Here is a 144,179-nt window from a genome sequence, read left to right on the forward strand (position 1 = left end):
CAATGGGCTCTGGTGTCTTTTCTAGCCATCCCATCCCCGTATCTTTACATTTAATGCATTCTGTACTATACCGAGTCCCCTCGCCTATATAACGGGGACTCATCCCACTTTGTAAGGGATTGATGTTGCTCCATTTCTCCACAAGTGCAATAATATCTCTCTCTCTCTCCCTCTTTCTTCAAAATTGTTCATTCTCACTAGCCCGAGGTCGCCTTAGCATTTTATCGTTTTCTTATTTGTTCTTCACTACTTTACTCAATATTAATAACATAGAGCTTTGCTTAGCCATACTTCCGCCTGTTATCTCATTCCCGACTGTCCTCAATACCTCGAGCTCGGCTCGAACCTCGTCCCCGAGGTCCCCGTCGACCATCTCTGCCCCGGGGCAACAGGCCCCTTTGGTCGGTTACTGCCCCGTTTTAACTCGTTTTTTCATCATTATACTTTACGTTCTTAGCACTAACTGCCTTAACAACTAGCTCGAGAATATATCACGTATTTTAGAATCTCATTTACAAATTTAATTGTTGTTACCATTTTAACGGCAAACACTATCTTTACTCGGAGGCTTGAGGTAGAGATGCTCGATGTTCGCAGACCCTGAAGTCCCCTTCTTATCCTTTGTACTGTTTATTTCATTGACATAATTGTACTTTATTTTGGCCCTTGACTATAACACTTTAAGTAGCTTTTGTACTTGTAACACCTAATTCCAGGATCAAACTAGACAACGTATTTGGAGATTATCTTATATATATTTTGAAGTTTTACAGTTTTACATTCTTTTAATATGCTTTAAAATTTAATAAGAATGAATATTATAATATTTCTTTGCCTTAAGATTTTAGGTCGTGATAAGTTGATATCAGAGCATTAGGTTGTCTAGGTCTCACGAGTCATGAGCAAGCTTAGTAATGTCTGGAAGATCGGTACGATACGTCTATACTTATCTTCTTGAGGCTATAAGGCTTTAGGAAAACGTCACTTCTTTCTTTCTCTATTGTGCAGTTTTATTCTACCACTGAGTTTGAATCATTCTATTGTTTCTCTCTCACAGACAGTGAGGACCCGTACAACATCCACAACTGATCAAGAGCTGGAACCCAGGTTGCATCCATTACCAGGGGTAGGGGCCAAGGCCAAGGTAGAGCTAGAGGAAGGGGTAGAACTCAGCCCAAAGTAAGTACAACATCACCTATTGGAGAGTATCAAATCAAGAAGGATTAGGAGATCCACGTTCAGACTGCGCCAGTTAGACCAGCTCAGGTTCCAGAAGGATTCATTTCAACCCTAGTACTTCATGACGCCCTAGTCCAATTGGTGAGACTTATGGAGACCGTGGCTGAGGACAGTGTGTTCCCTATGGAACCATTTGTCTCTCAAGATGGGGGGGGGGAGGATTATATTCTTTCTTTGTTTAAGGAGGTATATGTGCGCCTTTGTTTGTTAAATGTTTTCCCCTAAATATTCAATATGTGTTTTTTTATGTCACCTTAGAATTTTTACCTTTGTAACTCCAAATAAGCCTAATGTCCTTCCCTTTTAGGATTAGTAGTCCTAAGTGCCTCCGGGACTGATAGGAGTGGTGTTACAACCCATATTCACGTACGTTAGTTCATTCCATAAGGTAGTCGACGTAAATCCAAGAAGGAATTATCTTTGAGATGATAAGAAATTAATCCTATTGGTCATAAGTAATACAAGGGTGTATAAGGGTGATTAACAAGTATTAGAAGTTAAACGAATCAAGGAAGTTGTAACTCGTATTTTTAGGTAAACGTAGAGGTGCTTAATACACTCAAGAGGTCATGTATTAAGGTATTTGAATCATATAATATCCGTATCATAAGTCTTGAAGTCAAACGAGTTATGAAACAAAAGTCGACAAGAGTTGTCGCAACTTAGGTTCATAATTTTACTTAAACTTTAGGTCAAATGTTATTAAGATTTTCTCCCAATGTACTTGGAATTATAGGGTGATCTACCCACCAAATTGAAGATCTATGAGTCTAGTTTCCAACACATTAAACTGTTTATCAATACGACATCAGAGTAGAGAGATATAGGAATTTTTGCGAGACTGCACAAGCTGCTAGGTGACAAGTAGGTGTGTCACCTACTTGGTTAAATAATAGCCCAAAAATAGGCAATTTTGGGTCGGCCAAAGAGCCCATTTAATGGGTTATATCCTTCAATATAACCCTCATTATATATCACAAATAACCGGACCAAAACCCCTGCAAACTTCCTCCTAAAAATTATTCACAAACCCTAATCGATTTTCCCTCTTTTTCAAGTTCTAATTGGGGGATAAAACCTAGAGTTTGAAGAACCAAGGGAAGGGCTGAGTTATCCAACGATTAAGGTAAGTTTACTGCTCTCTTTCATACATTTTTTCTTCTGTGAATTCATGGCAATTCGTTCTATACATGTAATAACTCACAGGACGGTGATCGGAAGCCGTGAGTTCGAGTTATTCACTTGTAGCGGATTGTTTTGTGGACTGTTTTGTGTTGATGTTGGGCTGCGTGTTTTAATACTGTTTGTTGGAGTTTTGGAGGAGGAAGAGTGTGGAGAAAAACCATATAGATGTAGGGTTTTTGGCTGGTAGTTCTTCGTAATATTTTCGGGTCGTTTGACACGACTATGGTGGCCGTCGTATGTATGAAGTGATTAGATTGTGCGTGGACTGTTTTGGGAGGCTCAATATGATTATTATTGATGTGTTTTGAGCTATTTGGTGATTTTTTGTAATTGTGTGAAGTCATATATATAGGGGAGGTACTGTCCGTTTCATCGTAAAATAAGTTGTGGTCGATACATAATAGTTTTGACGCTTGAATGATAACTATAGTATCGTTTCTCTTATTGTAGACTAAGGAGTCGTGAAAATTGCATAGCTTGAGATTGGGGAAGTATATAAAAGGTATGTGAGGCTATCCCTTTCCTTCTTTTGCACGACTTCGATTGTACATAATGTGATGAACGAGCTTCCAAAGATACTCTACTCTTAGAAGCTAGCAATACTTACATTGTTTCCCCTCTTATGGAATGATGATGTTGATGTTGCTTCTCTTATTCTTATGTTATCAATGTTATTGGTACTTCCTGATTCTTATAAGGTTCATGGTGAAGAGTTAGTCCTAATAACGTGTACACAGGATACCGACCTTACGTCACTCCGAAAGGTTTAGAACGTGAGTCCATGAGTCGAGCATGCATTATATATATGTATCTATTTTACTCTACCGAGCCGCGCTATAGTCGGCCGGGTATGGCACCTATTGTGCAACCACTGATCAGTTGGGTTTTACCGAGCTCCACGTGGCCGAGTACGATTCTATCGAGCCTTATGATGGCCGAGTACGTTTTTTACCGAGCCTATTACGGTCGAGTACGATATGATGATGATGATGCCCACAAAGGCGTATGTATTAGAAGTTTATATATTTATACATATGTATCATGCATTTCATGTCAGTAGCCCTCAGAGGTACTCAGATGTTACAGGTTATATATTCTCTATCTCTCCTTACACTACTGTTCGTATTTATGGTTCCCTTCCTTACATACTCAGTACTTTATTCGTACTGACGTCCTTTTGTTTGTGGACGCTGCATGTCGTGCTGCAGGTCCTGATAGACAGGCAGGTGCAGCTCCCCACCACAGTAGGCTGTCCAGTTCAGCGGTGATTGGCGAGATCCCTTCTCCGGACTTGCCGTGGTCTTGGTATGCATTTTTGTTATAGACGTTATGGGTATGTCGGGGCCCTGTTCCAGCTATGTTGCAGCACTCATGTTCCTTTAGAGGCTCATAGACAGGTGTCGACTCATGTATACTTTGGTATGCCTTGTTGGTTGGTTTTTGTTGTATAGTCTTTCATAGTAGCGTGGTAGCTCGTACCTTATATATAGTTTCTTGATTGTCTCGTCATCCCATGTTATGTATGTTCATGCCATCATATTTTATTGTTGGTTGTCCATGATCCATGTCTACCATTTATATTGATCTCGTCAGCCCTAAATGATAATAAGGAAGGTTAGATAAAATGTATGTTGGTGCTTGGTAAGAATGGTCGGGTGCTAATCATGGCCCTCCAGTTTGGGTCGTGACAAGTGGGACGGGTAATAGCATGCAATAAGTAATCGATACCAATCTGCGCTTTAAATACCTTTTATGTTGAGTAGTCCTATGTGCCTCCAGGACTGTGCATTTATTTGGAGAACTAAATGCTTTTATGCCAATTGTTGATATTAAATACTCGAGTCTGGTGGGGGTAAAAGCCTAACCCTTTGTTTTGCAGAAATATGAGGCACGAAGTCCCCAGATTCGGCATGGTCAGCAACATTCACCCAAAATTGCTAAGCTGGTGGGAGGATCTCCACTCTAGTGATCAGACTCTTGTTCGGAAATATCTGGGAAACCGACCTTCTCTCCTGGAAATTAAACCCAACAACAAGATCATAGAAGCTGCTACTTTGTTCTGGGATTGTGAGCGGTCAGTGTTCCGCTTCGAGGATATTGAAATGACACCCTTACTAGAAGAAATAAGAGGAATGGCCGGTATACCATGAGAAACTCCGGGTTTGTTAATGCCTGAGAACCGCAAGAGTAGGGGTTTCCTCAAAATGATGGGCTTGAAGAAAAATCCTGAACTGACATGTCTGAAAGACTCCTATATCCCTTTTGATTATTTGTAGGTACGGTCACAGCAAATCCTACCGTACCTATCCTGACGAGTTTTCCATCACATCATTAGGGCATATTCACCGAAGGGTCTTTGTATTCATGTTTTGCTTCCTGGAATTGATCGTGTTTCCAATGAAGAAAGCAAGAATCCACACCATACTGGATATGGTAACTAAGACCTTAATGGAAGGAATTGGTGGGCAATTATTCAGCATCATGCCCATGATCATTACAGAAATATACCGAGCCCTAGAGAGGTGTCAACAGGGAGCCAAACACTTCGAAGGCTGCAATTTGCTACTTCAACTTTGGCTCGTGGAGCATCTCCAAAAAGGTGAATACCGACAAGAAATCCAGCGAAGGGACTGGGATGATCATATCGCTTTTCATCATCCAAAGCGAATAAACTACATGCCCAATATGTTCGCCCAACCGGAGAATGCTAGAGAATGGGTCGATCTCTTCGAAAATCTAACTGAGAACCAGGTACAATGGATGTTCGAGTGGTTTTCGACCGAGGAGTTCATCGTCCGATCCAGAGATGCACCTTTTCTGATATTAATCGGTCTAAGAGGAACGTACCGTTACGTTCCTCTCCAAGTTATGAGGCAAGCTGGAAGGAGGCAAGTTGTACCCAGGGTCGACAAGATGAGTCATTTCCAGGCCGACTTCAAGGATGATGATAGTCCTTACAAGTGTCGAGCTCAGCATATGTGGCACTGCAAGATCGTCATGGGAAGGGATACCATCGAGCCAGATAGATACCATGCTGGTTGTGCTCCATACTATTCGGCTTGGTTGGAGGATAATCATAACGGTATGGGCCAGCCTGGGTTTGTTTGAGGTAGCAGGATCATAGATGAAAAGGCCGAAGCACATGTCAAAACAATCAAGTACGCAAGAGAATCCGAGAATGCGAAAGCGAGGACCGTGAGATACAAGAAGCCAATCAAAAGCTAGTTGAGGAATGGAAGGATATGGCTGTCAATGCCAACAAGCGACTGGGATTTTTAGAGTGAGGTATAGCGGAGTTGGAGAAGAAATTTATCAAGAGGGTCGAAGACTGCCGGAATGCTGAAGGAAACGAAGGCGGACACCTAGCTAGAGCCTACCTATTTCTGGGACTTCGTGAGCTGGGGAAGCTGTCGATGGAGCCAGGGATGCCGAATCTAGGGAAGGTCCTTCCGGGACCAAATAAATAGGAGCTTTCTTCTTTTTATAAAATGTAATAAGGCCAATGGCCACTAGCAACTTTTATTTCTTGTTATTTAGTGTCGATTTGGAATTCGTCTACTTTTTATAAATAAAATGAGGCATTTAGCATTCCAAGTTCTCCAAATCAACTTATCGCTAGGCCTACCTCGGGCATAAAGAGGTCCCCAAATTAGGACATGCTTTACATTTCTGCACTATGTGTTTAAATATTGCAACATTTTTCTTATTATCCTCACTGAATTGCTACCTTTTTGTTTTTACTTTTTGTTTATTTTCCCCTCCCCAAAGGTTAGTTCGTGCACTCTGGCAACATCATCCTATTTCACGAGACCCAGGGGCCCTCAACCTAGTCTTCCTCTTAGTCCTGTCAAAAACAAGAACAAAGGGAAGATGGAAGATTTGAACAACGCCAGAAAGGAAAACTTAACTGAACGGGTAGAGGTCACTCATGGTCACGGTACTCTGGTTCCCAAGGAAAATGCATCCTTATTGGAACAAAAGCTGCTAAAGTTTCAGGAAGAACTTGACCAGGTTCGGAATCTGGAAAATCTGTCATTTTCCCTCACCACTCCAGATATTAATTTCCCAAATGCTCAGAACCCCACACCGCCACAAAATATCCCAAATCAACCAAGCCATCCCACTCCTCACCACCACTGCAACACCTGCCATACCTCAAATAACACCCTGCTGCTTATCCCAGAACTCTAGAACTCCATGAATGACCACTGCCACACCCAACATACATTTACGTGGAAACTATACCACACTCCACCCAGCCCATCTCAAGCACACCTGAGTCCGATGATAAAGATTTGCTCATTAGAAACCTGGCCGAAGAACTTAAGAAATTGACTAGCAGAATTCAAGGCATTGAAGGAAGTAAGGGAATTGAAGGGCTGAACTACGAAGATCATTGCATACAGCCCGATGTCGAACTTCCCGTGGGGTACAAACCTCCTAAGTTCAAGATGTTTGATGGTAAATGGGATCCAAGGGTCCATTTGAGAACGTACTGTGACAAATTGGCTGGAGTAGGAAAAGACGAGAAAATCAGCATGAAGCTTTTCATGATGAGCTTGAAGGGAGATGCCTTGTCTTAGTACATTAGCCAAGATCTGAAGAAGTGGTCGAACTGGGTAAGCACGGCGTCCGATTTTATGGACAGATTCAGGTTCAACACGGAGAATGCACCGGATGTTTTCTATATTCAAAATCTAAAGTAGAAGCCCACAAAAACATTTTGCGAGTATGCTACTCGCTGGAGGTCCGAAGTTGCTAAGGTCAGACCCGCCTTAGAAGAAGAGAAAATGAACAAATTCTTCGTCCGGGCCCAAGACCCACAGTATTATGAGAGGCTGATGATGATCAAGGGCCACAAGTTTTCTGACATTATCAAGCTGGGAGAAAGGATCGAAGAGGGCATCAAAAGCGGTATGGTTACGAACTTCGAGGCCTTACAAGCTACACATAAGGCCTTATAGTCAGGTGGTGTGTCTAAGAAAAGGGACGTAAGAGCCGTAATGGTAGCACAGATAACCAAATCTCCCATCAAGTACCAAGCCTGCCCAATGCCTTTACTCCCATATCAGCTTACTCCGAACTACTCGGCACCCTCACCATCTTACCAAACTCCACTACCCACTTATCAATACCACCCACTTATCAGCCTACTTCGCCCAAATATTCCCAACCCGCACATGTTTACCAAGCCTACAATACACAACCATCCTACTATCAATCCCCTCCTCCATGCCAGAACATCCCTAGACCTCGACCAAACTTTGACCGAAGGCCTCCAAAATAATATACGGACATTGCTGAACCTATCGACTAGTTGTATGAAAGACTCAAAGCTGCTGGTTATGTCACCCCTATCCCTGATGCAACCCCTGAGAAACCTTCTCAGTGGGTTAACCCAAATAAATCTCGTGCATACCATTCCGGCATGAAAGGACACACCATTGACGAATTCCGTTCTCTGAAAGATATGATCCAGACTTTAATTGATAACAAGATTATTGTGGCGAAGGAGCCTACTCCAAATGTCCGCAATAACCCTCTACCAGACCACAAGGGTGGAGGCGTTCACATGATTGAAATAGAGGATTGGGTTCCCAAGGGATCAATCGGTTTGATCACAGAAGGTGACAACCCAAAGAAATCAATAGTCACCCTTAATCCGATCGTAGTCCAGATTTAGCCCTCTGGAGATGCCGAGGTAAATATGTCCATGCCACTTGAGTTTGAAGCACCATCCTCTGCAAAGATGCCAGCACGAATTGAGGTCGAATTCATGTCTCCTGCAAATGCACCTACACCATTCGAAGTTGCAGTTCTACCGCCTAAGGTGCATGCTTCGTTCGGAGTAAAGATAGCAACGCCAATTCCAGTGGCAATGTCGGCCATAACACCGTTCCATACAAAGGCTATACCATGGGACTACACAGCCGAGGCAAGAAGGAAAGGCAAGGTTATGTTCGCAGAAGCTGTTGCGGCACAGGGTATGACGAGAAAGATACATGCCAAGGAATACTCGGTCATTGATCAACTAAACAAAACACCAGCGCAAATTTCAATCCTTGCTTTGCTACAAAATTCTGATGCACACAAAGAATGCCCTGTTAAGGGTGCTGAGCGAAGCATATGTGCCAAGCAACATCACCGGTGGAGAGATGGCTAACATGGTAGGACAGTTATTGGAAAGTCACAAGATCACTTTTCATGAAGATGAGCTGCCACCAGAAGGGTTGAGTCACAACCAGGCATTGCACATCACCGTACAATGCGAAGATTATTTTATCACCAGAATCCTGATTGATGGAGGGTCCAGCCTTAATATTTATCTGTTTGTAACACTCAGGACGTTGGGTAAGGGACTACATGAGATCAAGGACGGGGCCATCAACGTGAAAGCTTTCGACGGTTCCCAAAGGTCCACCATTAGGGAAATTAGTCTATGTTTGCAAATGGGGCCTACTTGGTTCGATGTTGATTTTCAAGTGATAAACGTGCCGGCATCTTACAATCTATTTTTGGTACGACCGTGGATCCATGCCGCTGGGGTTGTAGCGTCAACACTACATCAGGCACTGAAGTTTGAGTGGAATCACCAAGAGCTGATCATTCACGGCGATAGTAGCAATCCCATATACAGTCGCCAGACCATCCCAGCAATAGGAGGCAGAAGAAGGATAGGTGGGGAGACCTATCACCACATCGAACGGGTCAACGCCGTCGACAAGGAAAAATGGTGGGACAACAAAATTGGGAGCATATTGAACTGGAGTGGATACGAACCTGGCAAGGGGCTTGGCAAGAGCCTCCAAGGGAACGCTAAGCCTATAAAACTCAAAAAACATGGCACCACCTTCAGACTGGGATATGAGTATACCTGGGAGGAATTCAACAACTGGTCGCCACCATGGCGCGGTCCTTACTATCCGTTGGAGCAGCCAATACCACGTTTGGAACAGACTTTCCAACCGGCCGATGTTATCTATGGGTCAGAAGAAGAGAAAGCACTGGCAGCAGTGAGTGTTGCTACCCAATTATTCCCTGTATATTTTTATATACAAAATACCTTTCAAATAGCATAGCTATGCATATATAAGTATGTCCAGGAGTTTTCCTATTTTTTTTTAATTTTTAAAGATTTTATAACCAATTTTATTGCCATATTTTACTAGTAAAAAACCAATAATTATTCTCCAAATTATTATTTTTTTGATTCATTTATTGTATTCTTATATTTATACCAAAATATAGCTAAGGTAATTTTTCCGCATTTTTACAAATTTATTTAGTATTTTTAAAGCTAAACTGCATATAATTACAATATTAGCCTATTTTAAGATTTAATTGTGTTTATAATTACAAAATTGATTCCAGTATTTTTTATTTAATATTTATATATTATTAATCAATTTAGTACCTTTAATTTGTTTCTAGAAATTATTCTACTATTTTTGTAAAATAAATAAGGGAAAAAGTGGCTATTTAAATACTAGCCCTACTTATTTCGATTTAAACCAAAATCAGCCCCTTAATTAAACCCAATTTCAATCTCAATTCCCCAACCCATTTTTAATTTAAACCCGCCTCTGACCCAATTAAATCCTACTAGACCCAGACCCCTTCTCATCGTGACCGTTGATCTTTGAGATCAACGGCCCTTATTCATTCTTTCCTTTTTAATTTCCACAACACCCCAAATCCTACTCATTCATCACCTAGACGGCGCCTTTGAATCCCTCCACTCTCTCAAACTCTCTCGAAGGTTCTCTAACCCTAGCCGCCTCCTACCACCTCCACCTTGAAAGCCACCGGAATCCATACTTTCCTCCTGTTGCCCTTACACATCTGATATCTGAAGATTCAAGGCCTGACCTTGAAGGTTTATACCCAGACCTCTGTTGATTCGATGTTCCACGGTCATCTCCAACGTTGCTCCGGTGTACCATGGTTGTTTGAGCCTGATCCTAACGTCTCCGACTCAGATCGGTGACTTTTTCAAAGCCTTTCTCATTTCTAGGGTTCTTCTGAAACCCTAACCCTTCGAGGTTTTCTCCAATTCCTTTAGATCCGTTGTGTATCTATGCTTTCCCTATGTTTTCAAACGATTTCTCCGGCTTTTCTTTTAAAAAATTACTTTCAAAACTATTTCCCTTCCGATCTAGGGTTTTTCTGAAAGTGTTTAAATGTTTTTATGATTTTCTTTGTCTTTCGTGTGTATTTGCCTCTACTGTGTTCTTGTATCATGCTCTTGTATGCTTCTCCTGCTGTGTTTTCCTATATTATGGTCTCGTACGCTTTTCTACTGTATTTTTTCTTCTACCATGTTCTTGTATGTTTTCCCTGCTGTGTTTGTGTATGCTTTTCTACTGTATTTCCTTTCCCCTATGTTCTTGTGTTTCTCTTACTGTGTTTTTCATTCTTAAGTTTCCTTATTAAGATCCTTCTACTGAGCTGTGTTTGAAGTTTCTTCAAAAAACCTCTTAGCGTGCTTTTCTACTATTCTTATCAGTTTTTTCTCATTATGCTTCGAATTAGTTTCTTTCACTCTATTTGCTTTGAACCCTTCTACTGTGATTGCATGTTACTTTTCTATTATGTTTCTCATGAGTTCTGTTGCTGAAAGAAGCATGTTAGAAGTTTCAACTCTTTTCTGAAACCTCTAAACATGTTTCGATTCAACTGCTTGCCCTCTCATATTTGCTTTGTGATTTTCCTGAATTAGGATTTTATTTCAAAACCCATAATTCATTCAGACCAACTTCGAATCTCTGAACTAAGTCTGGACATCCGTGTTTGCGTATGATTCTGGATTTTTACTAAACTCTTCTACACTGGATTTTCTATTGATTTTACAATGACACTACAACCTCCTTCCATGCTTAATATGTTCGTATGCTCCTTATTTATGATAAACTTCCCTCTAAAGTGACCTTCAAATTTGTGGTCAGTTCATATTCTCCTCTGAATATGGTCTGATTGATTTCTTTCCATTGTTTGCTGATTTTCTCTATGACTCGACCTAAGTTAAGACCCTTCTCAGTTTTTGTGACTTAGTTCATTCATGGGTCAATAATTACAAGATCCCCGGCCTTTGATTTACTGGCTGTTAATTGATTTCCTTACCTTATTTGTACATCCGTGTACTTCAAAACCCTGTCCTTAAATAACCATTTATGTATTTGCCCTTAATTGCATGCTTTGCACATAGTGTTTATTAAATTTCTTTCCTTAAATGGTTTTTACCCGTTTGAATCCAAATCCCTTAATTAAGGGAAGTCTTGTGTAATTGATTGACAATCAATTCCTTAACTATTTACTTACCTCATATCCTCATGGTTTTCACACTATAAAATGCACGACTCCTTAACACACAAGACACACGATTAACAATCCTTCACTACACACTTCACAATCCTTCTGAACTCTTACTTACACATAATAGTACTCTCTATTCTTGTCTGTACTGTGGCATTTACAAGACTACTGCATTTTCTCTATTTGTTTCTTTGAAACTGGTATGTCCTAATTTAAGCTTCAACATCATCATAATGTGTTTATTTACTGCTTTTGTATCCATGTCTACTTTACTGCTTCTGCAGAGTTAAATGTTTAAACTAGCATGTTGATCTCTTTCTGCTTATTTATGCTATGAATCCTTGCTCCCCACCCCCTTATGTGTTTTGAGTTACAGTTTAAAACATGGAAATGCGTAAGTTATTGTCTATGGATTGAACTTGACCCCTTAAAGGATCCTAACTTCTAAACAACGTGTTCTAACATTCTTATGGGTATGCCAGCATTTCTCATTGCTGAGTATGCCCACCAGCCTGTCTTTGTCCCTTTTCAACTTCCCCCATTCCCTATACCCCTATGTGTATTAATGAGAACTGTTTCCCTTTCCCTTTCCCCTTCAAATTCCTTAGTCTCTAAGTTCTGCCCCCCTCCTGTGAGCCTTGCCATGCGACCTTAAGTTCCCTCTAAACTTGGACACTTGAGGGCTGGCCTTTCCACACTGCACTATGTCTTAATCTGGTAATGCATTTGGGTGTAAGCACTGCCCGGAGTTCATGTGAGACTCTTAGGGAACTTTGGCACACCCCAAATGGGAGAAAGGCTTTGTAAATCTGATCTCTTGGAGTTGGTTTACTTTATACTTCACACAGAAAGTCCTAATCAGGCTCTCCTTGGTTGTACTTTTAATTTCTGATGTATTTTCTTTACTTTATTTTCTTCTGGGCTGTAATGACTTTGTAATAAAACTTTTGGGGTTGGCTAGTGAAAAGGGAGGGGTAACCATGTATGCAAAAGGGGTAGATAACCTACCTATAGGAATTTTCTGATTTCTGCACTCTCATATGTAGATAACCTGCCTGTAGGAATTTCTGATTTCTGCACTTTCATATAGATAACCTGTCTATAGGAAATCTGTATTCTCACATATAGATACCATGTCTGTAGGAATTTCTGCACTTTCATATAGATACCATGTCTATAGGAATTTTTGATTTCTACACTTATAGATACCATGTCTATAGGAATCCTGCATTCTTTCATACAGATACCATTATTTAGAATCAGAATTCTGCACATGCATATAGAAAATATGCCTATAGGTCTTTCTGAATCTTGCATATCCACCTTTCATTAGGCAAACATATTTATAGGTCATAAATAACCAATTGCGATTAAATATCATGTTCATATTGTCGAAGCCCCCTTTTTCTTTAAAGGTGAAATCGGGTTTAAGACATTTGGGAGGACAACTGTTTTCCCTTTCGGGAATTGGGTTTTGGAGTTTGAAGAGTCGCCACCTAATGATTAAGTGCATTAGGACAATAAGAAGGGTTTGAGTTGAAAAACTAGAGTTTGGGTAAGGGCTAGAAATTATCTCGAGTGGAAGGTGTTAGGCACCCCTCAAAATCCACTAGTGTGGTTCCCGGCAATGCTACGATTGTGACTTTAAAGCAAGGAAGCATGAAAGACAATTTCACACAAAGACAGCAAGTAGGTATGCATAAAGGTTGCTAAATATGTTGAAATTAAGGACTAGGTGGTCTCATAGTTATTTGAAAGAATGTCTAAATGCAGAAAATGGGATCAAGTAATGAACATAAATAATCAGACAAAGAAGTGAGTGAGCAGAAAATTTTTAGAGGAAAAGATAGTGCGGAAAATTAAAGAGGAGTTTTAAGGACTGAAACGAAATGCAGAATTTTTTAAAGAACTGAATATTGACAATCTAAAATAATTACAAAGGAAGGGGGTCCTAGGTTTGTAAAATACATGGATCATCCACGCAGCACCTGGTAACCAATTGTACGCATGGTGTTATCGCGTGATCATCATCTCCATGTCTACCCTTTCCCACCCCATTAAGGTATTAAAGCGCAAAATAGTATCGTTACTTATTGCATGCTATTACCCGTCCCGATCCTATCAGTCCTGGAGGCATTGGGACTACTAGTCCTAAAGGGAAGGGAATTGGGGCTTTTTAGAAGTTTTAAGAAAGGATAAAAATCTAGGCGACACACAAAACATATAGTCAAATAGGGGGAGACAAACAGCAGTTAAGGGCTCAGACAGGCCTCCTCACTTAAATGCAAATACATAGCATGACTTTAGATACTGGTTAGGTCATTAATTAAACTTAATGTAGGAAGGGTGGCTGATATATCACATATTTTCAAATAAGAAGTCCAAATTAGACTTTCCTGCTGGTTGTAATTATTAAAGACTGGTGTAATTAATTAATACCTAATGGTTTGCCTAGGTATGGCTTGTAATCATGATATCTAACAATGCAGAAGGAGTACTGATTTTAAAGGAAAATTATTGATTTTAGAAACAAAGAAAGGTTCTGCAGATTTTAAAACGACTAGGCTACTGATTATTGACTTACAAACGAGATGGACGATTCAAATTCAGTTGGTTATTCTTATAGGTATGCTCTCTAAGCGTGATTGATTTTAAAACATTTATAGAAGTGCAGGATTCCTATAGTCATGGTATCTAGAGTGCATTTTTGTTATTTTAACCTATAGACTGTTTGCCTAATGTGTATATGCAAATGTGAATAAGCTTATAGGCATGGTCTCTATATGCAGATGACATACTTATAGGCACGATTTCTGTATGCAAAAATGACCTATAGGCAGGATATCTATATGCGGATACATAAACGAAAATGATGTGATTGTAGGAATAAAACCTAAAGCATGATATCTACCCCACATGCATAACATGAGAGACCCTCCCCATTTTACTATACGCCCCATAGTTATTACAAAAGTATTACAACTTGAATGAATCCAGAAAAAGGTAAATTACATCAAGAAAATAACACTCCAACCAAGGAGAGCCTAATTCAGACTCCTAGTCTGATGCATGAGATAAACCAACTTCCAAAGATCAGATTTCCAAAGCCTTTCTCTCATCTGGGATGTGTCAAATTTCCAAGGAGCTTCAGGAACTCCGGGCAATGCTCACACCCCAAATATCATTACAGAATTATGGTGCAGTGTGGAAGGGCCAGCCCTCCAATGTCCAGGTTCAGAGGGAGCTCAAAGTCCCAAAGCAAGGCTCATAGGAGGGAGGCAGAACTTAGAGTCTAGGAGTAAGTGTAAGTGCAAGAGGGGAAGATTAGGGAAATCCATGGCAGGCTGGTGGTCATACCCCAGCAATTGGGATGCTGGCACACCCTTGACCAGCCTGTTAGCTTAAATTGAGGAGGACCTATTGATGGTCAGGTTCCGTCCTGGACAGCAATTTGGGTGCTGCCAGGCCATGAACTTTAACTCAGCATACATAGGGGAATGGGGTATGGGACTCATAATAGAAGCAGGATACAAAGAAAGAGCAAGCAAAGGGCATGCCCAGCAATGAGAGATACTGGCACGCTCTCCAGCCTAATTAGAGGCTAGGGGTCAAAACTCAGTTCATGGACAACATTTCTTGTTGCCATGCCCTAAGTCCCCAATCACAGACACATAAGGGGTAATAGGATAGGGAGCGAGTGTTCACAAGAAAGAGAAGCAAGCAGTAACATGTAGACATATTAAGTTAAAATGCTGAACTTTACAGAGAAAAGAAAATAGGCATGGATACAAGGACTGTAAATAAAACACAATGGGGGTGATGCTGAAAAATTAAGTTAGGGCATACAAGTTTCAAAGAGACAAATAAAGGGAGGCAGTAGTCTTGTAAAAAGCCAAAGTGCAGCAAGAAGCAAGAATACTTTTAAGCGATGTTCAGAAGAGAATTTTGAAATTGTGTAGTTTTTCATTGTGTTCAATCGTGTTCTCGTCTGTGGCTTGTGAAGGAGAGTCGTGTATTTATAGTGCAGAAAGCAGGTAGAAATAAGGTAAGCAAATAATTGAAGGCTGATTGTAAATCAATTACATATGACTCCCTTTAATAAAGGGATTCAAATTAAAACTCTGCAAACTAATTAAGGAAAGAAATTAAACAAACCTTTTGTGCAAAGTAGCAAATCAGAGGCAAGTACATGGAAGTTATTTAAGGACAGGGTCTTGACAGTACACGGTTTATGCAAATAAGGCAAGAGAAAGGTCTGAAATTTGGTATGAGTGAACCAAGTCACAAAAATACAGAAGGGTTTTACCTAAGCCAAATCATCTAGGGAATCACTAAAAGATGGAAGGAAAATCAATCAAGCTATATTCAGAAAGAGGTTTATGCTAATTGCAAATTTAAAGACCAATTAGAGGGAAATTCATCATATATAAGGAGCATGTGAGTATGAAAGAAGACTGTCGTGTAAATCATCGTAAAAATCCAGTAGCAGAGTTTAGAAGAGTTTATCAAAAGTCAGAATCATATGAAACTCCTAAAAGTGTTGGGGGTTTTGAAATAAGAATCCTAGTTCAGGCAAGTCATTAAAAGAGAACAATCAATTGGATCAAAACATGTATAGCAAAGCAACATGCAATCACAGTAGAAGGATTCAAAGCACATAATTGCAAATACTGATAAGAAAAACAGGAGAAACATGCTTAGAAGAACCCTAAACAAGGCTCAGTAGAAGGCAGACAAAGAACCATAAGAACTTAGCAAGGAAAATATAGTAGAAAAATACAAGAATCGTCGAAAAAGGTATAGAAAAAAAGCATATAGGAAAACACAGTGCGACAAACATATAATAACATGATAAAATACAGTAGAAAAATCTACAAGACAATAGTATAGAAAACACAATAAGGAAAGCATACGAAAGATGATACGAGAACACAGCAGAGGCAAACACAAAGAAGAAAAACATAAAAACTCTTAAACATTTTCCAGAAAAACCCTAACTCGGAAAAGAAAGATAATGAAAGTAATTTACAAAGGAAAATTTAGGGAAATTGTTTAAAAGCTCAAGTATAGCATAGAGACACAAAGGATCTAAAAGAATTGGAGAAAACCTCGAAGGGTTAGGGTTTCAGAGGAACCCTAGGATAAGAAAGGCTTGAAAAAGGTCCGATCTAAGTCAGATAAGGTCGGCATCAGACTCAAGAGGCTAGGATATGCCGGAGCAAGGCCGGAGATGGCTGGAAACCTTGAATCGGCGAAGGTCTGGGTGAAAACCTTCGAGGTCTGGTCTCGAACCTTCAAGTATCAGGCACATGAGGGTAATAGGAGGTGAGTATAGGTCGTCCATGGCCTGAGAGGCCATGGATTCCGGTGAGTCAGAGGTTGAAGAGGGTAGAGGCGATTAGGGTTTTCAGGAACATTTGAGAGCGTTTGGGAGGGGAGGGGTATTCAGAGGCGGCTGCCCGGTTGAAATGAGGGAATTAGATTAGGGTTAGGGGATTAAAAAGGTAAGAAGTGATCGTGGCCGTTGATCAGGTTGATCAACGGCCTAGATTAAAAGGGGTTTGGGTCGAGTAATTTTAAACGGGTTAAATGGGATTGGGCTGGTCCGAAATTGGGTTCAAAATTGGGTCAATTAAGGGGTTAATTTAGGTTAACATTGAAATACTAGAGATGGGCTGTAATTGAAATGAAATGAGGCTAGTTTTTAAATAACCAATTTTCCCTTTTATTTTTTATAAATAACAATACGGATTTAAAAATCAAATGAAAAGAACTGAATTACTTAATAATATATAAATATTAATCCAAAAATACTGGGAATAATTTTATAATTGTAAAATGATTTTAATCGTAAAATAGGCTGTAATTGCAATTATATGCAATTTAGCTTTAAAATACCAAATAAATTCGTAAAAATATACAAAAATTACCTTAATTATAATTTGGTGTAAATATGAGGATAAAAAATAAGTTAATCATAAAAAGGATAATTTTGGGAATAATTACTGATTTTGTATTGCCAAAATGGGCAATAAATCGATTTTAAAATCTTTTTTAAAAAATTAGGAAAAATACCAAAATTCTTGGGCATGCTTTTATATGCATACACAGGCTATTTTGAATGTATTTTGAGTATGAAAAATACATAGGAAAAAATTGGGTATCAACAGCTGCCCCTGTTTACCTGGGAAGGATGAAAGAGTTGTCGGGTAAAGATATGATGGCCAATTTTGACTGAATGAAACGATTGAATAGTTTGACCGTGGTCTGGTTTCTGAGCTGCCAACATATCCCTGGTCTTACAGGAATCAGGCCATATGTAGTTCAGGACCCATCGGCGGAACATGCCGATGGAGATTTCGAAAGACGGACGCGATGTTCAGGTTGAGAAGGATGGTCGGAGTCTGATTGGCCGCGGGAACTAGAGCGGGATCGCTCCTGCTGAGAAGGCCATTGCTAGCCGGTGTATCTGCAAATGAATAATACCAACATATTGTGCGTAAATTTAAACATGATGCAAGTTCCCATTGGACCATGAATGTTGTCTTTGGACGGTTAGGGTGATGTCCTCGGACCATGACGTCCTAGGCCATGAAGCATATAATAAAGGATTCGCAGGCTATGAAATGATGTGCTCGGGCTATGAGAATGATGCCTCCGAACCAAGATGCCTTTGAATAATGATATTCAAGAGATAAAACGGGGTTCTCAGGCCATGGCATGGCGTTCTCGGGCTATGAAAATGGTGCCTCCGAACAATGACGCCTTTGGACAGCTTGGCGATCTTTCAGCCCATGAAATGGAGGATTTGGTGATATTTCAGCCGATGTGAATGTAAATATAAATGGCGATCTTTCAGCCGATGCGAGATGGCGATATTTCATCCAATATAGGTTTTAAATAAAAGTGGCGATATTTCAGCCGACGTAGGATGTAAATAAAAAGTGGCGATATTTCAGCCGACGTAGGATGTAAATAAGAAGTGGCGATATTTCAGCCATGCAAGAAAGAATAAAGTGGCGATATTTCAGCCATGCAGATATAAATAAAAGTGGCTTTATTTCAGCCGATGCAGGATTTAAATAGGGGTGCCGGTATTTCAGCCATGCGGATGGAGGTAGAGCTTAACCTCGGAAGGCAGAATGGTAGCCTTATGCAACAAAGAAAAATGCAGGATGGAGGTAGAGCGTAACCTCGAAAGGCAGAAAAGTAGCGTTATGCAATGCAGAGAAATGCAGATGGAGACAGAGCTTAGTCTCGAAAGGCAGAAAGGTAGCCTTATGCAATTATGGAGAAATGCAGATGAAGACAGTGCTTAGTCTCCGAAGGCAGAAAGGTAGCCTTATGCAATGCAGAGAAATGCAGATGGAGGTAGAGCTTAACCTCGAAAGGCAGAAAATGCCTTATGCAATTATGGAGAAATGCAGATGGAGACAGTGCTTAGTCTCAGAAGGTAGAAAGGTAGCCTTATGCAATGTAGAGAAATGCAAGTGGAGACAGTGCTTAGTCTCGGAAGGCAGAAAGGTAGCTTTATGCAATGCAGAGAAATGCAAGTGGAGACAGTGCTTAGTCTCGGAAGGCAGAAAGGTAGACTTATGCAATGCAACAAATAAAGGTGAATAGTAACGAAATCTCTTAGCTGATAGATGATAGCTGATAGCTGATTGCGTCATTGTGGCTGCTGGGGATGTCGTGTGCGGATATCACTTGTAAGTAAGTGATGATTCTGAGAGTTGTATTCCTGAAAAAGTATGAGTATGTAATCGTATCTGATGATTTTATGTCTTGGGTGCCTGCATCCAAAGAAAAATCATGAGTTTTGTAAAGGGGGAAGGTTAGTTCGTCTTCCCGTGGACTTCGCTTGTCCTGCTCAGCTTTTGTTTTCATTGGAGTAGCATCGCTAAACAAAGCAATTTGATAGTAGTCACGCATGATTTAGTAAAAATATGATGTAAATACATAATTTAAAATAGTTTTCTTTTAGATGAACCGATGACTACGACGCGGTTCAAGACATTGCAACCTCTTTTGCTCCGGAATTTTGAGTGTCCTCTTCAAAATTCTGCCCCAGTTTACTGGGCTGGTGCTTCTGACAGCTGCGTGCAATGAAGGGCTGCGAATCAACTTCGGAATTTTGAGGGTCCTCCTCAAAATTCTGCCCTAGTTTCCAATATCGAGGGAAATGAAAATTTTATTGAATTGTGACCGAACCCCTAAGGCTGCCTACGTATCCCCTTTTAAACGAAAATCAGGTCAGACGTAGTTCAAATTACATAAGGAAATCATAAATGGTTACACATAGTATCGCTTGACTGTATCTGAATTTATCGGCTTCGGCCAAACTTCTCCATCCATTTCAGCAAGTATGAGGGCTCCTCCTGTTAGAACCTGATGAACCATGTACGAACCTTGCCAGTTGGGAGAGAATTTCCCTTTGGCCTCATCCTAATGCGGGAAAATCTTCTTTAACACCAGCTACCTCGGTGTAAATTGTCTTGGCTTGACTCTTTTGTTGAAGGCTCTGGACATTCTGTTCTGATAAAGTTGATCATGACAAACTGCGTTCATTCTTTTTCCGTCTATAAGGGCTAACTGCTCGTAGCGACTCTTTACCCATTCTGCGTCATCGGTCTCTGCTTCCTATATGATTCTTAGAGATGGAATTTCTACCTCGGCGGGGATGACCGCTTCTGTACCAACATATAAAGAGTTGCCCCGGTTGATGTGCGAACTGTGGTGCGGTACCCCAATAAAGCAAACGATAGCTTCTTGTGCCACTGCTTATGTTTTTCTATCATCTTCCTTAGTATCTTCTTGATATTCTTGTTGGCCGCTTCTACAGCTCCATTCATCTGAGGTCTGTAGGCTGTAGAATTCTTGTGTTTGATTTTAAATGTTTCACACATTGCTTTCATCAGGTCACTGTTGAGATTGGAGCCGTTATCAGCAATGTTTGACTCTGGGATGCCGAACCGACAAACGATACGGTCGCGGACAAAGTCTGCCACGACTTTCTTAGTCACTGCCTTATATGATGCTGCTTCAAACCATTTAGTGAAATAATCAATTGCCACTAGAATGAACCTGTGTCCGTTTGATGCGGCAGGCTCGATAGGTCCGATGACATCCATTCCCCAAGCGGCGAATGGCCATAGCGAACTTGTTGCATTAAGCTAATTAGGAGGCACCTTTATCATATCTGCATGTATCTGATAGCGATGGCACTTTCAGACGTACCGGATGCAGTCAGTCTCCATAGTTATCCAAAAATAACTAGCTCGGAGTATTTTCTTCGCTAAGACAAAACTGTTCATATGTGGGCCGCAGGTCCCTGCATGAATTTCTTCCAATATCCTGGATTCTTCCTTTGGGTCGACACACCTTAATAATCCCAAATCAGGAGTCCTCCTGTATAGGATTCCTCCGCTGTGAAAGAAATTGTTGGATAACCTTCGAAGTGTGCGCTTCTGAGTAGCGTTTGCAAGTTCTGGATATTCACCCATGGCTAAATATTCCTTGATATCGTGAAACCAAGGTTTTCCGTCTGCTTCTTCTTCGACATGAGCACAGTAAGCTACCTAGTTATGGATCTTCACGGGAATAGGGTCAATGAGATTTGTGTCCGGGTGTTGTATCATGGACGATAGGGTAGCCAATGCATCGGCAAACTCATTCTGGATTCTGGGGACATGCCGGAATTCTGTCTTTGTGAACCTCTTCCTCAACTCCTGTACATGATGCAAATATGGGAGTATCTTGTTGTTCTTGGTTGCCCATTCTTCTCGGACCTGATGTATAAGCAAATCTGAATCTCCAATCACTAGCAACTCTTGGACGTTCATGTCAATAGCCAACTTGAGCCCTAAGATGCAGGCTTCGTATTCGGCCATGTTGTTGGTGCATGGGAATCTGAGCTTGGCGGATACCGGATAATGCTGGCCAGTTTCTGATACTAGGACTGCTCTTATACCTACTCTTTTGAAGTTTGCTGCTCCGTCGAAAAACATTCTCCATCCATCATAGGATTCTACAATGTCCTCTCCTATGAAAGATACCTCTTCGTCAGGAAAATACGTCTTTAGAGGCTCTTATTCTCCATCCACGGGATTTTCGGCAAGATGGTCTGCTAGTGCATGTCCTTTGATTGCTTTATGAGTCAGGTAAACAATGTCGAATTCACTCAGCAGGATTTGCCACTTGGCTAGCTTTCCAGTGGGCATGTGCTTCTGGAAGATGTACTTCAGCACATCCATCCTTGATATGAGATAAGTAGTATAAGCATAGAAATAATGCCTCAACTTTTGAGCTACCCAAGTCAGAGCACAACAGGTGCGCTCTAATAGAGAATACCGGGCCTCGTACGGGGTGAACTTCTTGCTGAGATAGTAAATGGCCTGTTCTTTCCTCCCTGTTTTGTCATGTTGCCCAAGAACACAACCGAATGCTCCATCCAACACTGCAAGGTAGAGTAATAAAGGTCTACCCGGCTCGGGCGGGACCAAAACTGGTGGTGTTGATAGGTATTCCTTGATTCTGTCGAAGGCTTTCTGACAGTCATCAGTCCATTTGGTAGCGGCGTCCTTCTTTAATATCTTAAAGATCGGTTCACAAATGACAGTGGACGGAGCTATGAACCGGCTGATGTAGTTAAGTCTCCCCAAGAAACTCATAACCTCTTTCTTGTTCTTTGGTAGTGGCAATTCTTGGATGGCTTTGACTTTTGACAGATCCAGTTCTATTCCTCGGCGACTTACGATGAACACAAGTAGCTTTCCAGCAGGAACCCCGAATGCACACTTAGTGGGATTCAACTTCAGATTGTACCTTCTCAGTCTGTTGAAGAACTTTCTCAGATCTTCCATGTGGTAAGTGGCTCTCTTGGATTTGATGATGGCGTCGTCTACATATACCTCGATCTCTTTGGGTATCATGTCATGGAAGATAGTAGTCATGGCCCTCATGTAGGTGGCCCCAGCATTCTTTAACCCAAACGGCATCATCTTGTAAAAATACATTCCCCACGGCGTAATGAAAGACATTTTCTCTGCGTCTTCCTCATCCATCCATATCTGATGATACCCAGCAAAACAATCAACGAACGACTGCAGTTCATGCTTGGCGCAGTTGTCAATTAGAATGTGTATGTTTGGCAAGGGGAAGTCGTCTTTCGGACTGGCCCGATTGAGATCCTGGTAGTCGACACAGACTCTAACCTTTCCGTCCTTCTTCGGTACTGGCACAATGTTGGCTAACCATGTTGGATATTCCACCACCCTGAGAACCTTAACTTTGACCTGCTTAGTGACTTCTTCCTTGATTTTCAAACTCATATCTGGCTTGAACTTCCTGAGCTTCTGCTTTATCGGGGGACATGTCAGATCGGTTGGCAACTTGTGAGCTAAAATAGATGTACTGAGACCAGTCATATCATCATACGACCAGTCGAATATGTCCTCATATTCCCTTAGGAATTCCGTGCACTCCTCCTTTTCTGATGGTGACAGATGAACACTGATGCGTGTTTCTTTGACATTTTCTGTATTTCCCAAGTTAACAACCTCAGTCTCGTCCAAGTTGGACTTAGGTCTATTTTTGAAACCCTCAACCTCTTTAACAACCTCTTCTGGTATGTCATCTTCTTCTGAGTCTATATCCGTTTGTTGCGTTATCTCATTGCAAGTCACAATCGTCGGTTCATCAAGATAAGTAATAGTAATGCTGTGTAAATAAAGTAAACGATGAAAAGTAATAAGAGCGAGATTTATGAAAAACTAAAATGCTTTGATAAATTTCATAATTGTTTTGAACATTGGAGATCTTATTTTGTAATTAAAATGCGGAAAGAAAATCAACTAGTAAAAATAAAGATGATGCATGATGCTTTGTTCAGCCTTGCTACCCCGAAGCTTTCCGGACACTGGTGGTTCTGACGGACCAATTGGCAAGGCGTGCTCCTCGGCTCACGGCTTGTATGGAAGGGCCTTCCTCCCCTTCCTCATCGAAAATGACGTAATAGTCCATGATATCATCTTCCAGAAAAAAATTCCTCATTGCCGCTAGTGCTTCCTCTTCTTCCGACCCATATATGACATCGGCTGACTAGAAATTCTGCTCCAGGCGAGGTATCGGATGCCCCAGTAGATAGTAGGGACTGCGCCATGGTGGCGACCAGTGGTTGAACTCCTCCCAAGTGTATTCATATCCCAAACCAAAAGTGGTACCATGTTTCTTCAGCTTGATAGGTTTGGTGATTCCCTAGAGTTCCTTGCCGAGCCCCTTGCCAGGTTCATATCCTCTCCAATTCACTATACTTTCAATCTTGTTATCCCACTATTTATTATTGTCCACGGCGTTGACTCGCTCAATGTAATGGTAAGTTTCTCCGTCTATCTTCCTTCTTTCTCTGATTACAGGGATGGTCTGGCGACTGTATATGGGATTGCTACCGTCGCCGTGAATAATTACCTCTTGGTGATTCCATTTAAACTTCACTTCTTGGTGTAGGGTTGATGCTACAGCCCCAGTGGCATGAACCCAAGGTCGTCCCAGAAGCAAGTTGTAAGATGCTGGGACGTCTATTACTTGAAAGTCAACGTCGAACCAAGTCGGTCCCATTTGTAGGCACAAACTGATTTCCCCAATAGTGGACCTTTGGGAACCATCGAAAGCTTTGACATTGATGGCTCCATCCCTGATCTCATGCAGGCTCTTCCCCAATGTTCTGAGAGTCACCAATGGACAATTGTTGAAGCTGGACCCTCCGTCAATCAGGACTCTGGTGACAAAATAATCTTCGCATTGCACGGAGATGTGCAACGCCTTGTTGTGACTCAACCCCTCTAGTGGCAGCTCATCTTCGTGGAAAGTGATTTTGTGACTCTCCAATACTTGCCCTACAATGTTCGCCATTTCTCCTCCAGTTATGTTGCTGGGTACATATGCCTCACTCAGTATCTTCAACAAAGCATTCTTATGTGTATCGGAGCTTTGCAGTAGAGCTAGGATGGAGATCTGTGCCGGTGTTTTATTCAGTTGATCAACGACTGAGTACTCTTTTGCTTGTATCTTCCTCCAGAGATCATCGGGCCCCGTTTCAATAGGCCGTCCAGAGGCCTGCTTATTTGATTCAGCTAAATGCTCCGGAGTATAAACCCTGCCGATTCTTGTCATACCCTGCACCGCAACTACTTCTCCGGTTTTGGCTTTTCCTTTTCTTCTTGCCTCAGCCGTGTAATCCCATGGGATGGCCTTCGTATGGAATGGTGCTATGGCTGACATTGCTACCGGGATGGGTACTCTTGCTTTGGGAGGTAACACAGCAACCTCAAATGGCGCAGGTGCCTTTGGGGACCTAAACTCAACCTCAATTGGTCCTGGCGTCTTTGCGGAAGATGGTGCTTCAAGATCAAGCGGTAGGGACATGTTCACTTTAGCGTCTTCAGAAGGCTGAATCTGGACTACAATTGGATTAAGTGTGACTGTTGGTTTCTTTGGTTCGTCACCTTCAGCGATTAACCCGATCGACCCTTTGGGGTCCCAATCATCCTCTATCTCGATCATGTGAATGCCTCCGCCTTTGTGGTTAGTTAGAGGGTTACTGCGGACATTCGGAGCAGGCTCCTTTGCCACAATGATCTTGTTGTCAATCAAAGTCTGAATCTTGTCTTTCAAGGAGCGACACTCATCAATGGTATGCCCTTTCATGTCGAAATGGTATGCGCAGGTTTTGTTTGGGTTGATCCATTGGTAAGGGTTTTCTGGAATTATGGCGGGGATAGGGGTGACGTAACCAGCAGCTTTAAGCCTTTTATACAGCCGGTCGATTGGTTTGGCAATGGCGGTGTACTGTTTGGGGGGTCTGCGGTCGAAGTTTGGTCGGGGTCTAGGGAAATTTTGGCGAGTGGGAGGTGATTGGTAGTGGGATGGTTGAGTGTTGTAGGCTTGGTAGACTTGTGCGGGTTGGGAATATTTGGGTGAAGTGGGCTGATATGCGGGAGGTGGAGATGATTAGTAAGTAGGTGGTGGAGCTTGGTAAGCGGGAGAGGGTGCTTGGTAATTTAGGGTAGGCTGATATGTGAGTGGAGGTAATGGATAGGTTTGGTATTTGGTTCGGGATTTATTCCTTTGTGCAACCATTACGGCACCCGCATCCCTTTTCTTGGACGTGCCACCAGACTGTAGAGCCTTGTTGGTAGCCTGCAATGCTTCAAAGTTAGTGACCATTCCACTTTTGATACTTTCCTCGATCCTTTCCCCTAGTTTGATGATGTCGGAAAATTTTTGGCCTTCGATCAACATCAGCCTCTCATAATACTGTGGATCTTGAGCACGGACGAAAAACCTGTTCATTTGTTCTTCTTCTAAAGCTGGCCTGACCTTAGCGGCTTCTGATCTCGAACGAGTAGCATACTCGCGGAAATTTCTTCTTTAAGTTCTGGATGTAGAACACATCTGGTGCATTCTCCGTGTTGAATCTGAACCTGTCCATGAAATCGGACGCCATGTTTACCCAATTCGACCACTTCTTCGGGTCTTGGCTAATGTACCAAGATAGGGCATCCCCTTTCAGACTTCTCATAAAGAGCTTCATGCGAATCTTTTCATCCTTTCCTACTCCGACCAGTTTGTCGCAGTATGTCCTTAAATGAACTCTTGGATCCCCGGTGCTATCGAACATCTCGAACTTGGGAGGTTTGTACCCCTCGGGCAGTTCGACATCTGGTTGAATGCAGAGGTCTTCATAATTCAGTCCCTCGATCCCCTTGTTTCCTTTGACACCCTGTACTCTGGTAGTCAGCTTCTTGAGTTCCACAGCCAGATTCTTGATAAAAGAGTCTTTTTCACCAGACTCAGGTGTGCTCGAGGCGGGCTGAATGGGGTGTGGTATGGTTTCCACATAGATGGGGGTGTTGTGGTCATGATCATTTGTGGAGTTTAGTGGTTCGGGGATTAGCAGTGGGGTGTTGCTTGAAGTGTGGCATGTGTTTCAGTGGTGATGAGGAGTGGATTGGTTTTGTGGTTTCGTGATGTTTTGAGGAGGTGTGGGATTTTGAGTGTTGGGGAAGTTGACATCTAGGGTAGTGAGGGAAAATGACAAGCTTGCTAAATTCTGAACTTGGTCCAGTTCTTCCTGGAATTTCAATAACTTCTGTTGGAGCTGGGTGGCACTTTCCTTGGAAACCTGAATACCCTGGGGAACCTCTACCCTTTCAACTGAGTTCTCATTCCTGATGTTGCTCAAATCTTCCATTTTTCCCTTGTTCTTGTTTCTGATAGGACTCGGAGGAGGAGGAGGTGGAGGGCCCTTGGATCTTGTGGAATATGATGACGATGCCAGAATGCACGAACTAACCATTGGGGAAGGGGAATAAAACAAAAGTAAAAACAAAAAGGTAACAAGTTAGTGTGGATCATGAGGAGAAAAACATTGCAGTATTTAAACACATAGTGCAAGAATATAAATCGTGCCCTAATTTTGGGAGCCTCGTTGTGCCCGAGGTAGGCCTAGCGGCAAATAAATTTGGAGAACTTATAATGTTAAATGCCTCATTTTATTGATGGAAAATAAGACGAATCCCAAAACGATACTAAATAACAGAAATAAAGATAACACTAGTGGCCACAAACCCTATTACATTTGCAAAGAAAAGAATAACTCCTATCTACTCTGTCCCAGAAGGATCTTCCCCAGACTCGGCAATGTTGGCTCCTTCGTACAGCTCTCCTAGCTCGCGCAATCCCAGCAGCAAATAGGCCCTTGCCAGATGTCCGCCTTCATTTCCTTCACCAACCCGGCAATCTTCAACTCTCTTTAGAAACTTCTTTTCCAGCACCACTATGCCCCGCTCCAAATAGTTTAGACGTTTGTTGGCACTGACAGCCATGTCTTTCCATTCTCCAATTAGCTTTTGGTTGGCTTCTTGTATTTCCTGGTGCTCATTCTCACATTCCTGCATCCTCTTGCGCAGTTGGTTGTACTTCACTTGCGTTTCAGCCTTTTCATCAATGTCCTGTGACCTCGAACAAACCCGGGCTGACCCAAATCGTTGTGATTGTCTTCTAACCAGCCTAGGTAGTGTGGAGTACAACCAGCATGGTAGCGATCTGGCTCAATGGTGTCTTTTCCCAAGACAACTTTGCTATGCCACATATGTTGAGCTTGGCACCTGTATGAGATGTCGTCATCCTGGAAGTCGGCTCGAAAGTGGCTCATCTTGTCGACCCTTGGTATAACCTGTCTCCTACCTGCCTGTCTCATTACCCGAATAGGGACATTTGGATAAGTCCCCCTCAAACCGATTTGTAATAGAAATGGCGCATCCCTAGACCGTATGATGAATTCTTCTGCAGGGAACCATTCAAACATCCATTGTACCCGGTCTTCAGTGAGATTGTCGAAGAGCTCGACCCATTCTCTAGCATTCTCTGGTTGGGCGAACATGTTGGTCATATAATTCATCCGCTTTGGGTGATGGAAAGCAATATGATCATCCCAGTCTCTGCAATGGATTTCCTGCCGGTATTCACCCCTTTGGAGATGTTCCATGAGCCATAATTGGAGTAGCAAATTACATCCCTCGAAGTGTTGGGCCCCTTGTTGACATTTTTCTAAGGCACGGTATATTTTCGCAATCATTATTGGCACAAGGCTGAATGGCTGCCTGTTGATTCCTTCCATTAATGTTTTAGTGACCATGGCCAGCCTGGTGTGGATCCTGGCTTTCTTTGTTGGAAAAACTATCATCCCCAAGAAATAGAACATAAATACGAATATCCTTCGGTGGATATGCCACAGTGAGGTGATGGAGAATTCGTATGCATAGGTACGGTATGACTTGCTGTGGCAGTACCTTTCATACAAATGGTCGAATAGAATGTAAGACTTCTCTAAGCATGTCAAATCGGGATTCTTCTTTAAACCCATCATCTTAAGAAAACCCCTACCCTTACGGATTTCCGGCATTAGCAAACCCCGAGTTTCCCATGGTATTCCTGCTAGTCCTCCTATTTCCTCAAGTAAAGGTGTCATTTCTATGTCCCCGAAGCGAAACACCGATCTATCACCGTCCTAAAACAAAGTTGCAGCTTCTATGATCTTGTTGTTGGGCTGAATGTCTAGGAGAGAAGGTATGTTTCCTAGATATTTTCTGACAAGAGCTTGATCACTGGAGTGCAGGTCTCTCCACAAATTCAACAGTTTGGGTGGGTGTTGGTGACCATGCCGAATCTGGGGACTTCATGCCTCATTTTCTGCAAAACAAAAGGTTAGGCCCTTTTTCCCCCATAGGATTCGACTATTTAACGTCAATAATTAGCATGACAAGGCATTTAGTTCTCCAAATAAATGCATAGAACGTGGTAGTGTCTGTTTGGGTTTCAAGGAAACCCGGTGGACTTTGGACAAGGCTATCTTAAAGAGTCATTATGCAGACAACATAACTGACTCGGCTAAGTTTGACCATGATCCATGCACAATTTTAAAGAGAAATGGTTTCTATGGGGTATTAGACAAGGTACCCTTGAGCGGACAACTCAAGAGGGAAAGGCATGAAACTGTCGACGGCACCGCTGATCGACTAGTTTTACCGCAAATATGCCATTGCCAAATTTAGGGGTGTAATATCGGAAAGGCGCAATCACTCATTATAAGTGTTGCTATGGTATTTGTTTGGCACGAGTGGAATATGATGTGGAAGATGCAATTACAAAAATGAAATAAGTTGTCATGTATTTGCACGTTCATAAAGTAACGATTACAATAATTGCTCATAATTACAACAGTATTGAAGGAAAGCGGTAAAAGCATTAAAGAAAAGAAAACAAAGAGCCAAGTCAGTTTCGTAGTAGAAAAGGGATAAAAGTCATTAAATAAAGGCAATCAAGAAGCAATAAAGTCACAAGCAACATGAAATGGTAAAAGCCTAAAGAAATCCCCAGCAGAGTCGCCATGCTGTCGAAGCCCCCTTTTTCTTTAAAGGCGAAATCGGGTTTACGACATTTGGGAGGACAACTCTTTTCCCTTTTGGGAATTGGGTTTTGGAGTTTGAAGAGTTGCCACCTAATGATTAAGTGAATTAGGACACTAAGAAGGGTTTGAGTTGAAAAACCAGAGTTTGGGTAAGGGCTAGAAATTATCTCGAGGGGAAGGTGTTAGGCACCCCTCAAAATCCACTAGTATGGTTCTCGCCATGCTAAATTGTGACTTTAAAGCAAGTAAGCATACAAGACAATTTCACACAAAGACAACAAGTAGGTATGCATAAAGGTTGCTAAACATGCTGAAATTAAGGACTAGGTGGTCTCATAGTTATTTGAAAGAATGTCTAAATGCAGAAAATGGGATCAAGTAATGAACATAAATAATCAGACAAAGAAGTGAGTGAGCAGAACATTTTTAGAGGAAAAGATAGTGCGAAAAATTAAAGTGGAGTTTTAAGGACTGAAACGAAATGCAGAATTTTTTAAAGAAATGAAAATTGACAATCTAAAATAATCACAAGGAAGGGGCTCCTAGGTTTGTAAAATACATGGATCATCCACGCAACACCTGGTAACCAATTGTACGCATGGTGTTATCGCGTGATCATCATCTCCATGTCTACCCTTTCCCACCCCGTTAAGGTATTAAAGCGCTGAATAGTATTGTTACTTATTGCATGCTATTACCCGTCCCGATCCTATCTGTCCTGGAGGCATTGGGACTACTAGTCCTAAAGGGAAGGAATTGGGGCTTTTCAGAAGTTTTAAGAAAGGATAAAAATCTAGGCGACAAACAAAACATATAGTCAAATAGGGGGAGACAAACAGCAGTTAAGGGCTCAGACAGGCCTCCTCACTTAAATGCAAATACACAGCATGACTTCAGATACTGGTTAGGTCTTTAATTAAACTTAACTGAGGAAGGGTAGCTGATATATCACATATTTTCATATAAGAAGTCCAAATTAGACTTTCCTGCTGGTTGTAATTATTAAAGACTGGTGTAATTAATTAATATCTAATGGTTTGCCTAGGTATGGCCTGTAATCATGATATCTAACAATGCAGAAGGAGTACTGATTTTAAAGGAAGATTATTGATTTTAGAAACAAACAAAGGTTCTGCAGATTTTAAAACGACTAGGCTACTTATTTTTGACTTACAAGCGAGATGGACGATTCAGATTCAGTTGGTTATTCCTATATGCATACTCTCTAAGCGTGATTGATTTTAAAACATTTATAGAAGTGCAGGATTCCTATAGACATGGTATTTAGAGTGCATTTTGTTATTTTAACCTATAGAGTGTTTGCCTAATGTGTATATGCAAATGTGAATAAGCTTATAGGCATGGTCTCTATATGCAGATGACATACTTATAGGCATGATTTCTGTATGTGAAAATGACCTATAGGCAGGATATCTATATGCGGATACATAAACGAAAATGATGTGGTTGCAGGAATAAAACCTAAAGCATGATATCTACCCCACATGCATAATATGAGAGACCCTCCCCATTTTACTATATACCCCATAGTTATTACAAAATTATTACAACTTGAATGAATCCAGATAAAGGTAAATTACATCAAGCAAATAACATTCCAACCAAGGAGAGCCTAATTCAGACTCCTAGTCTGATACATGAGATAAAACAACTTCCAAAGATCAGATTTCCAAAGCCTTTCTCTCATCTGGGATGTGTCAAAGTTACAAGGAGCTTCAGGAACTCCAGGCAATGCTCACACCACAAATATCATTACAAAATTATGGTGCAGTGTGGAAGGGCAAGCCCTCCAATGTCCAGGTTCAGAGGGAGCTCAAGGTCCCAAAGCAAGGCTCATAGAAGGGGGGAAGAACTTAGAGTCTAGGAGTAAGTGTAAGTGCAAGAGGGGAAGATTAGGGAAATCCATGGCAGGCTGGTGGTCATACCCCAGCAATTGGGATGCTGGCACACCCCTGACCAGCCTGTCAGCTTAAATTAAGGAGTTAGGACCTATTGAAGGTCAGGTTCCGTCCTGGACACCAATTTGGGTGCTGCCAAGCCATGAACTTTAACTCAGCATACATAGGGGAATGGGGTATGGCGCTCATAATAGAAGCAGGATACAAAGAAAGCAAGCAAAGGGCATGCCCAGCAATGAGAGATACTGGCACGCTCTCCAGCCTAATTGGAGGCTAGGGGTCAAAGCTCAGTTCATGGACAACATTTCTTGTTGCCATGCCCTAAGTCCCCAATCACGGACACATAAGGGGTAATGGGATAGGGAGCGAGTGTTCACAAGAAAGAGAAGCAAGCAGTAACATGTAGACATATTAAGTTAAAATGCTGAACTTTATAGAGAAAAGAAAATAGGCATGGATACAAGGACTGTAAATAAAACACACTGGGGTGATGCTGAAAAATTAAGTTAGGACATACCAGTTTCAAAGAGACAAATAAAGGGAGGCAGTAGTCTTGTAAAAAGCCAAAGTGCAGCAAAAAGCAAGAATACTTTTAAGCGATGTTCAGAAGAGAATTGTGAAATTGTGTAGTTTTCAGTGTGTTCAATCGTGTTCTCGTGTGTGGCTTGTGAAGGAGAGTCGTGTATTTATAGTGCAGAAAGCAGGTAGAAATAAGGTAAAGAAAATAATTGAAGACTGATTGTAAATCAATTACATAAGACTCCCTTTAATTAAGGGATTCAAATTCAAACGTTACAAACTAATTAAGGAATGGAATTAAACAAACTTTTTGTGCAAAGTAGCAAATCAGAGGCAAGTACATGGAAGTTATTTAAGGACAGGGTCTTGACAGTACACGGGTTATGCAAATAAGGCAAGAGAAAGGTCTAAAATATGGTATGAGTGAACCAAGTCAAAAAAATACATAAGGGTTTTACCTAAGCCAAATCATCTAGGGAATCAGTAAAAGATGGAAGGAAAATCAATCAAGCTATATTTAGAAGGAGGTTTACGCTAATTGCAAATTTAAAGACCAATTGGAGGGAAATTCATCATATATAAGGAGCATGTGAGTATGAAAGAAGACTGTCGTGTAAATCAGCATAAAAATGCAGTAGCAGAGTTTAGAAGAGTTTATCAAAAGTTAGAATCATATGAAACTCCTAAAAGAGTTGGGGGTTTCTAAATAAGAATCCTAGTTCAGGCAAGTCACAAAAAGAGAACAAGTAATTGGATCAAAACATGTATAGCAAAGCAACATGCAATAACAGTAGAAGGATTCAAAGCACAAAATGGCAAATACTGATAAGAACAACAGGAGAAACATGCTTAAAAGAACCCTAAACAAGGCTCAGTAGAAGGCGGACAAAGAACCATAAGAACTTAGCAAGGAAAATATAGTAGAAAAACACAAGAATCGCTGGAAAAGGTATAGCAGAAAAGCATATAGGAAAACACAGTGCGACAAACATATAAGAACATGATAAAATACAGTAGAAAAATCTACAAGACAATAGTATAGAAAACACAGTAAGGAAAGCATACGAAAGATGATACGAGAACACAGCAGAGGCAAACACAAAGAAGAAAAACATAAAAACTCTTAAACATTTTCCAGAAAAACTCTAAATCAGAAAAGAAGGGTTTTGAAAGTAATTTTCAAAGAAAAATTTAGGAAAATCGCTTAAAAGCTCAAGTATAGCATAGATACACAACAGATCTAAGAGAATCGGAGAAAACCTTGAAGGGTTAGGGTTTCAGAGGAACCCTAGGATGAGAAAGGATTGGAAAAGGTCCGATCTAAGTCGGATAAGGTCGGCATCAGACTCAGGTAGCTAGGATATGCCGGAGCAAGGTCGGAGATGGCAGGAAACCTTGAATCGGCGAAGGTCTGGGTGAAGACCTTCAAGGTCTGGTCTCGAACCTTCAAGTATCAGGCACATGAGGGTAATAGGAGGTGAGTATAGGTCGTCCATGGCCTGAGAGGCCATGGATTCCGGTGAGTCAGAGGTTGAAGAGGGTAGATGCGATTAGGGTTTTCAGGAACATTCGAGAGCGTTTGGGAGGGGAAGGGTATTCAGAGGCGGCTGCCCNACCAGAAAATCCAAATTGCGAACAAATTTTATTGATGAACAAAATCAACATATACAAAAAACAGAGTAAGACCAAACGGCTAAAAAAACAACTGAAGCTATGAGTTAGAGTTTCGACATCAAAGCCTCGCCAGAAACTTCGAACGGATCTCACGCGACTCAACCTCCATCGGACTCCATTGAAAGCCAAAGATCTTTATGCGTGTATGCGTGTGTGTTCAGTTGGCGAGGCAAGCGTTATTTTTGTTTTCTTAGAAAATGAATGGGGATGGTCTGTGAATTCCTTGACTGAAATTGATGGGTCTTTAGGTGTTAATTCCAATGGAGGAGACGAGCTCGTGGGGAAGGGGTCTCGTCTGTAGCGGCGCTTTTTCAGAATTTTTGGCGTATTTTTTTTGTTCCCCCTTAGCTGATAGGTGTTAGTCCTATTATATAGGTCTAGGTCTAGGTTTATATTTTATGTACTTTGCCAATTAGTCCCTAGGTCCTTTTGTGTTAAGTCCTTAGGGTCCTTTTATTTATTTTTTGTCCCAAAGAAGAGTCTAGAAGGGTTTCTAGGCTTAATGGATTAATCCGAATCGGGCCAAGAATTTGGCTTTAAAACTCTTAAAATTGTAATTCAACACCTTAATTGACTCCTTTTAAAATAGGATAAAAATACTACACAATGCCAAAGCTAATCCTAATTAATTAAACTGAACATGAAACTATATTTGTGTTTTCGAAATTATATAGGAATAAAAACAAGGTACTATTTTTGTATTTATTATTTTTTTTTTAAAAAAAAATTATGAAAAATATCTAAAACTAAAATATTTTTGTAATTTTCCATTTTTATGACGCAAATAAAGTAAAGAAGTCAAAAAATAGTTAAAATAGCTATATTAGGCCTAAATTAAATATTTACATGCTAAAATATAAATAATCTTGGGGAGGGTCAAAAATCACATGTCTACAGCTGCCCCTCTTTGACTGGAAACGCGAAGAGTTTTCAGACAAAGAACGACTAGACATGTTTTTTGACCCGACCCTTATTTGGAGAGACTAAAACTAAGGGAAAAGAGAATGTGACTGAGCCCTGGTATTTGAGCTGCCTACATATCCTTGGCTATAAAGGAATCAGGCCACGTGTAGTTCAGAGGTGAGTGAGGTGATGGAGTATGCCGAGGTGGAAAGTCAGTCGAGGTGCCGTTCCGCCGAGGTTCCGGTCCGCGGTTCTCGCTATTACATCAAAATCATCATAAGAAAAACTAACTAAGCCTGTCAACTACAGGTTATAAGATTCGTATCTATATCTTAAAACTTGATCTCGTGGTTCTTGTTGCCTTGTTGACTTGTATTCTCCCGATGATATCCCTTTGTTGCTGCCTTGAATTGTGATCTGAGATGTTTTGCCCTTTCTACGAGTGATTCTTGACCGCTAAAACTTGAAATGTATTCCTCTGTTCTCCAGGCGGGCTCCTGACTGCTGAAACTTGAAACACATGCCTCTGTTCTCCAGGCGGGCTCCTGACTGCTGAAACTTGAAATGTATGCCTCTGCTCTCCAGGTGGGCTCCTGATTGCTGAAACTTGAATTGTAATACCTTTGTTTTCCAGGCGGGCTCCTGACTGCTCAAACTTGAAATGTATGTCTCTGTTCTCCAGGCGGGCTCCTGAGTTCAACAAAATAGACAAAAACAAAGAAAATCTCTTGCCCCAGTTTGGTGACTGGGTATCATATTACCAGATATTAATAAGAATTTGAAAACTAAAACTTGAATTGTAATACCTCTGTTTTCCAGGCGGGCTCCTGACTGCTGAAATGTATGCCTCTGTTCTCCAGGCGGGCTCCTGACTGCTGAAACTTGAAATGTATGCCTCTGTTCTCCAGGCGGGCTCCTGACTGCTGAACTTGAAAAGTATTCCCTTGTTCTCCAGGTGGGCTCCTGACTGCAACAAAATAAACAACAAAGAAAATTTCTGCCCCAGTTTGGTAACTGGGTACAACATGTTGTCAAATATTAAAAATTAAAAGCTAAAATTGAATTGCACTTCCCTTATTCTCCAGGTGGGCGCCTGACTGCTGAACTTGAAAAGTATTCCCTTGTTCTCCAGGTGGGCTCCTGACTGCAAAAAAATAAACAACAAAGAAAATTTTTGCCCCAGTTTGGTAACTAGGTACAGCATGTTATCAAATATTAAAAATTAAAAGCTAAAATTGAATTACACTTCCCTTGTTCTCCAGGTGGGCTCCTGATTGCTGAACTTGAAAAGTATTCCCTTGTTCTCCAGGTGGGCTCCTGACTGCTGAACTTGAAAAGTATTCCCTTGTTCTCTAGGTGGGCTCCTGACTGCAACAAAATAAACAATAAAGAAAATTTCTGCCCTAGTTTCAATCAAAGAAAAATCTTGTTAGTTTTTAAAAATGTGGCTAGTTGCTGGCATTCTTGCTAGGTACATCCCTGCTGCTGGGCTTTACTCTGTCTCGCTTTCCTGGACTTGCCTTGAATCCCCTCGACTTCCTGACCGAATTTCAACCACTTGACTCTGATGACCCAAGTGTTCTATCCCATATTGTTGTTTTTGTGTTTCTGACTCCTCTTTTGAAATTTTGCTTCTTCCTCACAATTATCCGACTAATCCACCGATGAAACTTCCAGTGGTCCTTTTGACTTACTTTGCTTTTTGAAGTCTTTGATATATTCTGGCCCTGTCTGTACAACTAAGAGCTGGTAGTTAGCCTTGACATTCCTTCCTTTTGTTTCGAACAGAACTGGCACTGAAATATCTTAAAGGTATACCTCGAAAGAATGAAATGCAATGACCTCGAGGGTTAAGGGTAAAGAGAATCCGAGAACGGATGATTTGTAATGAAGAAAGAAGAGAATAAGACTTATCTGAATGGAAATGCTGGTACCATTGAGTATGCCATGCATTTTGGATTAATCAGCCCGGCCTGTCTAGCCAATCAATTTTCAATCGTCACCTTTGTCGTTCCGGACTTNAAGTATCAGGCACATGAGGGTAATAGGAGGTGAGTATAGGTCGTCCATGGCCTGAGAGGCCATGGATTCCGGTGAGTCAGAGGTTGAAGAGGGTAGATGCGATTAGGGTTTTCAGGAACATTCGAGAGCGTTTGGGAGGGGAAGGGTATTCAGAGGCGGCTGCCCGGTTGAAATGAGGGAATTAGGTTAGGGTTAGGGGATTAAAAAAGGTAAGGAGTGATCGTGGCCGTTGATCAGGTTGATCAACGGCCTAGATTAAAAGGGGTTTGGGTCGGGTAATTTTAAACGGGTTAAATGGGATCGGGCTGGTCCGAAATTGGCTTCAAAATTGGGTCAATTAGGGGGTTAATTTAGGCTAAAATTGAAATACTAGATGGGCTGTGATTGAAATGAAATGAGGCCAGTTTTTAAATAACCAATTTTCCCCTTTTATTTTTTGTAAATAGCAATAGGGATTTAAAAATCAAATTAATAGTACTGAATTACTTAATAATATATAAATATTAATCCAAAAATACTGGGAATAATTTCATATTTGCAAAATGCTGTTAATCGTAAAATAAGTTGTAATTGCAATTATATGCAATTTAGCTTTAAAATACCAAATAAATTCGTAAAAATATGCAAAATTACCTTAATTATATTTTGGTGTAAATATGAGGATAAAAAATAATTTAATCACAAAAAGGATAATTTTGGAAATAATTACTGATTTTGTATTTCCAAAAATGGGTAATAAATCGATTTTAAACTTTTTTTAAAAAAATTATGGAAAAATACCAAAATTCTTGGGCATGCTTTTATATGCATACACAGGCTATTTTGAAAGTATTTTGAGTATGAAAAATACATAGGAAAAAATTAGGTATCAACACATACAAAATACACCACCTAGATATCATGCTTGTAGGGTTTCTGTATTTTTACTATGTTGATAAATGTGTTCTAAAGTCGACAAACGCATAGAAAGCATGCCTATAGGAGTTAATCAAATCTGAAATGCCTCACTCGTCTATAAGTCTAAAACCAGCAATAATAATGCATTACTAGTTGCAGAACTTATGATATTTTGCTAAAACTCGCCTCTCCTTAATAACTGACAACCTTTCCTTAAATCAGTATGTAATCAGCTCATATCCTTGTTCCTGAAATCTGTAGATATCATGCCTATAGGGTTTTTCGTTAAACACTTAGGCAAGTCATAGGGTAAACTTATAAATTGAATCAGATTTTTTATTAGCTACAACCAGCAGGCAGGCCTGATTTGGGCTTCTTATCTGAACTATGTAATAAATCAATCTGCCTCAAATCTTTACGTTTTAATTAGACCTTAAACAGTACGTGCAAGACATGCTAAACTATGTGCTTTCTTTGGTTCAAAGGAGGTCTTTTTGAGCCCTTTTTATTTGTTTATATACTCCCCCAAACTTGCTATATGTGTTTTGTTTGTTGCCTTAGTATTTTACCTTTTGAAACCACCAATAAGACCAACATCTCCTCCCTTTAGGATTAGTAGTCCCAAGTACCTCCGGGACTGATAGGATTGGGGCGGGTAATAGCATGCAATAAGTAAACGAGACCATTCCATGATTTAATACCTTAAAGGGGTGAGAAAGGGTAGATACGGATATGATGACCACGCACTAACATCATACGTATCCCCTCACTGAGGAGTGATTACCGAATGTTGTGTGGGGTGATCCATATTATTAATAAACCTAGGACCCCCTTCCCTTTGCTCTTTGTTTCTTTTAAATCTTTTAATCCCTTTCTTCTAAGAAAATCAACTCTCTTTGGTCCTTTCCGATTTTGTGTATTTGTGACTATTACATGAAAATCCCCTCTTATATGAAACTCTTACTTGCCTATGTGCTTAAGTCACAACAATAGCTTGGCCGGGAACCACGCTAGTGGATCCTGAGGGGTGCCTAACACCTTCCTCTTGGGATAATTTCAAGCCCTTACCCAATCTCTGGTTATCCAACTTAAAACCTTCTTAGTGTCCTAATGCACTTAAATTATTAGGTGGTGACTCTTCAATTCCAAAACCCAATTCCCAAAAGGGAACGAGTTGTCCTCCCAAATTTCATAAACCCGATTTCGCAAGAAAAGGGGGCGCGACAGCATGGCGACTCTGCTGGGGATTTCTTCTAGGCTTTTACCATTTCAAGATATTACTGTGACTTTACATTTCTTATATGCCTTTACTTTTTTAATCATTTTAAGCATTTAATTCCCTCTTCTACTACAAAACTGAGTTGTCTTTTTGTTTCTTCCCCTTATTTCTTTTACTGCATTCCCTTATTACTATTTTTAAACTATTGTAATTATTATTTATGAACGTGCAAATACGTGACAACTTGTTTTAATTATTGCATAAGCATGTTTTCAACATCATATTCCACTCGTGCCAAACAGAATACCATAGCAACGCTTATAATGAGTGGTTGCGCTCTTCCGATATTATCACCCCCTAAATCCGGCAAAGGCATATTTGCGGTAAAACCGGTTGTCACACCTCCTTTTTTCACTACTACACCCCGCGAAGGGTATAATAAAAGAGTTATTTCCAACTTGAAGTGACAATCGAAACGAGATTTATTTATTAAAAGATTCAGAGTCGCCACTTGGGAGATTTATGGTGTCCCAAGTCACCGGTTTAAAATCCCGAATCGAGGAAAAGAATGACTCTGTTTAACAGTCCGCGAACCAGAAATCCGAGTAAGGAATTCTGTTAACCCGGGAGAAGGTGTTAGGCATTCCCGAGTTCCGTGGTTCTAGCACGGTCGCTCAACTGTTATAATTGGCTTAGTTATCTGATTTTAGAACATTTGAACCTATGTGCAAATTTTAAAATTTTAACCGCTTTTAAATGATTTTAAAGAAGATTGAATGTCGTTTAAAACATGTCTTTGGATCGCGCCACATGAAATGCACCCGCAATCCTAAACACATTTTATTCAACGTTTTAGGATTTGGATTTGGGTCACATGAAATGCACACCCGAATTTAGGAAGGTAATATTATTAAAGTACGCGCCTAAAGCAACTACGCGTTTTAGCTTTGCGAGGGCCATGGAATTTTGCTAAATGGCACGCCTCAGATTCTAAGGTTGTGTTAAAGCTAATTAAAACAAGGGCCATGCAATTGTCATTTTTGTTTGGCATAGCGCACCTCGAATTATTCCAAAAAAAGAAATTCGCCAGATAAAGGTGCTGCTCAATTTCCACTCCAAAGAACCTTTCATTTGCAAAATTAATTTGTTGTTCCAGGTGTTGCAATCACAATTTTTCCTACCTGGGACCAACTTCACATTTAAAGTACGTACAAAATGTATCAAAGGCATTGCTAAATTACTGGAGATATCTACAGCCTATCAAATGGTTAGTAATTTTGAGATCCTCCAACGTTGGGCCTATTTCAGGAAGTACATTTAACCCCTTTATCTTTTAAACACATTAACAATCAAGGCTAAACACATTAACAACCAAGGTCTAGTAATGTTTACAAGTTTCAACCAAGTTAATTCATAAACAGTTCACTATCCCCTTCGATTCTTAATTCCAACCTCTACAAACTAGTTAAGCTCAAACAAAAGCCAATCCAGTGAGATAAAAATTGCCTGCTCTAATATTCTATGCGTTCATGCTTGTCTTTCTTTTTTAATTGTTTATATACCAACAGTGTGCGAGTCTCAAATGAACAGTCAGTAATTACACTAGTAAAGCAAAAACAGCCCGAGCCAAATATACACAAAAATGAACACGCCATTTTTCATGAGGCAATAGCACAGATTCAAGAATGTGTACCTAGAATATTCATGTAATTTTTATTCCACGAAATATAATATCCGCATTATTCAGACCAAAAGCAATACCACTTTTAGCTCAAAATTTGACTGCGCTACATGGCCGGAAAACAGAATCGTGACCAGAGATCCGTGGCCACGGAGACCTCAACTTGAACCAACAGAAATTTCTCAACAAAAGACTTGGCTCCTCACTGCCGGAACAAAACGAACTAGAAATGCTCAAAAAGGTTGAAAAACTAAGGCTGGAGCTCAGCCATAAATTCAGCCGAAACAACAGCAATCGACTGCAGCTTGACGACCTCGAAACTTCAATACCCAGCTCCGAACAGATCTCACAAACGAGCTCCAAAATGGACTCAAATCAACGAAACTCCAGCAGCAAAATGAAGCTTAAAAACTGAAACAATCTTCAAACAGAAATTTCAGAAACTAAAGTTTTCTTCAAATTTTTCCGAGTCTCGACACCAGAAAATCCAATTGTCGAACAAATTTTATTGATGAACAAAATCAACATATACAAAAAACAGAGTAAGACCAACGGACTAAAAAACAACTGAAGCTATGAGTTAGAGTTTCGACATCGAAGCCTCGCCAGAAACTTCGAACGGATCTCACGCGACTCAACCTCCATAGGACTCCATTGAAAGCCAAAGATCTTTATGCGTGTGTGCGTGTGTGTTCAGTTGGCGAGGCAAGCATTATTTTTGTTTTCTTAGAAAATCGATGGGGATGGTCTGTGAATTCCTTGACTGAAATTGATGGGTCTTTAGGTGTTAATTCCAATGGAGGAGACGAGCTCGTGGGGAAGGGGTCTCGTCTGTAGCGGCGCTTTTTCATAATTTTTGGCGTATTTTTTTTTGTGCCCCTTAGTTGATAGGTGTTAGTCCTATTATATAGGTCTAGGTCTAGGTTTACATTTTATGTACTTTGCCAATTAGTCCCTAGGTCGTTTTGTGTTAAGTCCTTAGGGTCCTTTTATTTATTTTTTGTCCCAAAGAAGAGTCTAGAAGGGTTCCTAGGCTTAATGGATTAATCCGAATCGGGCCAAGAATTGGGCTTTAAAACTCTTAAAATTGTAATTCAACACCTTAATTGACTCCTTTTAAAATAGGAAAAAAGTACTACACAATGCCAAAGCTAATCCTAATTAATTAAACAGAACATGAAACTATTTTTGTGTTTTCGAAATTATATAGGAATAAAAACAAGGTACTATTTTTGTATTTATTATTTTTTTTTTTAAAAATTATGAAAAATATATAAAACTAAAATATTTTTGTAATTTTCCATTTTTATGACGCAAATAAAGTAAAGAAGTCAAAAAATAGTTAAAATAGCTATATTAGGCCTAAATTAAATATTTACATACTAAAATATAAAAAATCTTGGGGAGGGTCAAAAATCACATGTCTACACCAGTCGATCAACGGTGTAGTCGACGGTTCCGCACTTTTCCCTCTTGAGTTGTCCGCTCAAGGGTACCGGTCTAATACCCTATACAAACCTTACTCTGTTTGATTGTGCATGCATCATGGTCAAACCTAGCGGAGTCAGTTATGTTGTCCGCATAATGACTCTTTAAGATAGCCTTGTCCAAAGTCCACTGGGTTTTCCCTAAAACCCAAACGGACACTACCACGTTTTGCGCATTTATTTGAAGAACTAAATACTTCTATGCCAATTGTTGATATTTAGTAGTCGAGTCTGGTGGGGGTAAGGGCCTAACCTTTTGTCTTGCAGAAACATGAGGCGCGAAGTCCCCCGATTCAGCATGGTCAGCAACATCCACCTCAAACTACTAAGCTGGTGGAAGGATTTTCACTCTAATGATCAGACTCTTATCTGGAAAAAACCCTCTCTCTTGGAAATTCAACCCAACAACAAGATCATAGAAGCTGCTACTCTATTCTGGGATTGTGATAGGTCTGTGTTCCGCTTTGGAGACATTGAGATGACACCTCTGCTCGAGGAAATAGAAGGACTGGCTGGTATACCGTGGGAAACTCCAGGTTTGTTAATGTCATAAAACCGAAAGGGTAGAGGTTTTCTCAAAATGATGGGTCTAAAGAAGAGTCGAGACTTGACATGTTTGAAAGAGTCGTACATTCCCTTTGACTACTTGTACGAGAGGTACGGTCCCAACAAATCTTACCGTACTTATCCTGATGAGTTCGCCCTTACATCATTGGGCATATTCACTGAAGGGTATTTGTCTTCATGTTCAGTTTCTTGGAGATGATAGTATTTCCAATGAAGAAAGCAAGGATCCATACCAGGCCAGCTATGGTCACCAAAACTCCAATGGAAGGAATTGACGGACAACCATTCAGTCTCGTAAGAGTGATCATCGCGGAAATATACCGAGCCCTAGAAAGGTGTCAACAGGGAGCCAAGCACTTCGAGGGTTGTAATCTGCTACTTCAACTCTGACTCATGGAACATCTCCAAAAGGGTGAATATCGACAAAAAATCCATCGAAGGGAATGGGATGATCATATCGCTTTTCATCACCCAAAGCGAATGAATTACATGCCCAACATGTTCGCCCAACCGGAGAATGCTAAAGAGTGGGTCGAACTCTTCAAAAATCTGACTGAGGACCAAGTATAATGGATGTTCGAGTGGTTCCCAATCGAGGAGTTCATCGTCCGATCCAGGGACGTACCTTTCCTAATACTAATCGGCATAAGAGGAATGTACCCATACGTACCTCTTCGGGTTATGAGACAAGCGGGTAGGAAGAAGGTTATACCAAGGGTCGACAAGATGAGTCACTTCCGGGCTGACTTCCAGAATGACGATAGCCCTTATAGATGACAGGCTCAGCATATGTAGCATTGCATGATTGTCATGGGAAGGGACACCATTGAACCAGACAGATACCATGCAGGTTGTGCTCCCTATTATTCAGGATGGTTGGAGGACAATCACAATGGTCTGGGTCAACCCAGGTTTGTTCGAGGTCACAGGGTCATCGATGAAAAGGCTGAAGCACAGGTCAAGTACAACCATCTGCGGAAGAGAATCCGAGAATGCGAAAACGAGCACCGCGAGATACAGGAAGCCAATCAAAAACTAATTGAAGTGTGGAAGGATATGGCTATCAGCGCCAACAAACGTTTGGTCTATTTGGAGCGAGGTATAGTAGAGTTGGAAAAGAAGTTTCTGAGAAGGGTCGAAGATTGCCAGACTGCTGAAGGAAATGAAGGCGGACATCTGGCTAGAGCTTACTTGCTACTAGGACTGCGCGAGCTAGGGAAGCTGTTCGATGGAGCCAATGATGAGTCCGGGGAAGGTCCATCTAGGACCAAATAGATAGGAATTTCCATTTCCGCTTTATAAAATGTAATAAGGCCAATGGCCATTAATGATTTTTTTTTTATTTAGTGTCATTTTGGGATTCGTCTACCTTTTATCAACGAAATGAGGCATTTAGCATTCTAAGTTCTCCAAAATTAACTTGTCGCTAGGCCTACCTCGGGCACAACGAGGTCCCCCAAATTAGGACACACTTTATATTTCAGCACTATATGTTTTAAATATTGCAAAAAATTTCCTAATGATCCTCACTGACTTGTTACCTTTTGTTTTTACTTTTGTTTATTCCCCTCCCCAAAGGTTAGTTCATGAACTCTGGTAACATCATCATATTTTACGAGATCCAGGGGCCCTCCACCTCCTCCTCCTCCCAGTCCTGTCAGACACAAAAACAAAGGAAAAATGGAAGATTCGAACAACTCAACCGAACAGGTAGAGGTCACTCATGGTACTCTGGTCCCCAAGGAAAACGCATCCCAACTAGAACAAAAGCTGTTGAAGTTTCAGAAAGAACTTGATCAAGTCCAGAATTTGGCAAGTCTGTCATTTTCTCTCACCACTCCAGAGGTTACTTTCCCAAATACTTAGAATCCTGTACCTCCGCAAAACATCCTAAAGCAACAAAACCATCCCGCTCCTCACCACCACTGCAATACCTGCCATACCTCAAATAACACCCCACTGCTCATCCTAGAACTCCAGAACTCCACAAATGACCACTGCCACACCCAACACAATACCCCCATCTACGTAGAGACCGTTCCACAGTTAACCCAGCCCATCTCAGGCAGACCCTAGTCCAATGATAAGGACTTGCTCATCAGAAATCTGACCGAAGAGCTTAAAAAGTTGACTAGCAGAATTCAAGGCGTTGAAGGTAGTAATGGAATTGAGAGGCTAAACTATGAAGATCTTTGCATACAGCCCGATGTCGAACTGCCCGATGGTTAAAACATCCCAAGTTCGAGATCTTTGATGGTACAGGGGATCCAAGGGTTCATTTGAGAACATACTGTGACAAGCTGGTCGGACTGGGAAGAGACGAGAAAATCCGCATTAAGCTTTTCATGAGGAGCTTGAAGGGAGATGCCTTATCTTATTACATTAGCCAAGATCCGAAGAAGTGGTCAAACTGGGTAACCATGCCGTCAGATTTTATGGACAGATTCAGGTTCAACACGGAGAATGCACCAGATGTGTTCTATATTCATAACTTGAAGAAGAAACCCACAGAGACCTTCCGTGAGTATGCTACTCGATGGAGGTCAGAAGCTGCTAAGGTTAGGCCTGCTTTGGAAGAAGAGCAAAAGAACAAATTTTTCGTTCGGGCCCAAGACCCACAGTATTATGAGAGGCTAATGCTGATCGAAAATCACAAGTTTTCTGACATCATCAAGCTAGGAGAAAGGATCGAGGAAGGCATCAAGAGTGGTATGGTTACGAATTTTGAAGCCTTACAAGCTAAGGCTTTACAGTCTGGTGGTACGTCCAAGAAAAGAGACGTAGGTGCTGTAATGGTTGCACAGAGGACCAAATCCCCTATCAAATACCAAATATACCCAATACCTCCTGTAATGGTTGCACAGAGGACCAAATCCCCTATCAAATACCAAATATACCCAATACCTCCAATCACATATCAGCCTACCCCAAATTACCAAGCACCCTCACCCTCTTACCATACTCCACAAACCACTTATCAGTCATCTCCACCTCCCGCATATCAGCCCACTTCACCTAAATACTCCCAACTCGCACATGTTTACCAAGCCTACAACACCCAACCATCCCACTATCAATCACCCCCCACGTCAAAACTTCCCTAGACCTCGACCAAATTTTGACCGCAGACTTCCTAAATAGTATACAATTGCTAAACCAATTGACCAGCTATACGAAAGGCTCAAAGTTGCTGGTTATGTCACCCTTATCCCTGCCATAACCCCCAAAAACCCTTCTCAGTGGGTAAATCCAAATAAATCCTGTGCATACCATTCCGGCATGAAAGGACATACCATTGATGAATGCCGCTCTCTGAAGGATAAGATCCAGACTTTGATTGATAACAAGATCATTGTAGCAAAGGAGCCTGCTCCGGATGTCCGCAATAATCCTCTGCCAGACCACAAGGGCGGAGGTGTTCACATGATCGAGATAGAGGATGACTGGGACCCTAAGGGATCAATCGGTTTAATCACAAAAGGCGACGATCTAAAGAAGCCAATAGTCACCCTTAATCCGATTGTGGTCCAGATTCAGCCTTCTGGGGACGCCGAGGTAAACATGTCCATGCCACTCGAGTTTGAAGCACCATCCTCCGCAAAGACGCCAGCGCCGATTGAGGTTGAGTTTATGTCACCATCAAACACACCTACACCCTTTGAAGTTGCAGTTTTACCGCCTAAGGGGCCTGCTCCATTCGGAGTAGAGATAGACGCGCCAATTCCAGTGGCAGTGTCGGCAGTAACACCATTCCACACAAAGGCCATACCTTGGGACTACACAGCTGAGGCTAGAAGAAAGGGGAAGCTCAAGTTCGGGAAAGCCATTGCGGCACAGGGTATGACAAGAACCGGCAGGGTTTATAACCCGGAGCATTTGGCTGAATCAAGCAAGCAGGCCTCTAGTTATCCAACCATCACTGAAACCGGACCCGACGATCTTTGGAGAAAGATACAAGCCAAAGAATACTCAGTCATTGATCAGCTAAACAAAACACCGGCACAAATTTCTATCATTGCTTTGCAACAAAGTTCCGATGCACACAAAAATGCCTTGTTAAGAGTGCTGAGTGAGGCATATGTACCAAGTAACATCACCGGTGGAGAAATGGCGAACATGGTAGGGCAGGTATTGGAAAGTCACAAGATGACTTTTCACGAAGATGAGCTGCCGCTAGAGGGGTTGAGTCACAACAAGGCATTACACATCACCGTGCAGTGCGGAGATTATTTTATCACCAGAATCCTTATTGACGGAGGATCCAACCTCAACATTTGTTTGTTGTGACACTCAGGACATTAGGAAAGGGGCTGCATGAGATCAAGGACGGGGCCATCAACTTCAAAGCTTTCGACGGATCCCAAAGGTCTACTATTGGGGAAATTAGCTTTTGTTTGCAAATGGGGCCTACTTGGTTTGATGTTGATTTTCAAGTGATAGACGTGCCGGTATCTTACAATCTATTTTTGGGACGACCATGGATTTATGCCGTTGGGGCCGTAGCGTCAACATTATACCAGGCAGTGAAGTTTGAGTTGAATCACCAAGAGGTGATCATTCACGGTGATGGTAGCAATCCTATATACAGTCGCTAGACCATTCCAGCAACTGGAGGAAGAAGAAGGATAAGCAGGGAAACTTACCACCACATCGAGCGAGTCAACGCTATTGACAAGGACAAATGGTGGGATAACAAAATTAAAAGCATACTGAACTGGAGCGGGTATGAACCTGGAAAGGGACTTGGCAAGAACCTCTAAGGAATCGCTAAGTCCATCAAGCTCAAGAAACATGGCACCACCTTTGGATTGGGATATGAGTATACTTGGGAGGAATTCAACCACTGGTCGCCACCATGGCGCGGTCCTTACTATCCATTGGAGCAGCCAATACCCCGCTTGGAGCAGACTTTCCAACCGGCCGTGGTTATCTACGGGTCAGAAGAAGAGGACACACAGGTAGCAGTGAGGAATTTGTTCCTGGAAGACGATGATATGGATTGTTGTGTGATTTTCGAGGAGGAGGGGGAGGAAGGTCCTTCCTACAGGCTGTAAGCACAGGAGCATGCCTCAACTACTAGACTATTAGAACCACTAGAGCCCGGCGAGCCTCGGGGTAGCAAGGCTGAACAAGCATCATGCACTATTTTTTTTTCTCTAGTTGACTTTCCTTTCGCATTTTTATTTTTGCAAGAAAGAGCTCCAATGTTTAGAAACAGTTATGGAATTTATCAAAGCATTTCGGTTTTCTTATGAATCTTACTCTTATTATTTTCTCTCATTACTTTACTTATACATCATTACTATTACTTATCTTGATGAACCAATGACTGTGACATGCAACGAGACAACGCAACAAATGAACATAGATTCAGTGGAAGATGATATACCGGAAGAGATTGTTAAAGAAGTTGAGAATTTTGAGAACAGACCGAAGTACAACCTGGACGAGACTGAGATTGTTAACCTGGGAGAATATCCAACATGGTTAGCCAACCTGTCCGCCGGTAAAGCAAAAGCTCATAAAATTTAAGCTCGATATGAGTCTGAAAATCAAAGAAGAAGTCACTAAGCAGGTCCAAGCTAAGGTTCTCGGGGTAGTAGAATATCCAACATGGTTAGCCAACATTGTGCCAGTATTGAAGAAGGATGGGAAGGTCAGAGTCTATGTCGACTATCGGGATCTCAACCAGACCAGTTCAAAAGACGTCTTCCCCTTGCCAAACATACACATCCTGATTGACAATTGCACCAAGCACGAATTGCAATCATTTGTAGATCGTTTCGCAGGGTATCATCAGATCGAAGATGGATGAATAAGATGCTGAGAAAATGGCTTTCATTACACCGTGGAGAATGTACTGCTACAAGATGATGCCGTTTGGGTTAAGGAATGCAGGCGCCACCTACATGAGGGCCATGACTACCATTTTCCATGATATGATACACAAGGAGATCAAAGTATATGTGGATGATGTCATCATCAAGTCCAAGAAAGCCATTGATCACATAGAAGATCTGAGGAAGTTTTTCAACAGATTGTGGAGGTACAACCTGAAACTGAATCCCGCAAAATGTGCATTCGGGGTTCCAGCTAGAAAACTGCTTGGGTTCATTGTGAGTCGCCGGGGAATAGAACTGGATCCATCAAAGATCAAAGCCATTCAAGAATTGCCACCGCCAAGGAACAAGAAGGACGTAATGAGTTTCTTGGGGAGACTTAACTACATCAGCTGGTTCATAGCACAATCTTCAGTTATATATGAGATGATCTTCAAGATATTGAAGAAGGATGCCGCCACCGAATGGACTAATGACTGCCAGAAAGATTTCGATAGAATCAAGGAATACTTGTCAACGCCACCAGTCTTGGTCCCGCCTGAGGGAGACCTCTGCTACTCTACATCGCAGTGTAGGATGGTGCCTTCGGTTGCGTCCTAGGGCAGCGTGATGAGACAGGAAAGAAAGAACAGGCCATTTACTACCTCAGCAAAAAGTTAACTCCGTACGAGGCCTGGTATTCTCTGTTAGAACGCACCTGTTGTTCTTTAACTTGGGTAGCCCAAAAGCTGAGGCACTACTTCTGCGCCTATACTACATATCTCATATCAAGGATGGATCCTTTGAAATACATCTTTCAGAAGCCCATGCCCACTGGCAAGCTCGCCAAGTGGAAAATCCTGTTGAGTGAATTCGACATTATCTACGTGACACAGAAAGCAATCAAGGGACAGACACTAGCAGATCACCTGGCCGAAAACCCCGTGGATGGAGAATACGAACCCCTGAAAACGTATTTTCCTGACGAGGAGGTGTCATTCATAGGAGAAGATATTGCAAAATCCTATGATGGGTGGAGGATGATTTTCGATGGAGCAGCAAATTTAAAAGGAGTCGGCATAGGGGCAGTCTTAGTATCAGAAATCGGTCAGCATTATCCAATGTCTTCCAAACTCAGGTTCCCGTGCACCAACAATATGGCTGAGTACGAAGCCTGCATCTGGGCTCAAGATGGCCATTGACATGAACATCCAAGAGTTGCTAGTAATTGGGGACTCAGACCTACTTATACATCAGGTACGAGGAGAATGGGCGACCAAGACTTCTAAGATACTCCCTTATCTGCACCATGTGTAGGAGTTGAGAAAGAGGTTAACAAAGACAGAGTCCCAGCATGTTCCCAGAGTCCAGAATGAGTTTGTTGATGCATTGGCTACCATATCGTCCATGATACAGCATCTAGAAACGAACTTCATTGATCCTATTCTGGTGAAAATCCATGATCAGCCAGCTTACCGTGCTCATGTCGAAGAAGAAGCAGATGGAAAACCTTGGTTTCACGACATCAAGGAATATTTGGCAAAAGGAGAATACACAGAGCTTGCAAATACTACTCAAAAGCGCACACTTCGAAGATTGTCCAACAATTTCTTTCACAGCGACGGAATCCTGTATAGGGGGACTCCGGATTTGGGATTACTAAGGTGTGTTGACGCAAAGGAAGCATCTAAACTGCTAGAGGAAATTCATGTCGGGACCTGTGGTCCACATATGAACAGTTTTGTCTTAGCAAAGAAGATCCTCCGAGCTGGTTACTTCTGGATTACTATGGAGACGGACTGCATCCGGTACGTCCGGAAATGCCGCCGCTGCCAGATACATGCATACATGATAAAGGTACCTCCAAATGAGCTTAATTCAACAAGCTCACCATGGTCGTTCGCCGCCAGGGGAATGGATGTTATTGGACCAATCGAACCTGCAGCTTCCAACGGGCACAGATTCATCATAATGGCAATTGACTAGTTTACCAAATGGGCCGAAGCAACATCTTACCAAGCAGTGACTAAGAAAGTCGTGGTAGACTTTGTCCGCGACCGTATTGTTTGTCGATTCGGGATCCCAGAGTTAATCATTACTGATAATGGCTCCAACCTCAATAGTGACTTAATGAAAGCTATGTGTGAGACCTTCAAGATCAAACACAAGAATTCCACAGCCTACAGGCCCCAGATGAATGGAGCCGTAGAAGCCGCCAACAAAAACATCAAGAAGATATTGAGGAAAATGATAGAGAAGCATAAGCAATGGCACTAAAAGCTATGATTCGCTCTATTGAGGTATTGCACCACAGACCGCACATCAACTGGGGCAACTCCGTATATGTTTCTTTATGGTACAGAGTTAGTCCTTCCCACCGAAGTAGAAATTCCTTCCTTAAGGATCATACAAGAAGCTGAGCTCGACGATGCAGAATAGGTGAGAAGCCGCTACGAGCAGCTAGCTCTTATAGATGGGAAGAGAATGGATGCAGTTTGCCACGGTCAGCTTTATCAGAACAGAATGTCCAGAGCCTTCAACAAGAAAGTCAAACCAAGACAGTTCACACCGGGGCAGCTGGTGTTGAAGAAAATTTTCTCGCATCAAAATGAAGCCAAAGGGAAATTCTCTCCCAATTGGCAGGGTCCATACATGGTTCATCCGGTCCTGACAGGAGGAGCCCTTATACTTGCAGAATGGATGGAGAAGTTTGGCCAAAACCAATCAATTCAGATGCAGTCCAGCGCTACTATGTGTAATCTTATGTTTTACTATATGATATAATTTGAACTACGTCTGACCTGATTCCCGTTTAAGAGGGGATACGTAGGCAACCTTATTGGTTCGGTCACAATTCAATAAAATTTTCATTTCCCCCACAATTGGAAACTGGGGCAGAATTTTGAGGAGGACCCTCAAAATTCCGAAGTAATTTCAGCGGATCATCACAAGCAACTGTCAGAAACAGCAGCCCAGTAAGCTAGGGCAAAATTTTGTGGAGGACCCTCAAAATTCCGAAGCGAGAGAGGTTGCAATGTCCTGAACCACGTCACAGTCGTCGGTTCATCTAAAAACTATTTCTTAAATATATACTCATGTCATATTTTTACAAACTCATGCATGTCTGTTACCAAAATTGCTTCGTTTAGCAAAGCTACCCCAATGATACGCACAGTATCACCGAAACAGAGCCAAGCAGGAACCCAAGTCGCAAAATCATCAAATATATTATACACTCGTACTGTTCAGGAATATAACTCTCAGAACCGTCACACCTATTCACAGTTGCTATCCGCACACAATATCCCCATCAACTACAATATCGTGCTCAGCCATCAGCTAAGAAGACTCTATTACCATTTGCTTTTTTTTATCTCTTGCATAAGGCTGCCATTCTGCCTTCTGAGGTTAAGCTCTACCTCCATCTGCATTTCCTGCATTGCATAAGGCTACCATTCTGCCTTTCGAGACTAAGCTCTGTCTCCATCTACATTCTTGCATTGCATAAGGCTACCATTCTGCCTTTTGAGACTAAGCTCTGTCTATATCTGCATTCTTGCATTGCATAAGGCAACAATTCTGCCTTTCGAGACTAAGCTCTGTCTCCATCCGTATTCTTGCATTGCACAAGGCTAACATTCTGCCTTTCGAGACTAAGCACTGTCTCCATCTGCATTCTTGCATTGCATAAGGATACCATTCTGCCTTTCGAGGTTAAGCTCTACCCCCATCTGCATTCTCTGCATTGCATAAGGCTACCATTCTGCCTTCCGAGACTAAGCACTGTCTCCTTCTGCATTCTCTGCATTGCATAAGGCTACCATTCTGCATTCCGAGACTAAGCACTGTCTCCTTCTGCATGGCTGAAAGATTGCCACCTCATTTACACTTGCACGGCTGAAAGATCGCCACTTTATTCATGTATTGCATGGCTGAAATATAGCCACTTTGTTTACACCTACATGGCTGAAATATTGCCATTTTATTTACACCTTGCATGGCTGAAAGATCGCCACTTATTGCATTTCATGGGCTGAAATATCGCCAAATACTACATCTCATGGGCTGAAAGATCGCCAAATTATCTGAAGGCGCCATTGTTCAGAGGCACCATTTACATAGCCCGAGAACACCACGCCATGGCCTGAGGACCCCTTTTAATCTTTTGCATATCATTATTCAAAGACATCATAGTTCGGAGGCATCATTCTCATAGCCCGAGAGCATCATTTCATAGCCTGCGAATCCTTTATTATATGCTGGCCCAGGACATCATGTTCTAAGGACGTCATCCTAACCGTTCGAAAACAGCATTCATGGTCCGACGGGAACTTGCATCATGTTTAAATTTATGCACAATATACGCTCGTATTGTTTATGTGCAGGTAAACCGGCGAGCAACGACCATCTCGGCAGGAGCATTCCGCTCCAGTCCCCGCAGTCCTACTAAACCTTGACCATTCATCCCAACTTGAATATTGCGTCCGTCCTTGAAAGGTCTCCCTCGGCATACTCCGCCGACAGATCCTGAACTACGTATTGTGAGCACGTGAATTTTGCCTCGCATGATTTACTCCTACAGAATTCTTAAAATTAGGGTTTTTCTTTTAATTATTTGATTTTTAGGAATTAACTGTATGATTTTGTGTTTATTTGCATTTTCGTGTGCATATTTAATTTATATAATTCATGAAAAAATACAAAAATATGTTGCATTTGCATTTAGGTCTTTATTTTATATTTTTAGATTTATTGGTTATTAATGTTACAAAAATTGAAAGAAAATCAAAAAAATTGCTCTTGTTGCATTTTTCTTTTTAATTGTTTTTCGAATTTATCATTATTTTTCTTTTAAATTAGGAATTAGTTAACTTTTAAGAAGCAATTAGTTATTAGGTTAATCTTTAGGATTAAATCAGATTTTTACCCTTTTTACTTGTAATTAACAAAACTTGAAAAAAATAAAAAAAATAAAAAAAAGAGAAGAAAGCAAGAGATTCACATTTTTGGGCTTCTTTATTCATTTTTCCAAGCCCAAGTCATCTAGCACCCATGACCCAACAAGGCCCAGACCCCTAAACACGTCCAAAACCATCAAATACCCGGTCTAAACCCATACCCGGTCCGGCTCACCAAAACGACGTAGTTTCAATACCAAACTACGTCGTTTCGTTCATCCCCCATCATTAAACGACCAACTTGGCCTTAGTCTCTCATTTAATTAATCCAAAACCTAATCCCCTTTTCCTCTCGAGTCGTCGCCTGTCTCCACCACAGCTCCACCGCCCGAAAACCGCCTTACGGCAGCGGAGCACCTCTAAATTCCGCCAAATCTTGACCCTACGACCTACATCACCTCCTCGTCCTTGTTAAATGTTAATTTCACCAAAAGACCACCCGATTTGGCTAAATTTCAAATCAAGAAAATAACAATCCAAACTTTTTCTATTTTTGCCCAAATTTCTGGTTTAAACCCTCAATTCATATCAAAACCTGTATGAATTCCTCAGTTTGCCAACAAGGGAGTTGTTCTTGAATATCAGAAGCCTTCTCTCTTGGATTTGGTCGAATTTTGGGAGAACAGCCTTCGAGTGTTCCAATTTCTTCGAGCCTCTGTTTCACTTCTTTTGGCACATGGTGGGGATTGTTGCATTAATTATTAGCTACGAACGAAGGTTCGGCTAATATTCGTGTCACAATTCTCACCGTTTGGTCAAGCTTTGGATTCACCGGAGTTCAAGTTCGAGTAAGAGTCGTCTTTGTTCTTAAGGATCGAAGTTTATCTGGGGCTCTATCGGTACTCTCTTATTCCTCTTCTTTCTCACCTTAAAGCTCAATTGTTAGCCATGAACTCTTCCTCTTTCTTGTTTAGCCTAAGTCAGAATTGCTGGTCGTTAATTTAGTGTTAATTTACATTTTTTTTACTCTTTTAAAAAGTGTCTTATTAAAAAAAAGAAAAAAAGAAGAAAGAAGAATTGAATAATTGTGCTGGCTCAGTTTTTGACTTGGGCTGCCTTCTCTTTAATTTTGTTTTGGATTGGGCTTGGGGTTTTGTCAGTACCAGCCATTGAATGAAGGTCTAATTTTAGAAGCCTGTCTGTTGGCCCAAGCTTGGGGCTCGATCATTGGGTTAAATTGACTCATACCCATTTGACCTGTTGAAGGTAAAATTCAGGGGAAACTAAAGGTAATTGGGGTAATTCACCTAAGGAATCTCTCAGTAACTATCTAGGAAGCTTCTCATAAGCTGGAAAAATAGCCTTACTTGTTTAGCAAGTCAAAAAATGAAGGGCTAAGTAGCAAGAGGGAAAATTCGAGAGGAACTAAAAAGAAATAACTGAACCCTTAAGGCTGCCCTAGTAACTTGCCTATAAAGGCATTGTTGCTTGAAGCTCAATTCAGGTTTCCAAGGGCTGAAAATCCTGAAAAGTTCTAGGCGGCTAAAAACTTCAAAAATACTGTTTCATTGAGTCATGTTGGTGATTTCTGAAGCTTCTCCTAGTGCTAAAAACAATTTCGGGGTAGCTGATAGCTGAAATGAATTGAAATCAAGTCTAGGCTGAGGTCCTCTGGTTTATTGCTGGGTTTGAAGTTGTTATTCTAGGCTGTTTTACTTCATTTTCTGGGTTTAAAACTGGTTGTTTACCTGCTGATCCTGTACTGCTGTTGTCTGATGTTTCCTCACCTCTTTTTTCCTTCTTAATTTCCAGGTACCTATCCTTAAAACTCCATGGCTTGTGAAGGTGATTTGCTAAATGAAATGAAAAGCAGTTTTGAGGCATAGCATTAGCTTAGTTCATTAAATCAGTCATGTTATTTAGATTTGTTCTTTAGCCTGATGTGTTGCATTGTTTAATTGCAATTTAGATTGAATGAATAAGGTTTTTTTTTATCCAACTAGGAATGTCATGAGAATTTGGAGAGCAATTTGTTTGGTCGGATTGTTATGAAAAATTTGTAGAAACAGACTGTATTGGACATTTACGCTATGAAGTTCCATTCAATTTGCTATGATTATGATTCTAGTACTCTGCATGCTAGGTTCCTTTTGAGACTCTAATAGTATTGAAAAGAGTTTGTCCAAATTTTAATTGTTAGGTGGCTTACAGGAATACCCCTCTAATTGCTTTCATTCCTTCAGTTAGTTAGTTAATGTATGCTCCTGTTTTGGTAGTCAATTAATGGCATATTATGAACATTGGAAGCTCACTTTGAGGTTTGAAGTTGATAACTAAATCATGTAGATTAGTGCAGCAATCTCCTTGTAATTTGCTTATTAAATGTTATACTAGTGTTGGGTTTCCTCGAATGATAATGTAAAGAAGCAATTGTAGATCTTGTGGTGTACTATTTTCGATCCATGAATGGAACAGGCATGTAATTTTTTTTCTGAGAGTAATTAACGGCTAGCTTATCCTAGTGTAATCCCAGTAACTTAGTATTCTTCTTTGCAAAAAATATAAAAATCCTTTTATTTCTTTGGGGGTTATATTCATGTTTCAACGTTATTTATTTCTTTAGTTAATGATTCGTTTGCTCAAGTTAAGGTAGTAGTGCTATCTTGTTGGGCCACATTTTTAATTGTGAAGGCCTTTGTTGTCATATGGGTTGGATCTACGACCCACTTGACGCTTGATTCAAATATGCCTCATCTGAATTGGGCCTGCTTCGAGTCCAAATTTTGCAATGGTTTATTCCGGTTGCATTCTCATTTGACACAGCCCATTTAACATGGGGCGGTTTTCAGTTGTTACTGAGATTTGATGCGCGGGCCTTTGAATGGTTTGCCTGTGCGTTTTCTCTTCCAATGAATTGGGCTCTCCGAGTGGGTTTAAGTAATTCCTTCAAATTAAAGCAGTACATTCCTTAGCCTTTAACAAATCCTTTAAGCCATAGTTGGGTAATGCGAGATCCTAATTTTCTTTAAATAATCACTAATTGAGGTGCGCCATTTTGAATAAAACAAATAGCTTATGGCCCTCCGAAGCCTAGTTTAAACGCCTTTTAATTTAGAATTGAGGTGCGCCATGCCTAACAAAAATGACAATTGCGTGGCCCTCGTTTTAATTAGCTTTAACTCAACCTTAGAATTCGAAGCGTGTCATTTAGCAAATTCCATGGCCCTCGCAAAGTGCAAACGCGTAGTTGCTTTAGGCGCGTATTTTAATAATCTACTTTCCTAAACTCGGGTGCACATTTATGTGACCCAAATCCAAATCTCAACGATGTTAAAATATATCAAAAACCATGGGTGCATTTATGAGACGTGGTTCGAGACGTGTTTTAATAACGTTGCAATTTTCTCTAAAAAATGATTAAAAGCGGTAAATAAGCTAAAATGCACATAGGTTTGAACATGTATTAAAATCAGATAATAGGCCAATTATAATAGTTTAAGCGACCGTGCTAGAACCACGGAATCCGGGGGTGCCTAACACTTCCCCTCGGGTTAAGAGAATTCGTTAGTCAGAATTTCTGGTTCGCAGACTTCACAAGGAAAGTCAAAATTTTTCTCGATTTGGGATTCAAAAATAAACCGGTGACTTGGGACACCAAATAAACTATCTCAAGTGGCGGCTCTGATCAATAAATAATCTCATTTCGAATAATGTCACTTAAAGTGGAAAAACTCCCTTATACACTATCCTTCGGGGTGGTGTGGAAAAAATGAGGTGTGACAGCTCTGGCGACTCTGCTGGGGACACAAACCCAGAACTTCGGTTTCGGGTTTAAGAATTCGAGCTTGGAATAGCTGTTATGATTGGCTTTATCTGATTTTCATACATGTTTCATCCTAATGTGCTAAGTGCTTTACCGCTTTGGTATTATCTGAATTGTATATAAACTGCTACGAAACTCTTCTCTTCTCATCTTCGGGGATGTGCTCGCTGGTCGAGACTCCCTATTCTGCTAGTGTCATACCTTGAAATAAGAAAGATGCTCATACAAGTTACTAAGCCGGATGGCCTTTTGGTTCCCGGTACGTAGCCCCCTCCTCGACTCGAGTTGTCCGCTCGGGTACACAGTCTAGAACACATACCTAGGTTTTGAACATAGAATAACTCAGCCTCATGTCGGATCCCTAGTAGGAACGTTTGTTTGCATCATGTGCATTTGACATAGGGGACTCAACACAGGGGTTGAATCCGTCTAGGACAGGTGTACCCAAATTAAAAGACTATCCTGAGGCATCTTACGTGCTACTTGCATATCTGTCTGTTCGGCTTGCATGTTGACCGGCTTCTAGAATAGAAAAATAAAATCAAAAAAAAATCGAAAAAAAGGAAAAAAGAAAAACCAAGAGTGAGAGGTAGGTGTTTGGAATATTCTGAAACTCTACCAAAATTCTGAAAAAAAAAGTCATTTCAAAATGAGCCAAAATTTTCAAGTACCATGTTTCCCGTGTTCCGTCAAAGCTAACCGAACTACGCGGGTCTGATTCTCACCGGATGTGAGATATTTCGGCAAACCTCATCGGTTCCGACCCCAGTTTTCAAAAAATCGAAAAATATTTTCCTTTAGTTCCTTCTTTAAATCTTTCCTAAGAAAATTAAAAAAATGGTTTCCTTCTTTCTAATGTCTTTCATGAGGAAAAATCAATAAAAATCAAAATCAAAAATACGGGTTTCCTTCATTTCGAAGTATTTTTCCAAAAAAAAAATCCAAAAAAAAAATCAGAAACAAAAATCCAAAAATACTCTTTTCTTCTTTAGAAGTCTTTCTTTTGTAAATGTCAATAAAAATTTTGAGAAAAAAAATTAAAGTCCAAAAATATTTTTGCTTTCCTTTAGAAGTACTTTTGTAATTAAATAGAAAGCTCAGAAATTCAAAATATTTTTCTTAAAAATTTCCTCTTTCGAAAATTAAGAGGCAAAATATGAAATCCAAAAATATTTTCTTTCTTCTTTAGAAAAAGTTAAAACAAATAAAAATTCAAACAAAAATATTTTCTCTTTTACTTTTGAAATTCCTAAAGTTCAAATCAAAACAAAAGGAATTTTAGCAGACTTTCTTTCATAAATTCAAAAAGAAACGAAATCAAAAATAAAAAAAAAAATCCCTTTCTTTCGAAAATTCCAAAATGATCTAGGCCAAAGAACGACCTACGTCAAGATAATCCCACCTTTGAAACACTTTGGTAATGCTCCCAAACAAAAAAAAAAAATCAAAACTCATTTTCTTTTGCCATAGAGCTTTCATGCCCTTAGTTTTATGAAAAGTAAAAAAAAGAGTTAGTTTATTTACTCTATTCTCGATCTTCCCGAACTACGCAAGATCTGATTCATGCGGGATCATGATACGTAGGCAATCGCCATCGGATTCGATCATAGCCATAAAATTAGTTGAGTGATAAAATAAACTGAAAAAAAATTTTGAGTGAAAAAGAAAGAAAAGAGTAAAAAAAAAGGAAGAAAAAAGAAAAAAATAACGAGTGACAAAAATAAAAAGAAAAAGAAAAAGAAAAGAGAGTACCAAAAAAGAAAAGAGCGGCAAAAACAAGATGAAAAAAATCAGGAGTGATTAAAGAGAGGCAGAAATGAAGAAAAGAGGTACAGTGTGAAAAAGGGCTAGTTAAGGCCGGGATGAAACATGCAACCGTTCAAACACACGGTAGAAGCGTTTAACTGTTAGGTGCATTGCATCCCAACGTGCGATTTCCTATATGTTTCAAAACTAACAAGGTTGTTGGATGTGCAAATTAGCCAGGTTTTGGTGGTTGGTTTTGTTGGTAGTCTGGCCTCCCTCCTTCACAAAATCTAAAGGTACAAATGGCCTCCGCAAGCAATCTACCAAACATCGGTTCTGAGGATAGCCTATCATCGGCTATTCTGCAGTTGGAACCAGCAGCTTTTGAAGAGAATAAGATGTTGCGTCTCCGCATATTGGAAATGTGGAACGCTTGGTCTAATGGTAGGGAACCGCCAAGTGCAATCCCTGGGTTCCCTAAGTTGATCCCCAGGTCAGGTGAGGTTACCAATGCCCCTGTGCCCAACCCGCTCATCCCATGCGGGCACCCTCCAATGCCCTCCAATGATCCTGCCATGCCTTCTGTGGTTCGCCCCTAGGCACCGGCTTCAAGGGCACCGCTGCCAATGTTCATCTTTAAGGGTCCACAGCTTCAACCAGAAATAACATATGTGACCCCGTACTCTTTTGCTTAACCTCCGCGATATGATCTCTCGATGGAGCAAGAAAAGGTTGGTAAAAATCCCGAGCATGAGGAAATTTCTAGGAAGATGAAGAGCCTGGAACAAAGCCTGAAAAACATGCAAGGTCTGAGTGTCCAAAAGAGTATCTCATACTCCGACCTCTGTATGTTTCCCTATGTCCACTTTCCACTTGGCATCAAGATGCCAAAATTTAAAAAGTATGACGGGCATGGAGACCCGATCGCTCATCTGATATGATATTGTAACCATTTGAGGGGTGCTGGCGGAAAAGAGGAGCTGCTGATGGCTATTTTGGGGAAAGCCTCACCGGAATCGCTTCTGAGTGGTATACGGATCAAGAAATTACTCATTGGCATGTGTGGACGATATGGATCGAGATTTTGTCCGCCAATTCCAGTATAATATGGACATTGCTCCTAATAGAAACACTTTGTCCAATTTGAAAAGGAAAACCGCGGAAAGCTTCCGTGAATATGCCGTTAAATGGCGTGAGCAAGCTGCCAGGGTAAAGCCTCCAATGGACGAAATTGAAATGGTCACGGTCTTGCTGCAGGCCCAAGAGGCCGACTACTTCCAGAACATTGTCTGCTGTGGGTAAGCCATTTGCTGAGGCTATCAAAATCGGGGAAATGGTTGAAAACGGTTTAAAAACAGGTCGAATCTTGAGTCATGCTACTTTTAAGACCACATCACAGTCTGCTCAGAATGGTTCGGAGAGTTTGATAAACTGAAATGGGAGTGAAAAGGGAGTCATGATGGTCTTAAGCTCGAGGGGGGCCCACAGGTCATTCAGCCAATCATATGTGCCTCCTATCGTCCCACCACACTATTATCCCCTTCAAGATGCTGCCTATGTCGTGGCACCGCCTCCCTATGCGGTGATGAAGGTGCAACCTTACCCGTGGCCACAATATTATGCACAAAACCGAGCTCCACCTCCCAAAAATGCCTATCCTTACCAAGCTCCATATAATTCTCAACCAAATAATTCCCAATACAATCCTCGCCCAAGAGAGCCTTTCAAAAAGAATCAGTTCACCCCTATTGGTGAATCATATTCAAGCTTGTTCCAAAAGCTAATCAGGCTAGATCTATTGCAGCCAGTGGCCCCGAACCGGCCAAATCCCGAGTCCCTCTCGCACCGAGCTGATGCTAGATGTGAATACTACTCTGGAGCAGCTAAACACCATACAGAGGACTGTTGGACCCTCAAAAGGGCAGTTGAGGATTTGATTGAAGCTGAAAGAATCATTTTTCGGGATGAATACGCTCTTGATGTGATGAACAATCTGTTGCCTGCCCACAACAACGGGACAATAGTCGGAATTATTTGTGAAGATGAGAAAGTTGATCCGGCACTGAAGGCCATTGCAGCCATTGCCGAGACAGAAGAAAAGCCAAAAAACGATCGCCAAGCCTGAAAGTTCCCCATCAGACGGGAGTCTCGGTAGCCAATATTGTTGTCCTTTCTGCATCCGGATTATATCAGGGTGTGATCCGGATGGTTTACTTTATTGTCTTACTTTCCGATGTAAACCCTTCTATCTTCAAAATTGAAAAAAAAAATTCAAAAAATAAAAAAAAAATCAAATGAAATTAATATTTCATTGTCCAGGAATGTCTCTTTTCTTAATCTTGTCATTTTTCTTATTCTCTTTTCAGTTCTGTTAAATGCAGATTTCAATAACATGACATGCTTGTGGACTTCATGCCCAGATCCCAAAACGCTGTCAGACTTTGAAATAATGAATCAAGAGTCGAAGTGCAAAGAAGATAAGTTTGAGGAAATAAAACAAAGAGTTTGAACAACTGAAGGAAAGTTGGTTCCAGAATTGAAAAGGTCCATACATTACAACAAGAGTACTGCCAAAAGAGTGCGTTGTACTTGGGACACATCGAAGGAAATGTCCCTGAAACAACTATCAATGCAAATGCAGTGAAAAAGTAATATGTTGGATCCTCCGTATAGTTCTAATATTCTCCGGTTGGGATGACGAAGGCTTTCATTTTCGCTACCCAAACACTATCAACCCTTTTCAAACCCTTTGAGCCGGCTCCCATTCTTTAATTATCCTCTTTGAAACCTGAAAGTTTTATTGAAAAATGAAATGAAAAAAAAACGAGAAAAACAAAGAAGAAAGAACACAAAAGAAAGGAAGAAAGAACAAGAAAATAGAAAAACCGAAAAACGAATAGAAAGGAAAGAAAAGAAAACAAAANAACAAAACAAAACAGAAAAACAAAAGAAAATCAAAAACAAAAATATTTTCCCGAACTACGTTCGACTTGATTCCGAAAGGATACGTAGGCTGCCTCTCTCTGGGGCTCAGTCACACCAAAATAAATCCAAAGCCCCCCAAAAGGTGAAACTGGGACAAGTGTTATAATGGTTCGGCGATGATCCCGCCAAAAAGGTTCCCAAAGTTGTAATTCAATCCAAATTCTTTTTACCCCAAACCTTGTTCAAGTCCTTCTGATCAATCAACAAAGAGGTTCAAAATGGGAGGATAGAGTTATATGGATCTGATACAACAAAATGAGAGAAATAAAATGAGAGAGTCTTATTGGTGAAAACCCACACAGGCACCGTAAGGCGATGGTAAGCAGAGAAAATCAAATGAGAGAGTCTTGTTAGTGAAAATCCACACGGGCACTATAAGGCGATGGTGAGAACAGAAATGAAAGAGGTCAGCTAGTGAAAACCTGCAAAGGGCCCCACTGATCGAAAAGAAGACCCTCACAGCCACTGGCATCGACAAAATCCTGGCAAGGTTTCTCGAATTTTGAAGTAGAAGTAGTGATGAATTTTTGAGAGTCAGACGGTTTAAATAGATCATGCATCCAGTCCAAAAGGCATGTCATGTTCATTGAAGTCCGTATGTACTCCAGATAAGTCCTTCTTTCCTCTCCCCGAAAGGGATACCTCTCGTTTAAATTCATTGTCCTGTCCATTATTTATTTTTCTTTGAATCCCTTTCGGTCTAACTCTATTCCGGAACTGAGACAATGAAGGGATGGCAAGACTGATTTACAGGGCTTTCGTTTGACACGAGCCAATGTGCAAAAAGGCACCCAGCCTCGTCACGGGCATCAAGTCGACCCCGACTAGCCATGGCGGTCGACGCTTCGAAATCAAAACTCTTGGAAGGAGAAAATCAAATTGAAGTGCCTATACGGGCAAATGAAGCTGAAAAGGTTGAATCCCACATGGCTAACCGTCTCGGCAAAGGTTTGAAAAGCCAAGTTGCCCCAAATGCTCTGAAATTAAAGTTGGAAGAAAGAAGTGAAAAAATGAAAGGCCTACGAAGGCGAAATAAAGATGGAAAAGGTTAAGTCTGATGCGACTAGCCGTTTGCAACAAAGTTTGAGGAGACAAAAGTTCCCCAATGTTCCGAAGAAAAAAAACAAAAGAAAAGGAAGTCAGAAAGGGAAGGACTACGAAGGCGAAATAAAGTTCAAAAGGTTGAGTTCCACCGACCAACCGTCATGGCAAAATCTGGAAGAAACCAGAGGTTCTCAGGGCCTGAAATGAAATTGGTCCTCAGGAAACAAGCAGTTGCAACTGAGATCTTCATCAAAGAAGCTGGGCCGAGATCAAGCGATTGAGATAATCAAGGCCACTAAACGAACCACCTTTCAAACTAACAATTGTTCTTTGTTTGAAAATTTAAAACAGGTGCAATCCAAAGCAACCGTGCAAGAAGCAGGTGCGACCAAAAAGGAAAAGAAGTGCGCAAGTGCTAGAAACAGCTTTGCAGCAAATAATCAATCCAAAAAGGGAAGTTTCCTCCAAGTTCTTTCCTGAATTTTATCGAAAAAAAAAATGAAATGAAAATTGAAATGAAAAAAAAAAAGAAATCAGAAGAAAATCCCAAAAAAAGGGTTAGTTTAGAATCCCCAATATCAATCTTTTACTTTTGTTTGCCGACATTAGGGCTCCAATCCCTGAGTTGAGCTTTTAGACATAGGGCCTCCATTCCCTAGTCGCCTTTTGACAACATTAGGGCTCCAATCCCTGAGTTGCTCCTTTTAGACATAGGGCTTCCATTCCCTAGTCGCCTTTTTGCCAACATTAGGGCTCCAATCCCTTAGTTGAGCCTTTTAGACATAGGGCCTCCATTCCCTAGTAGCTTTAGCCAACATTAGGGCTCCAATCCCTGAGTTGTGCCTTTTTAGACATAGGGCCTCCATTCCCTAGTCGCCTTTTGCCAACATTAGGGCTCCAATCCCTGAGTTGAGCTTTTTAGACATAAGGCCTCAATTCCCTAGTCGCCTTTTGCCAACATTAGGGCTCCAATCCCTGAGTTGTGCCTTTTTAGACATAGGACTTCCATTCCCTAGTCGCCTTTTTGCCAACATTAGGGCTCAAATCCCTGAGTTGTGCCTTTTAGACATAGGGCCTCCATTTTCTAGTCGCCTTTTGCCAATGTTAGGGCTCCAATCCCTGAGTTTCACCTTTTAGACATAGGGCTTTCATTCCCTAGTCGCCTTTTTGCCAACATTAGGGTTCCAATCCCTGAGTTGAGCCTTTTAGACATAGGGCCTCCATTCCCTAGTCGTTTTTGCCAACATTAGGGCTACAATCCCTGAGTTGTGCCTTTTTAGACATAGGTCCTCTATTCCCTAGTCGCCTTTTGCCAAAATTAGGGCTCCAATCCCTGAGTTGTGCCTTTTAGACATAGGGCCTCCATTCCCTAGTCGCCTTTTGCCAACATTAGGGCTCCAATCCCTGAGTTGTGCCTTTTAGACATAGGGCCTCCATTCCCTAGTCGCCTTTTGCCAACATTAGGGCTCCAATCCCTGAGTTGTGTCTTTTTAGACGTAGGGCCTCCATTCCCTAGTCTCCTTTTTCGCCAACATTAGGGCTCCAATCCCTGAGTTGACATTTTAGATATAGGGCTCCATTCCCTTATCTTTTCCATTCTGCATAGACACAATTCTTGTTTTATTCAAAAAAGAATAAGTTTAGATTTTTGTCACAAATAACTCACGAAATTTTCCTAGTGAAAACTGGGGTAGAAAAATATCGTTCGTTTGTTTGTTTTGGTGTCTGAGCAGGTGTGACCTCGAGACACAGGATTCGAGATGACCAAAAGATGAGTCTCAATCCAAAATAAAGAAAAGAAGAAAAAGAACAAAAAGAAGTGAATTCAAAATGCTGAAGCAGACAAAGATGCGGACTGCTCAAAATTTGATTGAGGACACAAGATTCGCATGTCCCGCTTTGATCCAAATGCTGAAGAAAGAACCAGCACCTACAGCTTGCGAGCATCAAGATTCAGATTGGGGTTCACAGGGAAATCAGCTATGACTCAAGATCAAGCTTCAAGAGATTTATAGATAGGAATCTTGTAACTCGTAGTTGGTAGGTTTAGCTAGCTTAGCTTTTGATTTCCCTTTTTGGTGTAATAAGGAGGTCAGCAAGCAGTAGCAGCAGCATCAGCAGTGAAATCACAGCTCCCGGTAGTCCCAGCTACCAAAACTTTCAGAACTACACTGACCTGATTCCTTTACAGCCAAGGATATGTAGGCAACCTCTGAAGCAAGGTTCGGTGAGACATTTTTCAAAAACGCTTCTCATGGAGTGCCAAGCGAGCAAAAATCCCTCATAATTGCTCATTTTATCTTTTCCCGAAATCCCTTCGTGTCTCCGAGCAAAGAGGGGCAGTTGTGAGCACGTGATTTTTGCCTCGCATGATTTACTCCTACAGGATTCTTAAAATTAGAGTTTTTCTTTTAATTATTTGATTTTTAGGAATTAACTGCATGATTTTGTGTTTATTTGTATTTTTGTGTGCATATTTAATTTATATAATTCATGAAAAAATACAAAAATATGTTGCTTTTGCATTTAGGGCTTTATTTTATATTTTTAGATTTATTGGTTAATTAATGTTACAAAAATTGAAAGAAAATCACAAAAATAGCTCTTGTTGTATTTTTCTTTTTAATTTTTTTTTCGAATTTATCATAATTTTTCTATTAAATTAGGACTTAATTAAATTTTAGGAAGCAATTAGTTATTAGGTTAATCTTTAGGATTAAATCAAATTTTTACCCTTTTTATTTGTAATTAACAAAACTTGAAAAAAATAAAAATAAAAAATAAAAAAGAGAAGAAAGCAAGAGATTCAGATTTTTGGGCTTCTTTGTTCATTTTTTCCAAGCCCAAGTCATCTAGCACCCATGACCCAACCAGGCCCAGTCCCCTAAACCCGTCCAAAACCATCAAATACCCGGTCTGAACCCATACCCTGTCCGGCTCACCAAAATGACGTAGTTTCAATACCAAACTACGTCGTTTCGTTCATCCCCCATCATTAAACGACCAACTTGGCCCCAGTCTCTCATTTAACTAAGCCAAAACCTAATCCCCTTTTCCTCTCAAATCGCCGCCTGTCTCCACCACAGCTCCGCCGCCCGGAAATCGCCTTAGGCGGTGAAGCACCTCCAAATTTCGCCAAACTTGACCATGCGACCTATATCACCTCCTCGTCCTTGTTCCACTGTTAATTTCACCAAAAGACCACCCGATTAGGCTGAATTTCAAATCCAGAAAATAAAAATCCGAACTTTTTCCATTTATGCCCAAATTTCCGGTTTAAACCCTCAATTCATATCAAAACCTGTATGAATTCCTCAGTTTGCCAACAAGGGAGTTTTTCTTGAATATCAGAAGCCTTCTCTCTTGGATTTGGTCGAATTTCGGGAGAACGGCCTTCGTGTGTTCTAATTTCTTCAAGCCTCTGTTTCACTTCTTTTGGCCCATGGTGGGGATTGTTGCATGAATTATTAGCTACGAACGAAGGTTCGGCTAATATTCGTGTCACAATTCTCACCGTTTGGTGAAGCTTTGGATTCACCGGAGTTCAAGTTCAAGTCAGAGTCGTCTTTGTTCTTGAGGACTTCAAAGTTTATCTGGGGCTCCATCGGTACTCTCTTATTCCTTTTCTTTCTCACCTTGAAGCTCAATTGTTAGCCATGAACTCTTCTTCTTTCTTGTTTAGCCTAAGTCAGAATTGCTGGTCGTTAATTTAGTGTTAATTTACATTTTTTTTTACTCTTTTAAAAAGTGTCTTATTAAAAAAAAAATAAAAAAAAAGAAGAAAGAAGAATTGAATAATTGTGCTGGCTCAGTTTTTGACTTGGGCTGCCTTCTATTTAATTTTGTTTTGGATTGGGCTTGGGGTTTTGTCAGTACCAGCCATTGAATGAAGGTCTAATTTTAGAAGCCTGTCCGTTGGCCCAAGTTTGGGGCTGGGTCATTGGGTTAAATTGACCCATACCCATTTGACCTGTTGAAGGTAAAATTCAGGGGAAACTAAAGGTAATTGGGGTAATTCACCTAAGGAATCTCTCAGTAACTACCTAGGAAGCTTCTCATAAGCTGGAAAAATAGCCTTACTTGTTTAGCAAGTCAAAAATTGAAGGTCTAAGTAGCAAGAGGAAAAATTCGAGAGGGACTAAAAAGAAATAACTGAACCCTTGAGGCTGCCCTAGTAACTTGCCTATAAAGGCATTATTACTTGAGGCTCAATTCAGATTCCCAAGGGCTGAAAATCCTGAAAAGTTCTAGGCGGCTAAAAACTTCAAAAATACTGTTTCATTGAGTCCTGTTGGTGATTTCTAAAGCTTCTCCTAGTGCTAAAAACAATTTCTGGGTAGCTGATAGCTGAAATGAATTGAAATCAAGTCTAGGCTGAGGTCCTCTGGTTTATTGCTGGGTTTGAAGTTGTTCTTCTAGGCTGCTTTACTTCATTTTCTGGGTTTAAAACTGGTTGTTTGCCTGCTGATCCTGTGCTGCTGTTGTCTGCTGTTTCCTCACCATGTTTTTCCCTTTCAATTTCCAGGTACATATCCTTAAAACTCCATGGCTTGTGAAGGTGATTTGCTAAATGAAATGAAAAGCAGTTTTGAGGCATAGCATTAGCTCAGTTCATTAAATCAGTCATGTTATTTAGATTGGTCTTTAGCCTGATGTGTTGCATTGTTTATTTGCAATTTAGATTGAATGAATAAGGTTTTTTTTTTATCCAACTTGGAATGTCATGAGAATTTGGAGAGCAATTTGTTTGGTCAGACTGTTATGAAAAATTTGTAGAAACAGACTGTATTGGACATTTACGCTATGAAGTTCCATTCAATTTTCTATGATTATGATTCTAGTACTCTGCATGCTAGGTTCCTTTTGAGACTCTAATTGTATTGAAAAGAGTTTGTCCAAATTTTAATTGTTAGGTGGCTTACAGGAATACCCCTCTAATTGCTTTTATTCATTCAGTTAGTTAGTTAATGTATGTTGTTGTTTTGGTATGTCAATTAATGGCATATTATGAACATTGGAAGCTTTCTTTGAGGTTTGTAGTTGATAACTAAATCATATAGATTAGTGCAGCAATCTCCTCCTAATTTGCTTATTAAATGATGTACTAGCGTTGGGTTTCCTGGAATGATAATGTAAATAAGCAATTGTAGATCTTGTGGTGTACTGTTTTCGATCCATGAATGGAACAGGCATGTAATGTTTTTTCTGAGAGTAATTAACGGCTAGCCTATCCTAGTGTAATCCCAGTAACTTAGTAATCTTCATTGCGAAAAGTATAAAAATCCTTTTATTTTTGGGGGTTATATTCATGTTTCAACATTATTTATTTCTTTAGTTAATTATTCGTTTGCTCAAGTTAAGGCAGTAGTGCTATCTTGTTGGGCCACATTTTTAATTGTGACGGCCTTTGTTGTCATATGGGTTGGATCTACGACCCCACTTGACACTTGATTCAAATATGCCTCGTCTGAATTGGGCCTGCTTCGAGTCCAAATTTTGCAATGGTTTATTCCGGTTGCATTCTCATTTGACACAGCCCATTTAACATGGGGCTGTTTTCAGTTGTTACTGAGATTTGATGCGCGGGCCTTTGAATGGTTTGCCTGTGCGTTCCCTCTTCCAATGAATTGAGCTCTTCGAGTGGGTTTAAGTAATTCCTTCAAATTAAAGTAGTACATTCCTTAGCCTTTAACAAATCCTTTAAGCCATAGTTGGGTAATGCGAGGTCCTAATTTTCTTTAAATAATCACTAATTGAGATGCGCCATATTGAATAAAACAAATAGCTTATGGCTCTCTGAAGCCTAGTTTAAACGCCTTTTAATTTAGAATTGAGGTGCGCCATGCCTAACAAAAATGACAATTGCGTGGCCCTCGTTTTAATTAGCTTTAACTTAACCTTAGAATGCGAGGTGTGCCATTTAGCAAATTTCATGGCCCTCGCAAAGTGCAAACGCGTAGTTGCTTTAGGCGCGTATTTTAATAATCTACTTTCCTAAACTCGGGTGCACATTTATGTGACCCAAATCCAAATCTCAACGATGTTAAAATATGTCAAAAACTACGGGTGCATTTATGTGACGTGGTTCGAGAAGTGTTTTAATAACGTTGCAATTTTCTCTAAAAAATGATTAAAAGCGGTAAACAAACTAAATGCACATAGGATTGAACATATATTAAAATCAGATAATAGGCCAATTATAATAGTTTAAGCGGCCGTTCTAGAACCACGGAATCCGGGGGTGCCTAACACCTTCCCCCGGGTTAACAAAATTCCTTAGTCAGAATTTCTAGTTCGCAGACTTCACAAGGAAAGTCAAAATTTTCCTCCATTTGGGATTCAAAAATAAACCGATTACTTGGGACACCAAATAAACTATCCCAAGTGGCGACTCTGATCAATAAATAATCACATTTCGAATAATATCACTTAAATTGGAAAAACTCCGTCATACACTATCCTTCGGGGTGGTCTGGAAAAAAGAAGGTGTGACACATATGGCCTGATTCCTGTAAGACCAGGGACATGTAAGTAGCTCAGGAACCAGATCACGGCAAATCTCTTCAAACCATTTCATTCGGTCAAAATTGGCCATCGTATCTTTACTCGACAACTCCTTCATCCTTCCCGGGTAAAGAGGGGCAGCTGTTGATACCCAATTTTTTCTATATATTTTTAAATACAAAATACCTTTCAAATAGCATAGGTATGCATATATAAGTGTGTCCAAGAGTTTTCCTATTTTTATTTAATTTTTAAAGATTTTTAAACCAATTTTATTGCCCTATTTTACTAGTAAAAAACTAATAATTATTCCCCAAATTATTATTTTTTTTAATTCATTTATTGTATTCTCATATTTATACCAAAATATAGCTAAGGTAATTTTTGCACATTTTTACAAATTTATTTAGTATTTTTAAAGCTAAATTGCATATAATTGCAATATTAGCCTATTTTAAGATTTAATTGCGTTTATAATTACAAAATTGATTCCAGTATTTTTTATTTAATATTTATATATTTTTAATCAATTTAGTACCTTTAATTTGTTTTCAGAAATTATTCTATTATTTTTGTAAAATAAATAAGGGAAAAAGTGGCTATTTAAATACTAGCCCTAGTTATTTCGGTTTTAACCAAAATCAGCCCCTTAATTAAACGCAATTTCAATCTCAATTCCCCAACCCATTTTTAATTTAAACCCGCCTCTGACCCAATTAAATCCTACCCGACCCAGACCCAGACCCCTTCTCATCCTGTCCGTTGATCTCTGAGATCAACGACCGTTATTCATTCTTTCCTTTTTAATTTCCCCACACCCAAACCCTACTCATTCATCACCTAGACGCCGCGTTTGAATCCCTCCACTCTCTCAAAATCTCTCGAAGGTTCTCTAACCCTAGCCACCTCCTACCACCTCCACCCTGAAAGCCACCGAAATCCATGGCTTCCAAGGCTATGGGAGTCTCATACCTACCTCCTATTGCCCTTACACACGTGATCTCTAAAGATTCAAGGCCTGACATTGAAGGTTTATACCCAGACCTCTGTCGATTCGAAGTTCCACGGTCATCTCCAGCGTTGCTCCGGCGTACCATGGTTGTTTGAGCCTGATCCTAACCTCTCTGACTCAGATCAGTGACTTTTTCAAAGCCTTTCTCATTTCTAGGGTTCTTCTGAAACCCTAACCCTTCGAGGTTTTCTCTGATTCCTTTAGATCTGTTGTGTATCTATGGTTTCCCTAAGTTTTCAAACGATTTCTCTGGCTTTTGTTTCAAAAAATTACTTTCAAAACCTTTTCCCTTCTGATCTACGGTTTTTGTGAAAGTGTTTAAGTGTTTTTATGATTTCCTTTGTCTTTCATGTGTATTTTCCTCTACTGTGTTCTTGTATCATGCTCTTGTATGCTTCTCCTGCTGTGTTTTCCTATACTATGGTCTTGTATGCTTTTCTACTGTATTTTTTCTTCTACCATGTTCTTGTATGTGTTTTCCTGCTGTGTTTTCGTATGCTTTTCTACTGTATTTCCTTTCCCGTGTGTTCTTGTGTTTCTCTACTGTGTTTCTCATTCTTAAGTTTCCTTATTAAGATCTTTCTACTGAGCTCTGTTTGAGGTTTTTTCTAAAAACCTCTTAGCGTGCTTTTCTTATGTTCTTATCAGTCTTTTCTCATTATGCTTCGAATTAGTTTCCTTCATTTTGTTTGCTTCGAACCCTTCTACTGTGTTTGCATGTTACTTTTCTATTATGTTTCTCATGAGTTCTGTTGCTGAAAGAAGCATGTTAGAAGTTTCAACTCTTTTCTGAAACCTCTAAACATGTTTCGATTCAACTGCTTGCCCACTCATCTTTGCTTTGTGATTTGCCTGAATTAGGGTTTTATTTCAAAACCCCTAATTCATTCAGACCAACTTCGAATCTCTGAACTAAGTCTGGACATTCGTGTTTGCGTATGATTCTGGATTTTTACTAAACTCTTCTACATTGGATTTTCTATTGATTTTACATTGACAGTACAGTCTCCTTTCATGCTTAATATGTTCGTATGCTCCTTATATATGATAAACTTCCCTCTAAAGTGACCTTCAAATTTGTGGTCAGTTCATATTCTCCTCTGAATATGGTCTGATTGATTTCTTTCCATTGTTTGCTGATTTTCGATGTGACTCGACCTAAGTTAAGACCTTTCTCAGTTTTTGCGACCTAGTTCATTCATGGGTCAATAACTACAAGATCCCCGGCCTTTGATTGACTGGCTGTTAATTGATTTTCTTACCTTATTTGTACAACCGTGTACTTCAAAACCCTGTCCTTAAATAACCTTTTATGTATTTTCCCTTAATTGCATGTTGTGCGCAAAGTGTTTATTCAATTTCTTTCCTTAAATGGTTTTTACCCGTTTGAATCCAAATCCCTTAATTAAGGGAAGTCTTGTGTAATTGATTGACAATCAGTTCCTTAACTATTTTCTTACCTTATTTCCTCATGGTTTTCACACTATAAAATGCACGACTCCTTAACACACAAGACACACGATAATAAAATGCACGACTCCTTAACACACAAGACACAAGATTAACAATCCTTCACTACAAACTTCACAATCCTTCTGAACTCTTAATTACACATAATAGTACTCTCTCTTCTTGTCTGCACTTTGGCTTTTACAAGACTACTGCATTTTCTCTATTTGTTTCTTTGAAACTGGTATGTCCTAATTTAAGCTTCAGCATCATCACAATGTGTTGATTTACAGCTTTTGTATCCATGTCTACTTTACTGCTTCTGCAGAGTTAAATGTTTAAACTAGCATGTTGATCTCTTTCTGCTTATTTCTGCTGTGAATCCTTGCTCCCCACCCCCTTATGTGTTTTGACTTACAGTTTAAAACATGGTATGTGTAAGTTATTGTCTATAGATTGAACTTGATCCCTTAAAGGATCCTAACTTCTAAACAATGTGTTCTAACAGGCTTATGGGTATGCCAGCATTTCTCATTGTTGAGTATGCCCACCAGCCTGTCTTTGTCCCTTTTAAACTTCCCCCATTCCCTATACCCATATGTGTATTAATGAGGACTATTTCCCTTTCTCTTTCCCCTTCAAAATCCTGCACTTGCACTCTCTCTTAGTCTCTAAGTTCTGCCCCCCTCCTGTGAGCCTTGCCTTGGGACCGTGAGTTCCCTCTGAACTTGGACACTTGAGGGCCGGCCTTTCCACACTGCACTATGTCTTAATCTGGTAATGCATTTGGGTGTAAGCACTGCCCGGAGTTCATGTGAGAATCTTAGAGAACTTTGACACACCCCAAATAGGAGAAAGGCTTTGGAAATCTGATCTCTTGGAGTTGGTTTACTTCATACTTCAGACAGGAAGTCAGAATCAGGCTCTCCTTGGTTGTACTTTTAATTTCTGATGTATTTTCTTTACTTTATTTTCTTCTAGGCTGTAATAACTTTGTAATAAAACTTTCGGGGTTGGCTAGTGAAAAGGGAGGGGTAACCATGTATGCAAAAGGGGTAGATAACATGCCTATAGGAATTTTCTGATTTCTGCACTCTCATATGTAGATAACCTGCCTGTAGGAATTTCTGATTTTTGCACTTTCATATAGATAACATGTCTATTGGAATTTCTTTATTCTCACATATAGATACCATGTCTATAGGAATTTCTGCACTTTCATATAGATACCATGTCTATAGGAATTTCTGATTTCTGCACTTATAGATACCATGTCTATAGGAATCCTGCATTCTTTCATATAGATACCATATTCGAAATCAGAATTCTGCACATGCATATAGAAAATATGCCTATAGGTCTTTCTGAATCTTCCATATCCACCTTTCATTAGGCAAACAGGTTTATAGGTCTTAAATAACCAACTGCGATTAAATATCATGTTCACATAAAATACACCACCTAGATATCATGCTTGTAGGGTTTCTACATTTTTACTATGTCTATAAATGTGTTCTAAAGTCGACAAACGCATAGAAAGCATGCCTATAGGAGTTAATCAAATCTAAATCGCCTCACTCGTCTATAAGTCTAAAACCAGCAATAATAACGCATTACTAGTTGCAGAACTTATGATATTTTGCTAAACCTCGCCTCTCCTTAATAACTGACAACCTTTCCTTAAATCAGTATGTAATCAGCTCATATCTTTGTTCCTGAAATCTGTAGATATCATGCCTATAGGGTTTTTCGTTCAACACTTAGGCAAGTCATAGGGTAAACTTATAAACTGAATCAGACTTTTTATTAGCTACAACCAGTAGGCAGGCCTGATTCGAGCTTCTTATCTGAACTATGTAATAAATCAGTCTGCCTCAAATCTTTATGTTTTAATTAGACCTTAAACAGTACGTGTAAGACATGCTAAACTATGTGCTTTCTTTGGTTTAAAGGAGGTCTATTTGAGCCCTTTTTATTTGTTTATATGCTCCCCCAAACTTTCTATATGTGTTTTGTTTGTCGCCTTAGTATTTTACCTTTTGAAACCACCAATAAGCCCAACATCTCCTCCCTTTAGGATTAGTAGTACCAAGTACCTCCGGGACTGATAGGATTGGGGCGGGTAATAGCATGCAATAAGTAAACGAGATCATTCCGCACTTTAATACCTTAAAGGGGTGGGAAAGGGTAGATATGGATATGATGACCATGCGATAACATCACGCGTAGCCCCTCACCGAGGAGTGATTACCGGATGTTGTGTGGGGTGATCCATATTATTAATAAACCTTGGACCCCCTTCCCTTTGCTCTTTGTTTCTTTTAAATCGTTTGAACCTTTTCTTCAAAGAAAATCAACTCTCTTTGGTCCTTTCCGATTTTGTGTATTTGTGACCATTACATGAAAATCCCCTCTTATATGAAACTCTTACTTGCCTATGTGCTTAAGTCACAACAATAGCTTGGCCGGGAACCACGCTAGTGGATCCTGAGGGGTGCCTAACACCTTTCCCTTGGGATAATTTCAAGCCCTTTCCCGATCTCTGGTTATCCAACTTAAAACCTTCTTAGTGTCCTAATGCACTTAAATCATTAGGAGGCGACTCTTCGATTCCAAAACCCAATTCCCAAAAGGGAACGAGTTTTCCTCCCAAATGTCATAAACCCGATTTCACGAGAAAAAGGGGGCGTGACAGTGAGGAATTTGTTCCTGGAAGACGATAATATGGATTGTTGTGTCATTTTCGAGGAGGAGGGGGAGGAAGGACCTTCCATACATGCTGTAAGCAGAGGAGCATGCCTCAATAACTGGACCATCAGAACCACCAGAGCCCGGCGAGCCTCGGGGTAGCAAGGCTGAACAAGCATCATGCACTATCTTTTATTTTAATTTTTTTTCTTTCGCATTTTAAATTTCCGCAATAAGATCTTCAATGTTCAAAACAGTTATGGAATTTATCAAAGCATTTTGATTTTCCTTATAAATCAACACTCTTATTATTTTCTCTCATTATTTTACTTATACAGCATTACTATTACTTATCTTGATGAACCAATGACTGTGACATGCAATGAGACAACCCAACAAACAGATATAGATTCAGAGGAAGGTGAAATACCAGAAGAGATTTTTAAGTAAGTGGAGATTTTGAAAACAGGCCGAAGTCCAACCTGGACCAGACCGAAATTGTTAACCTGGGGGATGAAGTGAATGTCAAAGAAACACGAATCAGCGTTCACTTATCGTCATCAGAAAAGAGGGAATACACGAAATTTCTAAGAGAATATGAGGGCATATTCTCCTGTCGTATGATGACATGACGGGCCTGAGCACATCTATTATGGCTCACAAACTGCCAACTGATCCGACATGTCCACCGATAAAACAGAAGCTCAGAAAGTTCAAGCCAGATATGAGTTTGAAAATCAAGGAAGAAGTCACTAAACAAGTCAAAGCTAAAGTTCTCAGGGTAGTAGAATACCTGACATGGTTAGCCAATATAGTGCCAGCACCAAAGAAGGATGCGAAGGTTAGAGTCAGTGTCGCCTACCGGGATCTCAACCGGGCCAGTCCGAAAGATGACTTCCTCTTGCCAAGCATACACATCCTGATTGATAATTGCGCCAAGCACGAATTTCAATCATTTGTTGATTGTTTCGCGGGTTATCATCAGATCTGGATGGATGAAGAGGATGCTGAGAAAACGGCTTTCATTACGCCGTGGGGAATGTACTGCTACAAGATGATACCATTTGGGTTAAAGAATACAGGGGCCAGCTACATGAGGGCTATGTCTACCATTTTTCATGATATGATACACAAGGAGATCGAGGTGTACGTAGATGACGTTATCATCAAGTCCAAGAGAGCCACTGATCACATGGAAGATTTGAGGAAGTTTTTCAATAGATTGCGAAGGTACAACCTGAAACTGAATCCCGCAAAGTGCGCATTTGGGGATCCAGCTGGAAAATTGCTTGGGTTTATTGTAGTCCGCGGGGAATAGAACTGGATCCATCAAAGATCAAAGCCATTTAATAATTGCCACCACCAAAGAATAAGAAGGACGTGATAAGTTTCTTGGGGAGACTCAACTACATCAGCCGATTCATAGCACAATCTACAGTTATCTCTGAGCCAATCTTTAAGATGTTAAAGAAGGACGCCGCTACTAAATGGACTGATGAATGCCAGAAAGCTTTCGACAGAATCAAGGAATACTTGTCAAAACCACCAGTTTTGGTCCCGCCTGAACCAGGTAGACCTTTGTTACTCTACATCGCAGTATTAGATGGCGCCTTCGGTTGCGTCCTGGGGGAGTATGATGAAACGGGGAGGAAAGAGCAGGCAATTTACTATCTCAGCAAGAAGTTCACTCCATACGAGGCCCGGTATTCTCTGTTGGAGCGCACCTGTTGTGCTTTGACTTGGGTAGCCCAGAAGCTAAGACATTACTTCTGTGCTTACACTACATATCTCATATCAATGATGGATCCTCTAAAGTACATCTTTTAGAAGCCCATGCCCACTAGCAAGCTAGCCATGTGGCAAATCCTGTTGAGTGAATTTGACATTGTCTACGTGACTCAGAAGGCAATCAAGGGACAGGCACTAGAAGATCACCTTGCGGAAAATCCTGTAGATGGAGAATACGAACCCCTGAAGACGTATTTTCCTGACGAGGAGGTATCATTTATAGGAGAAGACATTGCAGAATCCTATGATGGTTGGAGGATGTTTTTCGATGGAGCAGCAAATTTCAAAGGAGAAGGCGTAGGAGCAGTCCTAGTATTGGAAACCGGTCAGCATTATCCGGTGTCCGCCAAACTCAAGTTCCCGTGCACCAACAATATGATCGAGTACGAAGCGTGCAACTTAGGGCTCAAGATGGCTATTGACATGAACATTCAAGAGTTGCTAGTGATTGGAGATTCAAACTTGCTTATACATCAGGTGCGAGGAGAATGGGCGACCAAGAACTCTAAGATACTCCCATATCTGCATCATGTACAGGAGTTGAGAAAGAGATTCACAAAGACGGAATTCCGGCATGTTCCTAGAATCCAGAATGAGTTTGCCGATGCATTGGCTACCCTATCATCCATGATACAACATGCAAACAAAAACTTCATCGATCCCATTCCAGTGAAAATTCACGATCATCCAGCTTATTGTGCCCATGTTGAAGAAGAAGCAGATGGAAAGCCTTGGTTTCAGGATAGCAGGGAATATTTGACAAAAGGAGATTACCCGGAGCTTGCAAATCCTACTCAAAAACGCACACTTCAGAGGCTGTCCAATAATTTCTTCCACAGCGGAGGAATCCTATATAGGAGGACTCCTGATTTGGGATTGTTAAGGTGTGTCGATGCAAAGGAAGCATCCAAACTGCTAGAAGAAATCCATGCTGGGACCTGCGGTCCACCTATGAACGATTTTGTCTTAGCAAAGAAGATCCTCCGAGCTGGTTACTTTTGGATGACTATGGAGACGGACTGCATCCAGTATGTTCAGAAATGCCACCGTTGCCAGATACATGCAGACATGATAAAGGTACGACCAAATGAGCTTAATGCAACGAGCTCACCATGGCCTTTCGCCGCCTGGGGAATGGATGTCATTGGACCAATCAAGCCCCCCGCTTCCAACGGACATAGATTCATCCTAGAGGCAATTGACTATTTTACCAAATGGGTCAAACCAGCATCTTACAAAGCAGTGACTAAGAAAGTCGTGGTTGACTTTGTCCGCGACCGCATTGTTTGTCGGTTCGGGATTCTAGAATCAATCATTACTGATAATGGCTCCAACTTCAACAGCGACTTGATGAGAGCTATGTGTGAAACCTTTAAAATTTGACACAAGAACTCTACAACCTACAGGTCTCAGATGAATGGAGCCGTAAAAGCCGCCAACAAGAATATAAAGAAGATATTGACGAAAATGATATAGACGCATAAGAAATGGCACGAAAATCTATCATTTGCTCTATTGGGGTATCGCACCAGTGTCCTAACATCAACTAGGGCAACCCCCTATATGCTGGTTTATGGTACGGAAGCTGTCATTCCCGCCGAAGTAGAAATTCATTCCTTAAGGATCATACAAGAAGGTGAGCTCGACGATGCAGAATTGGTGAGAAGTCGTTATGAGCAACTGGCTCTTATAGATGGAAAGAGAATGAATGCAGTTTGTCATGGTCAGCTTTATCAGAACATAATATCCACAGCCTTCAACAAGAGAGTCAAGCCAAGACAATTCACACCGGGGCAGCTGGTGTTAAAGAAAATTTTCCCACATCAAGATGAAGCCAAAGGGAAGTTCTCTCCCAACTGGCAGGGTCCATACATGGTTCACCGGGTTTTGACAGGAGGAGCCCTCATACTTGCAGAAATGGACGGAGAAGTTTGGCCAAAACCAATCAATTCAGATCCAATCAAGTGTTACTATGTGTAATTTTCATGTTTCCCTTATATAATGTAAATTGAACTACGTCTGACCCGATTCCCGTTTAAGAGGGGATACGTAGGCAGCCTTATGGGTTCGGTCACAATTCAATAAAATTTTCATTTTTCCAGGCAATTGGAAACTGGGGCAGAATTTTGAGGAGGACCCTCAAAATTCCGTAGCAAGAGAGGTCGCAATGTCTTGGGTCACGTCAAAATCGTTGGTTCATCTAAAAGGTGTTTCTTAAAAAATATACTTATGTCATATTTTTACAAATTCATGCATGTTTATTATCGAAATCGCCTTGTTCAGCAACGCTACCCCCAATGATACATGCCGTATCACCAGATCAAAGCCGAACAGGTCAACCAAGGCCAGCGGGGATACGAACTAACCTCCCCTCTACAAAACTCACGATTTTTATTGCATGCAGACACTTGGATTGCGAAAGCATCTGACATACTATACACTCACGAGACAAACGTTGTTTAGGAATACAACCCGCAGAATTGTTGCACTTACCAACATTTTCTATTCCACGCACGCCAGTGATATTCTCTATACCGCAATGTCCTCAGCATTCACAATATCGCAACCTGCTATCAACTAAGAAACTCTATTACCATTTGCCGTTTTATTTGCATTTTTTGCATTGCATAAGGCTACCATTCTTCCTTCCGAGACTAAACACTATCTCCCTCTGCATTTCCGCATTGCATAAGGCTACCATTTTGCCTTCCGAGACTAAACACTATCTCCCTCTGCATTTCTGCATTGCATAAGGCTACCATTCTGCCTTCCGAGACTAAACATTGTCTCCGTCTGCATTTTCTGCATTGCATAAGGCTACCATTCTGCCTTCCGAGACTAAACACTGTCTCCGTCTGCATTTTCTGCATTGCATAAGGCTACCATTCTGCCTTCCGAGACTAAACACTGTCTCCCTTTGCATTGCATAAGGCTACCATCCTGCCTTCCGGTACTAAACGCTCTCTCCATCTGCATCTGCATGGCTGAAAGATCACCACCTTATCTTCGCATGGCTGAAAGATCGCCACCTCATTTACATTCTGCATTGATGAAAGATCGCCACCTTATCTTCGCATGACTGAAAGATCGCCACCTCATTTACATTCTGCATGGCTGAAAGATCACCACCTTATTTTTTGCATGGCTGAAAGATCGCCACCACATTTACATTCTGAATGGCTGAAAGATCGCCACCTTATTTACATCTTCATAGCTGAAAGATCGCCACCTTATTTGCATTTGCATGGCTGATAGACCGCCACCTTATCTACATTTGCATGGCTGAAAGATCGCTACCTTATGCATTTCATAGGATGAAAGATCGCCAAATACCGCATTTCATAGGTTGAAAGATCACCAAATTATCCGAGGGCTTCATTGTTCGGAGGCACCATTTGCACAGCCCGAGAACGCCATGCTATGGCCTAAGGATCCTTTTAATCTTTTGCACACCATTATTCAAAAGCATCATGGTTCGGAAGCATCATTCTCATAGCCCGAGAGCATCATTTCATGGCCTGCGAATCTTTTATTATTATACACTTCATGGCCCAGGACATCATGGTCTAAGGACGTCATCTTAACCGTCCAAAGACAACATTCATGGTCCGACGGGAATTTGCATCACGTTTAAATTTACGCACAATATATGCTTGTATTGCTTATTTGCAGGTAAACCGGCAAGCAACGGCCATCTCGGCAGGAGCGATCCCACTCCAGTTCCCGCATCCCTGTCAGACCTTAAACCATTCACCCCCTCCTGAATATTGAGTCCGTTCCTAAAAAAGTCTCTATCGGTATATTCCGCCAACGGAACCTAAACTACATATGGCCTGATTCCTGTAAGACCAGGGATATGTAGATAGCTCAGAAGCTAGAGCATGGCCAAACCCCCTCAAACCGTTTCGCCAGGTCAAAATTGGCCATCATATCTTTACCCGACAACTCTTTCATCCTTCCCGGGTAAAGAGGGGCAACTGTTTATACCCAATTTTTTCCTAAATATTTTAATATGCAAAATACCTTCAAAATAGCATGTATATGCATATATATAAGTATGTCCCAATGTTTTACTATTTTTCCTTAATTTTTAAAAGATTTTTAAATCAATTTATTGCCTATTTTATTAGGAAAAACCCAGTAATTACTCCCAAAATTATCATTTTTGGTGATTTATTTATTTATTCTCATACTTATACAAAAATATAGCTAGGATAATTTTTTCATATTTTTATGAATTTATTTAGTATTTTTAAAGCTAAATTGCATATAATTGCAATATTAGCCTCTCTTAAGGTTTAATTGTGTTTATATTTATAAAATTAACTCCAGTATTTTTAATTTGATAATTACATATTTTAATCATTTAAGTACTTTTAATTTATTTTTAGAAATTGTTCTACTATTTTTTATAAAACAAATAAGGGAAAATGGCTATTTAAATGTTAGCCTCGTTTATTTCGATTTTAGCCTTATTGGAACCCCGACTTGAACACACTTTTAACCCAATTGCCCAGCCCAAATCCTAATCTACCCGACCCACGACCCAATTAAATAACCCGCCCGGATTCACTTTTTAATCCCAGCCGTTGATCACTTAGATAAACGGCTCACAACAGCCCTTTCCTTTTTTAATTCCCAACTACCCCAAACCCTAACCATTTCTCGTCTGTAGCCACCTTTGAATTCCCCCTTCTCCCAATTCTCTCTCAAGCTCCTCTCAAACCCTAGCCGTCTCCTCCAGCTTCTACCCTAAAATCATCCAAATCCATGGCTTCCAAAGCCATTGAGAGCCTGTCTATCTCTCCTGACTTCTACGTGTTCAAGTACTATGGTTTCAAGGCCAGACCTTGAAGAAGTTTGGTCCAGACCTCGGATGCTTTCAGTGTTATGGCTATTTCCGGTCATCTTTGACCTTGCTCCCACCAGCCATGGCTATTCAAGCCTGACTCTTGGCTTCTCCTGCCTAGACCAACAACTTTCCAAGCCTTTCTTACCATCTAGGGATTTTTTGAAACCCTAACCTTCGAAGTTCTTCCGATTCTTTTAGATCCGTTTTAGATCTGTGTTTATTCTAAACTCCTAAACATTTTCTCAAGGTTTCTTTCAAAATGTTACCTTCAGAACCTTTATCTTTTCTGATTTAGGGTTTTTGTTAAATTATTTCGAAGCTTTTCTGATTTTTAACATGTCCTACTGTGTTTCTTTACGTTGTTCTTCTACAGAAGAGTGCATGTTAAAAGTCTTAGTTCCTTTTTGAGATTTCTGAATTTATTTTGTTAGTATTTTTGGCCTGATTTACTTGTTTTCATCTCTATACTCGATTGATGGTGAAAATCCTAGATTTGGGGTTTCATTCGAGTTCTGAGATTATTTGCTATGTGATTTACTTGTTCGTCATGCTCTGAATTTGATAGGTTTCAAAACCCTAATTTCTTTGGACCTATTCGAGTCTCTGAAGTTGCTTCATCTGTTGCTCGACTGAATTTCGAAATCCTTTATTTCTTTATGTGATTTCGACTTCCTGCTAAACTCTTCCATAAGGTCTTTTCACTTGACCTCTTTGCATGATGTTTGATACTCTCTCTTTTCTCTATTACTAAGTTACTAAAATTGACCTATGTGACTACCATGTTCATTAGCTACTGACTCTGTGTTTGCTACTGTATGATGTTTCTCTTTGTCATGAGTTCAGCCTCGCATGCCTAATGTTTATGCCCTTTTATATGCTAAATTTCTCTCTAAAATGACCTTCAATTTTGGTCTAATTCCAAACCTCCTTGTGTAATTCTGATTGCACTCGTGTAATTGATTCTTGCCTTATTTTACTGATTTCCATGTTTCTTGCACTGATTTGAAAACTTCAGACTTTCGATTCTCTTGTCTTTGACTTGGTTTATTCATGGGGAACCCATGTTACTCTCCTTAAGTCAGTGATTTTGAAATCCTTGACTCCTTGATTAGCTATGTACTAATTTTCGGTTCTCCAACTTTACTTTATTTTCTTACCTTTTTTGGTTAACCGAGTATTTCAAAGATTCTTCCCTTAATTAAACCCCTATGTACTTACCCCTAATGGTTTATTCTATACATGGTGTTCTGCTTGATTTCTTTCCTTAAATTATTTCTGCCATTACTGTTTGAATTTAACTCCTTAATTAAAGGGAGTCTTGTACTGATTCGATTTTAATTGACACCTAGTTCTATAATTACTGCTGAACTATGATTTTTGCCTTATTTTGCACCTGTTTTCAATCTATAAATACCCTGCTCTTTCATTAACACAAACACAAACGAACACTCTTAGTTTCTGAACTCACACCCACACTCAAAAATATTCTTTCTTGTTACTTGTACTAAGGTCTGCCTTCAAAGTCCTGTTACTTGCTTTTACTGTATTTTTCTTCTCTGAACTGGTATGTTCTAATTAAGATTCTAGCATCACAACAATGTGTTTACTTAATGCTATTACCTTCTTGTCTGCATATTGCTCGTGTTTAGTTCAGCATTTATTCTAGCATGCTATAATTTCCTTATGCCTGTTCTGAATTTATTATGCATCTTAAACCCCCACCCCAATGTGTTCAATGCTTATGGTTGTTTGAGGCATGACAGTATCGTATATTACTTCCCATGGCTCAAGCTAGATCCTTGGGATCCTAACCTCTATGTTTCTCTGCTATTGTGTGTTCTGGTAGGCTTATAGGCATGCCAGCATTTTCTATTGCTGTGCATGCCCAAAGCTTACCCTTGCCTGTATATAGGCTCTTTGCAACTTCCCAAACCCCTGAACCTTTTTTGTACGAAATTATCAATTTGTTTGTGGCTGTTTCCCCCTCCTTTATTCCCCCAGAACTTTGTTTCTTCACTTGCACTCTCTCTTAGACTTAAGTTCTGCCCCCTCTTGTGAGCCTTGCTTTGGGACCCATTGAGCTCTCTCTGAACTTGGACACTTGAGGGCTGGCCCTTCCACAATGCACTTGTCCCTATTCTGGTGATACAATTTGGGTGTGAGCACTGCCCGGAGTCCCATTGAGGCTCTTAGGGAACTCTGACAGACTCAAATTGGAGAAAGGCTTTGGATCAATGGTCTTTGAATTGGTCTATCTCATAACTCAGATAGGAAGCGAGAACCAGGCTTCCTCTGGTTGTATTTTTCTTTGTACTTTTGATGTAATTTATTATTTCTGGTTTGCAATATGTTGTAATGAACATTTGGGGCCGGCTAATGAAAAAGGGTGGGTAACTATGCATGCAAGGGTAGAAATCATACCTTAGGGATGTTATAATTCTGCATATTCAACTATATATTGAAACCATGCCTATAGGGTGTTATAATTCTTCATATTCAAACTTCACCTAGAAATCATGCCTATAGGGTGTTATAGTTCTGCATATTCAAACTATCACCTAGAAGTCATGTTTATAGTACTGTTACAGTTAAGCATATTCAACTTCACCTAGAAATCATGCCTATAGGATTGTTCTAATCTCCTTTTGCATAATTCAAACTGCATTTAGATACCATGTTTATAAGGTTTATTGAAACAAGCTCTACATCTAGAAACCATGTTTATAAGGTTAAAAAACAAGTCCTGCATTTTTATACCATGTTTATGAGATTTAAAACAAGTTTCTGCATTCAGTTACTACGTCTATAAGTGTCTAAAATCAGCAACGTATAGAAAACATGCCTATAGGAGTTTCTAAATGAATCTGATTCGCTTCACTCAATGTTAGATATAAAATCAGCAATAGTATATACTATCACCTGCAGAACCTGTAATCGATTTGCTTAATTCTGCATCTCTTCCCTTAATCTAAGTCCCCCACTTAACAAAGTTTAGCAAGCATGGCTATAGGATCCCAAATAATTAATTTTGAGTTTTTTTACTGTCTTATCACCTTCTAAATTCAGTAGATATCATGTCTATAAGATCCCGTCTTAACACTTTGGCAAGCCTTAGAGTAATAACTATAAACTGAATCTGTTTCTGTTAATTATTACAACCAGCAGGCAGGCCTGATTCAGGCTTCCTATCTGAGTTATGTAGTAAACCAATCTGCCTCAACTTTTAAATTCCCTCGCCTTTGGTATTGTAATCAAACCTAAACAGTATGTGCAATTCATGCTAATTATATGCTTTCTTTGTTTAAGGAGGTATATGTGCGCCTTTGTTTGTTATATGTTTTCCCCCAAATATGCAACATGTATTTTTGTATGTCGCCTTAGAATTTTTACCTTTGAAACTCCAAATAAGCCTAATATCCTTCCCTTTTAGGATTAGTAGTCCTAAGTGCCTCCGGTACTGATAGGAGTGGGACGGGTAAAAGCATGCAATAAGTAATCGATACCAATCCGCGCTTTAAATACCTTAACGGGACAGGAAGTGTAGATATGGATATGATGACAACGCGATAAAGTCACGTGTAGCTCCTCATTGAGGAGTGATTACCGGATATTGTGTGGGGTGATCCATATTTTTAATAAACCTAGGACCCCATTTCTTTTATTCTTTACTCTTTGTAGCTCTTTATTTTAAAATCAGCTTTTCTAACTGCTCTTTCAAACCTTGTTTCCTTTCAAACAATTATGTGTTGAAATACTCTCTTATTTGAGCCTTATCTGTTATATGTTAATTGCACCCAAATTCACAATAATTGTTTGGCCGGGAACCACACTAGTGGATTCTGAGGGGTGCCTAGCACCTTCCCCTTAGAATAATTTCGAGCCCTTACCCTATCTCTGGTTGTTCAAATCAAACTCTTTTGGTGTACTAATGCACCTTAATCATTAGGTGGCGACTCTTCAAATTCAAACCCATTTCCCAAAAGGAACGAGTTGTCCAACCAAAAGTCATAAACCCGATTTTGCGAGAAAAAGGGGCCGCGACAGGAGTTGTGCAGGCTTCGAGCGAGTTTGGAGGGAGTGCACCAGGAAAGGGCCGGCCTTGCTGAGCAGGTAACACGACATCCACGAACTCGTCTTTTATTCTTATAACTTGATGCTTACCAACTCATTTTTATATATGAATATCTCGGGGGGAAAGGCTTTGTAGAGACACTCCTTGTAAATATATTTTTGGAAATCTAAAAAGTTTCTTCTGCTTCAATCCTTCGGTTTCTTTTTTTATTATTTCAGCGCTCATGCGAAGTTAGCCTTTAAATTTTGATGTTGTCTCTTCGGAGCCCATACTTGGAGTAGTCGGGACCCCCGAGATCGGGCACCATCTTGAAACTAGGTTGATAGTTCTTTTTATAGTCCAAGCTTGTAGTATCAGGATCCTGGAGACCTCGTGACCTTGATGGCTCTCGAGCGTTATATGACAATGTCATTTATGTGATATGGTTGCGAAGTGACCGGGGAGGGGGCCCACCAATACACTTCCTTAAAAAGTGGCAATAACATGGTTATAATTAATTGGCCTTCTGAATAGGCGAACAGTCACTGCTTTCCCTATTATGTACTTGCTTTCCCTTTATTTGGGGATTCCGCTACATTGAGTGACTATCCCCTTTATAATGCTCTTCTTCTTTGCGCTAGTTTTTCTCAATTCAAAGTTTTCGCCCAAGTCTACATCTTCCCTTTCTTGTTTTACCATAGTCATGTATGCTATGCCCAAATCCCTTTTGCAAAGGAGAGGACAGTTCCGCCTCCGCCTTGCGCTCGATCGGTGGTACACCGCCGGTGTCCGATGGGTTAGCCTCGAGGTGCTTTGTCTCGATGAGGGATTTTACGCTAGAGAGACCTCCCAATGTTCAGGGCCATCGAGAGCATGCATCGAGGTTTATATCCTCTATAGGGGAGGAACACCTCGAGGCAGTTAGAAAAGATTGCGGATGGGGAGAAAAGGTGGTACTGCAGGTACCTTCCCTGGAAGAGAGCGTTGTGGCTCATGTCGAGGGTTTTTTGAATGCATACACATACCTTTTTACATTGGGCCCTCTTGATAGGGTCGTGCTCGAGTTTTGTAGAAGATATCAGGTTACCCTAGCACACGTTCACCCGTCCTTTTGGAGGATAGTGTGGATGATAAGGTACTTTGCAGATAAGGTCGGGCTCAAGTTCACCCTCATCCATCTTATTAGATTGTACCGGCCCTTGCATTACCATGGCCCGATTACCCTACAACATCGGTCCACCCGGCCCTTTGCTGCTAGTAATGAAGAGGATGGGGACCGAGGGTGGATGAGTCGATTCGTTTGAGTGCGGATTGTCGATATTATCCCCACAGGGTTCTTGCCGTTTCCTGAGAAATGAAATTTCACACGTAAGTAGTAGACTTGTGTTCTTATTATTTTTTGTCCATGGTAGAGACGGGCTCTGTAAAGACGTTTTCCTTATGTTTTCTTTAGCTATCCCGTGGCTGCCATACGAGGTTCCCGACCTGTCCGATTTGTCTTGGAAACTGCTAGCTTGCTCGACTTACGATAAGCGTAAGTGGCGAGATTTGTCCAAGGGTATATGGGAGGCAAAACACCATGGTACGTGCTGAGTGGTTTGCTTTCTCTAAAAGGTACTTTCTTTTATGTGTATTAATTCTGTCACTGCAGGCATTGGAGAATTTTCTGAGATGAGACCGTGCCTCCTTGGGGAAGAGGAAGGATCGTCGGCTTCGGGGCCGAGGAATGATAACAAACGGAAGGAGTTCCTCGAAGGACGAAGGTGCTCACAATGCCCTGCTCAAAGGCTCAAAGAAGATGTATCAGCTGAGCCTACTGCATCCGAGGCTTGTGGCCTCAGAAAGATGGTTCCTCCTTTGCTGCAGTCTTCTTTTCCCGCCGAAGGTACTTTGAGGGATAAAGATTTTCTGTTGCCTTCCTTTTCTCTCGTCGAAGGTACTTTGAGGAATAAAGATTTACTGTCGCCTTCTTCTTTTCCCGCCGAAGGTACTTCGAGGGAAATTCAAAGCTAGGGGCCCCATAAATCAAGCGGGGTGTCGAGCGACCGTGTTCTCATTGGGAGTGGTTCTACTGGGGCCGATGAGACCAGGCCAGTAGATGCGTGCTCAACTTTTGAGGATGCTCAGCGCTCTGTTCAATGGTGAGTTTTGGCCGATTGTATTGGCTTTTCAGTTTTGCACTTCATTTTCTGGTTGGGCTTCTTTTTCATAGGCCTTTGACAAGCTCAAGTCCGAGCTGCTCCACCGCGAATCCAAGTTGCGAAAAGCCTTAGAAGAGGAGAAATCCCTTAGGCTTCTATGTGATAAAAGGACAAAGGATTTTGTGTACCTTCGTCACGAGGCGAGTCGAAGTCTGGATTACGAAGGCTACCTTGAGAGACATGTAACCTTTGTTTCGAGGGGATGCATGTTTCTTCTTCTATCCTCGGAGACTAATATTTTGATGCTTTAGTTGCAGAGAAAAACTGAGGACCTGGAACGTCATTGGGGCGAAGTTGGTCAGGCCAAGCATGAATGTATTGAGTTAAAAGCTCAGGCATATGCCCAAGTTGCGGCCAAGAAAAATGCTTTGGCCAAGGCTTCTTCCCTCGAGGTGCAACTCCGGAATGCTCGTGAAAATATCTCGTTCCAAACGAGCATTATTGCAAGGCTCGAGTCTGAGCTTTTGAAGATGAAGGCCGAGGTTGTGGACGCCCGAGCTGAAGCTGAAGAGATTCGAGCTAAGGCTGACAAGAAAGTGGTCGTCCATTTAAAAGACGCTACCAATGCTCAGGCTGAGCTGAGAGGGGCTTCCGATCGGGAGAGCAGAAGCAATGAGTATTCTTGGTGCAAATCTCGGAGGGAAACTCTCAAAGAGATCCATGCTAGGGGCTTCGATCTCTCAGAGGAGATAGCGTAGGCCAAGGCGGATGAATACGATGACAAGTTCCTGTTGTCCGACGCAGAAGATAATGAGGAAGAGGCCAACGGGCCACAGTCCCTGAGGGGAGAGTAGGCTAGGCCTTGCTTTTCTGATTCTTTGTACAACGTTCTTGGAGAACTTTGTAAATTGAGCTTTGTATATACGTGTAAAAGGAAGCCTTTTGGTTTCATCTTTCACGCATTTCCCTTTGCTTGTGTACGTCTCTTTTTGTTTTGAATTCGTACGTTTGTCGATGTTTGGCCAGGTGAACTGGACTTCGAGGTAAAACCCTCAGGTTTACAAATTGGCCCTGAGGCTTAGTTAATTGCTACAGGCTAAGTCTTCGAGTCAGATTTCGACTCGAGCTCATTGGCCCTTAAATTTTTGAATTTTAGGCTCCGTCTCGGCTCTTACCCGTTGGGTCAGTACGACCTCTAATAAAGGCTGGCGAGAACAACTCTTATGTGTTGGGTCAGTACGATCATTGATTTATGCCTGCAATATCTCAAAAATGATATGAAGGCTAACCTCTCGCTCCTCCCGAGCTGGGGTTTTCTGAGCTTCTTGTTGGTTTTCTTAGTGTATACTCCTGTTAGTGTGGGAGCTTATATCAACGTGTTGGGCGTTGCACGAGACCACATTCACGGGAATTGGTTCTGGTGCATCCTCAGGGTTTTGCGGTGGTACACCAATGCTTGGAACGGCTACGCCATTCTCTCCATGGTCCTCAGGACCGTTGTTCTTGTCCATTCGCTGAGTTTGACATTTTGACCTGAAATCAAATATTCCTGGGCAAGAAAAAGTGTGAATGATAACTTGCGTTATGCAGTAAACCGGCATGAAACAATCACAATTATTTTTAGCCCCACGATGGGTGCCAAACTGTTTACCTTGAAAATGATAATTACAATTAAATTTGATTTTGTGGTTGTAAAAATACGTGATTTATTTTTATGCTAGTTGTTAGGTAGTAGATTGTAAGTGTGAAACTAGAGAATAAGGTAAGAGCTTGAAGATAGTGTGACAAGCAAACCAAGTGACTGGAAATCGGGACCTCGATCTAGGCTACACGGGACCTCGTGGTCGAGTCGAACATTGGGTTGTGGTCAACCGATGAAGGATTAACAGTTCTGAGAGCTTTGATGGAGTCTCTTTATGATCAATAACAAGAAATAAATGAAGAACAATCAATGAAATACAATAAATGTAAGCAATAAATGTAATGAATATAAACAATGAACTCAAGGGATAATATATTTTAGTTAGAGAGCAGAGAATGTTCTTGTTCTTGTATTGAATATCATGTGTGCAAAAATAACAAGGATCCCATTTATATAGGAGAGGGAATCCCAACAGAGTACATGTGCATTTATTACAAAGATATGCGGCTGGTACAGCCATTTAATGCCACGGTACGGGCTTGTACTAGCCTAATACTTGGGAACTTCCCGTTTGTTCATCATAGTCATCGATTTGCGCTGCCCCGAGGTCGAGCATTGAGAATCCTCGGGGTCTGACCTCGAGCCGAGCCTCGAGCCTCCTGGATACATGCTTATGAAGCGTCATAATAACCATAAATTCGGATCCTCTGATTTTTACCGTATACAACGTTAAAAAAGTAAGTTCATAAATAAGAATTGGATCCACTAATCAAGAAAGAGACCAACTTTTACTATAATTGGATCAGGTGATCAAGAAGAAACAAAGTAAATTACCAGCATATGAGTAACAATTCTATCTTTTGAATTACCAACATATGAGCAACAATTCTATCTTTTGTATAACAACCTTGTTTTTCGATATTTTTTGTTGTTATAATGAAGTGCTATTACATTGAACATGTATTAGTTATAACATAACGCTAAGAGTTGGTTTCAAAGAAAACTGGGCCGTAAAACGCTATTATAGAGGATGACTATTATAGAGAGGTCTGATTGTACTAGTCTTTCTTTTTCTTCAAACCGTCCATGGTGTAGTGGAATAAATGGCTACAGTTAGAAACAAGATAAAGTTAATACATTCCTGTATCCAGGACAGCTGCAGCCATGGAACTGGTCTTTACTTGATCGAATTTCCAAACCCGGTCATGATGGCGCCTCTCGTGAAGACAAGGCCAGCCAACTAACCCAAACCGTCTCTCTTTAACAATTATTAAACATAAATGAATAGATTAATACAGCTTAACGTCAACAATAATAAGTATTAAGAACCCAATACAACCCGATCGGGGTGTCACAAGTCACGAGCATCTAAGGAAGTCTGAACACAACTAAAGGCCAACAGTATACAAAATAAAAATCTGGAATCAAAAGACGTAGACCGGTGCCGCGAATGCTGGCGGTCACCTTGCTCAGCTACAATAGTAGTACCTTCATTCAGCTAATAACCCACTACCGGGTGAACAAAAACCTGCAACTGCACGCGAGGTGCAGGGAGTAAAGTGAGTACTCCAACTCAGTGAGTAATAAGAGTAAATAATAACTGAGCAGCAAGAAAACACGTATAACAGATCATCATGCTGTATAGAAACGGTGTAAAACTCCTTTAGAAAACAGGGAAACATGTGAAATCTTTGAAAATTATCTTGGTTTAGTTTAAACCTCTTTTGAAAATAATCTTTTCGACAGTTGCAAAATAATCTCAATCACTTAGTGTCGCTATACACAGAACCTCGCCCCTCGGGCCTTATTCTCGTTCATGGTCAGCCCTTGTTACCTGACCGCACGGTGTTATTCCTGTTCAGTCGTTGTTATCTGACCAAACGTATAATTCAGTGTCATTGTTACCACTGTCTGAAAGTTATCCTCTTTAGGAGTGATCAGATAATACCGTAACAGCAGATAGAAATCTCAAGAAATATCACAAACAACAAATAATGAACAATGCATAAATGCAATGCAATGCATATGATGGTACATTCCAGTACCCACTGTGGCGTGCAGTCCGATCCATTTAACATCGACGGCGCTCACTGGGGGTGTGTACAGACTCCGGAGGGGCTCCTACAGCCCAAGCGCAATAATCAAGCCATCTCGTGGCATCAACCAGGCCCTCGGCCTCAATATCAATACAGTACCGCTGCGGCGTGCAGCCTGAGCCAACCCGATATCCAGAAATCACTATAACACTGCTGCGACGCGCAGCCCGATCCATGCTCAGTCCAGAAATGCACATAAGCCACTTGGGCACATTTTAAAATAACGGTTCTCAGCTCAAGACGTCAATAAAATATTGTTTAAGTTTTTCAAATCATAGAAAAATAGCTGAGTTTGCAAAACCGTATTAAAACCCTGGACCGAGATCAAATAATATTCAAAGTAATGCAAAAACAGTGATACCAATCCCTGAAGGAATCAAATAGCCGGCACGAAGCCCCAAAACATGGCAATCTGCCCAAATTAGGATGATAACAGGTGGTTTCAGTCAAATACGCAGTAAAATCAACAACTAGGATGGACCAAGTCACAATCCCCAATGGTGCTCTACCCCACACTCATATCTGGTGTGCAAGTCACCTCAATACAGCACTATGATGTGCAAATCCGGGGTTTCAAACCCTCAGGATATCATTTACAAGTATTACTCACCTCGAACCGGCGAAATCTCTAGCTCGCGACGCCTTTGCCCCTCAAATCGGCCTCCACGCGCGTCGCATCTAACCAAAAATAGAGCGAATACATCACAATATGCTAAGGGAACAATACCCAATCGAAAACAATCGAGAAATAGCAAAAATCCCGAAACTAGCAAAACCCGAGCCCCGGGCCTACTTCTCGAAAAATTACAAAACTCACATTACCGGATTCCTCGTCTCGCCACGAGTCCATACATACCAAGAACTCCCAAATCCGAGCTCAAATGACCTATCAAATCCCAATTTGAAATATCAAAACTCAAGCCCTAGCTTTACCCCTTTTTAATGAATTTCAACCAATTTTCATGTTAAATCTATCATAATCTCGTGTATTTAGGCCAAGGAACTTACCTCAAATCATTCCTCCTTGAATCCCTCTTCAAAATCGCCTCAAAGCTCGCTCAAAATGGTGGAAAATATCCCTAGCTCGCGGATGAAATACTAAATAAAAACCCCCTTCTGAACAGCTCTTTCCGCTTTTGCGGTCTTTTTTGTCGCTTCTGCGACACCGCTTTTGCGGCTACTTATCCGCTTCTGCGGTTCCTCAACTTTTCCCCAAGACCGCTTCTGCGGTCAACCAATCGCGTAAGTGGGTCCGCTTCTGTGGTCCGCTGGTCCGCTTCTGCGGAAAAATCACCCAGGCCCATTTTTCGCTTCTGCGGGCCCCCCTCTCGCTTCTGCGGGACCGCTTCTGCGGTCCATTTCCGCAGAAGCGGAAATATCAGATACCAGATCCTTCAGCAGCCTTCAAACTCCAAATTTCATCCCGTTAACCATCCGAACCCACCCCGAGGCCCCCGGGACCTCAGCCAAAGGCACCAACATATCCCAAAACATCATACGAACTTGTTCAATCATTAAATCACATCAAACAACACTAAAACCATTAAATCACATCGGATTCAAGCCTAAGTTTCTTAAAAACTTCCGAAATACACTTTCGATCAAAAACCCGACCAAACCACGTCCGAATGACCTGAAATTTTGCACACACATCACAAATCACATATCGAAGCTACAACAACTCTCAGAATTCCATTCTGACCCACGGATCAAAATCTCACCTATCAACCGGAATTCGCCAAAATACTAACTTCGCCAATTCAAGCCTAATTCTACACCGGACCTCCAAAATCTATTCCGATCGTACTCCTAAGTCACAAATCACCTCCCGAAGCGAACCGAATCATCAGAAATCACATCCGAGCCCTATAACTCATAAGTCAACGCCCGGTTGACTTTTTCCAACTTAAGCTTTCCTTAAAGAGACTAAGTGTCTCATTTCTTATCAAAACCAATCCGAATCAACTCTAACACACCACATAACGATAACGAAACATGATGAAGCACAAAATGGGGAAAACAGAGCAGTAACACATGAGACGACGGGTCGGGTCGTCACATGTATAATACCATTCCGTAGGGAGACATATAACGTTATAATCCACAAACTCGAGCACCACTAAAGTGCAATATATGATCTGAATCTCATGAGTCATCCTGCTCATATAACCTCATCTCTATGTGGAACCTCAACTCACAAGAAATTCACCAAGCTGTCTCACAACTCGCACGACGCAATACATCATTACATGAAATAGCTGACAACGAAATAACACACCGACTCCCTTCCATAAGGAAAGTATTGCTAAGATGAACACATATGGCCTGATATAAGCCCATGTTCACATTTAAATCAATCCACTGACCTCAAGCCGATTTCTAATTGCACCAACTAGGCTAATAACCTCTCAAAGGTCCATAATCCAATAAACAGAGTGCCCTCCAGGCATAAATTACTAGATTAATGATATTACCACAATCCTCATACTTGGTTTAAATCTTTAATCGATCAAGTGACTACATGTCACACTTATACAAATCTTCATGTGGGACACGCTCCCACAACCTTTGAAAATGAATAACGGGTCCGCACATCCAAACCACCGGCCGCGCTGACGCTGAAAAGTGATCAAGAATCCTTAACCAGGGTGCGAAGCCTTTTCACAAAACACCGGTCTTAGGTGATACTGACGACAATACGAACTCACTTTAAACATTGAAACTCCTTTCCTGCTCATCCGAGCTCGTGACATCCTTGTCAGCACTGAACTGCAACCTTGATCCTCACTTCCAATTTATACCACTCATCGCACCCAACGTGCCAATAAAAGCTTTTCACTGGACTCACTTCAGGAGAACCATAGCAACACACAAGTAAATTCTCATAACCGTAGTATAGGCAAACATCTAAGTAGTGGTCTAAGCCACCATAGCCCTTCCGAGATCAGCCTACACATAACGGGATATAACAGAAGAATGCTTCTGAACAATATTAATTACGGTGACCGACAAGCCTCACACGTACCGCCACTAATCGCATGCATAACTTGATCACGCTGAAGGAACTGACCTCTACCACCAATACGCCAACTCAACTATGGTTAACCAATATATCTTCCTTCGATTTACCCTGATTGCCTTGGTAATAATGATAACTCCTTTCAACACATAACACACTCTATCCGCACTCACCCCGAGTGACCTGGAACCGCGAGACCATGTTGTCCCAAATCCCATAAACCATTTCATACCTTCCTTGTGCCCACATTCACACCCTCGACTGATATGCCCATTTTGCTAATCCTTCTACGAATCCGAAGTCCTTTCTCATCTTTCTCTCAAGTGCAACACTGCAAGTCAAAACATCGTAGGACATTCTAGGCCTTCACTCATACGCATGCTGCAAAAGCTTGATTCTTAACTGTACTTATAGGCTCGAAATCATTAGGCACCATACTTTACCTCTTTTTGAATCCATTAGGACCGTTGCTGAGAGCCACCCGCTCTGACTTGGTCCCGAATATAATCAACTCCATAAGTCTTATAACATATGAATACCCTCTCGACGAGGCACCCAGCAGAATTACTTCCCTTGAAATTTGTATCTATACAAGGAAAATTTTTGAATCCTTCTCCAAGTCTGAACATGAGCCAATAAGGCCAACCATAGCACACCTTTAACAATTCCTTTGCTCAAATTACCACTTATGTTCCTTTCTCGTATCTGAAATAACCCATCAATATGCTAATAACCGGAAATCTCAAAAGTAGTTAGCCATGTAACCCAAGAGTAGGAGGTGGGATTCTTCCACTCAGCTTGAAGCCACTGATACACAATCTCTGGAATTCACCAGCTGCACAAGCCCATCCACTCCTCGGGGACATCCGCTAAATGGGCGACGATATCTTCCAATTCAAGTTATGTTGTAACCTCCTTCATATCAAGCAACTCCTTTTCGTCATATCAAATCTCGTGTCGTATAATGGCCGATATTTCAAATCAAGTCCGTAGACCCAACCACTAAATCCACATACTGCTCTGCCACTCTCCCACTTTGGGCAGACTCACTTCTTTAAGTAACTACTCGACCTCCACTTCTTGCACCTGGTCTTCTGGAAGTTTAATCATCACATAACACTTCCCACACGTCCTTCCTTATTCCTTGCTACTTGGTTATTGCCTTGAATAATATCTATCTCCGTGGCACTTGAACCCACAATTGCTGCTAGCTTTACACCTTTCGGAAGGTCATCCTTCTCACAACGTCGACATTAGAAGCACTGATTCAACCCTGAACTACTACACCCCGCATTATCTGACAGCCGCATTTTTGATACTATCTCACAATAGCTTGCCCCAACAATGAATTGTAGAACATCATAACACCGACGAACTTAGTGCGTTCAATTAGGACAATGACACCCCATCATAGAAGAAAACTCCACCTCGTTTGTAAATACCAAGTCTCATTACCCCACCAGCCCACATCTGACCATTCTTAGTCCGATTGCCTTTCCCCTGTCGGGGATAAAATACCCTACCATCATATCACTACTGCAAAATAATAGTTTATAAGCATCATGGCAACTTGTGCCTAGCCTCAGAGCCCTCAGAAGTACCGCTACTAGGCTGAAGCAATAAAATATTCTTCCAATAAGCGGCGATAATAATCTGACAAGCTATACCGGGAGAAACATCCCGTATCACACCTGTAGTACCATTACAGTTCTTCAATCTTCAATTTATAACAAGCAGTTCGCGTCACGTAAGATTGAGTAGGAATGAATTAAAGGCATACGCCTCCAAGGATCAAATCGCATGATAAGGAATCAAATGAAGTGAAATTTTCCTAACAGTTACATAGCCTCTCGTAGATAAGTACAGACGGCTCTGTACCGATAATAAACCAGCCTGTGTCCCGTGACTCCTATGAACCTATAACTCTGATACCAATTTGTCACGACTGCAGTTCACCCTCCGTGAAGATGTCGTAATGGCACCTAGTCCCTACGACTAGGTAAGCCTAACAATGCGAAAATAACATAACTTGTGGAAATGAGTAACTAACTAAACAAACTAGAAGGGTAACTGTATATAAATGCCACTCGACATATACAATCCAAAAATGCGGAAGTCTACAACATCATCCCCAAAACCCGGAAACTCACGGGAACACAAGCTAACGGAAAGTAATACACGGCTCTAACTCCAGAATATGTAAAGCAAAGGTACGAAAGAAGGCTAAATACTACAGATAGAGTAAAGAAGGAGACTCTTCGATTTGCGGACGCTGCAGATGTACCTCGAAGTCTCCGTAGCTCTCCCTGCCTCAAGGATAGTGCGCCTGAGATGAAGTACCTGGATATGTACATGAAAAACATGCACAGAAGAGGCATGAGTACGCCACAACGGTACTCAGTAAGTGCCAAGCTTAACCTCGGTTGGGTAGTGAGGAGGAAGGTAAGGGCCCTATTGAGAACAATAATAATAATAAATCTTGTAACAGTATGAGATAAGCAAAAATAATAGGTACAACTATGAAGTAAGACAAGATATACAAGACAACAATCAACACTCAAGAAGTAAGACAACACAGAGTAAGACAACTCCGTATTGATACCAATAACGAGGATCTCCCAGGATACCGTCCTGTAGTCCATTTCACCAACTGTCCAAGGAGCTCCCGAGATACTGTTCCGTAGTCCATCATATGAGTATATTCGAAGGATCTCCTAGGATACCGTCCCATAGTCCAACTATCAATGTGCAGGGGGATCTATCGGGAATCCAACCCACAATTCCAAAGTATATGTGCAGGGGGGATCTACCAGGAATCTAACCCGTATTCCCAAAGTAAACAAACAAGGGGGAGCTATCGGAATCCCACGTCCGTAGTCCCAATGTAAATACGCAGTCACGATACGAGGATATTCAGAAATGAAGCTCAAAAATACAAGGCAGCAGGTAGTTCTAGTCCAACATGCTTCACGTAGTGCAAACAAGGCAACTTGAGCAAATAGACAATTTAGAACAACTAAGCATGCTTTTCTAGCTAACATAGTCTATAATTGCAAATAAAATAAAGCAGATAAGAAGGAAACTCAGTCTAAATATTTAAAGTAAAACGGGATTTTTCAACAATTAGCTCAAGTACGCGCTCGTCACCTCACGTACAACGCATTCAATTACCAAATATCATGTCCTAAGGGGAAAGGTCCCCCACACAAGGTTAGACAAGCCACTTACCTCGAATCGGCTCCAAAATCAACTCGAAACCACACTTTTGCCACGAGTACCCGACTCCAAATGGCCCAAATCTATTCATTTCATTACATCTCGTAAATAACATCTCAAACAACTGATTCTACCATTTAATTTAAAGCTACGATGCAAATTTAGGTAAAATGACTAAAACGCCCCTCAGGCCAACGTGGTCAAAACCCGAGGTTCAAACCAAAACCCGGTTATCCATTCCCCCACGAACCCAAATATAAGATTTATTTTGAAATCGGACCTCAAATTGAGGTCCAAATCCCCAATTTTAGAAAAACCTAGGTTCTACCCAAACCCCCCAATTTCACCCATGAAAATCATTGATTTTAAGTGGAAAACATGTTAAATGAAGTAAGTGATTGAAAGAATTAAGTAAAAATTGACTTACAAGTGATTTGGAAGAAGTTTTGTCCTTGAAAAAATTGCCTGTGGGGTTTGGGTCTTGAAAGAATGGGAAAAATTCGACTAAGTATGAAATTTGCTGGGCCTCAGATATGGGAATTGCTAACTGGGGTTTGCAATTGAGAACCCCGACCTTTTGTGGGAATTGCGAAGCTGGGTTCGCATTTGTGAACCCTTAAAAATTTGCCAGATCTTGCATTCGTGAAGGAAAAGTCGCATTTGCGACCACCCCTACTTTCGCATTTGCGACTACAAGGATCACATTTGCAATCATAGCCAAAATCCCACAGTTTGCAATTGCGATGCAAAACTCGCATTTGCGAGCTCGCAATTGCGAAGACCACAGAGCTAAGCATACCATTTTTTTAAAAGTTCAAAAATTCAATCCAACACCTATCCAAAACTCACCCGAGCCCTCGGGGCCCTAAACCAAAAATGCACACAACCACAAAAATATCCTACGGACTCATCCGTGCGATCAAATCGCCAAAATAACATCATAAACATCGAATCAAACCTCAAAGCTCATGCTTTCTTCCAAATTTTTCATAAAACATCAAATTCCCATTTTAAGTCCGAAACACGTCAAACGACGTCCGTTTTCAACCAAACTTTACAAAAAGTGCTTAAATCATATATAAGACTTGTACCGGGCACCGGAACCAAAATACGGGCCCGATAACATAGTCTTCTAATAAAATTTCATTTCCAATTTCCTTGATTATTTCCAGAAACAATTTTACACAAAAATTCATTTCTCGGACTTGGGACCTCGAAATTCGATTCAGGGCATACCCCCAAGTTCTATATTTTCGTACGGACCCTCCGGGACCGTCAAATCACGGGTCCGGGTCCGTTTATCCAAAATGTTGACCGAAGTCAAATTTATTCAATTTAATATCAAAATTTAGCATTTTTCTCACAGAATTCACATTTAAGCTTTCCGGCTACGCGCCCGGACTACGCACGCAAATCGAGGCTACCTTAGATGAGGTTTTAAGGCCTCGAAAGTACAGAATGGGTAAGAAAACAAGTGATGACCTCTTTGGATCATCACAGTAGCCCAATATGCTTTATGCTCTAACTTTACAAGTAAATGACAAGATTTTTCAAAAACTAATCTATAAGGAGATAGTTTTTAAAGTAGTTCTGTAAGCCCACAAAGCATCATCTAATTTTAAAGACCAGTCTTTTCGAGAAGAGCTAACAGTTTTTTCTAAAATTTTTTTTAATTCTCTGTTGGATACTTCTACTTGTCCGCTTGTTTAAGCATGATATGGAGTTCCTGTTTTATGAGTAACTCCATACCTTGACAACAAAATAGCAGATTTTCTATTTATAAAATGAGTTCTTGATCACTTATGATAAATCCTGGAGTTCCAAATCTAGAAAAAATATTTTTCTTGAGAAAAACACAAACAATATGAGCATTATTTTTTCTAGTAGCAATTGCTTCTACCCATTTTGAAACATAGTCAACAGCTACTAAAATATATTCACAACCATTTGAAGGAGGAAAAGTACCCATGAATTCAATTCCCCAAACATCAAATATTTCACACACAATAATAGAGTTAAGAGGCATTTCATCCCTTTTTGAAATGTTACCGGTTCTTTGACATTGGTCACAAGCGACAACAATTTTTTTTGCATCTTTGAACAAAGAAGTCCAGAAAAAAACAATTTCAAGTACTTTAGCTACTGTCCTTCTTCCTCCGTAGTGTCCTCTTACAGCTCCATCATGGCAGTGACTTAAAATGTTGTTCATTTCTGTTTTAGGTACGCATCTCCTAATTATGTCATCTGCACAAAATTTAAACAAATAAGGATCTTCCCAGTAATAATGTCTTGCCTCTTTTTTAAGCTTTTTCTTTGATCGTAAGAAAAATCTTTTGGAATCCACCCCCCCCTCTCCCGCTAAATAACTGGCAATATCAACAAACCAAGAAGGTCTATTTACACTGTTGCGACAGAAAAGATATGCTCATCAGGAAATTCCTCTTGGATATCTAGTATTTCAGTAGGAGGATTCTCTAGACGTGACAAATGATCAGCTACCTGATTTTCTGAACCTTTTCTATCTTTTATTTTGAGATCAAATTCTTGCAAAAGGAGTATCCATCTTAGCAATCTAGGTCTAGCATCTTTCTTTGTTAATAGATACTTTAAGGCTGCATGATCAGTGAATACTGTAACTTTTGTTCCTATCAAATAAGAAAAAAATTTGTCAAACGCAAATACTACTGCTAATAACTCCTTCTCGGTTGTTGCATAATTCATTTGAGCTTCATTGAGGGTTTTGCTGGCATAGTCTAAAGATCTTATTTTTCTTTTGCCCTAATATTGCCCCTACTGCTATATCACTTGCATCACACATTATTTCAAATGGCTGGCTCCAATCAGGAGAGACAACAATTGGAGCATTAGTTAATTTTTCTTTAAGAAACTCAAATGCTTTTTTGCAATCATCTGAAAATTAAAACTTAACATCTTTCATTAGTAGGTTAGTCAGAGGTTTTGAAATTTTTGAAAAGTCTTTTATAAGCCTTCTGTATAAACCTACATGCCCTAAGAAACTTCTAATACCTTTAATAGTGGTGGGAGGGGGTAATCCTGCTATAAGATCAATTTTAGCTTTATCAACTTCTATTCCTTTAGCAGTGATTTTATGTCCTAAAACAATTCCCTCTGTTACCATAAAGTGACATTTTTCCCAGTTAAGAACTAGATTTGTCTCTTCACATCTTTTAAGCACCAAAGTTAAATGATAGAGACAATCTTCAAATGTCTTGCCAAAAAGTGTGAAATCATCCATGAAAATTTCAAGAAACTTTTCAGTCATATATGAGAAAATTGCAGACATGCAACGCTGAAATGTAGTAGGAGCATTACATAGTCCAAATGGCATTCTTCTGTAAGCATACGTACCTTGGGGGCATGTGAATGTGGTTTTCTCCTGATCTTCTGGAGCAATTGGTATCTAATTATACCCAAAATATCCGTCAAGAAAGCAATAAAAACTATGGCCTGCAATTCTTTCAAGCATTTGGTCAATAAAAGGCAAAGGAAAATGATCCTTCCTCGTGGCATCATTAAGTTGTCTGTAATCAATACAGACTCTCCATCATGTGACTGTTCTAGTAGGTATGATTTCATTGTTTTCATTTTTTTATTACGGTCATACCTCCTTTCTTTGATACTACATGTACAGGACTTACCTAAGGACTGTCAGATATTGGATAAATGATACCCGCTGCTAGAAGTTTCACCACTTCTTTCTTGACGACTTCCTGCATTGCTGGGTTCAGTCTCCTTTGTGGTTGGACTATTGGTTTGTAATTTTCTTCCATGAGGATCCTATGCATACAAATAGCTGGATTGATTCATTTGATGTCTGTTATAGTCCAACCTAAAGCTCTTTTATGTTTCCTCAAGACTTCTATCAGTTTGTATTCCTGTTCTGGAGTCAAAGAAGATGAAATGATTACTGGAAATAATTCAGGTTCAAGAAAAACATATTTTAAATGAGAAGGAAGATTTTTGAGTCCAATTTTTGATTGAACTTCTTGTTGTGAGATTTTCTCATTTTCTGATTCCTTTTCCAATGTTTCAGCTTCTTCTCTGATTGTGGGATTTTCATCACTTGTGGTACTGACCTGACTAAAGATCTTTCCAATGAATCAGTAATTAATTGATTATCCTTGAATTCATCTACAAGGTCAGCTAGTAAGTCAATTTGAAAACAAGATGATGATGACTCATTCCCAGGAAATTTCATCATTTTCTGCATGTCAAAAATTACTCTCTCCTCATCAACTCGTAATATTAATTGTCCTTGATGAACATCAATGATCGCTCTTCCTGTTGCGAGAAATGGTCTACCTAAAATTAATGGTACCTCAGTATTTTCTTCCATTTCAAGTACTATAAGATCTACTGGGAATACAAATTTATCTACTCTGACAAGGACATTTTCAATTATTCCTTTGGGCCTTTTAGTACTTTGATCGGCAAATTGAAGAGACACACCAGTATCTTTCATTTCACCAAATTCTAATTTCCTGAAAATTGAAAAAGGCATTAGATTTATTGAGGCACCTGAATCGCATAACGCCTTTTCAAAGTGAGTACCTCCCACGGTACAGGGAATTGTAAAACTTCCTGGATCACCAAGTTTCTATGGGAGCTTATTTTGAAGTATAGCACTTCATTTTTCTGTAAGCTTAACCACTGAAACTTCTTCCAATTTTCTTTTACATGACATAATTTCTTTAAGAAATTTAACATATGAAGGCATTTGTGTCAAAGCTTCTGTGAAAGGTATGTTAATGTAAAGTTGCTTTAAAGTATCCAGAAACTTTGAAAACTGTTTGTCAAGATTTTCTATTTTCATTTTTTGGAGAAAAGGGAGGGGTACATAGTGAGGATTTGTCATCACTTTATTTTTTTGTACCTTTTTTCCTTTATCTTTTTGTTCTTTTAGAAGTTCAGAGTCTCTTTTATTCTCACCTTCATTTACCTATTCCACTTCTTGTGGTTTTCCTTGTCTATCTGCATATGGTCATCAAAAGTTTTACCTGGCCGCAGAGAGATGGCTTTGAGGTGTTCCTTTGGATTTTTCTCGGTGTTGCTTGGTAGAGCACCTTTTATTTGTTCAGACATGAGGGTTGCTATTTTGCTCATCTGAATTTCTAAATTCTTGATGGCTGAATTTTGACTTTCAACCTTCTCATCAGTAGCCTTAATGAATTTGTACATTATGTCTTCGAGACTTTGCTGATGAGCTCTCTGGGGCTGCTGCTAATATTGTTGAAAATTATGTTGCCCTCTATTTTGATTTTGAAAACCAGGTGGTCCCTCTACCTGTTGCTTCTGATTCAAAACACTTTGAGGATTTTCAACACCATTAGGATTACTCCACTGAAATCATGGATGTTATTGTGCCATGAGACTACCAAATGAGTAATTATTTCTATAACCAATCACATTTACTTGTTCCTCATTTTGCGTTAAAGCTTGACATTCCTGATTCGGATAATTACCTTTACAAATATCACAATTCTCAAGTTAGGATGATGATTGAGCACTTACCTGAAATGCCTCAACTTTTTGTGTTAGAGTTGAAATTTGTTGCGCTAATGAATTCCAAGCTTCAACCTGATTGACTCCTGCTGCTTTCTTAACAATCATTCAAAAAGAGGGCCATTGAACAGCATTTTTTGAAATTTCATTCAGCAATTGCATGGCTTTTGTAACGACCCGACTGGTCGTTTTGCATTTTTGAATCCCGTTCCCTTAAATAAAACTTCCCGCACTTGTTTAACTAATTTATGACTTTCGGGGACGGGTGGTTCGGAAGTTGGAAGAGTTTTGAGCAAGGATAAGTCTAGTTGCTTCTTTAAGTTTCTCTAAAAAGGCCAAGTTTGACTTTGGTCAACATTTTGGGAAAACGGACCCGGAATCGTAATTTGACAATTTCTGAGGGTCCGTGGGAAAATATGGGACCTGGGCGTATGCCCGGAATCGAATTCCGAGGTCCCTAGCCCGAGTAATGAATTTTTATGTGAAATTGTTAAGTTAAAGTTTCAAAGATTTAAATAAACTAAGAAATCATTGTTTTCCTAGGTATCGGGTTTGGATTTCGATTTTGAAACTTGGTACAAGTCCAGAATATCATTTAAGACTTACCTGTAAAATTTGGTGTCAATCCGAGTAGTTTAAGGGCGTTTTGACCCGTTGGAGAAGAATTAAGAACTTGAAGTTCAATGATTTGATTCATTTGGTTTTGGGGTTGATTCCTCGATTTAGCGTTGTTTTAAGTGTTTCGAGGGTTCGAGTAGGTCCGCCTCGTGATTTCAGACTTGTCGGTATGTTCGGACGGGGCACGGGAGCCCCGAGCGTCAAACGAGCGAGGCTCGAGTGAAGTTAGAATTTGGAAAATGACTGAAGTTGCTGCTTCTGTCATAACCGCATCTGCGGTTCTTGGACCGCAGATGCGGTCATTAGATCGCAGAAGCGGAGAAGGGGCAGGCCACGGGAAACCGCAGAAGCGGCCCAAGGACCGCAGAAGCGGTTCCGCCTATGCGGCCCCCAGACCGCAGAAGCGGTCCAGCCCCAATTTCCAAAAGCCGCAGAAGCGGCCAATTTCCGCAGAAGCGGAAATACTTCCGCAGATGCGAAAATATCTGGGGACAGAAGGGTTCATTTAATACGAACTCAAATTCATTTTTCTAATTTTCACTCTTCACTTAGGCGATTTGGGTTCTTCCAAGAGAGGGTTTTCACATAACTTGGTAAGGTAAGTAATTTCTCTTCATCCTTTAGCTTAAATACATGTATATTAGGTAGATTAAATGCTAAAAATTTAGTAAAAAATTAAGGATTTGAGCTAGACCTAGGGTTTTAATAAAACTAAGATTTAATCATGTAACTTGCCATGTAATGAACTAGAAATCATATATTTATGATCCTTAGATGATAGAGAACAACTTCCTTCAAAAAATCATAGAATACGGGCACGCGGGCCCGGGGTCAGAATTTAGGAAACTTGTATTAATGGTTAGGAAATTGCTTAAACAATTAGAATTTAACCTTGTAAGCCCTTATTGACTAGTTCTTGCTTTATTTTAATTAGTTTGTGCTCGTTTGGCTACGAATTGAGGGTTTGGGCTTATTCTTGATATTGGAAGTGCGCTTCGGAGCGAGGTGAGTCTCCTTTCTAACCTCGTAAGAGGGAATTGTCCCCATAGGATTAATGATTGAGTATTTGTTGCTAAATGCGGGGACTACACACGCGCTAGGTGACGAGAGCCCGTGCGTAGCTACTACTATGTTAAATGTCCGGGTAGCTTAGGACCCACATCATGCCTATTAAATATATCTCTCATGTTAACTTGTTATTATGAACACTTAGTGTATACTAGAGACTTAAAAAGGGAATAAGAGCATACTTGTACAGTTGCTTAAGTTTGGCTTGGTATTTTTGATCAATTATGTGCCATGTGTGTGAACTTGATATTTTATCCTTATTTGTGGATCGGGCCGATCGCCTCGGTATGAATAGATGCATCTATAAGCGCGCCGTCGACCCTCGGCAAGTGCACAATTTATTTTTGTTGGTTCGGGCCGTCGCCTCAGTACTATGTGCGCATGTTAATTGTGGGAAAGCTTATACTTGCTTTATTTTGCCATTATCTCAAATGATAAATTATAAACTTGATGCAGTAAAGTACTTGACGTATACTACCTGCCATAAACTGCTGATGTTTGTAATTTCCATGATTTGAACACATCATACTTATATATATATTAATTGACCTTAGTAAGTATCGAGTCGACTTCTCGTCTCTATTTCTTCGAGATTAGACGGGATACTTACTGGGTACATGTTGTTTATGTACTCATGCTACGCTTCTGTACTTAAATGTACAGGATTTGAGGCAGCTGGATCCGGACATCATTCAGGTGCGTATGAGTGAGCACGTCTGGGACTTCTACGGTGAGCTGCTTTCTTTTCATGCCGATCCGCAGTCGAAGAAGTCTTCCTTGTATTTTTTGTTGTTCTGTCTATCCTGATTCAGACAGTAGGATAGGGTATTATTCTTTTGTGTATATTCTACTAGTTGCCCGTAGCTTGTGACACAATGTTCTGGCACACACAATGGTAGACATTTATTTTGGATTGTATAGCTATCTTTATACATTATTGATCTTTACTGGTTTTAACCTTAAATTGGAAAAAAATCTATTATGGTGGTTTTTGGAAAAGGTAAAAATGAGAATTAAATTATACTTCCGCGTTGGCTGGCTTGACAAATGGTGTCGGGCGCCATCATGACCTATTATGGAAAATGGGTCGTGACAGCTTCTGTAGTAGTTTTTCTCATTATGGATCCTCCTGATGCTGCATCAATAACATTTCTAGCAGAGGGTTTAAGACCATGATAAAAAATATATAAAATGTCAGGATCTTGGATACCATGGTGTGGGCATTTTCTTAGCATTGATTTTAATCGTTCCCATGCTTGGTATACAGATTTAGTGTCTGTTTGCACAAAATTATTGATTTCTTGCTTCATTTTAAATGTTTTTGCAGGTGAAAAATATTTATTAAGAAATTTCTGAGTCATTTGGTCCCATGTAGTGATTGAACCTCTAGGCAGACTTCGCAACCATATTTTGGCTTCACCTTTTAAAGAAAAAGGAAAAAGTCGCAACCTGATAGCATATGTTGTGAATCCATTATACCTGCAAGTTTCAACTAATTCAAGAAAATCAATTAGATGGGTGTGAGGATCTTCACTCGCATCACTAGTAAATTGGCACGACTGCTGAATAGTTTGAATCAAGCCTGTACGGATTTCAAATTTGTTTGCTGCAATTGGTGGTCTCCTCACACTTGATTCTTCTTCAAAATGATCTGGCCTTCCATAATCACATAGTATTCTATCACGTTGTGGTGCCACCTCATCAAATTGTTCTTCTACTTGATGTGGTGGAAGTTGGTTATTGTGTTCTTCGTTCTCCATTTCCTCTGATGTGAAAATTTGAGATCGTGAGGATTGTTCTTTTCGCAACAACCGCAAGGATTTTTCAATTTCAGGATCGTATTTGACTAGTTCTCTAGAAGAGGAACGGGTCATACACTTTTCTGAAATTTCTGTAGAAAAGTTAAAATAATTAGACAATAAAAATAAATCTCAAATTAGTAGTAAAACAATTAATCTGTAGTAGACTTTAGCCAATCCCCGGCAACGACGCCAAAAATTTGACGAGTGTCTAGCGTATATAAAATTTTAACTCGTACTCTGTCAAATAATAGTATAGAAAGATGCCGAACCCACAGAGATTGGTTTATCTATTCTACAAATGTTTCTTGTTTTAGTTACTATTTGAGAAAATCAGAAAGAGTTGAGTTTTAAACTAACTAACTAAAATTGCACGAATGGAGCAATGGAAAATATATTTTTTTGCACAAATATAATAAAAAGGTGTTGGGATCTTGACTTCACTTAATATTTCTATATAGTAGAATTATTATTCTTCAATTTCTATTTCTCAAAAATGTATAAATGCCTCTCACGATTACAAATATATATTATTACTTAAGTTGAATAATTAATTCCACTCCTTTCGGTTATACAAATTAATCTTCAAACTAGTAATATTAAAGAACCAGAAATATATGATTGAACTAAAACACGCTCTTGTTAGTAAGTCCCTTTCGGTTACCCTACTTGTTATAACTGATTATTACACTATTCGCCTCTCGCGATTACAAATAAGTGTAAAATTAATTATAACATAAAAGAGATAGATATTACTCAATAAATATTAATATTTATCAATACTACACTTAACTATATTATTTCTTCTGCCTCTCTCGATTACAGATGTGACGACCCGACCCGTCGTCTCATGAGTTACCGCTCCGTTTCCCCCATTTTACGCTTCTTCATGTTTCATTATCAGCATTTGGTGTGTTAGAGTTGATTTGGATTGGTTTTGGTAGGAAATGAGACACTTAGTCTCTTTTAAGAAGGCTTAAGTTGGAAAAGTCAACCGGACGTTGACTTATGAGTTAGAGGGCTCGGATGTGATTTCCGGTGATTTGGTTAGCTTCGGGGATGATTTGTGACTTAGGAGTGCGATCGGAATTGATTTTGGAGGTCCGGTGTAGAATTAGGCTTGAATTGGCGAAGTTAGTATTTTGGCGAATTCCGGTTGATAGGTGAGATTTTGATCCGAGGGTCGGAACGGAATTCCGAGAGTTGATGTAGCTTCGACATGTGATTTGTGATGTGTGTGCAAAATTTCAGGTCATTCGGACGCCGTTTGGTTGGGTTTTTGATCGAATGCATGTTTCGGAAGTTTTTAAAGAACTTAGGCTTGAATTCGATGAGAATTGATGATTTTAGTGTTGTTAGATGTGTTTTGATGATTGGAACAAGTTTGAATGAGGTTTTGGGATGCGTTGGTGCTTTTGGTTGAGGTCTCGAGGGCCTCGGGTGAGTTTCGGATGGTCGATCGGACCAATCTTGGCATTTTGAGTTGCAGATTTTGCTGTCTTGATGTTGCAGAGTATTTGTGCTTCGCCATCGCGGGTGTGGTGTCGCGATCGCGTAGAAGCTTTTTGGGAGGCAGGAATTTCGTTCTCTGCGTTCGCGTTTGAAGGTTCGCAATCGCGGAGTATTAGTTGGTAGTGCATCGCGTTCGCAGGGCTCTAATCGCGTTTGCGTAGAGTTATTTTGAGAGGCCGGGTTTTTTGTATTACGCGATCGTGGGACCTAGGTCGCGATCGCATAGAAGGAAATGCAGGAGCTGGGCAGTGAGTTTATAAACATTTCATCCGCGAGTTTTAGTCATTTTTCCACCATTGTTGACTATTTTGAGAGCTCTTTGGGACAAACTGAAGAGGGATTCAAGGAGGATTGATTGGAGGTAAGTTCCCTGGCCTGAATACACGAGATTATGATAGATTTAACATATAAATTGGTTGAAATTCATCAAAAAGGGGTAAAGCTAGGGCTTGAGAATTTTTAATTTAAAAATGGAATTTGAAGTGTCAAATGGACTCCGATTTTGGTAAATTTGATATGTATAGACTCGTGGCGAGATGAGGAATCCATTGATGTGAATTTTATAATTTTTCGAGAAGTGGGCCGGGGGCTCGGGTTTTGCTAGTTTCGAGATTTTTTGCTATTTTTTGATTGTTTTCGATTGGGTATTGTTCCCTTAGCATATTGTGATGTATTCACTCTAATTTTGGTTAGATTCGACGCGCGTGGAGGCCGATTTGAGAGGCAAAGGCGTCGCGAGCTAGAGATTTCACCGGTTCGAGGTGAGTAATGATTGTAAATAATAGTCTGAGGGTTTGAAACCCCGGATTTGCACATCATAGTGCTGTATTGAGGTGACTTGCACGCCGGATAGCGAGCGTGGAGTAGAGAACCGTTGGGGATTGTGACTTGGTCCGTCCCGATTGATGAAATTACTACGTATTTGACTGAAACTACTTGTTATCATTATAATTTGGGCTGATTACCATGTTTGGGTTTCGTGCCAACTATGTGAATCCTTCAGGGATTGATATCACTGTTTTCGCATTACTTTGCATATTATTTGATCTCGTCCAAGGTTTTAATACTGTTTTGCAAACTCAGCCATTTTTCTAAGATTTGAAAACATAAATAATATTTTATTGACGTTTTGAGCTGAGAACTACCATGTTGTATTGCCCAAGTGGCTTATGTGCATTTCTGGACTGAGCATGGATCGGGTTGCGCGCCGCAGCAGTGTTACATGTGTATTCCTGGACTATGGATGGCTCGGGCTGCACGCCGCAGCGGTGTTATATTGATTTTGAGGCCGAGGGCCTGGTTGATGCCACGAGATGGCTTGATATTGCGTTTGGGCTGTAGGAGCCCCTCCGGAGTCTGTACACACCCCCAGTGAGCGCCGTCGACGTTAAATGGATCGGACTGCACGCCGCAGTGGGTACCGGAGTGTACCATCATATGCATTGCATTGCACTCATTCATTTGTTCCTATTTGTATTATTTGTCATGACATTCAGCACTCGCATTTTATTGGCTTCCATGCTACTTCTTGCACTGCTTACCTGATACCCTGGTGTTAATTGTTAATGAAGTGCTGTGCCCGAAGGGCTCACTTATGTGCTGACTTGCACTACTTGATTCGCATTCATTTGCTTAACTTTTGGAAAAAGATAATTTCAAAAGAGGTTTTTAACTGAGTCCAGATATTTCTAAAGATTTCACGGTTTCACTGTTTTCTCAAAAGGTTACACTGTTCTATATAGCATGATGGCTTGCTTTACGTGGTTTCTTACTGCTCAGTTATTATTTACCTTTATTACTCACTGAGTTTGAGTACTCACTTTACTCCCTGCACCTCGCGTGCAGATGCAGGTATTGGTTTACCCAGTAGCGGGTTTGAGCTGGTTGTGGATTTGCTATCGTAGCTGAGCAAGGTGACCGCCAGCGTTAGCTGCACCGGTTTTTCTTCCTTTTGATTACAGATTTCATTCGATGCATTATGGACTTTGTAGTTGTATCAGAAATCCTTCTAGATTCTCGTGACTTGTGACGCCCCGATTTCGGGCTGAGTCGGGATGGATTCCCTGTTTTATCACGTTAATTCCGTAATATGATTTCATTATCTATGAATTAGACTTATTCATGCTAAGTAACTGTTAAAAGAGGCGTTGTTGTTCTGTTGGCTGGCCTTGTCTTCACGAGAGGCGCCGTCACGATCGGGTTTGGGGAATTGGGTCGTGACAACAGAATTAATAAACAGTTAATATGTAATACAAGATAGATAGATGTTAATAAATTAAATAACATCTAACTGTAAAAGCAGTTAAAAGTTAAATAAATTCTAGCTCAAGCATGTGAATTTGAAGAATAATATCTACTATTATATAGAAATATTAAGATTCGTCTTTCTCCCAACACAAGAAAAGTTACTCCATAATGGAACCAATACCGACAACGAAAATAATCTTGCCCATTAAATAAGAAAATAGAAAGAAATATTCAAGAGAATAATTCCCCCTATTTAATTAAAAAGAGGAACTAGAGTAATTTTCAATACTACAATTTATTCGGAACTAGAAATGAAGCCATCTTCATCATCTAAGTCAAGGTAAGTGATTCCCACCAATTACAAGTTATTACTTGGATTATCTAGATTTTAATATGGAAAATTAGTGAAAATTTGGGTTTTTGAAGAAAAACCTAGAAATTTATATTTTAGGATTTTGACCACGAAATTGAATACAAAACTTGGAATAAATTATATATTTGAGTTCGTGATGTTATGGGTAAAGTTTATCTTCAAAATTTTTTGGAATCCGGGCACGTGGGACCGAGAATGATTTTATCGACTTTTTAAGCTGAGTTGGAAACTATTGTAAATAAGATTATAATGTGTATTTGAGTATATATTAATGATTTTGCATAATTATTGACTAGTGGAGTGTTGGGCATCGGTTTGAGTCGTCGGAAGGGCTTGGTAGCTGGTTATGAAAATTCGGAGTGAGGTGAGTCTCCTTTCTAACCTTGTAAGAGGGAATTATCCGCATAGGTGAAATAATTAAATATGTGCTTCTATTTGTGGGGGCTACGTACGCACGAGGTGACGAGTCCTTGCAGCTACTATTATGCTTAAGTCTGGGTAGTCTAGGACCGAAAGCATGCTATACTTGAAATATTTGTAACATTATTGACAATTTAAATTGCTTAAATCATATCGAATTGGTAAATGAATTTCAAAAGAAATTAAACACCATTCTTGACCGTTAAAGAGAAGTTGCCATTTCTTTGGGTAATTATTTCTCTGATGAATTCTTGATTGACTGTTTGATGTATTTATTTATATTTGACTGCGTCGCATGTATAATTCGCGAGCGGGGTAATAGATGCATCTATGGTTCGTGCCATTCTACCCTCTAGCAGTGCACAGTTTATATATTATGTTGGATCGAGCAGTATGACCTCGACATGATTTGCGCATGCTTGTATTGCTTGCCTTGAAATTATAAATAATGATATTGCCTGGCCTGAGATAAATTGATATGTAGAAATCCAATCACATGCAGAAAGGATTCACTACTACCATGAGGATTTTATTATTACGTGCAATACCCTAGACATTGACAGCTACTCTAGTCGCTAGTTATCTGATCCCTTATCCTCGAAAAGGGTTGAACTCGAGTTCTCACATAATATTATATCCATAATTACACCCAATGCCCTAATGGTAAATGTAATGGTCGACCTATGAATGCAAGTTAAATTACTAAATTTTAATCATCTTCCCTTTCTACTCGAATCTTTCCATTCCAAATCAACTGCTTTCCTAGACATGCACTACATTGCCGAATCACTCATGGCTATTAGTGACATGCTAAAGTAGCAACACAAATTGGCGCTTCATGAGACAGTAAAAGGTCAAAGGGTATTTTAATAAAAGTTAATATAACTTCTTTGGGATCTCACACAATGAAGAAGCAGGGATTCAATCTTCCATTATACATGGTCGATAGCACACGTGGTATGAAATACATGTTACAGTGTTCTCACTTTATATTGGTATGCGTGCCTTATTCTTTTAATCATTCAACACCATACAGATCTTGGTCTGAACACCTCCAAATGTCTAACCCGGGTTTCTTACTTCAATAATCCTCAAACCATCTTATTAGAGAAACTTGCAACTGGCTTACAAAACAAGTCATAATCGAATAGTGAAATTCGTAAGTCTGATTAGTTTTTAAGACCGGACTTTACAAGTAAATATAACCACGTATCCAAGGTTCTAAAATGTCTCATCTCTTCACGATTCTTAGCATAAGAGGCGATTACTTGTGTGAGAGTGCCAATCTCGCGACTTGTTCGACACACTTTATCAATAAAATATCATCACATGCATACGAGATATAAGCATAAATTCAAGAGTCAAGTATGGACGAGCATATTATAATACTAAAGTCATTTTACAATACATGAATATGATCAAATCCTTCACAAACCTAGAGTCATAACATGTTTCTCAAGCAAGTCTTTAGATATTGTCTTTGTAAAAGGATCAGCTATCACATTTAGCATAAGAATGTACTGTAAATTTATCTCTCCACTTGATACCATGTCTCTGACAAATTTATACTTGATGTCAATGTGTTCGATCTTTTTGTGATACTTAGGATCTTTTGGGTATGCGATAGCCGCTTGACTATCACAATATAGAGTCATGGGACCCTAAGAGTTCTTTGTAATATCCAAATGTTCAAAGAATCTCTTCAACCAAACAACTTCTTGTACTGCAGATGCACAAGCCATGAACTCAGATTCCATCGTCCAAAGGGAAGTACAAGTTTATTTCTTACTTGTCCATGTAATAGCACCACCATTAAGTGAGAAAGCATAACTAGATGTTGGTTTTCTATCATTCCAATCACTAGCCCAATCAGCATATATATATCCTTTCAAGTATAAATCATTTCCACTATAACATAGTGAATAATCTGCAGTTCCCTTCAGGTATCTGAAAATTTTCTTCACAGTTTTCCAGTGGTCTCTTCCGGATTGGATTGATACCCGCTAACTAGACCTACGGCATAACAAATATCTGGACGAGTACACATCATAGCGTACATCAAGCTCCCGACAACACTTGAATATGGAACTCGAGACATGTCTTCCTTTTCATTTTCAATCTTGGGACACATTTCAAGGATTAAGTTTCACCTCTCGCTATAGGATTATCCATGGATTTGCAACTATTCATGCGAAAACGCTCCAAAATTTTATGTATATAAGTTTCTTGAGATAGACTCAATAACTTTTTGGAGCGGTCTCTTTAGATCTTAACATCAAGGATATAGTCTGCCTAACCCATATCTTTTATGTCAAATGACTTTGAAAATCATGACTTAATAGTTTTCAAATACTCCAAATTATTTCCGGCCAATAAAATATCATCCACGTAAAGAGAAAGAATTACAAACATCTCACTGGACTTCTTCACATAAATGCAATGGTCTTCACTGATCATGGTGAAATCATACGAGATCACCTCCTTGTGAAATCTCAAATACTATTGCCTTGAAGATTGCTTCAGGTCATAAATAGATCTTTTCAATTCACAGACCTTCTTTTCTTGGCCTTTAATGATGAAGCCTATAGGTTGTTCCATGTAGATTTCTTCGTTTAGTTCTCCATTGAGAAAAGCTGTCTTCACGTCCATTGGATGTAATTCCAAATCCAAACATGTAACAATAGCCAAAAGTAAGAGAATTGAGGTAAATTTCACAACTGGTAAAAATGTTTCCTCATAATCCATTCCAGCTTCTTGAGTAAAGCCTTTTGCCACCAGTCGTGCCTTGTATCTTTCTATTGACCCATCCACTAAATTTGAGAACCCATTTGTTCCCAATGGCTCTTCGTCCAAGCGAAAGGTCAACTAGATCCCAAACTTTGTTGGTTTTCATGGACTCTAATTCTTCTTTCACTGCTTTCATCCACTCATCTTTTCCAGGGCTCGATAAAGCCTCAGTCACAGACTTTGGCTCATCCATTTATGTGGGAGATACCAAGAAAACATATTAATCTCATAGGTACGTTTGGGTATATTTTTCCTAGCACTCTTTTGTAGTTGAAATTCAGGTTCGTCAGAAGGATTTTGGGATTGAGAGTTCCCACTCCCACTCAGATCAAGAATAATATCTTGATCAATTTGATTATCACCTGTGTCAGAAGACACTTACTAACTATCCGAGTTCAACATTTCATAAAGAGGCTCTCCATTCTTTACCTCGCCCTTCTTTGGAAAATTATTTTCTGGAAATGGGACATCTCGTGATTCGATCTTAGTAACACTTCCATCCTCTAATTCACCAATGAACACATACTCTTTTGAGTGTTTTGAATATCTTACAAAGATACATTTCTTGCCTTTTGGACCTAATTTACCAAACTTGCTAAAAGAATCTTTTACATATGCAGCACAACCCCAAGGCCGTAAATCTTTTAAGTTTGGTTTATTACCAGTCTATAGCTCATAAGGAGTGGAAGAAACTGATTTAGAAGGCACTTTATTCAATATGTAGGCTGCAGTCAATAACGCATCTCCCCAAAAGGAGATTTTCCTGCACCATCATGGACCTTATCATGTCCAATAGTGTTCTATTCCTGTTTTATGCTACACCATTTTGTTGAGGTATAGTAATTGAGATATATGCATAGAGATGCATCTCCTTTGCTGCTCGATTTTGATGACATTCATGATTTTACCTGTATCTTGACATGTAGGCATAAATATACTTTCCTCATGCCTTCTAGAAATGAAACATTTACTTGATGAAAAGTTATTGGGAAAAATTACATTTTTCAAAGTTACTCATATGTTTGACGATTTCGGTAAAGGATTTGAGTTTTCACTAATATACCTAAAAAGTAAAATTGTTTTTCGGAAAAACTATGAAAAGGATGAACATTTTATCTCTGAGCTACTTCCATTTACTTGCTTATTGTTATGAACTATTATTGGTTATTGGTGTTGGACCCGACCTATGTTCCAGCTCGTCACTGCTTTTAACCTAAGGTTAGGTTTGTTACTTATTAGTACATGGGGTCGGTTGTACTACGCTTCTTGCACATTGCATGCAAATTTCCGATACCGATATTGTTGTGCATGGTGGGGGCTAGATTTGAAGGTGTACCTTTGTCCCTGTTTTAGCTGCCTCTTGTTCATGGTATCCTTAGTTTTGTAATACTCTGTTTATGTACTTTTCAAACTGAAGATGTATTTTCTTCATATCATCTTTGTAAACTCTATTCATAGAAGCTCATGATTTGTACTACCAGTCCTTTGGGAAATGTATAAGATTCAGATAACTTATTTTGATAAATTGCCTTATTTAATATTATTGGAATTGGATAGTATAGTTGGCTTACCTAGCGGTTTGGGTTAGGTTCCATCACGACTAGTGGCTTTTAGGTCATGACATATTGGTATCAGAGCCCTAGGTTTATAGGTTCTACAAGTCATGAGAAAGTGTCTAGTAGAGTCTTTCGGATCGGTATGATGACGTCCATCCCTATCTTCGAGAGGCTACAAGGCATTTAGGATATACCTCCCATCTTTCTTTCCTTATCGTGCGATATTGGTTCAGCTTAAGCGTAATCCTTTAAATTTCTCTCGTGCATTCGTATGCGCACTTGAGTTCTCAGTATCAGCGTTGCATCGACGGTTTGTGATTACCTGGATGAGGGGCAAAATATAATTTTTGTGTGTTGATGATGGGCAAGTCTATAGTACTTGAGGTCGGGTTTTGATTGTAGCTTGAGCATAGAGATGTTGATTGTGTGAGCACGTGCTTTTGAACTTATATATCCGACAACGTCCGGATTGCTATATGATGAGTATGATGTTACTACGGATGTGTTTAGATAGATCGGATTTGATGAAAAGAGTATGATTGAGATGTAAATTGGGTGCTTGGTTTCTGTCTTAATGTGATGCATAGTCTCGAGTTATGAGTTTATTGAAGGATCCTTCATCTTATTTAATTGTGCAATGAATTAGATTCTCATGTCTTGTTGATGAGTTCAGAATCAGGAGATTAAGTAGTTACGTAATAGTTATGACTGTGAAAGGGTATAAAGAGAAGTTAGTTTGAGGCGAAGCAGGTGGGTTATCTTCTGCGGGGTATCCCGAGGTTTGTGTGATCCCTATGTTATTTTGTAGTGAGTTCTCTTTTAATAGTGAATTATATGTGTTGCAATTTGAGTATGGTTCGTTTATGAGAGTTCACTTGACTGTTACACGGGTAAATGCGATATTTGCAGATGATTTGAGATATTAGACGATTTTGTGTTACATAAGCTTATGAAGGATTTAGTTGAATTTCAGTGAGGAATTTAGGCAGTAACAGAGTATGGGTATTATAAGTTATCAGATACTTTAGCCAAGTGGGGGAGTCTACTATCGATGGGTTGATTGCGCGGATATATGTTGTATTGGTTTCAATTTGAGGTATACTAGTGAATCACTTATGGCTTATAAAGGTTGAGATCGAGGATTACTCGAGTAAGGGAATTTTTGGATATGGGTTATATTACACTCTATGGGTATATGTAAATCATGGAATGATTGAGTGGTTATTCGTGAAAGATGTAGTGTTCATAGAGTAGAAATCTGCTAGGTTGCTTGGAGGGGTGAATTACTTTTTAGGGTGTTGGGGTGCAAATAGGGCACATGTTGTTCGGTCCTTCTGGGCGGTGCTATTGATATTCGAGTAGAGTGGATGACTCTCGAGAATAGTTTTAATGAAATTAAGAGTTATATGTGGCAATTGAGAATGTTGTGGATTTGTCTATGGCTAGAAGCTGAGAGTTACATTGGATGGTGTTGAGACTCGCAGTATTTCTATATCCTTTGGATTCTACATTCAGTATCAGAAAGGTAAGATGAACAACTTTAAATTCACATAAGGTCTCTTTAGAGTGGGTATCTCGGTTGTGGTACTTCTAGGGTCCTTAAGAGAGCATTCAGCTGCTTATGAGCCTTAGGGCGGTGAGGTTTTATGCTAGGGTCTCATTTGGTGAGTCTTGGTTGAGGATTGTGGTATTATGGCGAGGAGAAGTATCAATTTGAAGGTAATCCAGAAGGAACTCGGAGAAATAGAATAGTTTGGTAGTAGATTGGATCGGCATGGTAATGGATATGATCGGTTCTTTAGGTGCTTATGATGTGGTGGGTTTTTACAGGTGTTTCGTGGCAATGCCCTTGGGTTTTTGGTGATCGGCGTGGCTTGGTTGAGTTTGAGAGGTTTAGTTCTAATGGATTAATCATGTGCAAAAGGGTTTCAAAGATATCTCAATAGTTTCTACCACGGTTAGAGATGTATATTCCTACTAGCGTGAGTAGCATGTGATGTATAGTGATTTTCTCCTGGATGGGATCAAATGGAAAGTTCTTAGCTGATTAAGTAAGCAGTTGCTTGTGACTCGGAGTAGATTGCGAAGTTCTCATATTTTTCATATGATGGCATAGTATATGCGGTGTGTTGTGTAGGATTGAGATTTGCTTGTGTAAGGTCACGATTCAGTTTTGAATAGGAGGTCATGAGTCCTTAGGCAGCATGGACAATTTCAGATGACTAGGTAGATGATATTACTATCTGGTATGGCTTGGTGAGAGTGTACATTCAGAAGGGACAATTTGTTTTGATTTATGGATACTTCATTGGTATTGTGACACTCTCCTAGTTGATCGACTGTTGATGTTCAAATTTTGCTTTGTGGCACAGAAGAAGTATAGAAGTATTCCTCGTGGGATGAGCGTATATTGGAGAAGTGTTAGAGATTCAGGTGGTTGAGTGGAGATCAAATATGGTGATTCGTGTGTTCTATGTATTTGGAGACTGAGAGTTCCCATGAGTAGATTATTTCATGGTTATGGACTATGAAGTTGTGGCCGAAGCTAGTCAAAGGATGGTATGTGTTATAGTTGGGTCATTATTGATCTTCAGAGGGTTATTTATCTATTTATGGGTGACTAGAGCGGATTTGGGGGTCCTTTAGGAGGCCCAATTAGGATGTGTATTATACGTCGAGCTGGATTGGTTGGCTCCATGTTACTATTGTTGAGGGATGTGCCATTCTGTCGTTGTTAAGCTTATTCGTGTTCTGAGATGATATGTGAGTTACTCTTCTATGCTACAAGGGGTTGTGACTCGTTGGTTATATGCACACATAGAATGGTTCTATTTGGGCTTTATTGCGAAATTTGAGAGAGATGAATATTTGTGTATTGCATGATTGATTGCCCATTGGCTATGTTCTTTCCGGATTGTGGTATTGTATTATTTGCTCTCCGTGGTTATGGTAATGCACCTTGAGTAATTGATGTCGAATTTCGCGTGGTTATTGATTTGGAGCAATGCGGCTCGAGGTATATAATATGGACCAGGGTTTTGATGGGATCACGCATTGCAACGAAGTTATGTTGAGATATGATCATTTGTGTTGGATTAGTGTGTTTTGGTTCTACGGTGTGTGTTAGGCTCTTAACATGGCATTGTGATGGTACTTGTTAAGCTGGCAGGACAGTTCCCTCGTTTGAGGCATTTTCAGGATTGAGTACATTTGGAATGTTGCTATTTGGTGCACGGGTTGCACGGGTTATCGCTTTAAGCTGTATTGATGTGTCATATCGCCAGAGTGACTATGATAGATAGGATGATGGTCATTGTACCTAGAATGGGTGCTATCAGATCTGATTGCGGTATATTTAGAAGGATATTAATGCTGATCGACTTAGAAATTTACTTTAGTTCCTATTGAAGGAGAGGGAGTTCCCCAACTTGTTGATCTGACGAATGGTTATGAGTTTTTGCATGTTTCTTTCATCGTTAGGAGTATATGAAGGTGTTAGAACGAGGCTTTGTTTGATAAGAGGTTTATTATCGGCATTGGGCTATTTTGAGCAGCTACTGTGAATCGAAATTATTGCTATGAGCATTTGAATTATGTGGTATATCGTGTGATTTCATCTTGAATTATGGCTATGGCTCGATACAGTTTGTCCATACTAACACAGTGTGTAGATGCGAGATTCTGATCTTATGAAAAGAATTCGGATATGGAAATTTGGTTCATATGAAATTTCAGTTGTGTTGTGATTATCAGACCTATATAGGATAGGGTGACGTGGGATCACCCCCGGGTATGTGCATGGTAAGGTTACACTGCAGTTTGTTGACTTTTGGAACAACTCTGGGCACGTTCGAGGAGGAACGTACGTTTAAGTGGGGGAGGATATAATGACCCGACCCGTCATTTTGAGCATTTTCACTTTGCTCAGTAGTTTTTGGGCATGAGTAGCTTTGTACGATATATTATGACTTATGTGAATCGTCGATTTTAGTTTTTAGCTCTACGGAATTGATTTAGAAGAATGATTCTAAACTAGAAGCTTTAAATTTGAAGGGTTTGGCCAAGTTTTACTTTTTAGTATTTGACCTCAGATTGGATTTTGATGGTTCCATTATCTTCGTTGGGTGATTTTGGACTTAGAAGCGCATTCGAATTGTGATTTGGAGGTCAGTAGTAAAGTTTGGCTTGAAATGACCAAAGTTGGAATTTTGGAAAGTTTGACCGGAAGTGGAGTTTTTGATATCGAGGTCGGATTCCGATTCCGGAAGTTGGAGCAGGTTCGTAATGTCAAATTTGACTTGTGTGCAAAATTTTAGGCCAATCGAACGTGATTTGATAGGTTTCGGCATCAGTTGTAGAAGTTGAAGTTTCAAAGTTCAATGATTCCGAATTGAGGTGTGATTCATTGTTTCGATGTTGTTATGTGTGTTTTGAGGCCTTGAGTAGGCCCGTGTTACATTATGGGACTTGTTGGTATGTTTGGACGTGGTCCTGAGAGGCTCGGGCGTGTTTCGAATTGATTTCGGAGCATTTTGGAAATTTTGTGTCATGACCCAACCGATGGGCCGCGACGGGCACCCGGTACCTTACTCAAACGAGTACCAACATAACATATCTTTCTTATTGTACTTTTATTGGCAGATGGGAAAAATGGGCCGACATGGACTAACCAGAATAAACATAGGGGAATACTCAATATAGGACGACCCAACCTGATATATAAAAAAAAATTATACATGTGACATACGGGCCTATAAGGCCAATATGATCATTTGTAAACTCAAAACATAGGCCAGCAAGGCCATACAAGCATCCGTATACATGACATATGTCGACAACCTTCTATGAGTACATACTTATCATAAAGGTCGGGACAGGGCCCCGCCATATCAAACAATACGGGTCTAAATCATACTGACCAAACAAGCAACTCCGGAGCAAATGGAGCGTACCAACATCTTCCGCTGAGCTGATAGCCTACTTGGAGGACTCTCGATCTGTCAATCGGGACCTGCGGGCATGAGACGCAGCATCCCCAGGCAAAAGGGATGTTAGTACGAATAATGTACCGAGTATGTAAGGCACATTAATAAGTACATAAAAAACATGGAAGAAATATAGAGTAAATGACTTAACCTGTAATTCTTGACAACTTTGTAAAGCATGAAATACTTATAGTGTCATGCATATGCGTATGAATGTCATGTCATGCATAAGTACATGTGTTCATAATATCATCAAGCCTCTGAGGGCATCCCATCATATCATCTCGACCACTGTGGGCAAAATCATCAACGTATACCAGCTGACAGGTGGTGGTGCGTATATAACACCGTAACCTTTTCCCATATCCCATATACATACATACAAATATATATGTATATACATATATATACTTGTATATAACATCGTCTGGTCATGGGTCGATGTACATTTATAAATGAATGCAATGCATGAGAAGTACGTCAATAAAATCTCTCGGAATGTTATAAGACCATTATACCTCTGATTAATATCATAAAATAAACTTTATCAACTTACGTATTTTTTGAGACCCATGAACAGACGATAAAATAAGACATATGGGAATTCAAGAACATAGGCACCTCTAATACTTCTATGAATAGAGTCATTTATGGAAGTTGTGCATTTACTCGTATCGTTTGTATTGTATGGATCATGCCAAAAGGAAAGAAGGGATAGTCTTAACATACATGAGCCGATTCTCTTAACAATCCCTCTAATACACGTCAATTGCGACAAAACACGTAACGACGGATCGGAGTAGGGAAAATCCGTATGATATTCTTGAGAAAAATTCCACCATACTCCCTTAAAATTGCAACATCTTTCGCTTCTAAGGTGCTAAGAGATATTGCTTGAATTTTGTTTCAAAAATCATGTTACCTAAAGATACTAAGATGCAAATTGTTGTTTGAGTTGGCTGAAGCCTTCCCTTCTCATATGATAGAGATATCATCTCTTAAGGTGAATTAAAAGTTATTCTAAAGCTTGGTGGGTGTGGGCCCCACATACTAGATGACTAAGCCACATATGTGCCACCTATATATGGACTTAATGAGTCATTATTCAAGACCTCTTTGGCTGCCACATTTTAGCTTATCCATTCCCAACCAATTAACCACTAAATATCTTAATTAATTGTTAATCTACCATTCCATAATTACCCAATTATTCACAAAATTAAGAATTACCTCAAATTACTTAAAATATTACTCACTTTTAACACGCCTTACTATTATGGTCATGTGATACCTTGTATGGTACTAGTCCATAAATACCGGGTATTTTAACTCGGGCCTTATTTTACCCAACATGTCAACTTCGACAAAGTTCATTTTCTTTGATTTGCTTACCCTCTCACCTTCACGAATTTACTCATCACTTGTTTGAAATAGCATAATACTTATAATCTCAAAATAATCCCACTCCTGAACTTACGTCGATTAATTTACGACGTACGAAAATGTGGGATGTAATATCTCATTTCCAAGCTTATACCAATTTACTTATGGCGTACTTCTACGTACGAAAATATGGGGTATAACATTTTGGCTAAGGTTTAATGCTGCTGGTTCTGGTGTGACCGCACATGCAGCTGGTTTGCGCAGGTGCGATGGTCGCAGAAGCATTCGTGGAGTCGCAGAAGCGAGAAGAGACTAGGTGAGGAATATTGCAGAAACGGATTTTGTAGCGCACCTGCGTGTGCGTGATCGCTGCCAACTCAACGCTACACGAATGTAGGGAGAGCGGGTCGCTACAGGTTTTACCCGAATAGTGGTTCGGGATTGAATTTCCACAGGGAGCTTGGAGTGGAGTTGTATTGTCTGTTTAACCTAGAATTGCATTTGTACTTCTAATTGCACTCCTAACATTTTTGGGGTTTTTATATTTAAAACTACTATTATAATCTAAGGATTAAAGCTGAATTATGCTAAGGAAATATTGCTAGGTTGTAATTAATATGGGGAAAGGCACTAGGGTCATGACACTACCTAGGTGGCTAGCTAACGGGTAGAAGTTACTAAGGGGAGATTGATATATTTGGGACTTATGCCATAACCATTGCACAATTGTATTCATTCTCACACCTCTCGGTAGAGAGAACGATTTTGCCTAATTGACTCTCTCGAGACCAATTGGGTAGGCCAATTTGACCAAGCAACTAGGGTTCAAGTAGGGTAATTACTCTCTCGAGGTTTAACCCGTTAATTGGGACTACCATTCTCATGGGTCCATCCCAATTCCTTGTTGGGTCAACTTTAGGGTCATTGACTCTCTTTCTCAAGAAGAGTTAGACCCACTAAGCTTTGAATTCATGTTTGCAACCACAAATTCTAGATTGAAACACAAAATTAACCCAAATAGTAAACACCCAATCTCAGTCTCACCCTAGAATGCAGCACCCATCAACTACACACACTAGGGTTGAGCCACAATCCTAGCTAATGGGTTTAGCTAGACACAATTAAAGAAGAAACAGAAGAAATAGAAGAAGAAATAACCATATTAATTAATAACTAAAGAGAAACTACAAGAATCTATTCAGAAATTAATGCTAAAATGCCAAAATAGGCTAAAACTTTCGCCCTCACGAGCGCAACTCTGTTCTGTAAATACAACTTAACCTAAAAATGGTAAAATGTTCTATTTATACCGGGCTGGAAAAACTGGACAAAAATACCCCTGCAGGATCAGTGCGGACCACGCAAAAGTGTAGAGTGGCGGCGTTGGCTCTTTGGACTCCTAAATCTCATCTCTGAAGTTGGGGACCGCAGACCGCACAAGTGTGTAGCGCAGCCGCGGTGGAAGTTGGCGCGGACCGCGCAATAAGGCTGCGTGGCCGCGTGGCTTGACTTGGCCAACTTCTCTAGTTCTCTGAACCTCAGTGGCGTGGACCGTGCAAAAAGGTAGCCCGGTCGCGTGGCCTTAATTCCCAAAATTCCAAATCTCTAATTCTCATCCACGCGGACCGCACTGATATGTAGCGCGGCCGCGTGGGCCTTTAGCCTGCACTGGTGGCTCTCTGAATATCACTAGCGCGGACCGCGCAGAAGTGGAATGCGGCCGTGTAGCTTGCAACTTGAATTGACCACTCTCTGAATCTCCTAGCGCGGCCACGTGGCATATCAGTGCGGTCCGCGCAAGGCCTTTCGTTTCCTCAACTTCACTTGGTCTTTGACACTTGGGCAAGTTTCACTCCGTTTTGAGCCGATCTTTGACATTTGTCACCTTGTCGCTCAAACCTGCAATCAAGCACAACTTGTAAGCATTTTGGGTCTATTCTGTAGCAATTTGTAATCAAAGCAATAGCAAGTAGAGGCATTTTTATGGTAAAATCCTAACTTATCAAATCCCCCAAACTTAAACCTTTGCTTGTCCTCAAGCAAACAAAATAAGACCCACCCTTAAAAGGGCAATCCAAGAATTTTCAGCTATCCTAAAGTAACCTCAACAAGCATTAATTGGGACTAACAATTGCCCTCAATACGAATGCATCATTAACACATTTTAAGCTTTTGAAAACTATGGATCAAGTGTGACAGAAGAGCATCAAGGGTTGACATATTTTATCAAAGAGCTTTTCTCAAATACCTTGGTCATTGTGGAACCCAAACTCACACATCCTCAACTCTCCCTAAGCGAACCTCACCTTTTAGAGTATTGACACACAAACCGAGGTTGATGGACTTTCACTCATCTCTCTCAATAAGAAGGTCTCAAGTCTGACTTTAGGTACCATATGCTTGCCCCTTATGTAAGTATCCACTAATGTAGGTTCCCTTCAACTTAAGATCCTATAGGGCTTTTGCGGAGTCAATTGTGATGGCTTTTGGGTAAGGGTAGGACATGTTTTTGTTCAAATGGGTTCAATCTTCCCTTAAGCACTTCTTTTTGCTTCATTTTGGCACACTTTCTTGACTCATTTGAGCATTTCATTTCTTTTCAAGGGGTTAGAGGGACACATTGTCACTCTTTCTTAGGCAATTTAAATCATTTCTCCTTTTTCTACTTTTGTTTCCACACCTTCTTTTTCACCTTGTTCTTTCTTTTTGTCTTTTTCTTTTTCTCTTTTTCATTGCCTTGCCTTTTTCTTCTTGCTTTAGTACCTTTTACCCCTTTTTGTTTTCCTTCTTGTCTCTCCCCCCAAACGTAGACTTTTCCATTGCTCAAGGGAAGATGTGGGTGCCAAGAGAGGGTAGAATTTAGAACGGGTATAGGCTTGTAACATTGGTTCATGAAAGAAGAAGGTTTGAGGCTCAAAAGGGTTAACTAGGGATCATTTTGTTGGTAGGCCATGGAATTTTTCATCTTAGCATTTGGATCAAGGAAAGCCTATAAGCACTTCTCAAGTCGAATTTCACCTATGATTTTGCCTCAACAAACACTCAGGGCAAATTCTAGACCATTGGCTCGGGACTTGGACTCAAAATTCAATTCCTCACCACACATGCTAGGAGATTGATAAAGATATCGAGTCGAGGGCCCACAACGACCTTAGTTACGATTCAAGTGCACAATGGTCCGAAAAGACCACATGATGATTGTTTGGTCAACACAAGAGTCTCAAGGCCACGACTTTCACCATACCCTAAACACAACATTATGTCTTTGACCATAGGACCAAAGGCAAATGTGTTAGGCCCAAGTGAAGCTTTGCCTGAGGTACCCCTAACTACGAAATATCAAAAACAAAGGAAAAATCAAAGAAACAGACTCAAACCCTTAAGAAGGTAGTCACTCCATCTATCATCGGGAAGAGCCACCCGGTTCACACTTGCATTAAGAAAACCAAGGGCTTATTGCAAACGCCAAAAACAAAACCAAAAGGCTACGAGCCTATCTACTAAGCTAAAAACAAAAAATTTGCGTAAATAGAAAAATCGAATGAATATGTACAATAGGGGAGTAGAATATACAATGAGGGATGAATATATACCAAAAGTACTTTATATACAGACCAAAAGAGAATAAAAGGTACGAGAAAAGTAGCTAAAATGTAAAGTTATATACAAACCAACTAGAAAATCAAATCAACAAAACATAAAATGAGAATCTAATATGTACAGTCATCCAGATAATCCAAAAAGTAGGGTGCACCCCCACGAATAAGAGTTGGCATTGTCCCTAATGCCAACTACACAAATAAGCACAAAAATAGATGAAAGGATATAGAAGGGCTCCCTAAGCCTGGTCCGTCTGCATGGTATCCTTAGTGGTCCCCTGGTCCTCTGTATGGGCGGGAACCTCAGACTGGTTCCCGGCCTCCTGCTGCTTGGCTGCTGGGACTGGGGCCTGGTCATGGACCGGCTGAATATCGGGTGCAACACTGGAGGGACCCTCCTGAACCTGTGCTAGCTCAATCACTACACCCTCTGTGCTGGGAAGCTTCCTCTTCTTCCTTGGAGGCCTGGGCTCCTCCTCCTGCTGAGGCTGAGATGCTGCTGGATCTAGGGTTGCATCCCCAAATAGCAAGTCTAAAGGCATCTGATTTGCCAATAGCTTGTCCACGTCCGCTTTAATCTTCTTCACTGACTCCTTAGACGCCCTTGACTTTCTCATCTTTTTGTGCTCCTTGGCAAGCTCCTTGAGAGCTTTGCCATGTGAATCTACCACCTTAGTCAAGGTGGCCTGAGTCTCCAAAATCTTCTCCTGGTTGGCCAGGAGCTTCTTTAAGGTATCCTCAATAGATTGAGGAATCTAAACAGTGGCTGGTGCTGGCTGGGCCTCAACTAAAGTAGCCAATGTGGACAACTTGGATGTCGCAGCTGACATCCAGTTGTTCAAACTGGCTAATGACTGACTCAACTGGTGGGCAGTGAACCGCTGAGTCTTTGATGATGGCACCCTCGTGCCCGCTGAAGTACTGGGGCCAGCTGAAGAAGAAGGACCTGGGGGCAAGGTCTCAATGGTAGTGGTAGCAGGTATGGTGGCAGGCCCGATGGAAGACTCTACCGCAACTGGCTCCTCAGACTGGCCAGTTGGGGCAGAGGTAGGTGGCTGGTACTTCTTTGACTTTGGGTTGTCCGAACCCTGCATGTTGTACCATGAGTAGGGAGCCACAGGCTTGGTCTTGACATCAAATCGTTTCTTCTTGACCTCCAGATCCCTAAAGTACATAGACAGTGTGTTGGAAAAAGGGTAGTTCGTGGTCGTCTCCTGTCCTACAACAGAAATCACCCTCGAGATAACATTACCCACATTGATAGGGTACCTAGCCATAATAGAAGCAACAAGCACAGCTCGAGTAAGTGGAATAGTATGATCATGGGTAGAAGGGTCAAGCCTACTACAAACAAATGTCAACCACCCTCGAGACTCAAAGTTTAAGGTGTTCTGGTAAATCTTCTTTCCAGCTTGCAACCATGTTGGGACAGTGCCCGGGATTGCCAAGAATGGGCCAACCAAGGTCTCACTTCCTCACCCATTGCCAACTTAGCCAGGTAGAGCGACTCATCCTCATCCTGGAAGCCTAAGTAGTCATTTAAGGACTTTCCATCAAACACCACCATTTTATCCTGCACCTTGGTCACTTTCGTATCTTTGACTATGTGAGCCACATTGCAGTAGAATTCTCGAACCATGTGCTCATTAGCATCAATGCATCTTTCCTTGAAAAATTCCCAGCCATGTCTAGTTCAGAACTCCCTTTGCACGTTCGGGTTGTGGGGAAAAAGGTCCTTGTCAATGAAACTTCTTTCTGGAATCAATTTCCTCACTGGCCACCATTCCCTAAACTTGTGAAATGCCACCTGACTAACAAAATGATCTTCCCAAGCTTTAGGATTTCTAGTTTTATCAACTCCTCCTACCTGAGGCTCACCTTCCTCACCATGTCCTGCACTCTCCCCGGATAGTGAAGCTGTGGGAGAGGTGGAGTATTGCGCACCACTACCTGCTGCGGACTCATCAGATGAATCTGAGACTACATTCACTGGTCTTTTGGTTGAGGGTGATGGTGGAGAAGTATCAACTAGGTGGAGGGGGTCGGTTATGTGAGTTGGGACAGACTTTGAGGATATGCTCTTGGATGGTACATACTCACTCCTCGAAGAATGAGAGGCATCCCTATCAGCAGCCCGTATCAGTTTATAGGTCTTTTTAATGTTTTCCCGAGCCTGGGGAGTGATTTTGGCTATTCTCTTTCCCTTACCCCCTCGGGAGGCACCACCTCTCCCGGGTTGTTGTATTTGTTTACCGCCTCGTTGTTTAACCATGATCTGCAAAAATACACGTCTAACATTGTTAGTTGAAGCACATGCACTGAAATAGATGAATAACACAAGAGGAGGACACAGTTGATTGCATAACACAGAAGCAGGACACAGGTGCGCGGACCGCGCAAAGCAGTCACGCGGTCGCGCTGGGGGCAACGCGGACCGCGTAAAACTGGAGTGTGGCCGTGCTAGGCATATCCCTCCAACACACCTCTCTGAATCTCCCAACGCGGTCCGCACTGTTATGTACCGCGGCCGCGTTGGGCCAGCGCAGACCGCGCAAAAGTGCGACGCGGCCGCGTTGAGCCAGCGCGGACCGTGCAAAAGTGCGACGTGTCCGCGCTGGTAGCAAGTTAAGCACACACATAAGAACCAACACGGATCGCGCAGAAAGGGCACGCGGCCGCGTTGGGCTATTTTCATGAACTGAGTTAGGGTTTGGCAACTTTGTCCATTTTTGTTCAAGTTTTTGGGTCCTAATTGTCCCTACTCTATTATCCACATAGAAAATCATGCTCAGCAGTTAAAACTAACAAGAAAACTAACCTAATCATTAAACCTAAGAAAAATGGGAAGAAAAGAAGCAGCTAAACTACTGGGAAGAAAATAAAAATTAAAAATAAAAACTAATTAATGATTCTTGTAAGAAATGTTACCAGGAATTATGAAGAATCAAAACACTGATGCAACCACACAAGTATTGTCTTAGATATGCACAGCAGAAATAGGGCTCAGGATGTCAAAGTGCGAAAAAGGTAAAGTGAGGCCTTGGGTCCCTATTTATAGAGAACTGTGGGGTCCCTAACTCACCTACCAGCGTGGCCGCGCAAAAGTGGTCGCAGACCGCGCTGGGTTTATATCCATCAGCATTGGACCAAGCTCCTCACGCGGACCGCACCGTTATGCTACGCGGCCGCGTGGGAAACTTCAAAGAGCATGAAAAGTTGGTCCGTCCAGCGCGGACCGCGCAATTATGCACCGCGGCCACGCTGATAACATCAGAGACTTAGTCATCTTTGCAAATGCCAGTGCGGACCGCACTGATATGTAGCGCGGCCGCGTTGGCAACTTCAGAGACCTGTTATTTTGTACTTTTGTTTTGCACTGCTTCAACATTATCCCTGCAACATCTCACAAACAATTAGCTCAAAAATCCTAGTCTACAAAGAAAATCAAAGAAAAAGAAAAAGACATGGGTTGCCTCCCAAGAAGCGCCTGATTTAACGTCGCAGCACGACGCATGTTACCATCTCATCATTTCAAATGGAGGAGTGCCACCACGTGGCTATCATCAAACTTTCCCAAATAATGCTTCACACGATGCCTATTGACCCGAAATACTTCACCATTCTTGTTCTTGAGATCAAGAACACCAAAGGGAGTTACAAATACCACTTCAAAAGGGCCAGTCCACTTTGACTTGAGTTTTTCCGGAAATAACCTCAACTGGGAGTTGAAAAGAAGAACCATATCACCAACCTTGAATTCCTTTCCCCGAGCATATTTGTCATAAAGGTACTTCATTTTGTCCTTATACAAGGACGAGCTGGAGTAGGCATGAAATCTAAACTCATCAAGCTCATTTAATTGTTCAACGCGGAGATTGGCTGCAACATCCCATTCCAAGTTCAATTTTCTCAACGCCCACATAGCCTTGTGCTCTAATTCCACCAGAAGGTGGCAAGCCTTACCAAACACCAACCGATACGGAAACATACCGATTGGAGTCTTATAGCCGTCCGATAAAGCCAAAGAGCATCATCCAATTTCTTCGACAATCGGTCCTATTAGCATTTACCGTCTTGGACAAAATACTTTTTATTTCCCGATTTGAGACTTCCACTTGACCGCTAGCTTGTGGATGATAAGGGGTGGTCACTTTGTGATTAACTCCATACTTAGCAAGCAATGAGTCGAAAGCCTTGTTGCAAAAATGGGAACCCCCATCACTAATGATAGCACGAGGGGTGCCAAACCTTGTGAAGATACTCTTTTTCAAGAACACCACAACACTTCGGGCTTCATTGTTGGGTAAAGCCACGACTTCAACCCACTTTGAAACATAGTCCACCGCTACGAGAATATAAGTGTTCCCACAAGAGCTCACGAACGGGCCCATGAAATCAATGTCCCAAACATCAAAAATATCCACCTCGAGAATTGTATTGAGAGGCATCTCATCCTTCTTTGAAATCCCGCCGGCTCTTTGGCATGCATCACATCTCTTCACCAAGTCACTAGCATCTTTAAACAACGTCGACCAATAGAAGCCGCAACTCAAAACCTTTGAAGCCGTCCTCACCCCCCTTACCCCCCCTACCCCCCCCCCCCCATGATGGCCACCATAAGGAGAGGAATGACAAGCCTCCAATATGCCCAATTGTTCACCTTCCGGGACACATCTTCTTATCACACCATCCGTGCAAATTTTAAATAAATACGGATCATCCCAATAAAAATCCAAGCTATTCCGCTTGGGTTTCTTCCTTTGGTTGGAAGAGAGCTCACACGGGACATTTCCGGTCACAATGAAGTTGGCGATGTCCGCAAACCAAGGCATGTCACACATAGAAATGGAAAGAAGCTGCTCGTCGGGGAATGTATCATTTATCTCAATACCATCACATGGTCTCCCCTCTTCCTCCAACCGGGACAAATGGTCCGCAACCTGATTCTCGCTTCCCTTACTATCCACAATCTCTAGGTCAAATTCTTGAAGGATTAGCACCCACCTCATCAATCTTGCTTTCGAATCCTTCTTTGTCATCAAATACCGGAGGTCTGCATGGTCGGTGTGTATGATCACCTTTTCCCCTATAAGATAAGGTCGAAACTTCTCCATCGCAAACACAATAGCCAATAGCTCTTTTTCTGTCACTTTGTAGTTTCTTTGGGCCTCATTCATCATTTTGCTAGCATAATACACAGGATGGAACATCTTGTTGATCCGTTGACCTAACACCGCACCTACCGCCACATCACTCGTATCGCACATAAGTTCAAAGGGCAAATCCCAATTAGGTGCGGTGATGATAGGAGTTCTGGTCAACTTGTGTTTCAATAGCTCAAAAGACTCCATGCACTTCTCATCAAAGATAAACTTGACATCCTTCTCCAACAATTTGCAAAGTGGGTTCACAATTTTCGAGAAATCTTTAATGAATCGCCGGTAGAGCCTGGCGTGACCAAGGAAACTCCTCACCCCTTTGACAGACGTAGGGGGAGGGAGCATCGAAATTAACCTCGATTTTTGCCTTATCAACTTCAATTCCTTGCTTTGAGATTTTGTGACCCAATACGATACCCTCTTCCACTATAAAGTGGCATTTCTCCCAGTTGAGCACAAGAGTGGTTTCTTCGCATCTAGCCAATACCCTATCCAAGTTCACCAAGCATTCCTCAAATGAATCCCCAACCACGCTAAAATCATCCATGAAGACCTCCAAGATATCCTCCACCATATCGGTGAAAATTGCCATCATACACCTTTGGAAGGTCGTTGGGGCATTACATAGTCCAAATGGCATTCTCGAGAAGGCGAACGTGCCATAAGGACATGTAAAGGTCGTCTTCCAAGAATGGTAGTGGGAAATGATCTATTCTTGTCACCTTGTTAAGCTTTCTATAGTCCATACACACTCTCCAACCCGTAACTGTCCGAGTAGGAATCAACTCATTGCTGGCATTGGTCACTACCGTCATCCCTCCTTTCTCTGGCACACATTGGACTGGAGAGGTCCATGGACTATCCGAGATCGGGTAAACCACACCGGCGTCTAGCCACTTGATAACCTCTTTCTTAACCACTTCTTGCATCGCCTCATTTAATCTTCTTTGATGTTCAAGAGAAGGCCTTGCATCCTCCTCCAAAATGATCTTGTGCATGCAAAATGCGGGGCTTATCCCCCGAATATCGGCCAATGTCCATCCAATCGCCCTTTTGCGCTTTTGAAGAACCGCCAAAGTGGCGTCAACCTGCATGTTAGCTAAGCAAGATGAACGAATAACATGTAAAGTACAATTAGAACCCAAGAATTCATACCTGAGTTGAGGAGGAAGTGGTTTCAACTCCAACACCGGTGGCTCCTCAATAGATGGCTTAGTTGGTAGAGTTTTGCGATTTTCAAGATCCAATGATAACTTTCTAGGCTCATATAAATATGAACCCATGCCATGCAATGCATTCACGCACTCCACTCTTCCAGCATCCTCATTGACATCCATATTTAGAAGAACGGCCTCAAGTGGATCTTCAACATTAATCATCGCGCTTGTGTCATCCACTATCACCGCCGTGACAATGTCCACAAACGAGCACACCTCGGTGCTATTTGGTTGCCTCATAGACTTGCACACATGGAACACCACATTCTCATCACCCACACGTAAGGTCAACTCTCCCACCTCAACATTGACCAAAGCCTTCCCCGTAGCTAGGAAAGGTCTCCCAAGAATAACCAGGACTTCAAAATCCACCTCACAATCCAATATAACGAAGTCGGCCGGCAAGATGAATTTATCAACACGAACAAGGACATCATCAATTATACCCAAAGGCCGCTTCATTGACCGATCCGCCATTTGGAGCCTCATTGAAGTTGGGCGAGGTTGTCCGATTCCCAAGGTCTTAAAGACCGAATATGGCATTAAGTTTATACTCGCCCCCAAGTCACAAAGGGCTTTTGCAAAGTCGGCACTTCCAATGGTACATGGGATAGTGAATGCACCGGGGTCCTCAAGTTTTGGCACCATAGAATGTACAATTACGCTCACTTGATGAGTCATCTTGATTGTCTCACACTCCATTGACCTCTTTTTCGTAACCAAATCCTTCATGAACTTTGCGTACCCCGGCATTTTCTCGAGTGCCTCCACTAATGGCACATTGATAGTTAGACTCCTCATCATCTCAATGAATTTCTTGAATTGGTTGTCACCCTTTTGTTTGGCCAACCGTTGAGGGTTAGGTGGAGGTGGCCTAGGCAAGGGTGCCTTGGCCTTGGGGACAACTGGCTCGGGCATGTCAATCACGTGTTCCCTAGACGGGTTCACGGCATCTTGAGTCTCAATCCCGGCCTCATCATCAATATCAATCCGTAAATCATTGGTTACATTTTCTTCATTCCCATCATCAACAATCAAGGGCACATCATTGTTAGGCAACTCAACTTCGTCCTCTACAACTCGTGTATCTCTTGAGGCATGCACATCACCGCCTCTTCCACTTCTAGTGGTCACCGCCATTACATGGTTGTTGTTTCCGCCTTTAGGATTCACTACCGTGTCACTTGGTAGCGCACCCTTGGGGCAAGTGTTCATAGCTTGAGAAAGTTGCCCTAGTTGCACCTCCAAATTCCTAATAGAGGTGTTATGAGAAGATATTTGCGCCTCGGTGTCTTGGCTCTTCTTCATCATTTGCTCAAACATGCTCTCAATTCTCCCCATATCACTCCCGGAAGAACTTGGGCCTTGAGAAGAAAAGGGTGGTGGGTTGTTCGGTTGTTGGTACATAGGAGGCCTTTGAGAACCTTGCCCCCAATTACATTGACCACCATTGTTATTCCACCCACCTTGACCATTGTTGTTGTTCTAATTGTTGTTGTTGTTACCATTCCAATTCCCTTGATTACCCGAATTGTTGTTCCCCCAATTTCCACCTTGGTTGTTGTTATTGTTCCAATTACCACCTTGTTGATTTCCCCAATTTCCACCTTGGTTGTTGTTATTGTTCCAATTACCACCTTGTTGATTGCCCCAATTTCTTGGGGTCGCCATTGTTGATTTCCTCTATTCCCTTGGTAGGTATTAACGTATTGGACTTCCTCGCTTTGATCATCATAGCATTCATTAGAATAACCACCACCACCATCATAGTTATCACAATTTCCTTGAGGTTGTTGCCCTCTTTGCCTCCTTTTCATCATATTCACTCCTTCCATGGCATTGACTTGGCATGGGTTTTGGACTTGTTGCAATTGCGCCTTCGCCAATTGATTCATTATTGTTGTGAGTTCGTCAATGGCTTGGCCGTGATCATGCAACTCCTTATGCAAATATATGACATTAGGGTCACCTTGAGGAACGTTTGCCCGGCTTTGCCATGCTGAAGAAGTATCGGCCATTTCATCTAGCACATCACAGGCTTCATTGTAAGGCAGCTTCATAAAATTTCCTCCCGCCAATTGGTTCGCAATACATTGGTTGGTTGTGTTGATGCCCCTATAGAATGTTTGTTGAATCATCACATCATTCATATCATTGTTTGGACACTCTTTAACCATAGTTCTAAATCTCTCCCATATTTCGTGCAAGGGTTCTGTTGGCTCTTGTTTGAAAGCCAAAATTTCATCACGGAGCGCCGCCATGTGACTTGGAGAAAAGAAATTGGCAATAAATTTGTCCGCCAATTCATCCCACGTTATGATGGAATGATTTGGAAGCCTTTCTAACCAATCCAATGCTTTACCCCAAAGAGAGAACGGGAAAAGCCTCCTCGGACAAGTTTGTCTGCTTGCTACCCCAACAGGTATCCACGAACCCCTTCAAGTGTTTGTAGGCATTTTGGTCGGAGGCGCCCGTGAAATATCCTCCTTGCTCTAGCAGGGTCAGCATAACATTTGTAATTTGAAAGTTCCCCTCCTGAATTCGGGTAGGAACAATGGCACTCGCGTACCCTTGATTAGGGAGAACTCTTGAGGCCACTCTTGGTGGAGGCGGAGGAGGGTCTAGTATGTTCTCATTTGCATTGGCATTTCGTCCTCTCCTTGGAGCTTGAGGTAATACATCTTCTTGTTCAAGATCCTCAACCTCCTCCCCCGCGACCACGTTGCCAAGAGGGTCATTTCCGTTTAGAGCCATTTGTACCTCATAGATCGACACGAACAAAATTAGTAAACAAGAAGGAAAGAGAAGCAAAACACAAAACTAGCTACACAGATAGTCAACATCGTAAGCTCCCCAGCAACGGCACCAAAAAGTGATTGCTGCCAACTCAACGCTACACGAATATAGGGAGAGCGGGTCGCTACAGCTTTTACTCGAATAGTGGTTCGGGATCGAATTTCCACAGGGAGCTTAGAGTGGAGTTGTATTGTCTGTTTAGCCTAGAATTGCGTTTGTACTTCTAATTGCACTCCTAACATTTTTGGGGTTTTTATATTTAAAACTACTATTGTAATCTAAGGATTAAAGCTAAATTATGCTAAGGAAATATTGCTAGGTTGTAATTAATATGGGGAAAGGCACTAGGGTCATGACACTACCTAGGTGGCTAGCTAACGGGTAGAAGTTACTAAGGGAAGATTGATATATTTGGGACTTATGCCATAACCGTTGCACAATTGTATTCGTTCTCACAACTCTCGGTAGAGAGAACGATTTTGCCCAATTTACTCTCTCGAGACCAATTGGGTAGGCCAATTTGACCAAGCAACTAGGGTTCAAGTGGGGTAATTACTCTCTCGAGGTTTAACCCGTTAATTGGGACTACCATTCTCATGGGTCCATCCCAATTCCTTGTTGGGTCAACTTTAGGGTCATTGACTCTCTTTCTCAAGAAGAGTTAGACCCACTAAGCTTTGAATTCATGTTTGCAACTACAAATTCTAGATTGAAACACAAAATTAACCCAAATAACAAACACCCAATCTCAATCTCACCCTAGAATGCAGCACCCATCAACTACTCACACTAGGGTTGAGCCACAATCCTAGCTAATGGGTTTAGCTAGACATAATTAAAGAAGAAACAGAAGAAATAGAAGAAGAAATAACCATATTAATTAATAATAAAAGAGAAACTACAAGAATCTATTCAGAAATTAATGCTAAAATGCCAAAATAGGCTAAAACTTTCGTCCTCACGAGCGCAGCTCTGTTCTGTAAATACAACTTAACCTAAAAATGGTAAAATGTTCTATTTATACCGGACTAGAAAAAATTGATAAAAATACGCCTGCAGGGTCAGCGCGGACCGCGAAAGTGTAGCGCGGTCGCGTTGGCTCTTTGGACTCCTAAATCTCATCTCTGAAGTTGGGGACCACAGACCGCGCAAGTGTGTAGCGCGGCCGCGGTGGAAGTTGGCGCGGACCGTGCAATAAGGCAGCGCAGCCGCATGGCTTGACTTGGCCAAATTCTCCAGTTCTCTGAACCCCAGTGGCGCGGATCGCGCAAAAAGGTAGTGTGGTCGCGTGGCCTTAATTCCCAAAATTCCAAATCTCTGATTCTAATCCACGCGGACTGCACTGATATGTAGCGCGGCCGCGTGGGCCTTTAGCCTGCACTGGTGGCTCTTTGATTATCACTGGCGCGGACCGCGCAGAAGTGGAGTGCGGCCGCGTGGCTTGCAACTTGAATTGACCACTCTCTGAATCTCCAAGCGCGGCCGCGTGGCACATCAGTGTGGTCCCCGCTAGGCCTTTCTGTTCCTCAACTTCACTTGGTCTTTGACACTTGGGCAGGTTTCACTCTGTTTTGAGCCGATCTTTGACATTTGTCACCTTGTTGCTCAAACCTGCAATCAAGCACAACTTGTAAGCATTTTGGGTCTATTCTGTAGCAATTTGTAATCAAAGCAATAGCAAGTAGGGGCATTTTTATGGTAAAATCCTAACTTATTAGCGCAGATGCGGGACTTGGAATCGCAAGTGCTAAGTTTTCGAAAAAAATGGGGTTCGACATTTGTAGGAGCGGGGATTTCTGGGCAAGGTTATTTTTGCAGAAGCGAAGTTTTTAGCGCATATGCGGTGGTCGTAGATGCGATAATTTGACCGCAAATGCGGTATAACTAGAAGAGTTATAAGAATCGAGGTTTTGGTTCTTTCTCCATATTTTGAGATGTGTGACTCGGATTGAAACGATTTTTGAAGCAAATTTCACCACAAGGATTATGGTAAGTGTTCTCTACTCATATTTGATTATATTCCATGAATCTATCTTCCATTTTAGCAATTGGTTGATGAATTTTAAAGAGAAATTAGGGGTTTTGGCCTAAAGTTTCATAATATAAATTTTTGAGTTTTGAACACCAATTTGGAGTCGGATTTGGGTGAAACTACTGTTGTTGGACTCGTAATTGAATGGGTTAGATTTTGTGAGTTTTGTCGAGTTTCGAGGCATGGGCCCTAGTGTGATTTTTGGTTGAATTTAGGATTTGATGTAGAATTCGATCTTTATCATTTGTAATTGCTTCCTTAGGATTTATCTTATGTACTTGAGTTGTATTGGGCTAGTTTTGAGCCGTTTGGAGGTCGCTACGCGAGTGATGGCATTCTTGGAGCGTCACATAGCTTGCTCGACGTTTGGAATTGGCTTGTTTGAGATAAGTAACTCTTCTAAACTTAGTGCTGAGGGTATGAAACCCCAAATTACGTGTTATGTGATTGGTATTGAGGTGACGCACATGCTAGGTGATGGCCGTGTGACTAGCACCCTATGAATTGTGACTCTGTTGTTCAATGGCACTGTTTAATGGTTATATTTTGTTGATATCTGTATTTTCACTATGCGATTAAGTAAGTGAGCTGTCAAATCATGCTAGATATCCTGTCTAGGCTTTATGATGATATTGTTAGGACCCATAGATGTCGTTTCTTGCTGTCATCTTACTGATTTTATCGATATTTCGTACTCAGTCATATTCATGCATTCATATCATATCTCAGTCTTAGTTGTTGTTTATTGATACATCATATCATTGTTGTCGGGCTAGTTTCATGACATTGTGAGCAGGTGAATGAGATTGGAGAGATTGATGACTGAATAAGGCCAAGGGCCTGCTTGTGTAATATTAATACTATCGCACGTAAGTTGTCCGTGCGGATTTTGATCTTGATACTATGGCACGTGAGTTGTACGTGCAGCACGAGAGTTGTCCGTGTGGATCCTGATATTGATGTTATAGCACGTGAGTTGTCCATGCGGATTATAACGCTTGGGCTGTAGTAGCCCCTCCGGAGTCTGCACACATTACAACAAAAGAGGCTTTTAGTGGCAATTATTTAGTGACAATAAGCTAATTGTCACTAATTTATTTGCTAAGCTGAAATATTATCGGCAAACAGACTTTGGCCAGGAAAGGTTAATTTTTGTCAGCAATTAATGGAAATGGTCAGTGAAAGAGCCAATTTTCATTTTTAACTTCCCTCCAAGAGTTAACTCTATATGTTTTATGTCCCTCTCTCTTCTCTAGCTAATCCCGCCCTATAACTTTTTTCGATTTGCTATTCATCTTTTTATTTTTATTTTTTATTACCCTTTCAAACTTTCATGACTGTGAAGATCAAAGCACATGTGGAAACTGTATATGATAGGGTTATTAATCAACAAAGAAAAATAAAAATTCTTAAAAGATGAGATCAATTCAGAAGCCCGTATTTATTAGTTTAAAATATAGCGTATAGGTAATGGCTGACTGGCCATCAATTTGGGGTAAATTTTTGGGTACATATTTTAAATTTTTCTACGAGTGAATACGAATCTAATTTCCTCATGTTTTTTCTTGTACAACACTTCTACGACCTGTATCAATCTCTATGTCAATCGTCACATTGGAGTAAGTAAGCTCTCTATTTTCTTTTTCTTTTTTTTAATTTTACTATTATATATGTTAGTTTAATTTTTTAATTTGGCGCTTCTTTGCACTCATTTTGTAATCATAAGAGACCGGGATGATTCATTTATTTTCTCTATATTACTTATGATTTGATGTGGTTCTAATTCATCTGTTAATATCGTATTAGTATTTGAAATATTGTGTTCTAGAGGACAAAGCCTGTTTGGTGTTTGATAAAATGCCACAACAGAAATAATGTCACTTGAATAAATTATATATAATAGCTATGTTGTTAACAAATAGTTTTTAAATCTTTAAAATATGAGATATCAATTTCACTCATTCGTATTAGTTTTATTTCCTTTGTTTATGATTAAGGTTAGATTCACTTTACATGTTAAATTTTGAAGAACAATAGAATTACCTCTGATTTAAATTAGGCTGTTAAGTTATGTTGTTATTATTCATCCATGTTTTCATTTGAACATAAATCTATTATCCCACGCAAAGAAATAAAGGTTGAATGGAATCTGTAATGAGCAATTATATCAACAAATCATATGTTTCTAAGAATATGTATAATGAGAACAATAGTTGTAATGTCTATATCATAAGCGGAGATAGGATGATCTTCTTTGGTTTAGAGGTGAAAACTGGAGAAAATGAGGCAACGATAAAAACTGTTAGATGCAATAATATGCATACAATTTCTTTATATTCTAGCTAATTGAAAAGTACTGCTGCTTATATTTTCTTGCCTTAGGTTCTAACTTCTATGTTCTTGTGATGCTTTCTTATTTTTAGGCGTTTGACGAAGGTGGCAACGGGTAAAGTTGGTACCATGTGATCAGTAGGTTACGGGTTCGAGTAGTGAAAATACTCTCTTGCAGAAATGTAGGGTAAGACTGCGTACAACATACCCTTATGGTCGGCCCTTTCCCGGATCCCATGCATAACGGGAGCTTAGTGCACCGGCTGCCCTTAATAAAGGTGGTAACTTAAAATCTTTTAGAGTGAGGTGGATACAGTGTTGGAATCACTAGAGTCAAGTTAGACCAACATACAACTATTTCTTCCTATTACATTTTACATTATTTTGCACATTTTTTCACAATTAATAACCTTTAATTTATATTTGCACGTCTATTAAACATGAAATTTTTATACCTAAGTAAAGAACTCAATGTCTGGGAAGTATTGTGCTATTACCATGTGGTTGGGATGACTCATTCAAAGTATACTTTTATTTAAGTTTTTATGTATTGTGCCTTGTATTCATGCAAACACTAAAAAAGCGTATTATTTGTAGTGGTACATTCACATGGTAAATGATTGTTTGTGTTTGCGTAGCACCTGTTATCTCGTTGTTCTTTAGCCATGAATATATGAGGTCAAGATCTTCTACGAGAATAAAAAAATCTTCTGTCCAGTAATCGGGATGGATGTTTGAAGGAAGACACTTGCCATATCAAAATTTAGTTTCTGTCCCGATGCCTTCACATTCTCCTTTTATCGACCTAATATTTTTTATCCGTATATTTGATTTTCTTGTTGGTACATTGATTGGTAGAATTAGCTTCAAACAAGTGCTATACGTTATATGTTACTAATTAAGTAGCTAGTAACATACCATTCAAATGATGTTTACATCTTCTTGTTTTATATTGGCTTCTAATTTATACCAATGCATTCTACTTCTATTCTTATTTTAATATATTGTGCTTTAGTATTTCATATTGTATTATTGCAAGTGATGATCCTGTTATTGCTTCTTTTATTTCTTTAAGGTCAAGCTCCAATCATTGTTTACTTGAATAGACCGGACAATAAATAAGAACTACACCAAAATAGTCATTTGGAGGAAGACAACTAACCTGATGGTATGGTGCTAGAATATGATTATATGGGTTATCAAGTGGTCATTAATTTTTATTTCTGGGATGACTACTAATTGGTCAGTGAACTGATATCTTCATGCAACTAGGATCTTCTAAGCACTTTAGTCAGATTCTATTCAGAAGAAAAGCTAACAAAGCCTTGCTCTCCGTTGTTGCCTTCCAAATAGTTGTAGTAAGTTTCTTTCTTTGACTCATTTATGAGAAGCACTCTTTACTTGAGATTAAACTTGATTTGTTATTTTTAATTACTTAGTTATGTTATGTTCTTGTGGTGATAAAATTGCTTCTTGTTGGTGTTCTGCAGCTTATATGTTCTTATGTGTTGAATTGGTTTTTGGATACAAAATTAAACTGGATTTGAAACGTGCAAGTACTGAATAGGGTCAAATAATTCTTACATTGTACTACAATATCTATTATATACATCATTAAAATTATTTTTTTAAGTGCAAATCATAATTTTTCATACATAATTTGGCTCTGTAATAGCACTAAAGGTCAGCTTGATCACCACAGGCTCAGCATACTATGGTAACTAAATGACTTGAATTGATAGTTTATTTAGATTTCTCTAAATTTGTACACAAACATTATGGTTACCTTTTCTTCCTCGTTGTGCTAGTTTTCAAGTATTAAGTCACACAAAAACACCAAGACTAAATCAAATGTACTTTATATATGTATATGAGTCATCTATTGTATTGTTCTATTACTCTCCTTGTTTAGTGTTGTTCGAGTTACTTAGAAATATTTATTTTTCATTATGTGAAGGAAATATTTGTACTATGCATGATGCATATATGCCTACCTTCCTTTCCATAGAAGAATCCGGTGCATATATTCCTTTAACAAGAATCAGGGATGTTGTTTTATTTTGGGCTATGTCTGCTTCTGGAATATTTTAGCTTCAAACATGGTTGTGCAATGCAAACAATTGTAATGTTGCACTACCAGTGGCTCTGTTCATTATCTAAAGCACTTTTTAACTTTGCATTTGAAGTATGATTATAATTTGGTGAGACTCTTCAAATGTTAGTTGAAAGCTACAATACATCAGTGAAGTTTGAGCGGTAAGTTGGACGAGTTCTTGGATCCAACTTGATCTGGCACAATTTAGCCTATTTTTTTGGCGCGCAATTGAATCTTCGAACTGGAATTTCATGTGGAAGAATTCAATATGATCTAGGAGTTTGAAGAGAGATTTTTGTTATAATTGAAATGACATTTGACTCAAATAGTTTATTTTTTTATTAGGTTGTTGACACTTTGTAACGATGGATTAGAAGTTGTATATGTTTATTGTGAATTTAATGTGGTACATAATGATTTTAAGAATGGATACTAGCAGGTTTCGTAACAAACTTTTGTATATTTATATTCAAATTTTCAATTGTAACAAAAGCTAGAGAAGACATAAATAAAGTCTAATACAAGAGTAATTTTAGTAGCTATTACATTTGCCGCTAAAACAAATCTCCTTTACTAGCATATAATTGATCTTTACTGACAAAAATAAAGGCTATTGAATGTATAAGCTAGCACATTTCTTAAGGATTTTTAATGGCCATTTTAATTGCTACTAAAAGCTAAGGACTAGCGACAATAATTGGTATGTTTATCAACACTCTGTAAAATTGGTGCTAAAGCCTTTAGCGACGCTGCATTCAACGGCAAATTAATAATTGCCGATAACGGTTTTAGTGGCAATATTTATTGCCGCTAAAGAGGAAATATCTTGCCACTAAAGACCGTTTTGGTTGTAGTGACACCCCCAGCGAGTGTTGATACCCAATTTTTCCCTAAGTATTTTTATACCCAAAATACTTCCAAATAGCATATTTGTGCATATATAAGCACACCCAAGAGTTTTGGAATTTTTAACCATCCTTAAATTATCATTTTTTGGTGAAGAATTCACTTTATTCTCATATTTATACCAAAATATAATTAAGGTAATTTTTGCATATTTTTACGAATTTATTTGGTATTTTTAAAGCTAAAATTGCATACAATTGCAATTATAGCCTATTTTGTGATTAATAGCATTTTATAATTACAAAATTAGTTCCAGTATTTTTAAGTTAATATTTATGTAATATTTGTTTACTCAGTATTTTTAATTTATTTTTAAAAACCATTATTGTCATTTTATAAAATAAAAAGGGAAAATTGGCTATTTAAAATCTAGCCTCAATTTCATTTCAAATACAGCCCAAATTGGCACCCCAATTCAAACCCAACTACGCGACCCAATTCCATTTGGACCCGACCCCAAATCCAATCGCCCAAACCTGCCCGTTTTCTTTTAAAATCTGAGCCATTGATCATTTTTGATCAACGGCCCAGATTCCTTCTTTCCTTTTTAATTCCAAACTACCCCTAAACCCTACCCCATTCTCTCATAAACGCTGCCTCTAATTCCCTCTTCTCTCAAACGCTCTCGAACTCTCTCGAAACCCTAGTCGCTCTCCGTCATTTTCAACCCCAAATCCACCGGAGCTCATGGCCGCTCAAGCCATGGACGACCTATACTCACCTTCTATTGCTCTCACATGCCTGATACCTAAAGGTTCGAGGCCAGACTTCGAGGACCTTCGCTCAGACCTCCGTCAATTCGAGGTCTCCGGCCATCTCCGGCCTTGTTCCGGCGTGTCTTAGCCTTCTAAGCATGGTTCCGACCTTATCAACTCCAGATTTGATCTTGTTTCTTCCAAGCCTTTCTCGTTTCTAGGGTTCTCAGAAACCCTAGCCTATTCGAGGTTCTTTTTTGTTTATTTGTTTGGATCTGTGCTCGATCTGTGCTATATGTGATGTTTTAAGCATTTTCCCAAATTTCCTTTTTAAAATCTTTTGATTTCAAACTAGGGTTTCTGAGTTTGTTTGTTAAGTATTTCGTTCGATTCATCTGTTTATCATCTCTAAGTCTGATTGGTGTTGAAAACCTGATTTTTTTTTGGAGATTTGTTTGAGTTTCTGAGTCTATCTGTTTGATTTACTTTGTTTGCACCTCTTCAGTGTTGAAAACCCTAATTTTTTTGGGGGTTTATTTGAGACTCTGGGGCTGTTTATTTGTTTTATTTGTTTATCGCCTCTAAACTTTACTGATTTTGAAAACCCTAGCCCTTTGGGGTCTATTCGAGTTCCTGAGTTTGTTTGTGCAATTCGCCTGTTTGAAATTGCTCCTTCACTTCAGCATCTCGTTTCCTTTATGTGATTACTTTTTGAGTTCTTGATATCTGCTAAACTCGACTACTTTTTCAGAAAAGTTTTTCACTTGACTCTTTGCATGATTCTAATCTTTCTCTCTATTTACTAAGCCAATGAAACTTGACTTATGTGACTATCATGCTATTACTGTATGCTGTTTCTTCTTGCCATAGCTTGGCCTCACATGTCTATTACTTGTGCACTTCATTTATATATTGAGTCCCTTCTAAGATTGATTCTCAAACTCGTGATTGATTTTCAAAACTTTTCCTTTGTGAAATTCTGATTTTTACTCGCCCGTTAAGGGGTAATTGATTCTTTCTCTTTGTTGGGCCTTACCAAATCCTTTCCAAAAATAATTACATTCCTGTACTTAGACTTAATCCCTTACCATATGATTTTACTGCTCCTTTTATGGCAACAATCATTCCGCTTACAAATTGATTTTCTTTCCTTACATTAATCCTGTTAGTGTCCGTTGAGCAATAATCCCTTGATTAAAGGGAAGTCTTGTGTTAATTGATTCTGACTTGTGATTGTTTCCATGTTTGTGTTAAAATTTTATTATTACCTTACTCTTCACTCGTTTTCAAAAACTATAAATACCCTACTCTCTTTTCTTTGAACACACGAACAACTTGAGTTCAAAATACACACTTACACTTAAAACTCTCTCTTTTTTACTTGCTACTTGTGTGTTTGCTTGTCTAGCGGCTGAAGCCAGACTGACTGTGGACTCTGTTTGCTCTACCTTTTCTGTCACTTTGCTTCTCTACTGGTATGTCCTAGTTAATTTACAAGCCTCAACAACAACATATTTTCTTTAATTGCTCCAGTTTGTCATTCCTGTCTACTTCTACTCATGTTTCTGCAGTCAAGATACGCTACTAGCATGCTAACATGTTCTCTTTTCCTTATAAATTAATGTTTATCTATGTGTGCACTCAGTCAATCATTTGTTATTTACTTGTTACCTTATGAATCCCAAACCCCCGTATCCCCCTTATATGCTTTAA

Source organism: Nicotiana attenuata, chromosome 12, assembly GCF_001879085.1.
Source record: "Nicotiana attenuata strain UT chromosome 12, NIATTr2, whole genome shotgun sequence".
Taxonomy (NCBI): Eukaryota; Viridiplantae; Streptophyta; class Magnoliopsida; order Solanales; family Solanaceae; genus Nicotiana; species Nicotiana attenuata.